Source organism: Buteo buteo, chromosome 10, assembly GCF_964188355.1.
Source record: "Buteo buteo chromosome 10, bButBut1.hap1.1, whole genome shotgun sequence".
In the NCBI taxonomy this organism is placed as follows: Eukaryota; Metazoa; Chordata; class Aves; order Accipitriformes; family Accipitridae; genus Buteo; species Buteo buteo.
The window spans coordinates 12,551,615-12,695,793 of record NC_134180.1 but is presented as its reverse complement, the minus strand read 5'-3'; the positions used below and the strand labels follow the sequence as shown (position 1 = coordinate 12,695,793).

Here is a 144,179-nt window from a genome sequence, read left to right as displayed (position 1 = left end):
TATTCCAGAAAGAGTCCTTATAGGTGTCCAAGATTTATCTTAATTATTTTGCCCTTTGTAAAGTACTCATTCAACTGAAATTCTCTCTGGTAAATTCAATTTCTTCTCTAAGCTTTCTATTACCTTTCTATTGGTTTTTAGTTATTTTCTTGCAGTCATAGTGATTGGAACAGTGACCTAAGGTTTAATTTGGCAACATAAGATAACATGGTTGCAAGAATAGCTTGCACTAAGCTCCTGATATGTCTGGTTTTAGTTCATCATTACGAAGGATCAGAGTTCATATGCTCTCACTGAGTTCAAGCAATGCCAGTATATCGCTACTTCCCTTGATAATATTCCAGTGTTAGATTATTACATCATAAATGCAGAAATCTGGCTTGCACAAAGCTTTAAAGCTTTTAATATATAAATGACAAAAAAGAAAGTCTCCTTTTCTCATATAATTTCAGTCTTATTATGCCTCTATAGTAAAAAATGATGGTCTGTATTATAACAGTACTTAATACATATCAGTAATATATCACCGTAATAGAGTCATATATCATATTCATCCCTTTTCTACTGAATTTTTAGCCTTGCTCCAATCTTACATGATTTTATTATGAATTACATAGCAGTATATTTAGAAGATCACTACCACAATCTTAGCTCACTAGTGTATATGATTTTAATTATGCAAAATGGAAAAGAGACAACAGGTTTTTAGTTTAGAAACTATATCTTCTTTGACACTTGTTGAAATAGTGTTGGCCCTTAAAATTGAGTGTATTAAATTATTCCTCTACCAGAATACCATAACAGAGTGAAAATAAATTGTTTACACTGTGGCACCTTGAACCCTCTCTCTTAAGCAATAAAAGGGAGCTGGACATATCCTTGTATTCCCATCTGGACCTGGACATGGGACCCGTAGGTGTGTGCATGCTTATGTGCTTTTGTGCTGCGTGCTCAAGTGCACAAGTTCTCCCAGAAGTTGGGCAGTTTTTAGTTCTTTTGTCCCCCGCTGCACTCCCAGCACTCAACGCAGTTCCCCACTGCCAGGCTTAAGATGATGAAGAGAAAATGAGAACTCATGCTACTGTGAAAGAGTAGAGGTGTTCTCAAGGCCAGTTTTAAAGCATGGAAACAAGAACTTCTGCTCTGATAGATCTTGCAGAATACACCTTGCATGGCCTGAAAACAGGGAAGGCAGCAGAAGATGGCCTCCCAAGGGCCATTTTGTTTTAGTCTTGATACAAAAGAAACATATACACTGGCATCGCTTACCAATTAAGTCATCACCTGATGTCCATTATCCCCTGTGGCCACACAAAAAACTGTTGATCAAGTTCAAGATAGACACAAGTCTCATTGCTTTCCAGAATAGCACTGACTACAGGACTGATAAAATTTAGGCTTGCAACAGAGAAACTCAGAATCAAACTGTCGAATAGGTTTGAACCCCAGATTTGCAGCTAGAAGTAACCATCTCAGTTATTACACCATACCTAACATTGTTTCTAGATTTAACATGTGCGCACACACTGAGCTTCAGGAAAATTCTACTGTTGTGGGAGTATTACAGTGAAGAGGACTTGGACTCCAGATTTTTTTAGTGTCCATTTTGAAGGGATAGAGTTTGTTCTGTGGTTTTGGCTAATGACCCATCAATCACTTCCACAATGATTGAAAAAGCAGTAGATGCTACACAATCCTAACCAAGGGCAAGAAGGGATGAGTAACAAGGCATTTAACATCATATTTTGAGGAATTTATATCTAGAAGGAACTCAGCTGGCACAAAACCTCATCACTACTAAAATGAGCTTCTAAATTTTAAGTTTCCACCATTGCAACACTGGATCCTAGCCTCAGCACAAGCAGGAGGAAAACCATTCTCAATTAAGAATCCATTTTCATATCAGCTGGATTCCCTGTGCAATTTCAGGTTTACTCGTTGTCCTTAAACCAGATGCATATAGGGTAATTTTTTGACCTGCAGGAGTGACTTCTGGTATGCCATTGGTATGTAAGAGTAAACAACATAAATATTGGTTAATGTCATCAGAGTAAAATGTAGCAACGCTCCGTCCTTGCACCTGCAACCAAACACACCAACTTCTCTGTTAAAAACAGATGTGCAGAATGGAGTATTCAGCACACAGTCTTCTGTACCATGTAGCACTTAGCATATTTCATATGATAACAAGGCTCCTTAAAACTAACTCTAACCAGATAGAGGGGTTTCGTATTGTAACAGCTCAGGAAAATACAAAGGGGGTCTAACTGTAAAATTGGGACCCATAGCTAGACACAAAAGCTAGTTGCCATTGTGTTCAGTGATGTTCAGATCCTGATTTTGATTTCTTTTAAAAGAGTCACTTGCTAAACACAGATTACACTCTAGATCAGAGTTTCATGTACCCACAATCTACCCATTTAAGAGCGCTGAACAGTGAAACGTCGGGTTTAGTAGTAAAACTAAGATGTAAGTATATATGTGTCAGAGTGAGAAAGATGTACCTGAAAATGCTTTTTAATGAGCTTAGAGGGGGAAAAGAAATTCATCTTGCACAGAATGCATCACCAAGGATCATAAAACACCTCATGGACAGACAATGAGCAACAAATGCAGAACTCCTGCAAAACAAGCACCTCTGCTGCAGCTCAGTCACTGCGTGCTTTACGATGTATTTCTCCTGAGAACAGTAAAGCCATCTTCCCCTGATGCTTTTCATTATAGAAACAGGTTGAAAGTGAGAGCTGCAGTCCTTCTAGTGAAGCATCCCAGATGTGCCTACTTGCCAGGAAGTGCTATTTTCTCTTGGATTCCTCTTACTTCCATCTTCTCCAAAGGTGGATAAGAGCATGAGTCGTGGCTTATATTTACACAAACCACTGTGAACCCTAAAATGAACACAGTCCTTTAGGTAATTTGATCAGTGTCACTGAATAAGACTGCAAAAGATTCAAGAACAAGTATTCAGGAGTTTCACTTCCAATCTGTGTGGCATTTGACTTAATTTTTTATGATGGGTTTTTGGGTTTGTTTTTTTTAAAGGGTTAAAACCTGTAATTCTGCCCCAAATGGCAATACTCTATATGTAAATGAGAGGGGCAAAAAAACCTACAAAAGGTAAATGTGGAAAAATATTTCATAGCGCAAGTGGCAAAGTAAGTACCCTCTTTTTCATCAAAATCCAGGTTAATGAGATATACCTATTTGTTACGGTTTAAAACAATACCATTGGTGATATCCTTGGGACTCAAGAAGCAGTGCAGCAGGTCCACCATACACACAGTAGCACTGCTTGAGCAGTCGGCCAAATGTTTGAAGTGAGCTATTGCATTTTTGCATGAGTCATTTGTTTATTGTCAGCTTTAGCAGATGAATCAATGACCCTGTGTATCAAAGTCTCTAATGTTGATTTGTTTTGTTTTCTTTCTAAAATGTTAAATTAAAACATCTATTCCATTCACCAGGTAATCTTGCAAATTATTAACACTGCAATCCATAATAAAATAAATCATCAACAGCAAACCAGAAAGGTCTTACCAGGACAAAACCAATCATTTAATAAAACCCAAAGCATTAAACAGTAAATTATTTCTTTCTAATTTGAGTTGCTTGTATTTCTAATTAGGAAAATGTGATCCCAAATGAAAAGCTTTCCCAGAAAAGATCATCATCAGCCCATATCTTTACAAGCTTGACTTTCTCTGAAAATTACAAACAGCCTTACTGCAGGAAGAAGGAAGAAGAGCAGGACAACAAATCTCCCAAAATCTGTGACGTTTATGTCATTTCAGGTCAATGTAATTGATGGAAAACTGATCACGATGTTCCTTCCCTTTCTCACTCAGTAATATTGTTTAAATTCAGCTGACATCAGTTCAAAGGAACAGTTTATAGACTATTTTTCTGGACTTGTGCTTCAGCTGAACTAATAATTTCTTCCCAAAGACAGCATGGCTTATCAGCAGAGTAACCCCATGAGAGATTTCAATGCACTATTCAAAAAGAAAGCATCAGACTCTGAAAATATTTTCCTTTAGGGATCAACACAGTCATTTATATCAATATAACAAAGAAAACATTTGCTGTGAGAAAAAGCCTTCACTGTATTATGAACATAATAAATTAGTGATGGTTGTTTGGAATTCTAGTCTCATTTAGGCCACTAAAACAAATCTGCAAACATTAAATTTGTCTGAACTCTGAGGACATTAATGCAGTAAGACCTAAAGCTCCCACACATACTTCTGTTTCTTTCTGTTTACCTTTTATAAATACAAAAGGGTCTGATCAGGAATGCCCTGTTGCAGGTCTTTCGGTGTTGGCCTTCCTCACTCTACCAAGCTTTCTAGGGACAGACAAAAATCCTTAAGATAAGGCTCCAAAGAAGATTTAAGTCAGTGGTAGCTTTGATATTGAATTCAGATCTACATCCAAGTCTCTTTCTCCTTTTTAACATAAGTGCAAGTCTTTTAATGAGATTTTCAACTGCCTCTGCTCAAAGTAGTTGCACAAATGCCACAAAGTAGTACCATTTCAGGAGCACTACTTCGAGGCTTAGACTTAATTTTCAGGCTCAACAAATGCAAGTCAGAGTGAGCCCCATAACACTTCACTTGTGTTTTGTGAGAAATACACTTCCAGTACGGCCACTTCCACCCCGAGTACTCAGTCTGCAAGAGAAGACAGTTTGGCATTATCAGTGACTTGACACAAACTGAGCTCCCATTAGCTGTCTGTGCCTGACCCTCATTCCAGTCACCAATCTGTCTCTATAGGCTTAGAGCCAGCAAATATGAGACAGTAGGTACAGAGAATAAATAGGAGTTTCGGCAACCAGACACAAGCCTTTCAGGACATCCTACCTTACAAACACTGAAGAAACGGTCACCAAGGCTGGTTTTCTTTTGTAGAGCCATTGGCTATCAGGAAGTACCTACTGCCATGTTTTCAAACTCATGTCACACCTTGTCTGAGAAGGGGAAACAGTGAAGAACACCTTTCAAAATGTGGTGTTAACATTGATTTACTACCCAATGTACTTGCATAACAGCTAAAAGAAGCAACATGTTAGAGGCCTCATCTGCAAATTAAGGGATTTCCTCTGTAATCTTCAGATTGCTTTAGATTTATACTTTTGTAGTAAAAGGAGTATCTTTATATAACTAATTAAATTTACATTTTTGCAACAGTCCCCCTCATGAAAAGAAGTTTTCTGAGTTATTTTTCTTTAACACAACAAATATTGATATATTTCCTAAGACTGAAAGCCTCATGTATTTTGTCTTTCTGCTTTATCTGACTCATACACGTGGCCTATATAGTGTGTCATGCCTTTTACAAAAGTAAATTTTTAATCAACTGCAGTCTTAGTGACCTCCTTTGGAGCATTCAAAGTACAATCCAGGCTTGGTTTACATATTGATAGGTCACTCCAGAACAAGATCAGTGAGCCATGGAAGTGTTTCCATATGAAACTGAGCCAAGAGCATAAGCTGCCAACAGTTGATCTTATTGAAAAATATCCTGAGCATGCATGGCAACTACCTTTTCTAGCTGAGCCTGGTCTGGACCCCTTCCGGACAGTAATCACTCTGTTGCAGGTAGATCTAGCTGTGCCTCATATGATTCACATGATTCACATGATTCACGTGATGCCTCACGTGAATCCAGTCACTGTTTCTCCTCAGAGGTCTTTCAGGCAAGCCTGAACAGAAATCTCTTGTCCAAGTTTTCTATAGACATATGTACCTGTAGTCAGCTTTGGTTCCCCAAAAACAGGGACTCAAACACCTATGCTATAGAGTTACACATGCAAAAATGCTACTTAGCTTTTCAGGCATCTGGCAGCAGATGGTATCTTTGATACCACTGGGAACTACTTTGTCCATCATAGCAGACAATCAACTGCTGTATATGTGATACATGTAAAACTGTTGGTGGAGAGTCAGCCTCACTTCCTACCATCCTGATGTGTAGGAAGTAGTAAGGAAAGGCGGTTAGGCTGTAGCACTGAAGGAAAGGAAGCAAGGCAGAGGACATGCCAGGCAGCAGTGACATGCAGTACCATCTCTCACGATGGGAGCAGCAGGAGGTTTCCATGACATTTGGAAATTGCTTCTTTTTGACAGCCTGGGAGCCAGAACTAAGCAGCCCTAAGGACACCCCATGCACCTTGTGGGGGAATGGCTGCCTGGTTTGCCCTTAGGTGGTTGTACTCTGGGGAGAAATGGAGAAGAACCCAGGCATACAAAAAACATATAATAAACCCCATAAAAACACCTACATATTATAGCAAGAAGTGTTATTAAAACAAGTAACACAAGCATAGATAGATCTACACAAAGGTAAGGGAAAATACAAGCACAAACTCCTCAAAGTAAATCAGAAGTTTGCTCTTTCTGCAGCTATCATAGATTATCCCATAGCTGTCCCTGGACACTGTTGTAATATTTCTGTCTTGAATGCAGACTAAGCAGAAATATGGTTTCTTCTGTTTATTGGAAGAATTTCCCCAAACCACTAGCAGGTTTATTTTATTTTATAGAAGTTTATATAAGGCTACTTGCATTTCCATGTCTTTAGCCAGCTTGCTGTTACCTACTTTCAAAGTGTCCTGAACATCTGATGAATGATAAAAATCCAGAGTACTAAATAAAATTAGATATACTTCAATGCTAATTGAACTGTGCTACCTACCACCACTTGTTTTGTATACAACAGATAAATAGTACAAATAGTTTTGTGGAGTTACTATGGGAATAGTCTGTTTCTGTTACCCTTCTCAAGGCTGCACAGAGTGTTCCCTTGCTTCACACTTAACCTACTCCTTGTGCTAACATTGTGCTGATGTTTTTAATCACCTGAAATATATTTGTTTTAATGACCCATATCCTGATGTCAACCTGGTCACAAAATAAGCAAGTTCATAAAAAACCTGCTGGAAAATAGAAGGTACAAGTTCAAAGACGGGAATTTCTGTTTTGCCTGGTTTAAGGCCATGCTGGCAGGCATCCAGGGAGCAATGGTTGCATCTTGTTTACCCAAAGCTGAGCAGACAACCCCCTCCTGCCATACACATTTGAAAACCTGCTATGGAGTGGGCTACCCACCTGGGGAAACGAGCAAAGCAGGCAGAGACCTGTCGGCTGGAAAGGTCATTTTTCCCATAGTCAGGAGGACAGCTAAAAACTGCCCCTCCTCCTCGTGTTTTGTTTTCAATTTGAATCAGGATTGCACTCTTGGAAGTGCTAGATCCACTCCTGGAACTTGTAAACACTCATATTTCCTTTTAAATATTTACAGCAGAACAGAAAACAGCACCAGTTTTGGTCACCTTGCCCCAAAAGTGTGTACAACCACTGTGCAGTTACAACATTTGTGCAGTCTTTGACTTGCCTCACTCCCATCCAGGACATAGCTCTGTGCAGCACTTTCTGCAAAGAGCTGGGCTAAACCATTTCCTTACACAGATTTACACAGATCACTAGATGGGGCCTCTCCAATAAAGTACAATATGTGTTGTGTCCTTGCAGAGATACAGGCTGTTTACCTAAGCTTGCTAAAACAGGATTTGATCAGCAGCATATTGAGCAAATACATCACTGTCTTTAAAAAAAGCATAAAAGGAAATCTGAGGTAATGTATCAGTCAGCCAAACTTTAATCCCTTGAAAACTCATGCACAAACAAATACAAAACAAGAAGACAGGTTGATTAAAAAAAAGCAACATGTCAAAGCAGTGTACTTACTTTCTTGGATGGGCAAGTGGTCCAGTGGCAGAAGGGGAAGCCACAGATGTTTCTTTCCCTCACTTGGTAAGGCCCACTCCCGCAGGACATTCTCATAAGGAGCTATTGCCCGGAGTGTAGTTACCAAATCACAGATGTGCAACTCGCCAAAAAAAAATTCCTCTCCAAATGTAGCCACTGGTGGAAGACTTATTACCAAACCTGAAAGGTATTGCAAGTGGGATCATATTGTTCAATGTGAGTCTAGAAGTCGTATCTTAATGCAACGACTGGGATAAGAATAGAGAAAATTTGCTCACAAAATTTGCAAAGCAATTGCAGGTGCTTTGGAGGTCAAGATCAGAACTCAAAGTTGTCTTGACAAATTGAAAAGTAAAGAAACAGGACCCTAGAGAGACTATCTTATCTACCCTCTGAGTCACAGGATCAGTTCTCTCAATACAATTGCTTCCAGTTGTTTGTCAAACTTATTCTTAAAATCCTCTAGTGGTAAAATGATCCCATGTGTTCCCTATGTATTTGTTTTTTTGCTTTTTGTTTTTTTTTTCCCCAAGGCTTAATCACATTTACTGCTAGAAGAGCTTTTCCAAAAAACAATCCAAATCTCACTTAATGTAATTAGAGTCTCTTTTTGCCTTGTCCACTGTGAACATAGAGGACATACCATTTTCTTTTCTTTTTGCAGCATCCTTTTAAGCCTTTATGTCCCACTCTCCTTCCTTCAGTTGTTTTTGAACTGAAAGAATCAGGATTGGTTTAATCTTTCCCTAAGAACTGTATTTCTTACATCTCTGACTATTCTTACCGCATCCCTCCCAATGCTCTCCAATCAGCTCATGTCTCTACTGAAATGTAGCATCTAAAGCTGGACCCAGCTCTCCAGTCAAGGTCTTACTAATGCCAAGTAGGGCAGATACATTACTACACTTTTTCAAATAATGCTCCTTTTTTCACACTTTCATACAATATTTACCTTCTCAACCACGGTAGAGCATTGTTGATTAGCACTTGGTTTGTGATTCCCTCTATCAGCCTCAATTCCTTTGCTGCAGAACAGCTTCCTTGGTGCATGTGGTCAAACTAGACAATCTCTTGTAATCAAACTAAAAGTTGAGGGCTCTAAAGTCAGATGTCCACATCTCCATTTTTCCAGGGGAAGGCCAAAAGACACAGGTAGTTATAACCCTGGTTGGTGGTATAGTTGTGATGTTTTACACGATTGGCAAATACTGTTGCTTTTTGGGTACCAGTAGGCAGAAGGAGTTTGCGACATGGAGTTGATTTGCCAAAATACAGACAGTGCAAAAATACCAAGATGCACATACTTAGCACCTTCCTTGTATGTGACATTTCCTTTAAGCACCTGCATAAACCTGACTAATCCTGATCTTTTTTGAATCAAAGTGACACCCTGCTTACCAAGGAACTTGATTCAATCGGTACATGTCTTCTCACTGCAGTCAACAACCTCTCCTCTCCGGTCTTTCAGGCAGACCTTTGTACAGCTAGTGTCTCCTTTGATCCCTAAGCTCTCAGCTTTGGCAAAATGGCTACAACACCCAGGTCAAGTAAGGTAATCTGAATCTTTAGATCTATTACCTTGCTGTTGTTTTAAAGAGCATTGTTTGGGAGACTCCTTATTAGGCATTACACTGCACTGGCTGAGAGATTTCCTCCCTTTGCCCAGGCCTTAAGCATGCAAGTGAATGCACAAGATTTTTTTTCCTTGTTTTGTCTTCCTTTCCTGTACTTCCGTTCCTTTTTTTTGCCATCTATTCTTCTCTTTCACTCTCTTCCTCTTTCTCTCTTCCTTCTTATACATGCACACACCCTGCCTGTGTCCACCATATATCTTACCAGCTATGGCTAATAATAATAAGCCCAGTACATTAAAGACTCAATTATTCAGACTTATGTTCCATGAGCCACAGCAAGCAAGCATCCCATTTCCCATTTTCAGTGATGTCAAAAAGTCAATGCTTTAAAAGCCCACAGGCATTCTTGGCAAATACTATAATCCCATTACAGATGGGATTTCTATTCAATTAGAAATAAACAAGCATGCAAAATAGCACAACACCCCCACCCTTATCCCCCAAGTTATGCTGCCACCTACCACTATTTCTGCTTAAAATCTGCATACATTATTAAAGATGCTTTGCAAATGCAAACACACAAGACTGCAATCCTATACTTATCTATAGAAGGGTGATGTATATAAACATAACATTTCCACCTTGCCCTGTTTTTATGGTCCAAGGTTTTACAGGTAAAAGAGCAATTCAGCTGCTGTCAGCTTGAGGTGACTAATAATTTGTCAGCCAGAGTACCAGTGCAGGAGAGGGAAGGCTGGAATAAGGTCAGCCTTCTAGTAATCCACCGTTGAGCTCCACTGGACTGACATCTCTAAGTCATGCTAAGTCACCAATGACTTAGGAGATGGAAAATCTTGCTAAAACATCCATACAAATTTGAACTCTCTCCAGTTGCCAAAGTGGAGGAAAAACCACACAATGTAATCCACAGAAAGAGCTTCTGAAAGTTCTTCATCTGAAAGCTTTCCAACAGAAAAGCAGGCTTCCAGTCATTTCAAAATATACTGTTTCGCATCAAATAAGATTTTAGCGAAAACTGAAAGATATTCAGATTTCTATTTAAATATTTTCTTGCCTTCAAATATAATGAAAATGTCAGCTTGCCACTTCTTCACCTCCCTCTCTTTTCCCAAAAGACCCTTTTCCAACTGTCTTTTCAAACCTGTAAAAGTAACGATGTCAAAAGGAAAACATGCAAAGGAAAACATGTACAAGACCTAAACATCATCTTACGAGCCTCATCCAAAAAAAAAAAAAAAAAGTAGAGGGAAGGCAAGGAAGAATGCAAGGAAAATAATTTTAAAAGATTAAATTTACGAATGTAAGAACACCCAATTAACTTTCAAACAGTTGTTTTATCATAAAAATTCACACAAGAGAGTAAAAGTTTCCATCAAGAATTCTTCATTCATACTTCTGAAGAAAATTGATTTTTCAGGGACCCTTAGCCACAAACTGCAATGCCCAAGAAGAGAGTACATATAATAAAACCTATCCTCTCATCTTACTGCATCAGACACAAGTTCAAATTTTTTTCTTGAAAGCTTCCAAATCATGCATCACTGCTATTGCTAGTGTTTGATTACACAATCTTAAATCAATAAGAAACAACCAGAAATACTATTAGTTTCTTTAACTTTCTTTCTACTATAAGAAGCCATGCAATAAATACAGCCTATAGAAATTGATCCAAGAGAGTGATCCAATTCGACTATTTCACTTGAAGAAAGTTAGGAGCATTGGATCACAGAGCATCTGTTGAAGAAAACTAAGGGAGAGCTGGGAGAGCAATCTGAAAGTGCAAATGTAGAAGTAGTTTTATAGCAACCCCCCCTCCAAATCTTTCACTTCTACTTAAGTCTTTAGGCGTTAGATCCTCTTTTCACCTATTTTATGATACTGTTTTGCAACAAACCTTTTTATAAAGGAAAATAAGAACAGAAGCTGATCTTAGTCTAGGAACAGCCATTTAAAAAAAAAGTCTATGAAGGGTTAAAAACAATCAAACAAGCAAACCCCAAGAGATTATCTTAAAATACAGATGAGCAAGACCTTGCCAGTGGGATTTTAACTGGTGAAGTGGTCACAGAAGCTCCACTGCATCAGTGGCAACATTTATATCAGCTTTTGGTATTTCTACTAGCTTCCCACTAACCAAACAGGTGAGCTGATGTTAGCAACAATGCAACTTTTCCCAAATACACCCTTTTGAGTACGAAAGCCAATCTGCTGACCAGGATTTGCAAATATGTGTATATATAAAAACTAAATAAGTAGTCTTAGCAGGACCCTTATTACTGAGGTGAGGATTAAGCTACAACAGAAAGATCTTCTTCCCCAGCTTTTTGGTATTGTTTATTTCAGTTAGATCCTAAAATATTGTGAACCTGTCAAAAGACAAATATTTTTGGTAGACATTTGAATTGTTTATGAATATACTAAAACAACAAAACTGATATTCTGTTAAGTGCATCTAAATTCCCATGAGGACATAGCCCTTGTTCACAGTAAATACAAGACACCTTCCTCTGTGCTAGAAGTAAACTACTTAAGACATGATTAAGAGTATCCGCATGGTAAATTATTTGACTTACTTCAGAGTAACTTTCCCACCTGGGCAAGTCCTAGGTTTCACTATATTTACTCTTCTTCATGTGTGTAGTTTCAGTGGGGTTTAAAAAGATAACTGCTATCTCTTTTGCTAGAGATATCTTCTTTTTTTGCTAGAAAATCTTTCTGATTTTACTAGAGCAATTTTCCCCTTGACTATGATGAACTAATTTTCTAAGCATGGCAGTTACTACTTTCCTTATCTGTGTTGCCTTGGAAACACAGGCAAAGATTAATTTTCTTAACCAGGCCGTTGATTTCCTCTTCTCTATATACTTATGCTATATTACAGCTGCAAGAGTTATGCTCCAATGAAACTGAAAGCTTGCTTTAATGTCATCAAAACAGTTGGTATCAGTAGGTGTTACTGATACGATTCTTCCATTCCTATGCTTCATCCATGCTTGAAATACTAGCACAGAAAATAGATCAATATGTACATCCAAATCTTCAGAAATTTGGGGGAAATAATGCAGTTGGCAATTTTCAACTGCTTGACACCGCAAGCACTTTTTTCATTTGCTAATTTACTTGCCTTTTGCAGTGTCCTTTCCTTCCTGTTAATAATATTATGAACATGAATAATTGGAAAACCCAACATTTAATCTTAAACTCCACAGATTTTCACACTGGGTTGACTCTGAACTGGACACTGAATCTGACCCAGCACATGAAAGCAATTTGTGGATGACACTGACTATATTTCTATTTGCAGCAGAAAGAGTGAAAGACCTGGAAAATGTCAATATTTCTATCTTCTCAAGCAGTTGCAAACAAAAGCTTTTTCTATGTTACCAGTTTAGTAAGCATGACTGAGCAACAGCTTAAGACTCCTTCCAAAATGCTGCATTTCAGAAACCTATTCTCTGACTTCTGTCAATTTGCCTAAAAATGATCATCTGTTCAGTGCAGAAGGCTACAGAGAAAAAACTCTCTGAATAATTTGAGCATCTACATCAGGTCCCCATAAAACAGTACAAATGTACAGAATTTGTACCTCATCAGTCCTAGCATGCCCAATGCCATTTAAGTCAGTAGAGTTAGCTGAAAATTTGCACCGAAGCTGAATTTGTCCCAAATATCACATCTTTAGTTTCATGGCTAGTGCTAGGACTTGTAACGATGAATCACCAAATCCATTTATTATATGTTCACATTAAAAAACTGAGGACTAAAAAGGACAAAAAGGCATTAGGAAAATCACTGAGATTTAGCCCTTATAGACCTACAGAATACACAGGTACACAGAAACAAAATACAAATGCTTTGCTATTGACTTAGGGAGAGTAATGTATAGACAAGCATTTACATCAAGATATGTGTGTAACCTTTGTCTGATGAGGGATAAACTGGAAGAACTAAGAGAAGCAAGGTAAACAAACATAAACACCACTGCAAATCTAGTCCTATAATCTTGTAAAATGCAGGCATCAAGCACATCAGCGGAGCTCAAGAAGTTCAAAGTCAGTTAGCTATTTTTAACCAAGCAACATTAAACAGTAAGAGACATTATTCCAAGTAAAGGTTTATCTATTTTGACCTTTTCTAATGTAACAACTGATAATTCAGTGGGAAATAACAGTGAAGTAGATACCTATGCGTTCGCTTCTTGCACGTCAGTCTTACATCTTAAGAGCATGTAAGCAGAGACTCTAAGTGAAGCAAGGCAACTGGGAAGTTGCTTATCCTATCACTAGGAAATACTGTAGTCCAGATTTATAAATAAATAAAAAATTGAAAACCAGTGTGAGGTTATTATTAAATATAATCAAATGATTCTTTGATTTTTAAAACATATATAAAACCCCTGTATTAGTGTGGTATCTCTTTAATTGAAACTGGTGTTTAACCATAATGGCACACAGGGTAAAAGTGCTGCATTTCAGGCAAATAGGATTTTAATCATCCAAACGAGTTGTTTATGAATGGTATTAGGTACTTTGTGAAACAATCTTACTACAGGATGATGTTCATACACTGAACACAGCACTTAGCATGCATGCCCCGCTCTTCATAACATTTCCCAATATAGTTACTGACATAACAATATCTCCGTGCCCTGCAATGCCCCAGGAAATAGAGACACAGAAAATACCAGTGCATTTTTATTGATTTAGAGACAGCAGTGGCAAACCAGCACTGACAGCTGGAGATGAATGTAACCTACATCTGGCAAGGGACACATTGGAAAAATAAGAGAAGTGGGGCTACAAAAACCCAATCTCAATTAGCTTTTATTGACCCTGTTGCATAAACAGACCAGTTTAGTAACATTAGTGTAGAGCTCTAGATGCATTTTGTCCTTTGTTTTCCAAAATGTCCAAGGGAGCAAAGGTACCAAGAATATTACATCCCAGCTACATGTGCAGCACAGCACAGGGCCAACCTTAACACAGTTAGAACACAGAACAAGACTAGAGAGTAGCTGAATAATAGTCCAGGCACAGGGCTGAGCAACTTCTGGGGCAAAAATAAAAAATACATACTCAAAAATTAATCTCAGGAGAAGAGCTTTCATCAGCTTCCACAATATTTTCAAATGCAAATTCTGTTTTTACCATGTGTTCCCTTATTACTTTTACCAAAGCTAGAGTCCATCACCAGTTTTGCTGTCAATAAAAATGGCATTTCTAAGCAGTTCTGTATGGTATAAGAGGTACTTCCTTCAAAAGGAGACCAGTAAAAAAAGCTTTTAAGAAGTATTGAGTTTACAAATGGGCATTCGGATAAGAAGAGGCTAAAATTCCTAATTAAAAATGGCATGAAAGGAGATGCAAACACAGATTGCATTATCTGAGGAGCAAGTTTTATGACCAGTGCGGAGAGACTATCAATTAATTTTGTCTACTAAGGGAATGCTCATTGATCAAAAATCATACCAAATTGTAGTTAAGACACTCATATGGCCAGGTATTAGTGAAAAGCCAAGAGCAGAAGTGGTAGTGATATTTATTGTTCTAGATAGTGACTATAACAGATATTAAAAAAATAAAAATCTTAACATGTGGTCCAGCAAGTGGAGTTTGGAAGAGTCACTGCCACTATCTTACTAAGAGTAAGGGGAGTTAACTCCTGACTAGCTGTAGCCAGCATGTTGCTGCAAGTAGGTAAGATGTTTGAAAATGGGCAGTGGAGGAGTTACATACAACAGTGCTGTGCATTACCCCTGTTGATAAGGAAATTAGCAGGAACACATCAGTAGCCATACAATTTATTTGATCAATCATGCATGCAAACTAGTTTAGACCTAATGTAAACATGGAAGAGATGCTCACCAGGCAGCTGCAGCAGGGAAAGGGGAGTACAAAGGCTGAGTTTTGCTCTTGCAGAGAGCAACAAAGTTTTTAATCTTAGCAGAAATTTGAACTGCAACGAACTTGCTGAACCTGATACAGAAATGACCCTTGTTTTCTGTGGACTTGGGTATATGCTGTCTTTATATGTTAGAGACACAAAAGGTCTCAGACAAGAGAAGCGATTTTTTGCTTTATGACTGGAGAGAGCAGTGCTTTTCACCTTGTCCAGAAGTTCTTTGAGGAAGCTGAATATCACCTTTTTTAAAAGCATTCTTTTCATTACTTTCCCCTCATATCTCCCAATGTTTTCACCCTCCTGGTGGGAGATGCATTCCTACTGACATCCATTCTGACTCATCCATCCACGAGTCTTACAACACTGGCCAAGTTTCACCTCAAGCACAAAGCTTAAGGTACGGATAAGTGTACTACAGCTTTTCGTCATGAAAAAACAGCATGGGATGAAGCATTTCTAATGCATTTATTAAAAGGCACCTCTTTTTCCAACCCTGCAAGGACTACTACTGCTACTTTGAAGCAGGGTTTTAAAGCAAACACTCAGAGGCAGATTTTAGCCACATGACTATGGAAAATAAACATGGTTTTTAACCATTTAAACACACTGCAATAATCTTAGAAAGAAAGAAAGAAAGAAAGAAAAAAGCCATAAAAATATTTTCTCTGCTGGAAGGCTGTTGGTTAAAAAAGCAACACACTGTCTTCCTGCTGAGAAATGAAGTTGTCTTCATGCTGCAGTTCATCTTTTTATTTCAACTTTTTTTCTTCAGACTGGAAAGGCTGTTTATCCTTTCCACTGTTCGAAGGTGTGTTAAACATGCCAACTTGCCTTTCTTTGTAGCTGCTGCACCTGCAGCCCCTGTCAGAATTTTGCCTCAAACAAAAGCTGGCAAATTCTATTTCCTTAATCATCTTGCTGAGATACTTTAAGCATAAAGCACCAATTTCTTGGCAATATTAGCATTTTCAAGAAATTACAGTAATGATTATTTGGAAATCAAATATAGAATCACATTACCTAGAAAGCAATCCTTGAGCCTGATTCTGATATTGTACTAATAAAAATTACCCTGGTAATAGCTCTTTAATGCTACTGACTGCTGGAGAACTGTAATTGACTCACACAAAGCACAAGATCATAATTAGGAATTTAAATCAATGTCACGACCAACTATCAGACGATCACTTGTATATAACAGGTAGGCAATGTTTCGGCTTTTCAAGGTGCTTGGCATACACATTAGATAACACACACAATAATCCTGTAAGGGGTAAGGAGCATTGCTTACATATTACAAAGTGGAAAACAAATGCAGCAGTAAGAGCTACAGTTTACGCACACTGAAGCACTACAGACAAGCCATGGTTCAGTCCCATCCTCTACAAACAATTTTAACTGTGCCCTCAACTGACAATTTCAAATAAATTTAGGCCAGCAGTAGGATGAAAACTCACCGAATTTCTAGGGTTTTGTCCTATTCTCAGGTCACTCAACCATATAATTACTGCCACTGAATCTCTGGTCCTGATTCTTGTACAGAAAGAAAGGTAAGAGTTCAAAAAGCAAAATGGGAAAGGAGAAGGGAATCCACTATTTTATATTTGTGATCCTTTAATACTGGAATACACAGCTCTTCTAAATAAGGGTAGTTAAAGAAACTGAAAAGATTCAGAAACAGAATGGTGAAATTAGGAAGCCTTCCTGCCTGCAGTGCTAATGAGCTTGCCAAACAACTTTTCAACAGACCAAAACCAGCTAATTCCTCATTTGTGCTGACAGGAGCAAGCTCTTTACATGCAAGCTCAAGCAGTCAACACAATGAGAAGCATGAGATTCTTTGCTTGCCATACCCCCTTTTTTTTCTTTCAGCAAGCAGCTGTAGGGTAAAAAGGCCATCAGCATTCATATCCTAGGATCAAGCTTGACCCACCAGCATGGCTTCTCTTTCTGTGTTGCTGCATCTTTCAGGACTCGAGAAGAATTCCCCACAACTTCCATCTTTGCTGAAATCCCCAAGAGAAGGACCATTCCTCCACCTTGCAACTCCCCCTGCACCAGCTGCCATCACTGCTCACAGCTTTTGCCACTGCAAGCCTTCCCCTCAGATTAGGCTTAGTTTATGGCACCTTCTCACTGGCACAGTATGCTCCTGCAGTCATATTATCTCTTCCATACACTTCAAATAACTGCACTGACCCCTTCTCAGGGACTTTCTCCAAATTTTTTAAAGGCTTCCCCACCTGTAGCACACACGAGTATCTACCACTGCTTTGATATCTTACAAAGTGACCAACAGCCCTGGCTTGCATTTGCTGTAAGTCATGAGACCAGCATTATAACCTCCCATCAAGCTGTGGCATTGTCCATTTGTAATAATTCATCCTACCATTTCCTCAGCTGCATCAAAATTCTTGCCTGTCAAATTTTAGAGGTTTTTGTATTTTCTTTAATTCTGTTTCTGGAATGAAAAAAGGCTACCCAAGAAACGACCTCAAATCCTACACCCTGTGGCAATCCTATGCCAGCATTCAACATATAATTCAGGCAGGTACACTGGCCAAGAGACAACCTCAAAACAGAAGCTGCTGCGTATTTTACCTTTAATTTTCTTCTAATCTGTAGTGCCAAAGAGTTTTATGGGGTGCCTGTGGCTACAAATGCTGGAAGTAATTAGAACCCAGCTCCACAACTCCAAAAAGTTTTTACTTCTCTGGTCTTGAGCAAAGATGTAAAAATGAACATGCTAAAAAAATCAAATTAACATAGTCCTAAAAATAAGTATAAAAAAAAAATCAGGTTCCTTACAAATACTGTTGCTTGTAATTAGGTGGTATATTGTCATTGGGCACCCACTTACACTTTTGGAAAATCTTCCTGACTACACCAACTGCACAAATTTTGAAGGATCTTATCTGAACAACTAATGCAAGATCCAGAGCATGGAAGAACTTTGTGGAACTTACACCGATTCTTACCGTATTTTCATTTTTTTAGCATGCATTTCAGATACGGTCGTCTTAAGATTTATGCATATATTTTTACATTCATTGCAGCAAGACATCAAATTAACATGTGCATAAGTCTTTGCTTTATTACAGCCTGACAGGAAGTGATACTTACTGCCATACATTTTCTGGTGTGTGTATCTGCCATAGAATTAGATGGGTTCATTAAAAAGCCTATTTAAAAGCACATCACTTTCCATTAAGCTCTTTAACTGCTTTGATTATCACAGAGGTTGCGATTGTTTCATCCTTATTAAATTCTTGAGAACTTGTTCATGAGAGTATTTTAACAGAGGCTGACAAACTGTGAAGATTTCAAAGATACTCTAAGCATTAGATTATTTACATCCTTAAGAACACTGTGCTCCAGACAATGAAATTAATTTGAACTGGCTTGCCTTAATTTTTTTTCCAGCTTCTCAAGAGATTTTGCTACTGGGTTTAACAATATCAAGCTGGTGAAGAACGAAGTACCACAAGATTTGTAGAACTATCTGTAAATCACATATAGAATAAAAGTTCAGGGAATTAGATCCATTTCAAATAAAGGGATTATAATGTGAATAAAGCGAAAAAAAGCCTGCCAAAAATAGTGATGTTCTTACCAGACAGTAAGTCCAGATATGTAATTGGTTTTTGTTTCGTGAAATGTCATTGTAAACTATTATTTGACTACTTTTGCCAGCTATAGGTAGGGCTGGGAAGAATCTAAGAAGGTACACTCCTATACTCAAAATTGGATCAACTTCACCTAGCATTTGATATTGAAAGTCTGCAGAAGCATGCCATAATATCATATATATTTTAAAATTGTTCCTCTCCCACTAGGAAGAGCATATCAAAGCTCTTTTACAGTGAGAGCTTCACCTGGGGCAGCAGTAGCAGCAGTCCTGGAGCCCTCATTTCCACTGCATTCCTTCACGCATTATGAATGGGGACCAAGCTCTTCAAGCTGCAAGAAACTTCTGACAATCAGCTCACCCCTTGCCTTTCACATAAGCAAGACACAATGGATCAATAGTGGCAAGGGACTCCTCTTCCCTAAGCAGCAAGGACTGAGGGACTGCACACATTCCTGTTGAGTGCAAGGATCAGCAGGGTCTTACTTGGTCTTATTTCTGGGAGAGGCAGGTATTCTTGACTCCCAGGTGCTGCTGAGGTTGTAACTACTTTCCTTGCTCTTCAGCTGCTGACTGGCCGCGTAACAGGAATAACAGACCTTTGTTTCAAGACCTCTGTGGTGGAGACATGGCAGTTTCCCAGAAAATCTGCTGCAAATTCATTTTTTCTTGATGTATTCTAGATTTCATGGACATGGAAAACAGAGTAGCACCTTTGCCTTTACAGCAGCTTTTTAGTCCTTGAAAATTCATGTTCTTTTTCCATCTCCTTTTCCTTGAGCAACACAATCCTCATGTTTTTAGATTGCCTCTTACACCTTATTTTCCATATCACTGATAACGCTCATCACTCGCCTCTGGACTGTTTGCATTAGTCCACCTCATTCTTGTAATGCACACTTCAAACACTGAAAACTGAACATCTCTTAAGGCCTTGCCAAAGGCAAAATCTTCCTCCCTGAGACCACTAAGCAAGTTTTTGCTATGGGAAAAAGAGAGCCAGACCTTGGGTTAGTTAGTTAGGCTGAAGGAAAACAAAGTTATGATCAATCCTGTAGTGACAGAATGACAAAAAAAGAAATGCTAATATTGCTTTTCAGTTTCAGACTTCTATGATTAATCATAAGCGTATGAACATATTTTCAATAACTTGAAAGTATCTCATTAATTATCCATTACAAAGCATGTGTAATTGCAGATGGCATAGCTCTGTTTCACATATTCTGTGTTACATAACTATGATTATGGCGACCCCAAACTGCCACAACAAGATATTTACCACTCATTTCAGGCCAAATGTAAAAAAAGGTATTGAGGCCTAAAGATGCAGATGGAAATCACTCAAATTATTAAAGCTAATTGAATTCAGCATGCATATGCAAGTATGATCTTGTAAATAGCTGTAATGAAAAATATTATTCATTAGTTTTGGAATTATTAAATCAACTTTTTGAACAGCTACAGGAAAACAGGCACAGCAAGAACCAGGATTCAGATGAAGACTTTCATAAAATCATCAACTCGGTGATTGGCAGTTGTGAAAAAGGATAGCCAAGTCTCGGGAGTTATTATGAAAGTAATACAGCATGAAACAGAAAATAACATTATGCCATTACATACATCCATGGTTTTTTCATACCAAGTACTCTGTGAAGCTTTGGTGAAACATAAAACATTAAAAGTGGAAAAGGTTTATAAGAGAGCAATGAGGATGATCAAATGTATGAAACAACTTCCATATGAGAAATGGTCGAGTGGAAACTCTACAGCACAGAAAAGATTTGACTTACAGGGGATATTTTAGATGTTTATGTATTCTTGAATAGCCTGGAGGCGGTGAATAAGAATCAACTATTCATCTCATGCACTGGTTCTTGTGTTGGAAGAGAAAGTGAAGCTAGCAGAAGTCAGGTTCAGAACAAACCCAAGGTTGTTCGTTCTTTCCAAAGCACTTGGTCAAACGTCTTTCAAACTTATGTAAATTTTGTGCATCTACAGCATCCTTTAGGGAAGAGCTGTACAGGTGTACCACAAGCTGTGTAACTAACTGCCTCCTTTTGTGTTTTGGCTGTGGAGTTCTACTCAATCAAACCTCACATGAACGTTCTTCTGTACCTTTGTTGCCCTTTCCATTTGTTGCCTTTTCCATTTAATGGAAAACAAGCGAAAAGTTTACATGAGATAGCAAGGCAACTGGACAAACGCTTAGGAAAGAGCTGCAGTTGGGATAACAAAATTGACAAATCCCATCAGCCTTGCCTGAAAAGGGCTGGGGGGGTGGGAGAGTACACAGGGATAGGCAGGAGGAAGAGAGGGAGAGGGAAAATTATGATATATACTTACCCTATTTTTACTTTTTTCTTGTCATCCAGCCACTTCTGGATTCTGTCCAATATGGGAGTCAAAGTAGTGGGCCACACAATACCTTAATCTGAATCAGCATGTCCATTCTCATGACGCCTAAAATCAGAGGCATCTGATTTTAAATTATTTTTAAAATAACAATTTAATGTACTTTTACACAAAAAAGTATGTAGCATTTACTGTTCTGTCTTGAGCTGATATGCTTGGAGCACTATGCTTAGTGGTAGCTAGTAATTAATAATTAGTAATTGGTAAACAATTATTGATAGCATTGGGAATCTTGCTGTACACTTTATGATTTATCAAGATGTTTTGTGAAGATGCGTTCTCATGACTCAGTTTTCCAGGCTAATTTTTTCCTTCGGGATGCCTGTAAGTTTGCCATGATGACTCACTCCTGTTATTTATTCTTCGTGCTAAGGGTAGAGCTGTTTTGTGAGAACAGTTGACCAGACTGATGGACTATCATCAAGATCAAAGCAAAAGGGGATGGAACACTCCCACCTTTCACACAGTTTTAATGCTATTAGACAAACTGCCCATAAACTGATCTAAAAGACAGAAACCAAGTCACTCCAGATTTTGGGGTATGTCCAATATTCTGCCAAACAGATGTTGTTAAGAGACATTTTGCTCCCTATCTTTGATATAGCAAAGGCCAGAAATGTGTGATTTTGTGTTGTAAAAAAACTGATAAGCACACACAGATGCTTCCTGCTTCATATTGCCAGGGTTTGAAAGAGCCTGCAGTATCAGCAGTAAGACCTGACATTGGCAAATAAACTCTTTTATCTTTGCTGATATTTTGATTCCTTTGATCCTCTTATTTCAAATCTGGATCCAAAAATTCCCAATTTATCTTTATTTTAGGCTCCATTGAGAGAAACCAATCTTTTAAAATCCATGAAACTTCTGAGCAGTGATGAAACATTGTATTCTGAAAACACTTTTTCAAACCCAGCAGCATTCAGAGGGCAAGGCTGGGCTCAAGAAAAGGACTACTGTCCGTGCCAGCATTTTTAAACAAAACGTCATTCCCCATTGTAGAGATATAGGCTCAAAGCATGTTGACCTTTTTTGCCTCTAGCCCTGCACAAAACAGGTTCATTTCAATTACTGGACAAGCCTTATGGATCTTAGGACTCTCCTGTTCAGATTTACTCTGCCATTTTCACACCAAGAATTTCCATATTCAAAAAGAGTGTGAACCAATGTTTCAGTGGTTTTCTATCAGGAAATCAAACACTTTTGCTCAGTTCTTACATTTGCAAAGCCATTTGCTACATTAGATTACATGCCTGTCTGCTGCATTTATAAATTCCTTCACATGGCAATATTTGGGGACCAGCAGGATGAAAACTTTCTGTAGACAAACAAGCTCCCTATAATCAGGAAGCTAGTAAAACTTTGCTGTGGAACAACAACATAAGCTCTATAAACACTTTTACATTTCAAGACTGTGATAAACAAACAAGAGAATTTCTAGATTTAAAAAAGGAGCCACTAACAGATCAAAGTTAATGAAAAATATATTTACTGAATGCCCTTTGGAAACTTCCTTCCTGTGAGACTGCACACAGAGTCACCACCAATCATTCACCGTAAGCCAATTGCCATTATATACAAGTCAATGGAAGCAGCATGCACCTCATAAAACAGAGGCTGTAAATTAAATTCTTACAAGGTTTCATCAGATTCCTTTATTTATAAGGAGACTAAAACAAGTGCACCAAGCTTAAAACCCTGAGAAGCAAGACCTTATTTCTAGTATAAACATCAGCAAGTGACATCACAGAGGAGAGACTTCACCGCAAATCCAATTTACACTGTCTGATCTTCCGCAGAGACAAACACTCTTAATTCCTGGAGAGGTAACCTCAAAGCAGTTTACGAGGCCGATCACCTTGTCTTTGTAGGCCAGCCCATCTTTACTAGCCCCAAGAATTGTGATACTAACCTTATGTGTAAATTTGGGTCACTTGTATTTTGTCTTTGTGATTACACACACTTCATTTATTCCACCTCATGGAAAAGCAAAGTGTGCATGGAGACCAAGAACACCTCTCTCAAAATAGAGAAGTAGGAAAGGGCTGCTGAGAACAGCAGAGGAAAAGAGATTTACCTGTAAAGATCATTTAGTAATGAAGTGACAGAATAATGTAGTGTGGCAACAGAACAGATGTTAGCAGGAAAATAGATTGTATGGTCTTTTTTCACAGAATGCATGATTTTTTACATAGCCTTTTTATGCAAGTGTTGTGCATTATTATAGCAAACTTAAAAGCTTAAAATCTGATTTTTTTTCTGAGCCGCAAACACAATATTTTGCCACACTATTTACTTAAACCACTGTAACCAAAACTGTTGGTTGCTGTGGCCAGACACTTAGGAAACACAGCAGTTCCCAAAAGTCTGCAGAAAGGTTTATTTTTTCCTTTGACTACTCAGACAGTATTTCCTTTTAGCCCTGTCATACTGCTCTTTCCACCAGATGGTTTGCTGGTTCTTATTCTAGCTAAGAAGGATTTAACCAGCTTGAATTAATCCTTACAGTTGTCATCAACTAAGTGTTAATGCTCTGACACTGATCTAATCCTTTGGGATTTCTTTCCTCTCTGCACCCACCATGCCTTTTGGAAAGGGAGGGAGAAGAACGCTTGTGGTGTTGAGCTGACAGAGAACAATGCAACACTGCTCCATTTCAGCAACAAGGTTACAGGTATGCACCAGGCACTGCCTGGGTAACCTAACCAGGTACATCCGTATGGTAGATATGAATGACTGGGAAAGAGCTTATCTTATATTAGGAAAACTCAATAATTTAAGCGATTATATGTGAAGCAGAAGCCAATACAAGTGTAAAATCTTGCTAATTTTTTTAGTTTACTGAGGCTATTTAGTGTCTTTCACAATATCCTAGTCTTTTTGTTTTCCTCTTTTAATATATTCCTTTTCAACTTTCAAAACTAGAGTCTCTTTTAAAATTGCTTTATCTCTGTTCTCTTTCCTTCTAGAATCCGTATTTCCTATTGTACTGCTGAGATTATGAATCCAATACACCTGCATGCCCTCTGTATGCATTAAGAGCAACTCTTTGAATTTGGGTCACTAACGTATCACTAATCTCTGGAAACTAATTATAAACCACATGCCCAATTTACACTGACCTTTTCATCATGTGACATAGAATCCAACTAAACAACTGACAGGCTCTTCCTTTCCGCTTCCCACTGTCCCTTGGGGAAGGCAGGATTACTAGGTGTTTCCAGTAACTACAGGTATCATTTGGTGGGCATTTAACATTCTGTAAGAGATGGTAACGTTTGTCACGTGTTTATCAAGAGAAGTTAACATTCAGGAAAAAAAAAAAGGATTAGAAGAAGCCTCTTTGCTACTGATGGAGCCCCTTTATGGTAAACGTTGCCTCCAGAAAACATTTTAGCTCCTTCGGCAGGGTGCAGCATTTCAGCTACAGATAGCAATCTGGGAAGCATCTATATATAAGCAAGATGATTATTCAGGGCCAATGTTCCTGCTGTCCTTGCAGGAAAGCTATGCCTAACAGAGAAACTATTTGGACTATTATGTTTATATCAGAAACCATTTTCTGGAGGAGTCATTTTAAACCACGTGGTGTCAGATCTGCTTAATTGCGACAAAATCTCAGCAAAAATGGGCAGTCTGCCACCCCCAGATTTGAAAGCAGTTGTATTTGAAATTTTTTGCAAATGCTTTGATTGATAGGTTTATAATCTTCCCTAGGTAAAATGCCTCAACAGCAATCAGACAACCTTAGACATGCTAGCTCTAGTAAACTAAACATGAAGTAACTTAGCAGAATTTAGGCTGTGATCTCACATGCACTGAATTTAATAACCATCCACAAGTATGAAATTAATACTTTTAGATGTTTGCAGGATGAAGTTTTTAAATAAACATTAACAGGTATGGAATGAGCAATTTCAAAAGAAAATATAAGCCTTCTCTGATTATGGCTGGGATCCTGAAAGAGTCATTCACATTTCCAATTTTATCTTTTATGTCAGTTGTTTTACTTTTTTGCATTAGCATTTTAAGGAGCATAACCAAAGTGTTTTTACAATAGAAGTATATGTTTATTCTACATTCCTGCAATGTTTTCAAGAAGAGGCAAAGGAATTTTTGCTCAGGTTTTCTAACACTAGTTTTCAAGCAGCAACAGGTCATGCAGGGCTTCTGCCCAAAAATGAAGCGGGTGAAAACATGTTGGTATAATGGAAACTTTAGCAAGACTGCAGCTGCTATGACCAGCTTCAAGCATTAGGGTTTAGGTTATACTTATATTTCTATAAGTATATGATTTCCAAAGTCCTCTCCTATCCCTCCACATGTTTATACATGTTGTATAGTCCCTCTTTGTTGTATGCCCTGCTTTAACTGGACCACTTTTTTCCCCACTGCAATGCTTGGGCTCTGGCCTCTCATTCCTCCCACAAAGGACAATACAAACAAATACAACTTTTCAATCCAATTCTGCGAACTATGGCTCCTGAATTTATGTAGCATAGTTAATTTTAAGCATACTCTTGAACAGGGATACTAGAAGATAAAAAGGTTACTCAGTCACAAATGGGGGGAAGGTTTAGTGTGCTAGTACCGATTTTGTTATCCATTTTCACATTACACAGAAGTTTGTTGTGTACTTTTAGCTCAGACTGACTTTTTTTCCTCCTGCTGCTCTATTCCAAATATACCTTATGATGCAAAGATCCTCATTCAACTGGGATTAGGCTGAGACCAATTTTGGTGGGCTGTGGATCAGACTAGAACTGTTAAGACTGAACGTTTTTAGGTCTGAAATCCCTTTTTCCTTCTTCATGTAATAGAAAGTTTGTTTGAAGTCTGGAATTGGCTCTCCCATCCTAGTTTGTGCATTCAAGGGCCTTTTATTAGTGAGCAGAAGCTCAGGCAGGGTTTGCAAGGGCCCAAGTGGGCCCAGTTTAAGAAAAATGATTATTCACATCATTATGGGTATGTCTGCGGTATCTGCATGAGATACACAAATGCATGAGTTGCAAGCACAGCCTTTCCTCTCATGTTACTGATCCCTTTTTCCTAAAAGTTGAAAGTATAAACTGAAGCATTAAAAGGAAAATTGGGGTTTTGGTCTGCCCTCCAATTTTCATTCCCCCTACTGTAATGGAGATATGAATGGCTGTTGCAGCACTACCTCTTCTGAAACACCTGCAGCAAGAAACATGGTTTGACTAAAGCTACATGACCTTTCATAAAAAAAGCCCAGTGATGATGCTTAATTTACCCCAAAATTAACAACAGGTTGTTCTTGGGTGGGAAACCCCAGAAACTCCAACTCTGGCACCCTTTTCAGCACTGCAGCCCCCATGCAGCAGTTAAACCCACCTCCAGCCCCGTGTCTGCTGTGGTTTTGCATTTCTATCATCCAGTGTCAACTGCATTGCAGATTTGCCCCAAATTTGCCTTGCCTTGGCCACCTGGGCATGTGGCTGTCCTTCTGTTACCTACCTTCTTCCGTCAGGTAACTGTGTCTGCCGTGGCCGATGAGCTGTTAGACTTTGGCCCCTGAGCAGCCAAAATGGCTCCAACCAGGCTGTCTCCTGAGGTGGGGACAGGCGGGGCTGAGGACAACATGGACGCCACAGGGTCTGTGGGGAAACAGCCCTGGGCAAAGAGGAGGGATGGCACCGTGATGCAGCCAGTGCTGGGGGAGGAAGAAACTCTGCCATTGTGCAGACTCTGAAGGGGGCTAAAACGGATGAGGAAAAAACTACCCTAAGCCAGAAAGGATGGGAGTGACTGTTGATGAAAGGCCATTTGGTTCCCTGTGGGGAGCAACCAGAGATTGCGGCCTGAAGGAAGACGAAGAGAGACTTTATGTTTTAAAATGGCACCTTTCAGGTGCCCTTTCTAACCCAAATCTCCTCCCAGTCTGAGGAGGCAGAATCACTTTGGGAGGCCCCCCCCAACACCCCACCCCAACAGCATTGCCCCCTCCCCTCAGCAGGGCTGGCCACCTGGGGCAAGGGCCATGGGGGGCCATGGTGCTGGGGAGGGGCTCCACAGGGCACACGTGATGGAGAAGCGTCTCCAGAGAAGGGAAACACGTCCCCGGCATCAAGGCAACTAGGCAAAGGATTCACACTCTGGCTAAGTTTAAAAACACTGGCAATTTGCTCAGATGAAGACGCAGGTCCTTGCAGGAATGTGACTTTCACAGGAAAGCAGACATGCTTCAGGCTGTCCTGTCTGCCGGGTTTTAATTAACGATGTCTTCCTTCCACATTTCCATGTGAGTGATGTGTTGATCGAGTGCTGCCATGGCAGTTCCTGGGAGGGAAGCTCCCTGCACAGCCTCCATACAGACACGGCAGAGCAACTGATGGATAAGGCTGCTCTGCCCCCCTCAGCCTCTGTGCCATGGCCCCAAACCCTCCCACCACATGCATGTCTCTATGTGCAGATGGTGTGCCTGCTGCTGACTGACGGGTGCTGATACCAACCTGTCCTAAAACGAGTGCATTTTCCCCCTTATTCCAATGAACGATAGAGTAGATGATAGGTGTCGTTCAATGTCAACAGTAGGGACAGTTCTACCTAATCTATAATTAAAAGCATTTCCAGTTCTTAACAGTTGTTCAACAGATATGATTAGTTACCTGCTACCTCTAGTTTAATCATCCATAATGTCAATCACTGTCAACTTATTTTATTCATGTGAATAGGCTTATGTAGATATTCACTGTACCTCTTGCCACTGAATTCCCCCTGTGTGCATTAAATACTATAAGCCTATAAAGAAAAACTAAACAGTAGCAAATAATCACATTGCAAATAATCACAAGAATTGATGCTCCATCAAAGTTATTTCATCCAGCACTGCAGAAAGCCTGGGCCGAACAGCTCGAGTCTTTGTGGCAATAGCTTTGTCTGATAAAATGTCGTTGACCTACTGATTAATGTACGGTGATCTAACATTTATGATTTCTCCGAGGTAGTGATGGAAATAGCATTCCCCCTTAGGAATATTACCTTTTTGTGGTAATGCCCCGTCTCCTTAGACTACGTTCCTAACACTTGTTTGTCTCTGCTGTGCTCCAGAGGTTGAGCAGATTTACTTTGGTTATGTACAGTACATAAAGTTATGGCCATGATTCTTATACCCTAAAGACTGTTAATTAAAAAAATCTACTCATTAACATTGCAGCATTATTTTGCATGATGTCTATGATTACCTCTGCTATTACTCAGGACAAGATCTTGTGTAAACCTGTGTCCCACAATTAATAAGATAGTAACTCCTGGTCAAGAAAGAGAGCCAACAATTATTTTGCTCATATTCTTCACTGAATGCCCTGACATGTACACCTCCTCACGTTAAATACCACTACAGTTATGGTCTTTTATTCAAAGTAAGTATAAGTGTATATTTTTTTAACCAAACATAGAGATGTGGCTAGAACATGTAGTTACTAAGATTCTTGGTCTTGTTGTAGCCTGTAACGATCACCATACTTTCCAACAGTCTGGTTTAATGTTTGCTTTTATGAATATTTTCCCTTCTGTTCACTAGTTAAAATAGAGACAGAGTTCACCGGTACTAGTGGGTGCATGTTGCACTACACACTGCCTCATTTTCTGTGGCAAGAGGTAAGAAAGGGGACAAAGGAGCACACGTGCAGGATTGTACACTAAAGAAAAAAAGCACACAAACATGGAAAAAGATATGTCCTCATGCTGCACCCTCCCTACTTAAGCAGCCTCTGACAAAAAGCAGAAGAAAAGACTTCACAGAGTAGTTTGCTTCCCTGCAGGGGGGACAAAGATAAAGTAAAAAGAAGCAGTGGAGCTATTTCTGCACTGATGAGAGTTAAAGCTTGTTTCTCTCAACTGTCTCTCATCAGAGGAAGTTTTGGAGAAGACAAGAGGCAGTAGATGTCTTCTCCATTAAAACCACCAACCTGATCTTTACGTATTGATTTCATAGATGCTAGCATAAAGGAAACAGAAATCCTGCACTCTATATCATAACTCCCCTGTCTGAAAAATCTCTGTGCCTGGCATAGCCGGCAGAGCTCCAGGGCAGCACAGCACATCATACTCTTCTGTTCAAAAAAATCCAGTGGACTCAACAAATATTGTTTGATTTAAACCCTTTCCCAGGCCTCTGTCCTTTCTCCCCTCACTAAGGCTTGAAATAGTCTCACAACCTCAGTGTCTGTTCAGGTTGGTAAGTCCCACGTGGCTCTGGACTAACCAGCTACCCACAGGACCAGAGTTACCTAAAGCCCTTTTTAGAGGTCCTCGGCCAAAAAAATCTCAGGTAAATTAAAACATATGTTTATTCTACATCCCACTGCAGGTTCTAATAGGAAATTGCAAATTTATTCTGGTGAAATGTTCTGTAACTTAACCAGGTCAGATACCTTGTTTTCTGAAGTTAACAACAGGCTTTTACATCCATGGCTTTATTACAGGAATCTAGAGCTCTGCTTTCAAAGGAAATAGCTTTAGGCTGCATCACATGTTATACCTCCATATGGTGATAGTTATAAAACCCTTTTCTTAGACATATCCAGGAAAACTCAGAGTTGCTGTCAAGGCTGACATAACAGTCTGCTTTATCTCCTTAGTGGATGAACAGACTAAAATAGCCTTTTTCTCACAGAATGCTAACACAGTTCTGTTTCTATATATAAGCCCATGGATTTATTGCAAATCTACTGATAAAACTAGCACTACAATAACTTCTTCAGACTACTTAGTGACTTTTTTGCCCTTTAGAAAATTTGAATATACTGCTAGTACTCCTCATTTTAAATCTTTTTAAAAGTTGCTTTGGAAAACAACTTTTTTTCAGTACACTCTGACATTTCTTAATTTCACAAGCATCTCAGAAAACGACATGAACCAAACAATGCTAATTCACGTATCTGGGCTGAACCTGTCACCTAGAGAAGTGAAATTAAAGTTATATATATGCCTTAATTTATTAAATGTCCATCTAATAATACTGTGCCCAAATCAATTGCCAGCTTTGTTAGCAGTGGCAATGTCTAACCCTGCCTGGCCAGAATTTAACCTGGTGACCAGCTTTCAGAAGGCTGCATACCACTGCCAGTCACATGAGCTATGCTGGCTCCCAAACACCTTCCTGTCCTTTACGGCTTTGCCTGAAGCATTAGTAAATCTTCCTTTTAGACACATATTCTGCATACTGTTAATAGCTGATGGTATGCCGGCGCCCTTCTCCTCACCTATTTCCAGTTCTCCAAACAAACCTTTATGCAAATCTTTTTTAGTAACCTGAAAATGATCTTAAGGGTCTTTTCCAAGCTAAATGATTCTATGAAAAAAGGGCATTATTTATGGTAAGATTTCAGCAGGTTTTCTTCTACTTTCTCTTTCCAAATTTCTTCTTTCACTCTGCTAGAGTTACTGGCAGGTTCTAACTACTTCTTCACTGTGGATGCAAGTTTGAGATCTGATGTAATTCTGACAATAGACCACACCTTTCTGTGGAAAGTTTCTAAGGTGTGGTAACAATTACCATGTCTTGTGCTTGGAGGGATGGGTAAATAGGTAAAATGCAGCTGGATCGGTAAGTGCTATTGTATAATGCACCCAGTCTGAGCTCCAATTATCTAGTAATGCAATTTTTTTTGTTTTTTCTTAAAGTTCTTCTGAGTAAGCTTTTTTTTTCTGGAGCACATTAGATCAACATAGGCTTTAAATGTGAGAATCTTCCTTTAACACTGTTCAGCAACTGTTTTCCATTTTGTCGTGATTAGTAAATGCTGGCCTAGATATGCCAAAACTAGAGCAAAACAAAGGCGAAAGAAGCCTTGGATAAAGACAGAGGGGACGGGTACTGTGTCTTGTTTTCTCTCTCAACAACTTGTTTCTGGTGCTCCTTTCTTTTTGGATTTTTATGTGGGTTTTAGGGGTTGTGGGGTTATTTTAAATGACTTAATTTTCCCTAAATATAGAAGATCATACAATGATATCACATTCACAGGCAGTTGTGCTGGCCATCACCTCTACATGCTTAGACGAGTTGTAAGTCTGCACAGAAAAACCTTGGCTAGCCAGACATCCGAATCAGATTGAAATTCAGGAGGAGGTGGGGTGGGTGTTTGCGTGTCAGATCTGGTATAGTGACACTTGCATTCTCCTTTATTACTCATGCACTGACTATCTACAAATCACTTTTAATTCAGATAATTATACTGCTGTTCAGCTCTGATATTTTGCTTGTAATGCTCCTGTATCTTGCTCACCTCCATTTACTAAGGTGGCATTGCTTTTTAGGAAGGGCAGTTTAAACACTGTCATAGAAACTGCAGCTGAGCTATCCAGGAAAGTGCAAGATGGTCCCTTCCATAAAAACATCAAGCAGAATAAAATTGAAGAATAGATCTAGCAGCACAGTTTGCATTTCCCATTATTATTTGCACTGTCTGCATGTTGGAGATGGCAAGAGAAAATAAGGCTGCTCTGAAATCTCTTTCCATTGCTCCTGAGTAGTCTAGTTTGTCTGTATATCCAAATCTCTCATTATTCAGACAGACGCTCCTACTATTCTCACTTCCTTGCTTTGTTTATCCATGTAGCATGATTGAGTACATTTCTCCCTCACCATGCAAGTAGGTGTTATGATTTATGCTTTGTTTTCTTAAATAACCTCCTACGACAGACTCCTTATTCAAAACACAATCATCTGCACTGCACTTTTATTTTTTTCACAGGCATTAGATTAGGTACCATTCACATTGTCATTTCTCTAACCCCAGAAGAGGGGCAGCCCGCGTAGAACTGAGCAGTACTTACTCAGTACTTATTGAGAGCTGCCTGTGAGCCACAACCTCGATGTAAAAAGCTGACTGAGGGGCCATGAAGAGAAAGGAAGAGTTCAGCCTTCAAACATCTTCACTCCTTGTCCTTTTTACTGAAACTCTTCGGAGTAGAAATACTTGTCCCTCCGGAATAGAACAGAAATCACATTTCTACCTGGCCAGCACAAATCATACATTTTTAGCCCACGCCAACCTGAGTGTGAACTGACAACTTTATAGGTGAAAGTAATAAAATCTCATCTTTCAAACCAATGATTCTTTACCATCGAACGTTATATTTTCAACTACTGGATAGAATTAAATCATTGTGTTTTGCACATGTCTGCCCATAGCCATTTCAAGTTGTAAGTACTAGTGCTGATCTGTGACTTTGCTGTTTTACAAGTCAAAATGAGAGAAATTTTCCATGATATGGTACAAGAATTTCCAAACCAGCTAAAAAATATGTACCTTTGTAGATGAAAAAAAGTATTACGTAACTTCAGAGAAAAAAAGAATACTTACTTGACAGGTACTGCTGAAATAAAGCAGAGTAAATATAGGAGGACTAGTACACTGTACTTACTATTGGACACACTCCTCAATTAGATCTGCTGTTTCCCAAATACATGGATAGTATTTACATTACAGATTAATTATACTTGCAGTGAAAACATTCTGAAAACTTCGTCACTAAGTAAATATCTTAAGCTAAATGTTTAAGTTAAATTTCAAACTCTTTTGTCCAGTTATATTTCATCACGCCCTACTGGGAAATATTTTTCTATTAAACATCTTTCTGAATTGGTTTTGCTCTGCTTCATTATTCTTAAACAATCTCTAGAGGAAGTTCACCAGATAGGGATTTATCATGTCTTTCCAAATAAAAATGCCTCTCCTAATCTCTGCTGTCATAACAGTCACAAGGTCTCCCAGCCCAGTTAGTGTGCATGTTGTAAGAAACAAGAAAAATATTGTACTTACAAGCTTATGAACTTATAAATTTATGAGCACAAAGAGACAAAACTAATCTTAATTCAAATACCCCATACAGCTTTCCTAAAAAAGATACACTCTGCCACAGGTCAGTGCAGAGGTGTATGTGGGAAGCAGATATTGATATAAAGTACTTTTATTTCCCTGCTCTTCATCTTCGGGTGAAGCCACTTGACCTCCTTTATAGGAGGCCACTTTATACTCTCGTGTATAAAATAGGGAAGACTCAAGTTTACTCTGAGTTTGCCATATGCAGAGGCTGTTTTGTAACACAACCTTGTCCAAGCCCTCTGGATTCAAGGAATGACAAGAAAAGGTTGTAGTAATAAGGCAGAAATTTTTCTTCTGATAGAAAGACCCAGAAAGTTTATATTGCTTCATCAGTATGAGACAGCTTCTACTCAGCTAAAACATTTATAACCCAAGCTACATTCATGGTTTTTATTTCTCCTGGAATCTGGACCCTTCAGCCTATTGCAGATCTGTTTTTTCAACACATAATGCCATTAAGTTAGACACTTCTGTTCTCTGACCATGTGAATTAAATTATATGTAGCACATAACATCCTGCTTGCTTCAAAAATCTAAGAGCTCTTGATCTCTGTTAGTTATATTTAAGTCACTGTCATTATAAAAATGGAGATGTAGTTGAAAACGGCTCATGCAAAAAAAAGAAAAAAAAAGGCCTTCCAGAAATGATGCCCAAAGACATAATCAGAGCCTTTCAATATCTATATTTCAGTGGGTTCAGTGGAGCTATAGTGACTTAGATCTTAGGCAATTCTTTTTATGGTAGTCAATGATCAGAAAATATTTCTGCATGTTCACTAATGCTTCATCACTCATTCTTTACAGACTATAATAGTTTATTTTTCAATTTATACTTACGAGTTTGGTCTCAGGAGGTTAGTGGTATTTTCTACATATTCGTATAAGCTCTTAGTTTCATAAATGTAGTATCATGAATAATTGTCGTCACCCAAGAGGGATGTAAAGTCTACAAAGTTCTTTTTAAAAAGATTGAATAAACCCTTTCTCACACCAGGGATTTCTTGGTTTTAAGTGTTTCCAATTAATTACTGTTGCCTACTAGATTCATAAGCTATCCAACATTTCCTGGAGAGACGTAGAGGCAGAATTCTTTCAGACAAGCACATCCAGAAAATAACACTTGCTCACTACAGATAATGCGTCCCACTGACTGTGTTAACAACTAATGTTTCTTACATCTTGAACAATTACAGTCCTGAAAATATTTACAACTTTTTTTATCTTACCTTTTTTTCCCCCCTTCTCCCATGGTGTCATATGAGATCTGACTGTGTATCACTAACTTTTTGAAATGTCCTGGATATAATTTGGAACCAGGCTGTTTTCACATGAAATTATTTTAATGGATTTTAAGTAAGAAGCTCTTACTCCATCTACTAAATATGGTTTATGTTAGCTTCACCTTTCAAACTGCCTGAATGCATGAAGTGTCCTGAAAATTTACAATGTATGTACTATGAGGTGATACCTAATTTAGTTTATGCTATGAAAGTCTGATCCAGTTCCCATAGAAATAAACGAAAAACATTGTGCTGACTTAATGAAAATTGGATGCAACTCTAAAAGGGTAGGCCTCTGCTTATATGAACAGAAAGGAGAATATGGTATTTCTTTCAGTGTTTAAAGTGAGAATGAATATTCAGGAATCTGTTATCAGAGAGAAGGAGAGGGATAAAGACATAATACCAGTGAAGTCAGCAGAGATAAACCAATATGAATGCTTTCAGATGAACTATACCATTCTGACAAATGATGCAAAACCATAGTAGCTGTTACAGCCTCAGGTTAACATCAAGACACAAAATAAAAATGTTTCACATGATAGAGATTCTACTGCATTTATGAACACAACAACATATATTTAGCTCAGCATTTTCACTTTTTCATTTTATACTTGCATTTATGATCTCATCTAGGTTTCCTACCCCTGTTTTCTTAGCGTCATAAACCTGCTATACTCCTTGCTTAGGGACTTTGTGGGCTGTTACAGATTCTGCTTGGAGAATATATGTTTCAATCCCTATGGAGCACTGGATCAGTGCTATAAGCTGGCTTTTTGTTTAACTCCTATGCTACAGCTTTCGTATTTTGCAAATAGTACTTCATGTAGGGATAAAGAGCTCCCTGAAAAAACCCTTGGTGACCTCAGTAGAGGTGCAGAGGTCTTCCTGTGCTCTGCATACAATGCATTGGAGAAAACAGTCTTCCTGAAGTTTCTGGCATGCTGTTCTTGCTCCCTTGGATCTTCCAGAGGGAAGTATAGCAGCTGAGAAAGTTGAATTATTCTGTGCCATTAAGACTGTGTGTGACTGAGCATCTTGGGCTACCTGTAATTAGCTATGAAACCCTTTCTGATAGCTTCCACATAGCATGGACCAGACTGAAGCTGTTACCACCTGGTGAGTATGAAATGAGGTGGCACCCATTTGTTTCCTCCTTATATAAAACTCCCTGCAGCATTAATCTCTAATAGGATAATTACTGTGTATCTAGATCAACCCTGTAATAAAGCTGGTCCTTAGAATGTGAATAATCATCACCGATGAAACGCTGATGCAGAATCTATTAAGGCTTCAAATGCTTTTACACTTACAAGACAGAGCAGTAAACTTATCCAGCATCAAGATTTTGGAAAATCCTGCTTAAAGACTAGTAGTCACCACTGAAGAAAATAAAGTTGCTGAGCCTACAGTCAGATTATATGCTTTCTCTAGTTAATCAATCTGGTTTTGCAAGTGAAAAAGTGTATCAGATGTTAAGTCCAGCTGTTCTTTGGTGGGACAATCCCCATAACTGGGAACTACAAAGAGAGAAATAAATCACATGTTCAACATTGAGGTTCTTCATTAAAAAGGCTATACATTAAGCATGGAATATAATTATTAATTTTAGAAGAAAGGCAAATGAGAGATGGATTTGATTAATACATTAGCAGTAACAAAATAATCCAAGTCATGTTGAGTTTCCCAGCACTAAGTAACCTTAATTAGATTCTACTTCTCTAATACAAATATATATGTTTACCACAGGGCAGCTATCCATTATGTTGAACAGTAAATTTATGTGTTTATTTATCTAATTCTTAGTATCAGCAGTCTATTTTAAAAATAAAAGTTAAGGTAATGTAATGTTTTGTATTTAGGGTCTGTTCCGCAGCCCATTGGAGTAAGATGCAGTCTCCCACTGAATCCCCAGCACTAAACTGAACCTTTTTAATGTGAGATGTTTCGTACTGGGGAGCATAATTGCTCTCAGGTCTGTCTGCCATCCACTGCAATATTGTATTTACCATTTTTCCATAGGTGAGAAAGTGAGTACCAAAATTGTGACTCAAGCTCTCTACCATGTTTTACAGCTCCATATTGTCAGGAGGTTGTGGAGAGCAGCAGTGACCAGGAAAGATTTGCTGCTGCCCAACACTCAGCAGCCCTATCTCAGCAAAACCTGAAGCAAAGGCAAATTGCTCTGAATTCTCCCACTTGCATAAGGCCAGTAAAGAATTTTTTGCCCATGGATGTTGTGTGTGGTGGAGCCAGGGACTCCACTGGTGCTTCCCAGCTGCACTGTGTCTTTTCCCTCGTCAAGGGGAGAAGGGTGGCCAGCCTGATACTGCTGACTGTGCAGCTCCAAGCATCTTCCATCTCTCTTTAGCAATGGCGTGCTGCCACTTGACTGAAGACCCAAACACTAAATAAACTGTTATAGGGTAAAGAGGGACAAGATAAGAGTTAACATGAAACATTTGAAATCATATTCTCCTATTTGCACATTCTCCATATATTTTGCTCAATAAAAATGATTTGTGAAGGGAAAGACCTAATAGCTGTTTATAAAAGTGGCAGTATTTGTTATCACTGTGAAATAAAAGCAAATCCCGAAAAAAGTAAAATTATCTAAATTATGAGAGAGGTGGTTGAACCCCACAGTGGACATTTAAAATAGTAAATATTGGAATGAAGCAACCAAGTGAATAATGCCTTTCCACAAAACACTGCTCATAATAACTGACATTTTCAGTCTCTATTTTAACGCCTTGTTATATGTTGAAAACTACTGCCACATTAAAATATAAATTTCAAATTTGAAATGTTACAGAAATAATTCCTCGCTACCTTGAGGAAAGATGTTAACGTCAAACAAAATTAACCCACCAGCAAAAACCAGCTTGTCTTCTATTACGGATGGACTGCAAAGAAATAAGGAGACATTTGTACAGAGGTAAACACATTTGGAATGGGGGGTTATAGTACCCTTCTGGAGGAATCTGCATGTATTATTATTATTATACATTATATTTTATCTGTGTTGTACCGAGCCCATCAACTGCTGTGCATCCAGTTTGGGGCAGTGAACGTCTGAGTTTTATTAATAAGAAGTACTTTTGATATTTACTCTGCTACAACCAAAGCCAGGTTTGCATTTCAAAGGGAATCATTGTATTTATTCCCTCATTAAACAATCTATTTTTCAGCTGGAGACAGGTTTCGTATTTTGAAGTGTTAATATTTAATACTAATATCTTCTTATGCTGAGGATGTTACTTACTGATTAAAACAGGGATCCAGCTCAACTGGTCAAGTTACTTCACATCTCTCCGAGATGTCAGTACGCATAAGATGAGATTGATAATACCTGCCTCCTTCATGCAAAGATGGGGCAAGTTGTATTAGCTCTTTATAATGTTTAAATGAGGGATATTAATCCTGTGATGTGAGGAAGATTTTTTTCTTCCTCCCAACCTAGCATAAGATTTGTGTTTTGCAGTCTGAAGCTGGGGTGGTTGAGCTTTAGCCTATTGACCCACTGATTCACTCAGACATTAAAGTAAAATAAGCAGCACGTAGCTGAGCATTTAAACATCAAAACCTCTACTGTAAAGTGTAAGTTGATGCCAGATTAAGTAGCTCCCATGAAGTTTAGCTTTCACACTGAATAATACAATTCATATGTGAGGCAGACCAGCTCTTTCTGGGTTTTGCTGTTATGGATGACTTTTATCAGTCTGTCACCACCCTAAGGTGAAGGTCCTGCAAGTGTGACCATTTTAGGACTTAGCAGAATTTTTTTATTTTATATTCATTCTCAGGAAGTATTTGCACAAGACTTTACAAGCATGTTGTTTTCAGCAAAGGAGGTGTGTTTGTTTATTTTCAGATTGCTTTTGGACTTACAGACTTTTCCATCTGAACAGTTATATCTGAATTACATTCCTGATTCCAAGCGTAAGCAGAACAAGCTAATTGCTGAGAGACTTCATGTAGACAGAGATATTAATTGCAATTAGAGTATAATACACAAGAAGGCTGACAGATTAGATTTTGTTATCTGGCCTCAATCAACTCACGTGGACTGAGGTTGTAAACTTTATTTCCCATCACATGACTTCTCTGTATATTCCTTGGTAGTCAGCCTTGAAAGACACCAGTTATAATCTACAAGTCCTATTAAATTTTCATAAATATTCAACTTCAATGATGATTTGCTGAGCACCTTGTACTTGATGTTCTCTTTCACCCTGGAGTAATTTCCCTTGATAAACTTTGATGAAAATGCAACCAAAGTTAATTGACACAATTTCCCTATTTCATTCTGAGTGTAGTTGCTCTCAGTTTTACTCTGTTTGCACATGCCAAGGATCAGTTTCTTAGAGAAGGACTTACTCTGCCTGAGAGAGAAGGCTCCCTGTTAACCACAACATGTTTCCACAGGCATTTCTGTGACAATCTCCTCCACTCGTCCAGAAGTCTTTTGCCAGCCATTTTCACACTCAAGGATAGCATTAATCTTGTGGTGGAAAACCTTATAAAAATGAAAGCTGTTGTCACTGTTAGCAATCAAGAAGCCCTCCTTAGCTTTCACGCAACCCTACAACTTCCCCCTGAAATGATGCTTCCCAGAAAGCAGGTATTTCTAACTCTGTTTGAACCAGGAATAGTTAGGAGTCATTTTTTGAAAGGTCCTTTTTAGAGGTTTAGCTTATCTCTAAGAACCGTGATATCAGGGGCATCATCATGAAGTTTGGCAGTGTTTCATGTTTCCTAAACAGAATTAATAGCACTGATCTGTCTCTAATCAAAGCCCACCCAATATTTAGTGATGATACCAGCTTCACTTGCTTAAAAATAACAGCACCAATTGCTACATTCCTGAAGGTTTTTACAATATTTGATATTGAGACTTCAAAATAGGAAGATAACTGGGAAATATAAATGTATTTTTGTAACGCTTGACTTTGTTTATGATAGCATTATGTACACAGAATGCTTTCTACAGGCGGGCCTCTAGCTTACATATTATTTCCTTGCTCAAAGCCCTCCAAAGATTAGTGAGTATGTCAACGTTGGTTTATACAAAAGCAGACTCCAGGGCCAAAATGTGACGCTCGTAAGGTTGGAAATTCTACAGTAAAAACATCTTAAACATATATGTGTGTCACTTTATTCTTAGTTTAAGTTAAAAAGCATCATCATTATATTAATAATGTCAAATGTTTTCTGTTCCCTTCTGTTTTACAGGAAACCTGTCACTGAGCTCCTAAGGATTACTGGGTTTCAGCAATTTTCAAAAGTTTCTCTGCAAAAATTTCCAATTTTGTTCCCTTCCATCTGCCAGGCAGTATTCCTGTTTTCCTTCTTTGCTGTAGCGGCAGGAACCAACCCGGTTGTCATCAGTTTGCATGAGCAAGACTGTGCAGACGTAATCAATCAGACAAATGAACCTACCAAGGAATCGACAGAGTCAAAGAGCATCAAGAAAATTTGAGCATTCAGGTCTCTCTGATCTCACCTTTCAGCTCAGTGATTGCTGGAACTCCACTGAGTTCCTCCTGCTTGTCGTGGTTTAACTCCAGCCAGCAACTAAGCACCACACAGCCGCTCACTCACTCCCCCACCACCCAGTGGGATGGGGGAGAAAATCGGGAAAAGAAGCAAAACCCGTGGGTTGAGATAAGAACGGTTTAATAGAACAGAAAAGAAGAAACTAATAATGATAATGATAACACTAATAAAATGACAACAGTAGTAATAAAAGGATTGGAATGTACAAATGATGCACAGTGCAATTGCTCACCACCCGCCAACCGACACCCAGCCAGTCCCCGAGCAGCAATTCCCTGCCCCCAGTTCCTATACTAGATGGGACGTCCCATGGTATGGAATACCCTGTTGACCAGTTTGGGTCAGGTGCCCTGGCTGTGTCCTGTGCCAACTTCTTGTGCCCCTCCAGCTTTCTCACTGGCTGGGCATGAGAAGCTGAAAAATCCTTGACTTTAGTCTAAACACTACTTAGCAACAACTGAAAACATCAGTGTTATCAACATTCTTCACATACTGAACTCAAAACACAGCACTGTACCAGCCACTAGGAAGACAGTTAACTCTATCCCAGCTGAAACCAGGACACTGCTACAGGAACTAAGATGTCTGGGCACCTTGCAACACTGGGCTTATCATTTGTAGGTTACCTGTGATCAAACTGTAAGGGAAACCAGCACCGAGGCATTTTTGAGGGGAAAAAAATTACAATTTCCTTTTTTGTTTTGTTTTGTTACTGGAATTGTATAGCAAACTAATCCATTCCCTATTGATTGGATTTTCACAATTTTAGCATCCAAGGTTCTTTTTCTTTAACATTAAATCCTTAACACCAGGTCTTTGGAAGTGTTTAAGCCCTGAAGGAAAGGAAAAGCTTCAGGTGCTTTTGAAAATATAAGCAGACCTCTGTATTTTTCACTTGTTAACCAGCAGCCTTTTTTGTTGGGAAAGGCACAGGGGTCAGTCTCTTTGCCCCAAGGGTCAGGAGATAAAGAAAACAGTGGGCCTTGCTTGTCTTGTTCATCATTTGGGGAGAGTTTATGCTTCTTTAGACAGGTGTTGGGCCATGATTAGGTGTATTGCAGTTAAAAAAGAGAGAGAGACGCATACAGATGCACACAGAGATCAGTCCATGGGGATTTACTCTACAGACAGGCTGGGAAGTGAGATGTGAGAGAAGCATTTGTCCAGAGAAGTTTTTTTTTTTTCTGCAGACTGTAAAACTTCCACATTACAAAGCAGACCCAGAAAAGGAAGTAGAAACCATGTCTTGGGTAGCATGTATTCACAGGTGAGCAGATTCTTTACATCTGTGGGATGACACGGGACAGGGGAGATGAATGGAAGTGGTCAAATGGCTGTTGGTGTAACTGGGAGATGGTCTGTGCCAGACCGGGGTGTGCGGGCATCGCTCTCCGAAAGGATCAGTTCCCTTCAGCCTCTCCGTACCGTTGTCTCCAGATCACAAACCAAGAGGCTCAGCCGCTTGTAGCTGCTTGTGCTCAAGGACTATTATTTCTGTATCATATAAACGAATGTAGTGTAAGAAATTACCTGATTAGTTACCCTGCCATGGGCTCCAGTCTGAGCTGATACTTGAGGGTGGGCATCCTTCTTTCACGCAGCAGCTATAGGATTACTAGTTGCTGTTCAGAGATATGAAACCGGGACAATATAACAACGGAACTTGTACAAAGTAATAGCCTAATTCAAAACCTCCTGAAGTTAGTGGAGCGACTCCCATAGATTTCAAGGGGATTTTGCTCAGCCTCAGAGGACCAGATTTTTCTGAAGATATTTATATGTCTAATGGGATTTTCAAAAGTACCTTAATAGATTAAGCATCTAGTTGCCCTGAGATTTAGGCACCTAATTTTCTTTTCATTAGATTTTCTTTTGAAAATGTGATGTCTGGGTGCCAGCTGCATTTCTAAGGATGCAAAGATCTCTGAAAATTGGACTCTTAGTGATTTGCCAGAGAGCACATGGAATGTCAGTAAGCAAACTCAAGAGCACCAGCTCTGCAGTCTGCTGGCTGTGGCTCTTTTTGGTCAGCCTTGGGCACTAATAAAATTTCAGTGCGTAAATACGTCTGGCTGACATGATTAAAAATAACCGTAAATAAAGATATCAAAAGTAACTCCTTGTCCTCTCCATTCCACATTAAGTTTTATGGAAGAAATAACACATATTTGTAATTATTCCTTGTGGAGGAAAGACAGGAAAATTTTAAAGCTACTTTAAATTTTGGCTTTAAAAGACTGAATTAATTTATTTTTTATCTCCTCTGGAGGTCTTTTTTTATTTTCCATAGTGGCTGAAAGCTTCTTGTGCATCATACTTATTTCCTATTTATTTATTTATTTTTTAACTCCTTCCTTTAAAGCTCTGTGTCCTATACTACTTCTTATTTTTCATGGAAATTTTTACCATGAAAAAAGAGGAGCAGACAGAGTTAGGGTAAGGGATACCACTTTATTTAACTTGGCCTCTGCATGGACCTACATATTTGTTTATGATTTGCAAGGTTTCTGCTCTCATCCAGGCAGAAAATGGTTGCTATGCAGCAGCATTGCTTTTTAAAAGGCAGAGCCAGGGCCTGATCCTGCATTGACTTGTGCATGTGGTATTCACAGGATTATGCCCAAGGAAGGTAACTTACACATACCTCCCACCTAGGCACTAATATATGTCTCTGTATAACTCACATAGTTATGTACATGTGCATATATATATATATATATATGTATGTACAGAGATAAAAAGAAATGTTGGTGTTCTTGTGTTTATTTCTGCGTGCATCCGTACAAATTGACTTAAAACCTAGTATCTGTCCTCTTAAATGAATTGATAATTACCTAAACTGTGGTGGTGGTACGAAGCTGGCTCACCAATTTTTGCCTTAGAAAAATCCATCATAAAACCCTTCCATCAGGTTTGGGTTTTTTTGAGTCTCTTGCCAGACTTCAAACATAAAAGTGTAAAGCTTTGAAGCAAACCAGAGATGTTCATAACATGTAAAAGAATTATCAAGTAATATCTCAGCCTTTCTTGCATTGTCATGCCTCTGCCATTATTTTTACTAAAAATTGCTCATTTGTTGAAATTTATGCAAGTGTGCAAGATGCATAAAACTGTAAAAACATTTGGAGATTTTGCTCATTAACTCTTTCCTGAGTTCTTACATTTGATGTTGAACACAGGAGTCAGGAGGATGCGTGCTGCTGTCTTCTCAGCTCATAAAACAGACCAAAAGCCTTAGAGGGCATGAGTGCAAATATATAAAGATTTCATACATTTATCATAAGAATAGAATATTATATGATATATGGATATAATATAATTTTAGATGTGCAGGTGATGTGACTTCAGCAAATCCAATCTACACTGCTGGAAAGCCACTGTTCCCACATAGTATCTAGGACTGGTATGCTTTTAATCTTCAGAGTGCTTTAGACACTTTACCTAGCTCTCAGTATTGCTCTCTAGAGACAAGTCAAGTATCTGGGTGTTGCTACAGTGCCTGGGAAGCCAGTCAAAGCACTGCAGTGGCTTTTCTAAACCCGTAAGAGGGAGCTAAATTCAGAAGAGGTATCATAAATTCCTTGCTTCACGAGCCTTGCGGTAAATAGGCTGGACTGCAACACATAAAACTAACGCATAAAATTCCCTGGATGTGGCACAGATTTCTGGGTGAGTGGGGAGGGATCACACAGTTTATCCACATCTTGTTTTCTTTGTGTGTATAATGCAGTGGTCTGGCTCGGCTCTGTAGGCACCTGGGACATACTGTGATAACAAACAGGGTGACACGCACATGCCAGACCACTCCATCTTGGGATCGTGTCAGGACTAGACACGCTTAGATAACCCTGTTTTCAGATCACTGTGCTCTCTCTTTCCTCTACCACCATCTGCATCTTTATAGCAAATCACACAGTCACTAGTATTTAATGTCAGGGAGCTGAAAATTTTGAAGTGTAGCCACAATGTCTGACAAGGAATAAGGTAATTTTTAAAACAAGCTTCTGCTGTGCTGTCTTTCCCTGTTATTTTTATAAAAACAAAAGACTAAGTGAACGGTCAAGAGGACTGCAGCTTCTTGGTATCACCGGAGAAGTTTTGGGCATCAAAGACTGTGGCCACAGCCTTGTCCAAGTGAGCCCCTGCATGCGATCCCAGGGAGCCAGAAGAGGAATGAGATGATGTTACTTCAGAAGGGCACGAAGAGTTCCCTTTGGAGGTACATCCAGGTCAGGTTAAATCCCTGGCACAAAAGCTGGAGCAAAACAAAACAAGTTTCAAAAGCAAATGCTCTCACATTGGTGTGGCATGAAGACCAGGTTGTTATACCTCTGCTTGAAATACTACAGAAAGTGGACAAGGAAAAACTGATCTTAATCATCAGTCATTGTTTTGCTAATCCAGATGGGATTACACAAGATACTTCAATGAGAATTTAAGTCTCACCCTGTACATGTGTTTATTATTTTTTCAGTCTACCCGCCTTCATAGGCTTCAGTACTTAATTAACTATATATGAACACATTGCCACACAAGTGGGAGTGTAGCTTAAACTCCTCAATTTTTCCCACTACTGCTAACATTAATTTGCTTCTACAGGCCGTTCTAGCAACCAACATTTTAACCACTCTGATGCCTAATGTGGTCAGAGAAGGTCTAGACTGCCTGGTTTTCTAAAATAGCCCCAGCAGCCCTCCAGCAGCTGTGGTTTACTATTGCTTAAGTAAGGCAGTTCTCCAATCTGAATTTTAGATGTATGTAATCATATATATTAAATTTTCTGTATTCTATAACATTGTGTCAATGTCAGAGTTTAAAACAACTTCAAAATACAACCTTCTTAGCCTATGAAAACTTAATGTTTTGCCCAAATCTCCAGTTCTTGGGAGAACTTATTGCTGTTTCTATTTGGTGTTGCAAAGCAAAACTGATGTAAAGTATATTTTTAAAAAGCCAGTGGGAAGTTAAAAAGAGAAGTCATACACATGACTCATGGTCCTGGAAACAGCTGTACTGCTTTTGGTGACAAAGGGCTGGTTTTATGCCTTATGTAACTCCAGGAAAATCAATATGCAGCAAATGTACTCAGCCAGAAAGGAATCTGACCCAAAATTTTAAAAATAATGCAAGCTGTTTCATCTTATATCTTTAAATTGAGGTTCTTTGTCCCTCCAAATATCTTACTTTCTGTCCTGTCCTAAGAAAAGGATGAGTGATGTGTTTGCATTAGATTGGGTCACTTGGGAAGATCATAGATCAGGACAGGTTCAAAGTTAATTGCTGCTATATTGTGAATGTTTAACAACATAGAGAGTACGTTGGTCAATAAAAAAATGCCAAAACTCCAAGTTGCACCCAGCCTAACTGCAGGCACCTTCATGAGAGCTAAAAAGGACTAGATGGTAGAACTGCATCTGTACAGCAGCTACCTTCCTCTGGACGTCAGTGTCCAGAGAACTCTGTAAGTACTCTCAAAACTGCTCATTTCCACACCTCCAAAGTACTAAGGAAACCAGAGCAGGAATGCTGGTTGTCTCTCTTGGGCACAAATTCTATTTGATACCAAAAATGTTGGATCATGAAAGAATAACCTCTTCTTCAGTACATATTTGAGATGGTTATTTTTGTGCCTGGCTGTAGTTTGTTTCCCAAGACCCCTAAAAATGGTTTATTTTGTCTTTATTGTTACTGTATTCTGTTCACATACTATTGGGTACTGTACTACTCAAAACTAAAGCAAATCCAAATATCTGAGATACATATTTAGCAACCCCAGGCCTATTCATACAGTGAGTATAAGAAATGCTAATGGTCCATCTCACCCAGGTTTCTGCCTCCAAGAGTGACAGAAAATGCTGTTTTGGGAGAGCCCATGAGCCTGACCACTCTCTGTGGTCCCTCCTACTGCTCAACCCCCGCAACTGTGTTAGGGTTGTTAGAGGATACATCTCTGCCTATTGCCTGTAGTAGCTATGAAGTTGGCATCTATAAATTTATCTAATCCCATTTTAAACTGGCTTCCCTCACCTCCTGTGGATACAAATTCCCGAAGCTCATTACACACCGTTTAAAGAAGTATTTTCTTCAATCAAAGTTTTAAATCTACCTCTTACTTGTTTCAACATATGCTCCCTACTACTGAAGGATTTAGTGAATAACAGTTTGTCATGCACCCACAGCCTTCATTACTTTGTACTTATTTTGCCCTACTGACAATGAAAGGACTACAAGTGGCCACTTTATAATATGGCACTGCTTGTGCCTTCTCCTGGTCTTCTTAAATATCAAGCCAGTCATATCTAGGGATACACCATACACAGTACTGCCATCTGACACCATAGCCCATTGTACGTTGGCTATAGTAGCAAAAAAGTTAGTGTAAGAATTGCCAGCCAGCTGCCCATTCCCATGCAAACTCAATCTGTTGAATGTTTCAGTTTGAAAAAGAGAAAAAAGTCCTCAGAAAAAAAGTTGTTTCTTAGCTTAGGTAATTTCATTCTCCTGCGTTACAGTATGTCCCAGCAAATTGCATCAGTGTCATGGGGGGGTGATAAAAAGCAATGGTGAGGCCACAGGGGTTGTTTTTCCCACCCCTTTGTTTCTTCAGCTGGATTTGCAGAACTACAGCAACAGTGGTAACACATATTGAAGGGAAACGTTTGCCATATTTCTATTTTGTTAGAAACAGATCCAGATCATCGTGAAAAACTCTCTCCTTTCTTCATTATGAATGGAAGTACAGATGACTGTTGAATACATCCCCTTTGTTCCTTTCTTAATTTCCTAATTCGCAGAACCCCATAACTCTGTGTCTAACAGAGGTATGTGCTGAAGTGCTTGTCCTATCAAACCTCCCAGCATTGCTGCAGTTTTTGGATTTGCTCCTGAAAAATAAAAAGTCATTCCAAGTAATCCAACAGGCTGTGCAATAAACTGTTGTAAATAACCTCTGCTGTTGTGCAGGGGAGTCCTGTACAGCAGCAAGAAAGGGATCCCTTCTTGTGACAGCTGATATTCTCATCCTTTCCCATTCTCCTGAAGGGAAAGTTAATGCAGCTGCAGCTTGTATCTCTTCCTCTTTAGATCATTTTCTGTATTTCATCCATTTGAATCATGTATCCACCACCGAATTTATAATGCCCTGAGAGTGAAGCACACCACCTATCCGAAAGTGCACAGCAATGCCATGCTAGTCCCTGAAATCTGCAGCACGTCTGATTCTCATCCAGTACTCCCAGTCCCACAGCACGAAGAGGAGGCAGAAGGATGCAGGATTTTTCCACAGAGCTGACTTTCTTCAACCACACAGACTCAGAACACATTTTCCATATCTAGGAATAGTCTTCTCACCACCTGATCTCCTGTTCCTCTAGATAGGGCAGCAGCTGCATGCACAGCGCAGGTGGTCTGAGATAGGAGAGCAAATGTTTCTGCATCTGTCAGTGGGTTTGTGGAGGACTAACATCGAACTTCACCAGCTGCTTCTCTGACCTAAACTCTGAGTAAGGGAGGGAGGCAGCAAGGAGCTTGGGAGCATGCAGAGAGGGTTCAGAATTGAGTGGTGTTGAGAGGATGGTAATAAATGAAGCATGTTCAGGCAGAGGAGCTAGAGGTGTGCCTGGGAATGTGAATGGAGACTGGAAAAAATGGCTGTGGATAATAATGAGCTAAGCAAGTCCTAAGGTAAGGAGGAGCCAGGACTTGCAAAGTCGAATTCGTCAAGAGAGTTAGTTTGTGGATGAAGATGAATTGAGTCTGTAGGTGGAGATGGGTAAAGGAAAATCATGGGAGGGCTACAGCTGAAAGGAAAAATGTCACAAAGTGTCAGATAATATCTCCTTCATTCTGCCTTTTTGTTTGTTGTTTTGTTTTTGTTTGTTTTTTTTTTTTTTAATTCTGAAATTCAGAAATCCTGGAAAGCTTGAGAGTGTTTCCTTCTTTTATTTCCTCCACCAGACTTTTCACTGCGATCACGCCATTATACATTCTTTCACCAAATATACAGTTTCCCAGTCCCAAAATTTAATTTTTCAAAGAGGTACCTAGGAAATACAGGAAAATACTACAGCAATACCTGCAGCTAGCTAGATATTCTGGCCATCAGCCTTCACTGATGACTGAAAAAATCTCAAGTTTTTAATCTTACCAAAAGAATAACACATCTTTTTGGATATTTCCTCCTTAAAATCATGCTGGGTTATTCATATTCCTAGGGTGGTCCTCTTCTAAATGGTTATATAAAAAAGGAGCATATATGCATGAGTCACTTATATTATTCTTTGCGTCACAACAGAACAATAGCTTCAGGGTGAAAGTGTTGATACAGGACTTGGGTGATTCAAATTTAACTCACAATTTTCTTACATTCTCCCTTTGTAACTTGAACCAATGGCTTAGTCATTTTGAGCCTTAGTTTCTTAAACCTTGAAATTAATCTCTTCGAGTTGCTGTGAGACTACAATCATTAATCTTGGTGATGGGATCAGATATTACAGTGGGAAAACTTCAAGAAAATTAACTGTAGTAGAATTCCAAATAAAGATGGGGCATAATCTTGATTTGTTCATAAAAAGGAACGACTACGAAACCAAAAGGGATCCAGCTTTCACTTACAGATTTTAAACTTGTTTTCCTTCTCAACATTGTGGCTGTGACTTTATAAATGGTTATGCCTCTTTCCCATCAAACACATTTCAGATCTCATTCATTTATAAGCGAAAGGAAAAGATAACGCATCCCATAAAAGTACCACAAGAGTAAAGCCACTGGTGATTGTTCTCACTAATGAAGAGTCTGTAATTTATCACCTTGGTTTTTGCCAAGTCACATAAAAGCAGACAATGAAAATTACTGAAGAAAGGACATTCAGAAGACAGACCATAAATGAACCAGAGAATACAGGAGAAATGAACAAGAGGCAAAAATTAAGACATGAAGATAGATTATCAGTTAATTTATTTTGGGGAAAAGCAAGACTACATTCTCAGTTTCTTTTCAGAACTTCAGGTCTCAGTGATACAAAGTGAAAACATTTCTTTGGACTGATATAAAATGAGCATCTGCTTTGTTTGCTCTAGTAACTGCTAGAATTCACAAAAGCTGAATACACGCTATATATTTTGGATTGACTGTGTGGGGTTTTTTTGGTCTGTGTGTATTATCTGAACACTGCTTGTAGAAAACCACTAATACCTTTTTCTCTTTTTCCTAAATACATATCATTCCTAAGGTTAGAGACTTGCATGATAATTAAAAATGTAAAACTGTAAGCAAACCATGCTGCAGTTACCCGAGTAATTTGGTTCAAATCAACTCACAAGGCTGATCAGATGAGTGAAGTAAATATTCCTGAAGTCTATTATTTCACACAGTTACCCACGGGGCCAGTTCTTATTCCCACAGAGTTCAAAGGTAAACATGCTTTTAACTATAGTAGGAGTAGGAACTTGATGTTGACTGGTAGGGATGGCTCAAGAGCTTTGAAGCTGGAACAAAATACACATGGCTATCACAACACATCAGTAATTACCTTGGCACCATAAACATTTATATATCAGCATGTTACAAACTCCTCATCTTACGTATGATAATAAAATAACTGAGTCTTAATGTGAGGGGCAAACCACAGTATTTCATCTTAATACAAATTAAGTTTATTGTTTAACTTCCTCCCCTGAGTATCCTGGTATGTAAACATGCAACACATAAGAATGGCAGTATGTAATGCACATATACATATATATATTTAAAGAAATAAACTGGTCATTTCGCCACAGCATTTGGCCAGATAACAACACTATTAATACTCTAGTGTAACACGAGGCAGCCTGTAGCAGTTATCATCCTCTGTGCTAAAAGGATGGAGCCAAAAAGTGAAATGTATGACCTTATAATGGAATCTGCAGTCCTCGGGAGAGCAGATATACATGACACTGAGTGTATGTTACATACTCTTGTTGCATTTAGTTCACTGCCATCGGCAGCCGTCATGTTGGAATTTTAAATCTCTACAGCCTTTTTGTCTCCTCTCAAGGCTGTGTGGTAATTTATATTCTTGAAGGGACACTGGTGCTGCAGGAAAAGTATTTCTTGCTCCCAAAGTGCTCCTTTACGATTTCCCCCTATGCTGCTCTATCTTCCATAAACCTTTCGGTACTTGTCCTATTTACGTTTGTGTGCACGTCTTCAAAGTGCATGTTATTTTGATTATGCAGATTTTCTATGACTGCATTACAAGGTGTTGGCAACCTAAGTTTGCTTCTGTGCATGAACTGATTCCTGGTTAAATCAGTATGTGGGCTGACTAGCTCTAAAATAAGTCCACTTTTTTCTGTTTACTTGTATTTAAATTGAATATTCTCGTTAAGGAGAAACTTGCAGTTACTTGTGTCCTTTTATTTTAATTGTGACAATTTCCTTAAGTATAAACAGGTCACATTACAGGTATTAAATATGAACATCTCCCATTTAAACTGTCAGAGGTTTGCTCGTATTAGCATTGCAGTCAGAAGCTACCAGCCGAATATAAAAAACATAAAAGCTGCAAACAGTGACCTGCTCAGTTTTCAAAGGCACCATGCAAGCAGAGGGGCTTTTACCCTTTTAGCCCAACCATTAAAGTGAATCCCACTGCAATAAGGAGTATAAGAAAGTCCTTCTAGCCCCAAGCTATTGAAACATTCCTTACACAGCCCCTGTCCTCCATATCCCTTCCAGTGAGCCCTAACCTCTCCAAGGCTCCAAGGAGAAGAGAGCTGCTTGAGACACAGGTAGTTATTGCCTCTGCAGAACAGAGGAGTTCCAGGCAGCAAAGATCCAGCCCACGCGCAGATCTTGGGAGGAAGCACTTGCGTTGATATGTTGGAATTACCAATGCTCCGGTCAGGGCTGCGCTGGAAGCAGTTCAGCATGGCTCAGCACAACCAGCTGTTAAAATCACAGGCAGTTCTCCAACCTGCTCTTAAATATCATTCCCATAATTTGCTTTCAGCTGCAGCTCCCTCTCTTTATTCCCTCCCAGGTATTTCAGTTCATCCCTAGAATAGCGTGCCACGCATCGGGCGCACACCATACGCTGCACTTGCATAAGTCCCACAAAAATTCTGATGAGTGCAGACTGCCTTGATTTTAATTTTATTGTATTCCCCCTAGATTCACGAGTTGGGAAACTTAGTTTCTATCAGTGTTGCCAGTTCTTGCATTTTTGTGATCTGAGGCAAATCAGACAGTTCTCTTCATGCAGTCCACTCATCTGTGAAAACAAATAATCAACAACAAAAAGCAAAGCATAAATATAAAATAGTTATCTCCTCCTACACATTTCTATGCTGCTGAATTAATTTACATACAGTTCTGAGGTCTTCAAACAGAAAGCGTTACAGAATTGCAAAATACCATGAGTCATGTGAAAGAAAGCATTTCAACACAGACTCTGATGGCTAAACTCTACCTTTGGTTCAAAGAGATCTCATTTCCATGGAAGCATTCTTCAGCCCTATCAAAACCTACAATCTATGGCAGGCTGGTTGTAGCACTTATCAATGTTTTTGGAAACAAATCAGACCAATAAGACAGACCTGTCCCAAATGTTAAACAAATAACCCCCATGTTGAATGAACTCATGACATTGATGAAATCAAAGAGGAACTACATGTAAGAGGGTTATTTTTTCAGACACTGTCAAGCTGCAGCATAATGCAGAGGGAGGACACAGTTATAATAAATTTCTGTGTTCTTTGGAATTAATTATGAATTTTTAAGATTCATTCATTGCTCTTGATCAAGAAACAATAAAGCTCGTCTTTTCCTTGTTCCTGTGCACATCTGAAAAACAACCCTAAAGGAGGCTTTCTCATTAACCTTCTGCCTTCCAGCTAGCATGGATATACAATGGGAATAGCTTTCCTTTCACAGGACATAAAGGTTTTTCTACATTTTTATTCTTTTTTTTTTAATTAAGTTAGTCATAGCAGTATTGTGGCTAAAACATATAAGCAGAGTTAAAGTGACTTTAGAAATAACGCTACTCTTGTGCTTGTGCAGAGATTACAAATGCATAGTCCAACTCTTAAATCAATTTTGTTCTTGTTAGCTTTAGATGTTGGCATTAATTAAAAAAAAAAACCCAAAACCTGAAGGGTGCTGGATTCTTCTCCAAAAGCTGAAAAAAAGAGCTTTGCTTGAAAAAAAACACCAAAACAGGAGCTTTGGACCTACTAGAATAAATCTTTGGTCATTGCCTGGAACATTTTCTGAGCTCACAATGGAACAGGATGTTTAATTCTCTTTTACTTTCCCAGAAAAGCAGATAAATCACTACCTGGTCATTCCTGCACTCACAGCCTTTATGTTATTTTAAAAGCTAACCTGTCTTGGAGATGGAGATGACACATAGTGTATTCCTCACAGCCACAGGAATAAAAACAGTCTGTCTTGGAGCACAGACATGATCTCCCAATCTGTCAGGGTGGCGCTGTGCCTGCTACCCATGTTGTATTCTAGTGTTTCTAATTACAGTCATCACTTAATGACCAGATTAGGGATGTAAAAGTCTGCAGAACCATAAGTGACACACCACTGGCAAGAAGCAGCCTTTTCCAGCTGCGGTAGCATAACAGGAGTCACCGATTCTTTGGCACAAGAGGCAGCTGCTGGGACTTATACATCACCCTTTCACCTGCATGACCCCACGCTAACATAGCTTTTCTCTGGGTTAGAGGCAATTAGGTGTTCGTTTGTTTGTTTTCCAGAGAGTTCCCAGTGCTACCATTCTTAATATTTGAAGAAACATTCTTATAACTGAAAATTTCTAAATTATTTTTCTTGACGTTCTAATTATGATGTAGTTTCGGGGCGGGGAGAAGGCAAAGCAAATTGGGAGCTACCAGACTGCAACAGAGCCAACAAACATATTTTGTTAATGCAACACCAAGGACAAATAGTACAAAGCTCTTACTTGCATGCACAGTCAGAAGCTGGCAGAAAGCTTAAGGGTCATGAAGGCAAACAATTTAAGAGCAAACTGTTTTACAGCCCTTTATTGTAAGGCTCCAAACAGGGTGTTTCAGCCAAAGAAACTATTGTTCTTATGGAAGTAAGAAAGACATACAGGTGTATGGAACAAGTCAGCATTTTTATAATGAACAAGTAGTATATATTTGCAAATATCAACACACAACTACCAGGAATTAATACAGCCGGAAAGCACGAGAGAGTTCATTTAATTTTAACTAGGCTTCCAGTCCTAAAGGATCAATAATGAAATTTCAGGTTCTACAGGAAAGCCATAGACTAGAGATTTTTTAAAAGGTTCACAATTCCTGATTCAGCCCTTGAGAAGCTCTTGAACATGCACGGTCCAAAGGACCAGACTTTAAGCAAGTCTCCTTAATATGTCCCACCACATTTGCTGGGGAATCAGATTTGAATATCAAATTTTGATTTCTTTGCTCAGAGAATGATGACAGGACAGATAGATACTGCTTTGTGAACACTATTATGCAGTTTACATAAGCACATTCATACTTCCAAATTGGTGTTACATCTGAGTTAAATACTGTGATGACTGTCCCAGGCCAAGCAAGAATAACTTCTAACATAAATAAAGGTTGTATCTCCATGCACAGAATGGATCTGCTGACAGTTGCCCGGTGAGAATTGTCTTCAAAGAGCTATAAAACCTTTAATTTTTCAAAAACTGCAGCTATTTTCTCTATGCAAGATATATTTGAAGCTGGGAGCTCCCATGATGCTTCATCCTAAACCCGTGTTTTGAGATCACAGGATTGATCCTTCAAGGACAGGTAGTCAGAAGAAGAGGGGTTTTATTAAGACATTAACTAGTGTCTCTGTCAGAATCCTCTGTATGTCTCCTATGGACTTAATCCAATGGAATTAATTAAAAAGACTTCTGTTTGCTTAATGCAAATGAGACAAGACATAATTTATAGCCTTGGTGCGGAAGACAGTCTCTAGTTTTCCGTCCAACACAAAACCATTTGAAATCAAGGAAGGTTTCTGTGGTGGAAGAATGGTGGCTCCTGAAATGAAGAAGGAAAGTTGTTTACATTGTTTAAGAAAGAGGAAAAGAGACTTGATAGAGAACCTGCCTTTAAAATTTAAGACCACAGCTATTAAAACTGGGTCTTTTAATACTCTTTCATACTGCACCTAAATTTCCTACAATCTTTGCTCCTAAGTAAAGAATTCATCCAAGATGATCATTGCTTTGCCTAAGAATAGGGAAAGGAAAGGAGATGAACTGCCCTCCTTGGAGTAGCTGTTATCAGACAGCCAGATGGCAAATGATGTGCCAGAATTTACAGGAAAGAGTCCAATGCAGATCATTAATTCCAACACAGCCTCTACACCCCAAACACCATTAAACTGTCACTGCTAAGGACTCTGAGAGCCAAAGCACCAACAAACCATGTTCTACACAAGGATTTCTGCAATCAGTCTTTCAAAAATGCAGCAAGGAAAAGTTATGGAACAAGTAGATTGGTATATATGATAATTATGGAGAATGCAAGTAACCTTCAATAGCAATACATATTTCTATATATTTTAAATATATACATAATGAATGATCTTTCATCAAACTGTATTTGGTTTCACAAAACATTTTGTTCATTCATAAAAACAATTTTCTTTTTAAAAGAAAACCATGGACCAGATCCTTGGCTGGTAGCATACCTCGCTCAGGTGGTGTGCGTCACTGAGCTATACTAATCTGTGTCCAAAGAGAAACGCTACGTGATGATAGATTTAAAGACATAGTGTAGAGCAGCTTACGTGAAAAAAGGTCTTGCTCTTACTTCTAGGACTAACATTTTTTCTACATTTTCTCCATTTTTAGTGCAGCAATCCAAGCCACATATTTTGCTCTCAGCAAATATAGTATTTTCCCTTCTCGGGTGGTCTTCATGACTAAGCTTCGGTGGAAACAGGGTTTAATGTTATGACATTAAGCCCTTGCAATATCCAGAGTTAACAAATTCAGCCTTTCCTGTAGACATTAGATCTTTAGATGAGACATCTGGAGGCCATTATAATGAGACAGGGACAAGCAGAAGAGCCAATTCAGAGCCAGGGACACCTACAAACTACCTGACTTAGGAGTAACACACCATTTGGAAGAAAAGCAAGAGGGCTTGCCATTCATTAGTGAGGAAGGCTGTATCTTCTGTGGCAGGAAATAACAGGTATGCAGAACATCCAGAGCCTCCACAAGCATAACTTTATTCTTTTTTTTTTAAATATGGTGTTAGAGAAGTGGTTTTGTTAAAGAAGTGTTCTCAACATCTTACGAACACTGTTCCAGGGAAGGACAGTTGTTAAACCAGGAGATCTGAGACCCTAATGCACATCACTGCTCTGGTGGTTGCACGTGTGTGCTCACTAGTTTTTCTGATTCAGCTCCCAGTAACTCCATTGTCTGGTATCAACTCGATCCCCCTAGTCCCTTTCAATAAAGAGTTCTTCAGAAATAATTAATATTTAGCATAGGTTTCATTGGAAAGGATTGCAAAGTATCTAGCAAATTGAAATTAAGGTATCTGAGTGTTATAGAAGTCTTTTCCATTGTCACAGGAAATACCATAAAATCACAGAATGGTTTGGGTTGGAAGGGACCATCTAGTTCCACCCCCCCCCCCCCCCCCCCGCCAGGCAGGGACACCTATATAGTCACATCTCAGCTGGAACAATGGCGTTTTAATGATGTAAACTAATTTCATGTTGATTACAAAGCAAGAAGCAGAGAAAAACCCATTTTCTTCGGTGAGACGGTGAGTTTGGGTGATCAGAATGCAACTGGCCCAAAGGAGATGCTGCCTGAGCTCCCAACTGGAAACACCCATCTGTTAACTCTGTGCTGTCAGGAGGATGCTACACTTGCCCTTTGACGTCACTTGTGGTGGCTGATAATGAAAATTGATGGTGATTCATAAAGACATCTCCTTCCTAAGAATACCGGAACAGCAGCTTTCGTAATCCTGAGATTTACTTAATTAAGGAACATCCCCAGCACCGTTTTATTTGATCATAGCTCCTTTCTCTTGTCTTCACCTTAGTCTCCCTCCCAGCTTTACCACAAGTACCTGTGATTAGCATGGCCCTCATAAAAGGCTTCATTCAAAAAAAAAGCAGAGAGTGGGAAGGTAGGCACTGAGGTGTGGCTGGTGATTTAAAAACTGAAAGGAGGAGGGAGTGGAAACGCATTAGCAAGAGGTGAGAAGTGGAGACGGTCCTGTTTGCTGCAGGCAAAATGAGAAGCTGAAGAGTGGGCCCAGCTGCAGCCTGGGCACTGTGCTACCATATATGTCTCTGGAGGGATTCGTGTAGGTGAGGAATATACCTATAGCTTGATGCCTCTGCTCACTTCTGATGAGATGAGACCATTACTTTCAGTATTTTGACGCACTTTCCGCTTGAAACCTCAGAATCATCCAACTTCAGTGTTTTGAAATCTGTTTCTCCGCTGAGAACGTTAGAGAAATGGGCATTATCATATACGTCATACACATTTGACAGCCGAGGCACTAAAGCCGTATCTAACATAATCTCTTAAAGGTTTCCTAGTTTCTGACCAAGGTGGCCTCTGAATGAGGAGAAAGCACGCAGGGAAGTAGCATGGGGAAGCGTATTGCTGCCTTCCAGGTGACCTTGGTGCTTTAAATCAGAAAGCGAGCAAGGAACCTCAGACTTCATCCAGCTCCATGTTTTATTTATGATGATATTGCAGCAGCACTCAGGGCCCCAGCCATGAATCAGAAACCCATTACCCTATCTAGCATGCAAACACTTAACAAACAGACAAGACTTCAAACACCCCTTATTTATCAGCAGTGATGTTTTTAAAACTACTGCACCTAGCAAGATAGGATTTATCATGAAAAGCGTGTGTGTGTGTGTGTCTATTTCTCATCCAGATGGGAAAATGCCTTCCCCAGACCAGTTCAGGGGTGCTGGAGCCAGACGCGGGAAGGACAGCCTGCCCTCCCCCCTCTCATACCCCACAGGCTGCCAGGGAGAGCTTCCAGCATTAAATATGGTATTTTTTGGTTAAGCAGACATGACGCCTTGAACTACAGGTCCGAGCTGAGGAGAAAAAGCAACACCGGATTTGAAAAACAAAATTATGGCACCAGGTGGGCTTGTGCCCGAGAGCTACGACTAACGAACGCGGTGGCGGTTACTCGTAGAGACGCGGCGCGGCCGGGCCAGCCCCGGCTTCTCCCGGGCCTGCGTATCCCTCCCTCCCCTCACCCCTCCGGACCCGGCCGCCCTTCCCGCCCCGCGGCCACCACAGACGCCGCCGACCGCCGTGCCCAGGGCCGCAACACCCCCTCCCGCTCCCGCCGCCGCCTTCCCCCCACCCGCGCCGGGAGCGGAAGGAGGGGCGCGGCCGGACTCGTTTCTAGGCGGAGCGATGCCGGCCGCCTCATCTGCGCGTCCCGCCCGCCCCGCCGGAGGCGGAGGGTTACGGGGCGCAGTGCCGCGCCCGCGCAGGCGGTGTAGGGATCTTCCAGCTGCCGCGGCGGTCGCGTTGGCGCCGAGCCCCGGCTTCGCTCCGCTCCCGTTCGCTCCCGCTGCTCCCCGTCCCCCGCCCTCCTCCTCCGTCGGCAGCCCCTCGCCTCGCTCTCCCTGCGTCCTCCCTTCCCCGGCGAGCTGGGGCTGCGTCTCCGCGTCGGCTTCCCCCTCAGCCTGGAGGCTCCCAATATGAACAGCATCGTCTACGCTGAGAGGCACCAGGTACGGTGGGGCGGGCGGCGGGCCCAGACGCGGCCCGCGCCGGCTGTGAGGGGAAGGCGGCGGCGGGCAGCCACCATGAGGCCGGGGGCGGCCGGCCGCGGAGCCGCCCGGCCCCGCCGCTCTTTGTTCGCCGCTCGGCGCTGGCGGCGGCGGCCCGGGGGCTGCTGGCGGGCGGGGCGGGCCCCGCGATGACGGCCCGGCCGGTCGCGCCGTGCCCTCCCCGCGCCCTCGGCTGGCGAAAGAGAAGTCCCCGCGGCTTTTCGTTGCTTATTTGGGGGCGTTTTCTCAAAGCCTGGCCAGATCTCGAAGTTGCCGGCCTCATCGAGACGAAGTTGTGTAAATGGCCGGGGTGGCGTGAGATGTGCTTCCCTCGCGGCTGCCGACCCTCGTCCCGCCGGGGGTTACCGCGGCTGGGGGGGAGTGGAGGGTGTCGGTACCGCTGCTGTGGTCCCGCGTGGACACCAGCGGCTGGTGGAAATGTCGCGCAGCCCCCAGCCCAGAAAACCAGATGTTCCCCACACGGGTGGGGATTGTTCCAAGGTCAGGCGTTGCCCGCGCGCTTTTCCAAGTGCCACGCTGCAGTCGTGTGGTGGCACCTTTTTTAAACCCTTTATAGTAAGTGCGGGAAAAAGAATCGCAGGAATCCTGGACTTTGAGTGAAGAAAATAGCCTTTTTGGGCTGAAGAACGTGTGCTGACAGCTGGTTGCCAATGTCATGACCCTCCCTGTCATCTATACCAGTTCTAGGAAATAGGAGATAATACAGCAAAAACAGTGGCTGTCAGTCCACATTAGTGCTTCTGGAGAAAGGTGATGAGTATGAACGACTGGAAGGATTCTTTGGGGAGGGGGAGGTGGGGGGTGTGGTGCGAGAGAAATACAGTATTTTCTCCCTGCATGCACAAATTTCCAGCAGCTTTTTAGAATTTTTCAGAGGTGCTTCATGGCAGAAAAGATCTTTGCATTGGCAGCTTCACTGTTCCTTCACCCCAGATTCCCATAGACATAAGAACTGAATTGGTTACGATTTCATGCAGGGTGGAAAATGTTGATGAAGTGAGAGGCAAGGCATTCGAGTTATTTACTAAGCAGAGGGGTGGCAAGACTGATCGGTGATAGAATAGTGGAAATTCAGTATTGTGTCACTGTCCTTATTTGTCGTGGTTTGCAAAGGGGAGGGTTTTTTTGTTTCCAATAATGGGTGTGTAGACACCACACTTGTTCTCTTCTGTCAGGGACCTACAAAATAAGAACCCAAGCAGGATGAGGTGCTTTGATGATGAGATTGGTTTCATTTTAGAAAGCGGATTTTGTAGCCACAAGCCTAACTCCTGGAGCACAGGATGCGACAGTCATGGTATACTTTCCAGTTAGGAAATGGTACTTTAGCTACTGTAAATACATCTAATTTTGTTTTCCTCAGCTTGAGTTCTTAAGGAGTGGGAGATGGTAAGAAAGACAAAAACTGCCCCAAATGGGGGGTGGGAAATGATGACGACACACAAACACCCCCCCCACCCTCAGTTTGCTGGTTGTGTGACAAAAGTTTGAAGAAATATTTGTGTTAGTTAGAAAAAAGAAAACCGGGGGGGGGGGGGGGGGAAGAGCTCAGATTTTAAGAGAGTGCAGGTGAGATAGAAGGTAGAAAAAGAGGTGTAGATAAAGACTATGACAACAACAAAAAAGGTGTAACTTGGAAAAAGAGGAGGAAACGCAGTATGGAAAGGGCATGTAAATGACCAGTGCTAAGGCTCAGTGAAACGGGGAGGGGGGGGGGAATAGCATTGGAAGCTGGTACTACATGGGCAGCTGGTGTGTTACAGCTGAGAGTTGTAGTTGAAGGAGCAGTAACATTCAAGCATCAAACCTGCTCCTTATAAATTTTTTGTCTACATACATGAATGTATGTTTGAAAGAGCTCTCTAGGCTTGCTCTCTGTAGAGGACAGTCCAAGTATTACATCTCCTTGGGCTACGTGTAAAAGATTTTGGAAAATGTCCATATTCCTTTTTCCTTCCCCTTCAGTTCTTAACCAGTGATAGCAAATACTCTCTCCCTCTTTCTTCACTATTGGAGTGGGAGCACAACTGAGGTTGATTTGCAGTGGAATAGAACAATTTTGTTTACAAGTAATAGTTATCAATGAGACTAAATCTTTAGTGGAAAAACACTGAAAAGTGAATATGTAAAATGAAATTCATATGAATTCTATGAGTCTTATTTTAAATCACTAGAGTAAAGAAGTTGAGCCTGTTCAGTGGTGTAAAGTATGGTGATATATGTCTTAGTCCATGATGTTTTGCTCAAATGCGAACTCAGACATGAAAAGATTGTGTGTTTTTACCATAAATAAATGCTAATGTATGAAAGAAAATTTTTGAGGACACCTGGTTTTATCTTCTGATACAGGTAATGGGCTATGAGTAGTCGTAGGTGTGACCTACATTTCTTCTGAACTGAGCTGTGGAAAGCCAGAAAGCCCACAGCAAGTAAAAAGCACCAACTGTGGTGTTAAATTCCATTTTTGTTTCACTGTACCAACAAGTGTCAATCAAGTGTCTATCATTATATCAACAAGTATTGACTTCTAATCAAACAACTAAAAAGTATCTTCCCCAAGTCAGTGTTTTCTTCAGAGTTGAAGAGGTAATACCTTAATCTGACAAAAAAGTTTGTGCAAAATTGGCACAAAGCAAGAGCTTTTTTTAATGAAATACTGCACATGGAATGTACCAATGGGCTATACTAAAGAGGAGACTTCTTAGATGGGGGGAAAAAGAAGTACTACCTGTGTTGTTAGGTCATGGGCAGGGTGACTTTTGCCTCAGTGCGTGGCTCTGGGACCTGCTGTCTTGGCACCCCACCTGAGACCACAGCTCGTACATCCCCTGAAAGTGGCTCTGCAGTGGAGAGTCCTAGGGCACAGTAATGAATTTTAGATCTTGGAGAAATTCAGTAATCATCAGGCAGCAGGTTTATTAAATGTTAGAATGTTTTCTGCAGTGAATGGCTGTTTAAAAAAAATTTTGATGAACAGATCCTAAATTCTAAGCACAGTTAACAATTTAAAGTGTATTAATTATGACATTTGTTTGCTCTTGTAACTGAGCTAATCATATTTCAGTAGTATTTGCACTTGCAAAATCCATATAAGAGGATAGTGTAGTGAAGGATGAGAAGACGGTATCATTGTTATTTAGGTGAATTTTTTAAATGCATCTTTAAATGTATATTCAGTGAAATGGAAAGATGAGTTTAAAGGGGGGAAATTTCTCTTCTGGAAGTCAGTAACACGCAGTGAATTTCTCTCTGAGTGTATTATGAGCCATGAATCTTTTGTGGTCCAGTGGTACATATAGGGAGCAAATGAAAATCTCGGTCTGTGCATAACAGTAAGTGTTTAAGAAACTCCATTATTAGAACACAATTATGTTTAAATTGAGCAACTGGGCAGACGTTTGAGTACTGGCATTCCTCTACTTGGGTACAGCTGTATCATTGAAACACACCATGTGAATGCTTCATGGCTTTCGGCCTGTCTCAGTCCTCTGCAGTATTACACCTAGCATCATCTTGATTGAAGGTGGTGTCTCCAGGCTCAACCCCAGTATCAATCTTTAGTATTAAAACTAGAATGGAAATGCATAGTTTATATATCACTCTTATTTTTTGCTTTGTTTTAAAAATAAGTGCAGGAAATAAGCCTGCTTTCAAGTAAGAATTTTCTCAAATGGAATGTGTTGTTCCCATTCTGGAATGCTAATTCTGTAGCTTTAAGAAGTTTAAATAAGTGCATTTTGATGGAGCTTGAAAAATAATCATTTCAGAGGCATCAGACTTCAGACTTTACCTGGCTGACAGGGATCTGTGAACATCGCGCTTGGTTTAAAAACATGCAAAATCCTAGAAAATTATAAAAAAAGCCACTGACAGGTCTTGATGTGGTGAGCTAGAAGGGAGTACAAGCAAGGGGTGGGAGGTGGGTAGGAGAAAGGTAGTGACAAAGTGATTTAGATTTTAAAAACAGTTTAAGAAAGAAATTTGTTCACAGTACCTGTTTATAACCTTTAATGCAGAAAATGCAGCATTCTTGGCTTTTCGTTGAATGTTGGCTGATTGTTTGGCTTGTTCTGGCAGTAGTATCCCAAACCAAAAGGAATGCAGAAAGTACTGAATATGCTTGTGCTATTTAATGCCATTTTGAGTAGTAAAAATAGCCATGGTTCACTCACTACAGTATTGAAACTTTGTGGCAATGATTAAGATGTTCAAATTCCTAGATATCCAGATTGGACAATACTGTTAGGTGCATAAATGCAAAATGTGTGGTTTTGACCTCAGGCACAAAGGAGGACTTTAGAAGACAAATCTTCCATTTCAGCCCAGAATTATTTTGGATGTCCTTTTTAGGTCTTGAAGGTCGTAAGCAAGTACATCAAGCAAAGTTGAAACACTGCACTTGAAATAAAGTTCTTCCATTACAGCAGAATGTGACAAAACATGCTCAGAGATGTAAACTGAATGAGGATGATTCTGGAATCTAGTTGAAATTCTTTGAATAGTTGTCGTGTAAGTCAAAATCTCCCCAAAGCCTCAGTACTGATAATTAACAGCAATCCCAATGAATATTGAACGGAAGAATGCATAATGTGATGCATGAGCAAACCAGCAGCCTGTTTGTCTGAACTGTGGTAGCAACATACATTTAATTTGCTTTGGTAATTACGGACCTCTACTCCGTTAACAACAGAACCTCTTTGAGAGATCAGGTAGTCAAGAAAAAGCTGGTTTAAAACCATTGTGAGCAAGGTGAATAATCTGATGTGCTATGTGTCACTTTCTGCTCAGAATCAAGCAAGTGGTGACTGGTTTGGTCCAAGCCTTTTCACCAAAATGGTCTGACAGTGTACCAATCATCCAGTGCAACTCCTGCCTGGAACTCAGAGCTTGTCTCCCTTGACATTCCTTTTTAGATGCCTCCTGTAGTTTGCATTTGTCTGGGTAAGTCTGGCCATCATGTCTGGATAATTCCTACAACAGAAATGGAAGGTTTAAAATCTGAGATTATAAAGTCAGAGGTCTCTTGGTGATAATTCTCTTGTACATTTGTGGATAGTCTTGGTGAAGCATAACTTCTAATAGATTCTTATAACTTTCTCTGTAAGCTAATTCATTGCAACACTTGTGTTGAAATAATACCTCTGCATCTTTGAACAACGGAATGTTTCGGCTGAGGTGCGTCTTTGGGGAAAGTGTGGACATCAAACTGTTTACTTCTCTTTTTGAGAAGTGAAATGTTTTGATTGCTTTAGAAACTGAAATGGTTATAGCAGTTGTACCAACAAGAGAAGAAGTGTTGACTTCCAAATGCTTAGTTAAATAATATTTGGTAAATAGAGCTTCGTTTCATTCTCATAACTGGCCTGTAGTATTGTAAAAAGAACATATATTTTATCTTTGAGATTTTTTCCTAGCAAAGTGTGCTGACATTAAAGTATGTTGTAAAAAGTTGTGATCCCTGGGGTACTGTTTCTGTAGTCGTCCTTGCGTTTGGAGGTGCTATATTACAGACACCACTGCTGCTCTGAAGCAGTTGTTTCCTTATTTATATGTATGTGTTTGTGTGTGTTCTAGTAGCCAGACTTAATTAACATTAATACTTTCTACGCGGTTATCTGCTAGCTGAAATAGTCTGTCTTCAGGGTTCCAAGAAGCCGTTAAGGATGGAAGCATTTTCCTGTGGAGCTGGTATGTTGTGGGATAATGCCCCCTGCCGCTCTTGAGAATCAGCCTCGCGCTTGAGCTGCTGATCTGCTTAGAGACCAAGGGAGGTGAATTTCTGCCAAAATGATCCTGTGTGTAAGTGCTGGCCAGGCAGTTGAGTCGTGAAACTCTCTTGCCTACAATGTAGGTGACTTTTAATTTTTGACAAGGAGAAGTGAGCTGCACCTATTTTTAGGAAAGCAGATTCCCAATGTGGCATTTAATCTGTAGATACAAATATAGTTTTGGAACTGCAGTGGGGAACTCAAGTGGATGAAGTGATCGATGTTTTCCTGAGGTGGCATCAGGGTCATGGAAAGTTCCAGAGTGGGTGTTTGTTGCCTGTTCCCTCCCTGCTCCCTCCCTGCTGCTGCTCCTCCTCCTCTTCTCCCCTCCCTGAAAAACCCTGGCATAAACAGCCCACCCACATGCAGAATACCAACAAAGCTACCCTAGTCTGTACTGGCAGTGCAGAACTTGACCAGAACTTAACAGATTCTATTTGCAGGGTAGCAAATAGCAATTTCTGACTTTATAATTTTTTTGGAAGTACTGAAGACTGGAGACATGCCCAGTCATTTCAGACATGTCCTTAATCCATCTTCAGTTCATTTTAGGCATTCAGTAGAAGAAGGATATAAGTAGAGGAAAAGCAAAAGGTAGGAGGCATGTGGATTGGTTTCTTTTTCAAAAATTAGTCATTTTTGTTGTGTTACTTAAGCATTATCTACTCGTGTAAGCAAGCAGTAATGATCTAGATACAGGAAGTGCTGAAGGTTAGAGTTGGTAAGGAATTGTCTAAAAATGGGATTCAGCTGTTCTAACTTTTTCTCTAAGCACTAATTTAGCCACTTTCTTGTCTCTGTGGGTATAAAAATTAATGTGGTTGACCTTTCATTAGGCATGAGAATATATTGGTGTCAATATGGAATTTTTCAGGCTGTTTTTGTGAAGAAAAACTTGTTTGTTTGGGTCAGGAACTTCTACTTTAAGACACTATTAAAGTTTCATCTGAAATACATGGTAGTACTATCTATTGTCCTTACTTGATAACTTCTACTTTATTGCAGATTATGATGCATGATTATCACAGAAGAAATTCATGTCTATAGCTCTTAAGGACTTTATTACATCATCTTCAAGCCTGATAGTTTTGGAATCCGTATTGCAGCTGCAAAGACACGTCTGCTTTCGTATTTCAACAACCATCTTCTGTCAGAAGATACTGAAACTGAAGTGCTCTGGGTTAACACAGTGATACCATTGGATTATTTTAAGATTTCCCAGTTAAAAATTTACAGTAATATATTTTCTTGGTAAGTCGATACTGTTAGCTGCATATATAACAGCTAATACTTTTGCTGAAATTCTGTGACTGTAAAACCTTGCTGTCCTTTTTTTATTAAAACACAACAAATGAAAGTGTATACAAATGGATAATGATCTTTGTAAGTAAGATTATTGCTGCCAGTTTAGGGTCAAATACTTTCAGTAGTAAGTGAATTTAAAATAAATGGATTAACACTAGAACTATTTTGTGTGGGGCTTGCTATTTTTATTACTGATTTTTGCTCTCCACTTTTTCTATTTTGGGGGTTTTCTTGTTTAGTCTGATCCTTAGAATTTTCTTAAACTTTAGATGGAACTATAAATTGTTGCTGATAACATTAGTAGTATCCCACATATTCTTTCCTCTGAAATTGTTGAGGAAAGTACACTTTTGCATATGTTAGCAGCTCAAACTTACAAATTTGATTATTACTATTTTTTTAGTTTCAAGTTCATTAGGTCACCTCAGGGTCATGTTTTGGTATTCTTAATTAGCTTCCTATAAGGAAAATGGACTTTTCCTGAAAGTGTGTAACTAAAGAAAGAATCAATTAAATGATCTATAAAATAGCTTCCAAATTAAAACGTTAGTTTCCTGAAGTTATTTTTCTAGTCTTGGTCCAATTTACCTGAGGTGGTATGTTTGCATATGGGCAAGATGTTCAGGGGAAGTTGTTTTAGCTTCATGATGACTTAAAATACATGGTCATTGTTCAGAATGTATTTAATTGTGTCTTTTGTTGGTGCTAATGTTTTTCATGACTTCAGCTACTCTAAAATATTTAAGTCATTACTCAAAATTAAACAAAAAATTATTTCTACAGCTATTCTACTTAACTGGTTACTTTAAATTCTCAGTTCTTATTTTTCAATGTAGTTGGTTTTTTGGGTCTGTGCAAAAAAATGAAGCTGACCAGTTTGACAGATTTCATGCAGAAAATAGCAATGAATCTACCAAATCCGATCTTTGTAGAGGGGAATGAAGCTTCTTGTGTAATCCAGTGGTTTCCAGCTTGCTCCCATGGAGCTAGCAGAGGTTCAGCATGTAGTTTTGGAGTTGGTACCTACTGAAGTGATGTGGTAAGATAAAAGTTGTGGCCTCAATCTCTGAAAATCAGTAATCCAGTCAATCCAAAGGACTGTTTTCAACATGTACTAATGAGCAGTAGTAATCTTCTAGGCTGGTTTTTTTTGAGATGGATTTATATTTTTTTCTTAAATTCCCCATGAATGTTTGTTTGCAAACAATGTGTTAAGAGTACTTCTGTAATGAAGCAAAATGTTGTATCTGTAAACTATACATTCTGTTTTCAGCCAGACCAACACCAAAATGATTCCTAATGGATATTTGATGTTTGAAGATGAAAACTTCATTGAGTCATCTGTTGCCAAACTAAATGCCTTACGTAAGAGCGGTCAGTTCTGCGATGTCCGTCTCCAGGTACCTTTTTTCTGTCCAAGTATGATGATTGAATGCAGTACGGTTTTTGTTACACTATGTAATGCTATGTGCCTCATTGATTGTGAGGTGTGAGATTTTAGAATCTGATTTCTGAAAAACGCATACTTAAAAAAAATTAAAATCAGATATACTTTGAGAGAAGCGATGCTAACATTTTTTTTCAGCTGACATAAATTGGAGACTGTGTTGATTTGAAAAATTGATTTGAACTGTGACATTCACTTGGGTAGGCCTTTATACTACTATAATACAAACATACTTTAAAAAAATTTCTTACTAGCATGTGGATATCTTATTTGTGTTTTAAATAAAGGTATGTGGACATGAGATGTTGGCACACCGAGCCGTGCTAGCTTGCTGCAGTCCCTACCTGTTTGAAATCTTCAATAGCGATAGTGATTCTCATGGAATTTCCCATGTTAAATTTGATGATCTCAATCCAGAAGCTGTTGAAGTTCTGTTGAATTATGCCTATACTGCTCAGTAAGTAGTTTTCACTGAAACGGTAGACAGTAGACTTTAATTTAAAAAATCAAAATAATAAAGATAAATTTCTTTTTGTAATAGGTTAAAAGCTGATAAAGAACTGGTGAAAGATGTATACTCTGCAGCAAAGAAGTTGAAGATGGAGAGAGTTAAGCAGGTACAGTTCTCAGCTCTTCCAGAAGGCCATTCTGATTTCTCAGGCTCACAGCATTATGTTTTTTGATGTTAATGAGGCAAAAAACGATGATTCTGTGGAAAATTGCTCAGCGGATAAGCTGATTTAGATGTTCATTAGCATTGTATCGATTTAAGTGACATCAGTATGTATTGCTTCCACTTGTGTTATCTTTGTGCTGAAGGGTTCTCTGAAGTTAAGTTTTGTATTTGTGCACCTGTATAAGCAAAACCGCTTCTGAATTACAGCTGGTTACTTACCTTCAGGTTTGTGGAAGCAGTGGTGTGCTTCATTGCATTGAGGGGCATAATTAAACCTGTAACTGTGGCAGTGATATGTGGAAAAAAGAATAATCCACACCCTCATGAACATAAGTTTGGTAGCGCTTGACTTTAGAAATACTTAACTCTTGCCACAGATGGGCATACCTTTCACAAGGGAATTGGGTTTCATGCCTTCACTTGACTGCAGATAAGTAGTTTTGATCAGACGTTCAATAGAAAAGCATGGGGTCAATGTACGAGTAGCTTTCAAATGTGTACGACTTTTAATGTATGTATATTCCTATGGAAGGCAACATTTCATTTACAGCTCTAGCTCGGGGAGGGGATGACAACAGACAGTCGCTATTCTGCAGTTAGAAAACAGCTGTTGCCGTATGCTGGGATGGGTTATTTAAATGTATAAAAATCTTGTCTACCTGTAAACTAAGATGCAGCCTTTTTTCTTAAAAGGTTTGTGGTGACTATTTGCTCTCCAAGATGGATGTTCAGAGCTGCATCTCTTACCGAAACTTTGCAAGTTGTATGGGAGACTCACGTTTGTTGAACAAGATTGATGGCTACATTCAGGAACATCTTTTACAGATTTCAGAACAGGAAGAATTTCTCAAACTTCCAAGGTTAAAGGTTAGCTTAAGTTTGTAGACTTCCTTCTGGTACATGACTTCCAAAAAGCAACCCAAGGAGCAACTATTACGGCTTCCCTTTTGGGAGTTAGGAAAACTTGGTGTACTGACCTTTACCACCAATGTGAAAATTCTGGGTCTGTATAATAGCCATACTACTGTGAACCTTAACAGTAGAAAACTCATACTATCATCCTTTCTAAGCGTAAAAGATAACTGCAGTTGTACTTAAATGTGCTTCCTAGTTTCAGTGGCATGGGCTGAAAGCTCCTTGTAGGTGGTGTTTTCTAGCTCTGTGGTAAAGTGAGAGTAATGCTCACTACGTAAAGTACAGTATTCTACAAATACAAGGGTAATACCTATAGACTAAATCATCCTTGTCTCTTCTAATTCAAGCTCGAAGTAATGCTGGAAGACAATGTTGGCCTACCCAGCAATGGCAAATTGTACACAAAGGTAATCAACTGGGTACAGCGCAGCATCTGGGAGAATGGAGACAGCCTGGAAGATCTAATGGAAGAGGTTAGTCTTTAAGAAAATGGGATTAAACATCTTTTTTTAAAAATCAACAAAAAAAGTCAATATGAAGGATGATCCCTTTTTCTTTTAATTTTTTTTATTTTTTCACTTTTTAAACTATGACCCTAAAGAATTTAAATTTTACTGTAGGTACCCCTAAGCTGAGAAACTGGGGGGGTGTTCAGGTGAGCTGAATGAACTGTTCAGTCTGGTCTTCCGCTTTCCTTTTTTGCTCACTATGTGCTGTATAGTAACCTCAAAGTGGTGTGTATCTTGCTTTAGAATTGGGGAGGTGGTACTGAAACTTGCCGTAGATTCTTGATGTTTTCCTTTGCAGGTTTTGCTTGTAAATGCGAAGTAGGTAAAAGCTTCTAATGGTTGTTCCTCCCCATTGATTTATCTCCCCATAGGTTTATTAACAAAACTAGGATACCAAGGCTGAAGAACCAAGAAGAAACCTCAAGTGTATTGACACGTACAGAAGCAGCAGTCCTGCCCCAGTTCTCCTAAGAAAATCCGCTGTGGGCAGAGAACGATGATGATGATTTAATGGTGTTTACTTACTCCTTTACAGGATACATTATTTTGAAAGTTGTGTGTTATTAAATGGCTTTACTCATGAATACTGATACTAGATGTAGCCTGGGCAGTGTTTAATGGAAAAATTAGCGGGGAGTCTAAATTTGTAATTGGCTAGAGAAAACAGACTTTACAAAAACCCATGAAACATCAAAATTTTCCATGTTTGTTATTACAATCATGATAGATCTTCGGAAACACTTGTATAGGCAAAAGTACATGTTGATACTGTCGTATATTCTCAAGTGTATATTTCCTCTTGGAAAAACTCATTTTAAAAGCTTGGATCATGTTGAAATTCAGATGCATTCCATTGAAACAGTTGCATCTGATGTTTAGTTGTGGACAACAGTTTCCTCCAGAACTTAAAATTTGTGTTGTCTTCCCTCATTCCCATACCTTTCTTTTAGAGTCCACTGTTGGCTTCTCTTGACTTTTTCTGATCAAGATAAATATGTGTATTTTTCAAAGCAGAAAACTTGTTTGCGGGGATAACGAAAATGCTTGCATGAGATTGTGAATTTGTGTAATTCTGCAAATTAATGTGCCTTTTGCTTGTCTAATGTTTCTGTGCTGGAAAAGCAGTAGAAGTCCTTGAAAAATGAAGATTTCTCTCAAGCTGAGAAAGTAACGAACCTTCATCCCATGTTTGAAGATTGCCGCCATGACATCTGCTTCCTTTTAGTTTTGTCATTCTGCTAGATTGAGATGAGATGACGAGAAGTATGCTGGCGACTGCCTTTTGTAATCTGCCTGTAGCTAAGTAGCAATGGAGACAGTAGCCACATGGGTATTCTGTTGTTGTTTTTGCAGGTTCAAACGCTGTACTACTCAGCTGATCACAAGCTGCTTGATGGAAATCTGCTAGATGGACAGGCTGAGGTGTATGGCAGTGATGATGACCACATTCAGTTTGTGCAGGTACAAATTGCAGACAGTCTCAGGTAACCCTAGATAGACTGGAGGAGCAGTTACAGCACACCTGAAGTCTTGCGTACTGTTAGCAGAGAAAGTAGCTTTAATGGAGAAATACATAATGAGGAAGTATCTTTCTCAAAACCACTGGAGGTGATTATTTAGTCTCTGCTTCTGGTTTTTCGGCAGACTGACTCTAAGCCTTTGCAAAATGGAGTGCTTTAGGTTTGACTTCAAAATAAATCTTAGGCTGTTAGAAGAAAGAAGAGATAGAGAAGCAGTCAGCTGTAGCAAGTCAGCTGTGGCTTTGTAGAGATATTCAAGAGTCTGTAAAGAACCACGGACTGCTTGGCTTGCAGCAGAGAAAGCATCTGTTAAATTTTGGCATAGAAAAAGATTCCAGACGTAAGTTCTAATCCTTCAGCTGCCCGCATCCGTTTCTTTTGTTCAGCTGCACTGGTAATGTGCAGGAGAGATTTTAAAAAGCAGCAGTAGGTAACTTCTGATCTTGAGATAGCTGATGCTTTGGCTATGTACAAATTGGTCTTGTGCTTTTTGAGATTTATTTTTTTTTTTTACTTCCAGCCAGATACAATCATTCTCACCTCCTGAAAACCACACGGCTTAGCACAATGGAGGCTGTTTAAGAAACAAAGAATAAAAAAGGGCTAGTAGATGTAAATTATCAATTGCTTTATATGAATTAAGGTTGTTTAAATTCACTGAGTTAGAAGCAAATACATTGTAATATTTTAACTCATAACAGTGGAATGTGCTGATACAAAAGTATGCTTTGTGAAATTTTTAGCTAATGTTTATGTAAAACACTCTCCATCCCAGAACATGGATTTTAGAAGTGAGAGAGGAAAATGAAAAGCCAGCTATTTTTCCAGTTTCTTAATTGTTTTTAGTAAGCCTTCACCGGCTTTGCCACCTTTGGATACTACACCTTTTAATACTTAGAAGCTGAGAGGTGAACGTTCAAAAAGTTCCTTTTCAGAAATAAGGCCAAGAGTTGTCAACTTCTTTTTTTAAATCCTTTCGGATGATAAGAATTGCCAACTTCAGACCTTCTAAACGGTTGAGAGAACTAACACCAGAAAACCCACAGATGACAGTCCTGGAAAAATTGTAGCTTTTAAATTTTTGAATTACAAAAGTTTGTAATTTCTGTAACTGTCGATGCACTTTAAGGATATAAGAATAAGCTGTTAATTGGATGAAGATTCAGAAATAACAAAAACACTATCCACAAATGGATTGATTTTTGTGGTGAGCCGAGTATAGCAATCAAGCTCTCCTGTGTAAGGTTATCTATGAGTGAGATGATGTATTTCAGAAGTCTTATGACAGTTTCCATAGAGATCAGACTCCAGGGAGCTGTGCAAGCATTGCAAACTTGGTACTGTGGTCATAAACTTCACTGCTAAACAGAATAGACAAAATGTTAAATTTTGTGTTTGGTTCTTATGATTGAGCCAACAAACTGTGCAGTCTAATCTGAAATGTGAAATTTGGGGTTTTTTCTTAATTGAGCAAAATAATGTAAGCTACAGTATAAATTTAATTGAAGAAGAAAAGAAAGCAGAAATCTCCTGTTAGTGGGAAGTAGCAAGGGAGTAAAATCCAAGAAACAGCTAATCTGAGCACAGAGAGGAACTGAGGCGAAATTAATTTGTCTTCAGGGAATGAAGAGAATAGTTAATTCACTTCTAAATAGCATTATATAATTAAACAAGTTCCAGAAGCAGAGCTTGCGAGCAAGACTTCTAGTTTGTAGATCAGTTCTCTCCAAGTGGATGTAGATTTTTCCTTATATTTGAAAATCCTGCTAGTAATGCATACTCTCTTTAGGAATTTGAAATGATTTCTGGGCAGACACCAGCGGTATAAAGCTTGCAGTCACAGGATGAAATGAGTACCAAGATAGATGCAGAGTGGTTTTTAGCCACTGTTGCTGAGTGGGCAACATGTTCTGTTGAAAATTTAGGTGTGCTATAAATGATGCTCTGCAGAGGTGGTAGACGAAGTGTTCTCTTGAATAGTTATGTCTTAGCTCAGAGAAGCAAAGGTAGAAGGAGGTGTAGTCTCTGGCTAGGTTTCTGTAGCTGCCTTTTGATTTTGCAGAAGAAGCCACCACGTGAGAATGATCACAAGCAGATCAGTAGCAGCTCCTCTGGAAGTCTTTCTCCAAATGCTACTGTTCAGAGTCCCAAACACGAGTGGAAAATCATTGCTTCAGAGAAAACTTCAAGTGAGTAACTGGGGCAGGGTTTGTCTAAAAGATGCATCTGGTATTGTGTACCTACCACCTCCCACTCCCTGGGGGTTTCCTTCAACATCTATAAGGAATGCAGAAGTGCTTTTTCTTACTGATGATGCAAGTCCAGTAATGGGCCCGGTAATTTGTGGGATGTTTCTAACATAACTGGGGCCAAACTGACATGACTTACATCTCAATTCCTTATCGACAGGGCTGTCCCAAATCCCACGGTGTCTATAATTTAACCAGAAAGTCCTAAGGAGATCGGCAGTCTCTAATTAATTAATGGAGCTATTTGCTCTGTGTATGTGAGGAGACTTTCTCCTAGCACATCTTTAGCTTGCTCTTATGTCCTTTGGGCACTATAGTAATAATCTAAACCTCATATTTTTCAGTAACTAGGCTAACACTTGGAACCAGTAACCAGAAAATAGTTTTCACACTTACAAGGGGAGAAGCATAATGAGAAGACCCTAGTCAGCATTCACTTACGTTCACCTAAAATTGTATTATATAGGTGGTCTTTCTTTTTCTCCTGATGACAGGTAACACCTACCTGTGTCTAGCTGTTCTGGATGGTGTGCTGTGCGTGATATTCCTGCACGGCCGTAACAGCCCTCAGAGCTCTCCCACAAGTACGCCACGACTGCTGAAGAGTCTGAGTTTTGAGCTTCAACCAAACGATATCATAGAGAAGCCCATGTCTCCAATGCAGTATGCTCGGTCTGGACTGGGCACAGCCGAACTTAATGGCAAGCTTATCGCTGCAGGTAAAAGGAATAGTAACAATTCTTTAAATAACTTGCTCAACTGGGGGCGACAGCGGCTTCTTAACTCTGTACGCTGTATTTGAGTCAGCGTTCTTCAACGTGAAAGCAATTGGTCTTTGGAAATGTGGTGTCATCTGACCTTTTGCTTTTAGGTGGATATAACAGAGAGGAGTGTTTGCGCACAGTGGAATGCTACGATCCACAAAAGGACACCTGGACTTTCATTGCACCGATGAGAACACCAAGAGCTCGGTTCCAGATGGCAGTTTTAATGGTGTGTGGTGGGTGGAGATCAGGTGAAATGTGACATGGTGTAAACGTAGGTGGGACAAACAGGGCAAACTTTACAAAAGGGTAATGGAACTTGCTTGCCTGTGGTTACATGGTTACTAAAGTGCTAATGATTTCAATTGTTGTGTACTTAGACGTGAAGCAGGTGTTTGTTTTTTCCCCTTAGGGGCAGCTATATGTTGTGGGTGGGTCAAATGGTCACTCGGATGACTTGAGCTGTGGAGAAATGTATGAGCCAGAAATAGATGACTGGACTCCTGTTCCAGAACTGAGAACCAATCGCTGCAATGCAGGTAACACATCTGCAGTTGATAAAGTATTTGCTTGGTTTTTTTAAAACGTATTCATTTATTAGTTTGCTTCTTATTCTTTCCTATATGAATAGGAGTATGTGCCCTGAATGGAAAACTGTACATTGTTGGTGGTTCAGATCCTTATGGCCAAAAGGGACTTAAGAACTGTGATGTGTTTGATCCCGTAACAAAATCTTGGACGAGCTGTGCTCCCCTTAATATCCGTAAGTTTGTTGTGTAGTTTTGGAGGGAGGGGGAAAAAGGGTGGTGGCAAAACTGCAGGTTTAAAGCCAAACTGAACAAAGCCACCGTTTAAATTTCAGCTGCTGTGGCATACTGTTAGTGCATGACTTCTGTGCTGGGCTGTGACTGCTAGTGTTTGATTGCAGGGAGACATCAGTCTGCAGTGTGTGAGCTGGGTGGATATCTGTACATCATTGGAGGAGCAGAATCGTGGAACTGTCTGAATAGCGTGGAGCGTTACAACCCAGAGAACAACACTTGGACTCTGATTGCACCCATGAATGTGGCTCGACGAGGGGCCGGAGTGGCTGTTCGTGACGGTAGGCTTCTGCAGGCTTAAGCAACCTCTTGTGCTTTATGAATTTTTCATGTTAAGCTACAATGCAAGTAAAATACAAAGCTGTGTTCCTTCTCAAGGAGGGAACAATACAGTAAGAACTTGGCTATGCCTCCAATTTTAATTAAAAACTGTAACCAGAAAAGCAAAAAACCTCGTCTTTTGTTTTGGGGCATTCGCCCCCACCTCCTTTTCAAAACATCACTGTGCAGCTTCAACAACTGCATCTGTTCAAATTTGGGCTTTGCGCTTACACTGAAATAATTTCCAGTCTGCTCTAATGATCAAGACACCCAAAGCAGGTCAATAGTGTACCTTCAGACCTTGTGCAAGGCAAAGGTTTCTGACAGAAAACCTGAAGGTCCTTCCTTTTGGCTTACCCCAGAAAGGAGGCTGCATTTGGCGACACAGCTGATGCTTAGCAGTGAAGCCTTTGCTTTGTTTCCTTTCGATAGGAAAACTCTTTGTTGGTGGAGGCTTTGACGGCTCTCACGCGGTGAGCTGCGTGGAGATGTACGACCCTGCTAAGAACGAATGGAAGATGATGGGAAGCATGACTACGCCAAGGAGCAATGCCGGGATTACCACGGTGTCAAACACTATTTATGCAGTTGGGGGATTTGATGGCAATGAGTTCTTGAACACAGTTGAAGTCTACAATCCCGAGTCAAATGAATGGAGCCCCTACACTAAAATTTACAAGTTTTAAGTGAATTAAATTCCCTTTTTCAAACTAACAGGCTTAGTGATGTAATTGTGTTTTAGTAGAGGTACACATGTGAATAGGGTTGGGGAGGGCATAGATGTTGCCAACAGCAACACAGAGCTTTTGCATATTGCATATTAATGTGCTGTACATATTTGTTTTGGAAAGAATATCAAGATGAAGGGGTTTTTGTGTATTTTAGAACTTTGTTTTAGTTTGGTTTTTCTGTTGTGTTTTTTTTTTTTTTTAATTTTTGAAGATAATGCAAGAGAAACTAGACTGGGCATATCATTTCAGGAGCTTCCCCCAGTGTTATGTCACTTTGCACATTAAACAACTTTTCCTGTAGGCTGCGTTCTTGGGGCAGGAAGTGTAAGGTTTGTGGGGGATTGTTTTTTTCACCAGGCCTTGTTTTTCCTTCAGTAACTGGAACAATCTGTAACAAGAAGCCTTATTTAAATAGATATAATGGCTATTTTTTTTATTAAAAAAGCTGACATGCCTGCCAATACCGTATCTTTTATGATTGCCTTTTTATAACTTTTTATATATTCAGCAGAGTATTTTATCTGTTGAAATGAAAATGGCAGATAAATGGTTATTGAAGCAAAGAGACAACCTTGGAGTTCATAGAGACCGAGTGGGACAACCGATTTACCACTGTTGGTGAGCTGCTGAGCTTCTGCCTCTGCTACGATATTGTAACTTAGTATGTGGCACGTTCCTTAGAGCTGAATGGAGTTTCTGAACATAACATAGCTGTGACTTTCTAGGACAGGAAAATTATTCTGGCTCCAACTATTTTGACAAAAATGCAGAGGGTGCTTTCTGTACAGCAGTTTTGTTACTGTGGGTGAGCTAACCTTTGTAAAACAAAAACTTCAGTGTGGGGGTTTTCTCATGGTTTTTAAACTCTTGCCAGCTGGCAATGAAAATGTATTCATCTGATTAGTAACTGTCGTATTTTTCTAATATTACAAGCTGAAAGTGTGATAGAACACAAATGACTTGATTTCGTATGTGCTCATAGTACTATGTTTTAGTTCACTTTCTCTATTCATATGGATAAAACGTTGGTTAAGATGACTTGGTGTCTAATGTGTAGTGCTGCACATCTAACTCCTAGTGCCAAAACTAGCACTGACTGCTTGCTGCTGATGCAAACACATTAAAGGTACCTTTTGGGAAATCCTTGCACCACAGGATTGCTGTGATGTCTCTTTGTGTCCTTTTCTTTAACAAGACAGCTTACAAAGAGAAGTTTGTGATATCAAAATAGACATTTCAAATGTGTGTAGCTACAAGACAAACAAGGTAGGATGTTTAACTGAACCCCACCTCAAGTAGAAAGAGAGAGGAGGGGAAGTGCCCTGTACACCTGCCTGCTCTTTGCAAGTTACCCTCCAGAAATGGGTGTAAAGGTCTCAGAGCAGGCAGCCAGCGGACAGCACCTGGCTCCTAGAGTGCTACCACTGTTCTTGTAGGGAGATTCACCTACTTGCAGGCTGCTCTCAGGACCAGTTTACTAAAAGCTCTCTGCAAATTAAAGTGTGGTGCTCCAGAGGTGAGATGAGAAAGGGGCCAAAGAGTAACACCATGGTGAAAAGAAACAGCTGATACTGTTGTAAGGAACTTATCTGTGGCTGTGGTCCTCATGATTAATCAAATAGCTTTAGGAAATGGCACTAATTTCAGTCACCATCACATTCTTAGTTGACTGCTTTGATTCAGGTCTTGACTAGCTAGTAACAGACCTCTGTGCTACAGGTTATTTCATGTAACACAAGGCACTCCTGTGTCTCTCCACTGGAGCAGGAAAATACCAGACCAAAGAAATGTACCAGTGATTCCAAGCTGTAAAGCTGGGTGTGTTTGAACAGGGAGAGAGTAAGTTACAAAGCAGTTGTCTTTCTTATGTCAGGAGAAAACAGCTGACACTGTATCAAAAGTAGATGTGAGCTAAGACAGACAGACACCGTGTGCTTAAGTTGATCCAGCTTTCTAGATTTATGATACAAATTGCCAACATAAGCTTATTTAAGCATAACATACTTGTCCCACAACTGTGGGCTAACAGCGTGAATGGAAGTAGCCCTTAAAATGCATTTTGCTCTGACAGTAACTCTACCTAGCCACTTCTGACTTCTAAGTGTCCAGGGGCAAGAATTGCATTAAACTTGCATCCACGGTAATTAGGAAAAGTGAAACTAGAGCTATTCAAAGAAACTCCCACATAGAAGTAACTGTCATTTACTGTAACAATAAATTACATTTTTACAATAAAGATTTTACAAATACATCCAAAAAGTTAGTATCAAAATAAACACTTCTAGAGCTTTGCCAGTCATCTCATCTCTGTACAAGTACATACATGGAAGAGGTAGCTTTAAAGGCCACAGCAGCACTGAGAATGGCTTCTAGAAAGTTTCATGGACTTAAAGCAGTTTTGGAAAGCAACAAACAGTACAGTCAAACAGAGATGTCACCTGGAGAGCAGAGATGAGACAAGTCATGGCATGTAACCCACAGAGGGAAAAACCCTTCCTGCCTTTCCAACAAAAGGTGGCAAAAGAGAAGGACAAGGAGTTTCCAGAAGAGTGGCGCTAGCAGGTTCTGCTGTATGAAGACTAAGTAGATGATAGTTTAACAAAGGAAGAACATCCCTTTCCTCCAGAAAGAGGTGCAGGACACACACACACCTGCATGAGGGTTGGGGTTTTGTTTTGGTTTTACAAAAAAAAAAAAAAAAATACCAAAAAAAAGAGCATCAATCCATTTCTTTCCCCATTCTATATCCTTGCTTAAGCCTTATATAGTTCACTACCTAGGATACATACATTGCGTCTGTGTTTTAGTCCTTCATGTCCATAGGGGCAGCAAGCATCACAGGTATCTGGCTTTGGATTCGCCTGCTTTCTTTTCAGTCTTTTCAGACACCCAGGTGTCACGAGATACTTTCTTTTTTCTCACTTGTCACTTTGGAATTATCAGCAAAACAAACACCTTACATGGATTTTCCTATGCAACCATTAGCAGACCCAGCTCCTAACACGAACAATTGGATTCAGCCCAGCACATCTGCTGTATACCAAACCAGCTGTATCGCTCCAGAGACCTCGCTTGAGACAGAAAATCCTGTTAGCTTGTGATTCTTCGCAGAAATTCTGACGTTTAATGTACATGTATAACTAGTTAGGTTTTTTCCTTCAACTTAAATAAAAAACAGCACCATCGAGAAAAAAGAAGGCAAATTTTTTGGCTCCTTGAGTATTTTCCTCACACCCCAGAGGAGCTGGGCTTTGCTTGGAGAAGGAAAACGCAGGGGGTGAGTACCTCAGCTCCACACCTTGACCCAAGTGTCACAGCCAGCCCCTGTTCTTGGCTTCCATGTGAACTGATGCATGACACTGCTTAATCATGTGTTCCAGCTGGGCCAGCTGGCAACATCCAACTTCCAACCTTTCCCTAGGGAAGAGGAAATACAAGGGTTATGGGGACACAGTGGGCCCATTTTATAGACGGGAACATTTTGGTATATTCCTTTAAAACAAAATTCATAGAGATTCTAATACCATGCTTCAACTCTGTCAAAAGCAGAGAATACTCAGCACCTCTGGAAATCTAGACGTATTTTTATCAGCAAAAGTTGAAGTTTACTACAGAGCTGGCTAATCACTACGTGTTCCCAGCTGTATCCCACAATGAAATCTTTAAAAAGGAACAATCTAAGAGCCACGCAGCAGACGTTAGTTCAGTCTTCCCAACCCAAAACTGAGCCTTCAAATATAAAACATGACTGTTTTTTACTAAATGTGTTTAAGCTGAAAGCCAACTATACATTTCCTACAGGTTTATGCGTTGCAGGTAGAAACAAGTTTTATCCACAGTTACAATGTGGTCAGAGACCGATTTTAGGCTTCTGGGATAATCTGACTTCAACCTTTACTGGGTGCAGCTAATCCTGTTCCTCTCACACTTCCCCGACATCTCTAATTTTTCTGATAATCTGTGGAGTGTCACCAGTCAGAGACACCATTTTACAAGCTTATGCTCGCACAAGTTAAATTGTTTACGTTAGCTACTCCAAAGGGGACTTACGGTCACCTATTCAATACAGGACACATGCACCGAGAAAAAAGTACTAAGAAACTTTGTTTTTTTAAAACCACCACCCCCCCCCCCCCCCAAGCATCCATTTACAGTAACCACAGCGATTCCTGTTTTGGAACATATGGCAGGGTGGCAAACGGTGTTCAATGTTTAACTAGCAGCTGCTCTAGTTCAACACATGAAAAACCTTTCCAATTTCAATGTTCTTCTGAAAGAAAGCAAAACAAAGCTTCCATCCCTCAGAGTGCTTTAATAAATGTTGGCAAAATGACCAGATCCAGGATGTTGTTTCCCCTGTCTAGTTTCATAAAAATCACGTGCAGACACTGAACCACTGCAGGGCTGCTGTGCTTTTATTTGCTCACACAGTTTGACCGGTCTTCCCTGCGCAGTTTGCCTTTTTTCCCAGCTGTGAAATTGCTGAAATATCTGCTCTTGTTTTTCTATCTGAACTTGGAATTAGATGGTAAAATTGGTTAAATGGTAAACAGCAAGGAAAAAAAACCATCCTCATTTCTGTATTTAAGCTAGAGTATTTTGCAAACATATTTGCTATTGCACTTGGGGAGAAAAAAAAAACAACAAAAAACCAACCACAGGTAAGGCAGCTGAGTTCTAAGAGTTTAAAAAATGACCTCATGCATACTTAAAAATTGTTATTTTAAACAATTAGCATAAATTTTTATGTTCTTGCTTATGCAAGAGATGCAAAAATTCTCCTTCACACCCCCCCCCCCCCCCAAGGAAAAGGAGCCGATGCTCTGCCCTAGTACTGTGTATCCCCCTCCTGTCTACCACTCTGCTGGGTCGTTTCTGCAGGCTTTTCCCTGCTATTTGCAACCAAACATAACCTCTGAGAAGCAGCTACTAGGAATTATGTGTTGCTTTCCTACTAGGAAAGTGGCTACAAAGCTTGAAACCAGTTGCCCTGACTCAAAATACAATTTAATACAGTTCTGAACTAAAAAGGGATATGGCAGAAGACAAACTATGCAGTTGTGCTGTGTATAATCAAAAAGGCAATCACCATACAATTAAAAGAAGTGACTTCTGCTCTAAAGCCGCTAAGCCTGTGGATTTTATATGAACACCTTAAACTGGCCAACCCACTACTCGGCAAGCAGGCAGTGCTCCTTTTTACTTTTTGCTTTTCATCGTATGGTGTAAAGGTAGTTTTAAAAAATAATCAGCATTGAAAGGTCACTTACGTCAGCTTTCCTGACAGAATGGGGATTTTGGGAGGTTCAATTCAAGCCGTCTTTCATGTATTTACATATAATGTATTTACACACAAAATAAATCTCTTGACTACACTGATTTATTATTTAGATTTTTGTTTCAAAAGAGGAATCTAAACCTGATTACACAGAAAGCATTCTATAACTTTGGTTTTCCAAAAGATACTTTCTCGAAAGACTATTTAAAAGGTGCTCCTCAAAAAAAAGAGAAAAAAAGCAAGGTGAAGTTACACAAGTGCAGCCTAAGGGCTACCACACCAGACCAGCCTCTGAAATAATTTTATTTTTTTTTACTATGCTGAGCATAATTTTACACACAGTATTTTCTTTATGCCTGTATCAATGCAGATCTATATCCAACAGCTAGATTTGTTAGTTTGGTTTTTTTTTTCACTTGATCTTCTTTTATTATATATACACATACATTTCTTTTTAATGCAATTCAAACTAAGGGATGCTTTTAAAAGGATACGCACCGTGTCCTCCCGGTATTTTTTGCTCTCACAGGTAACAGAAGCTTGGCAGATCAGCCTGACAGAGCGGGAGATGAATTCTATCCCAAAGAAAGAGCAGTCTGACTGTATAGTATTTCTCCGGCAATAACCTATAGCACTGGCACAGCTACACTGATGAAAGAACATCCATCCTCCTGATGAACGAGCACCATTCAGCAACTAGAAACTGTGCTTCAACTCGGTTTCGACACTGGTGAGTTATGCACTGCTGGGCAGCCAGTAGCAAGCACAGGGTGTACTTACTCGGGCTATTGGTCAAGTCTGCGTACAGAACAGGCGTGAACATCGGGACACCTCTGCAGCACAAGTTACAAATCCTGTGCCGCAGTGAGGGCCTTGACAGTTTTCAAGAGTTCTTCAAAACTAGCACAGAAAATTATCTCATCTGAGACATGAATATTTTATTACCTTTATCTCAATTAAAATTTTCCTTACATCATTCTAGTGGCCACTGAGTAACAGTTAAAACTGTAAATAGTATGATCCTACATGCAGACTTTTATACCCAAGAGCACTGCAACAGGTTAATTCAAATGTAGTTACTGCAGTAACTGGAAATAATGTTAAATGGGTCAAGAGAGCTTGTTCTTGCACCCTCAAAACCACGCTGGTGCTTACTGGATTGTGGATAACTTCCACTGAAACATGTGATGCTGGTGTGGGACACCCTGCTGTGCCAGGCTGGCAAAAAGGGACATACAGGGCACTGAATAGGACTGTCAAGAAACAGGAAAAGGGACAGGGTTTGCAAACGATGCAGTCAGTACTCCCCGAGGGTATCCGCCGGGCTGCCCCGCACTTCATCACCAAGGACTGTGCATCAGGGCACTTCATCACCAAGGACTGTGCATCAGGACAATAAAGCAAAGGGTTGCTCTGCGCACACCACGCAGGAAATCCGGCCCCGCGGTCGGTAGGATGGGGGGAGGCACAGGGTGCTCTCCCAGGCGAGCAGGGGAACGCCTGGCCGCAGGGATCAAGCACACTGGGACTGCTGTGCCGGTGCCCACTCCGGACCCGAGGCATCAGCATCTTCCCAGCCCCTGCCTAACACAGTCACCTTCACCTCCTTTGCTAGTTTACTGTAAGGCAGATGCACCAGGGGGAACAGCAAAAAGAGCAGTGTGAAAGTCATGCATAGCTTTCAAGCGATCTACTTAGATGCCCAGGCCTCCAAACAATATATTTTCTTAGTTCAGACAAGATCATAGGATTGCAAAACAAAGCCTGAATAATTCTTTCTGCCACTTAGCCTTTACATCAAATTGTCATTTACTAAATGATTCAAACTGTTCACTGCTCAGCAGTGAAAATTCAAAAGCCTTAGAAAGTACCGAAGGGGTAACTTTAAGTCTTCGCATTAGCTGCTTGCCATAAAAACTACAGGGACCTCTCTGAAACTCTTCTTGCAATCCAGCAACCCTACTGCTTGCAATGCACACTTGAATGGGAAGGGAGGGAGGAAGAAACAAGGGCTTTAACTAAACCTCCCTCAATCTACTTAATTCTTCTGCTGAAGCAACTCAGGACTGTTGTGTGTTCCCACCATTTCAAAGGCAAAAAACTTCATTCCAATTACAAAAGATTCACCAGGCTAGGGTTTTCGTAAACCCGCTTTATCAGGCCTGAAGAATCTGTACCAAGGAAGGAATTAGTGGCGAGGCCTGCCCTCTGCTACCTCTGTATAATCCCATCTCCCCCTCGCAGGCTACTGCTTTGCCCCCTAACAGCGATGTTAACTGTGACAGGTCTGATTCAGTATAATGGACATTTTTTGTCTCATTACAGGGCTTTGCTCTCACCACAGCTCAGTATCTACCAATATAAGGACAGGGGACATGTGGAAGCAAGGGGCGGGGCTCACCCAAAAGGAGAGGTCTTAGTTCAACACTACTCGGAGAGGAAGACTGGAATCTTCTAGGCGATTAGCAGGCAAGTTCAGAAAACATTTTTTAAAAGTCACGTAAGAGTTTCTGACAGAAAAACTTATTTTGTGAATTCGTTGAAGATGCAAAAAATTGTTACAGTGGATCTCTGGGGCAGAGTCAGTCTTTTTGTTCCATTTATATCCTAAAGATCTGGACCCTAGTCCTTGGCTGACATCTTCTAAATGCTACTGTGATACCACAGCCTATAGTACTACGTAGGGACATGAAAACAGTGAGAATTGTGCATGTAGCTTTGGCTACTTAGCTCCAAGTAGTTCTTTCCCTTCTCCAGATAAGGAGAAACCCTTTGGATCAATAATTTCAAGATGAGAGCATTTTTGGTGTGTCCTAGAAAAGGAACAGTCGGAGTACAAATATTCTAGACAGAAATTTATCTCCCAAAGAATTCAGAGGCAAGGTTGAAGTAAAAACATTTGCTGGTGATTGAAGCAAGGGGAGACACTTTGTTCAGCATGTTTCTGCCAAAGCACAAGTAATTCAGCCTGCCTTAAAGCAGTCTCCTTTCCTGTGCCTTTGCTCATGGAACATCTCTTTTTAATTGAGTGCTTTTAAAACCTCATTTAGCATCTCTGCTTTATTGGGGAGAGTCATTTTATTTCACTTCTGTAATACCAGGTAGTTTCATTGCTTTAATAACTGTGAACAACAATTAGACATAAGTAGTACTTCGAAAATCTGTGGACTGAATTTATAGCAACAGATCTTAATCTTTGCTTCACTTGCTTTATATGTTTTCAAAGGACTTGACTTATATGTAATAAAAATGCCACCCTCACCCTGAACCACTCATCCAGAAAATCAAAGTTCTCGTGAGAACGTTTGTTTTCACCATGAAATCTACTGTGGCACACAGAATTCAACAGTGGTCCAAGTTTTCAGGCTTTCTGATAAAATACGGACCTAGGGACATCTTTCAAACTCCAAGAAACTGCAGTTCCCTTGCTACCCTTATCACAATACCAAAGGCTGTATGTATGCTGTGGATTTTATACAGACAATGATGGAGATGTCCACAAATGTTTGAAAATTTGAGAACTACACAAGTGCTGGTCACTAACTCAAGACAGATAAGCTTCTAAACTACTCTCCTCTACTGATACATACATTGAATCCCTCCCTTCATAACTTTTCTCCCCTGACCTAGCAATTTACACTTTCAAATTCACAGAAGATTTAGGAAATCAGTATCAATTCAGGCAAAGGAAAGCTTTCTAGGATAATTTGCCTACTCAGATTAAAATAATCTGCAAGCCTTTTACACAGCTGATGGAACCATTCTTCATATCCTGGCAAGTTACAGCTAAATCATATCCATAGAACAGCAACATCAAAGAAAATATTTACCTGTCTTCTATTATCCACTTAAGATTTATAAAAAAAAACCAACAGCATTTTAAAAACCTCACAAAAAAACTGGATTTACAAGCCCTCAACTACCCAAGTTCAGAAAGAAACCTTTAATGAGCCAGAAACTTTACCATAAAGAAAGAACTGTAAGGCTTGCATGACATTCATTTTCAAATTAATGTTTCCAAGGCCTTTAACTCAGCTGTACAACAGAACATTTATTTTCCTGGGACTGAACTGTAAAAAAGCCTCCTAAAATGGGAACAAGTACTTGGAATCTTCCATTTGTTTCTCCTTTTTTTCTAACTGTACTTACAAATGGCTTAATAATATACAGTGGCTTAATTTATGACTTCAATAATGATGGCCACAATGTAGCACAGCAACTGCAGATATGCCCAGTTTTCATGGTACAGTTCAATCACTTGAATCACCTTGAGATTCGCAGGTTTTTCCCCCCCTGCTGATTTAAGCAAAGTTCTCATAATAACCAGTTCTGTTACAAGAAATACCTCACCAAAACAGAATTTCAGTTATAATCAAATTCATTTAAATGCAGTCTCATGCTCAAACCTTACAATGAATGCTGACCTATACTGGCTCATCTCTAATTTAATTTCTGTCCTCTCCTACTCTGTAGGAGGTCATTAAAAAAAAAAGGAAAAAAAGAAAACATCCCCACTCATCTTCCATATGCCCCTCCTACATATGGCAATTTTTTACTTATCCAAGCGATTTCTCTTATGGTACTTTGGTTAATAGACTACATGCTAAAACGCTGTCTTAAAACCCATCTGAGGTGGTCAGTAAATGGCTTACCGATACATCTCTTGTGAAACACACTGATAAAGCTCCTCAGCAGTGAATTTTATACTGTTATTTATCTAAAACAAAGAACAAAGAATTAACATAATAATTTACCAAGTATCACATATCGATTAAAATTATACAGCTGGTATAACAGATATGGTTAATGTATTAACCATAATGTATTAATGTATTACCTAACAGGCTCTCAAGTTGAGAAAGTACATAAGAAAGTCATGCCATGTATTATAAAATCAAACATTTCAAACTAATAATCACGACTGTGTCTAAAGGGAGTGATAGATATCACTCCAGCTCTATTTTCTAACAATTTCTGGACAAATCTGAAAGACCTTAAATAATTCTTCCTCCCCTCTTAATTTACCCTATAGTTCTATCGCAAATGAAGTTCTGACTTATGTTAATTCTGTAAATATATGTACAGGCCCAAAACCCAAATATATTTCCCTGTATAGGAGAGGACAGCAAATTTGAAATACATAATATACTAAAAGGAAAAATACCTCTCTTCTACTGCAAACTTTCATTTCAATTTCAAGTCTTAAAATCTTTCAGCCCAAATTAGTTAAAACTTCATGAATAACTGGTAATTTCAATTTATCTTTTTTTCTCTGAACTACAGCCAATATTCTCCGTAGAGGTCCCTAATACAATGTATTCTCTCTCTCTTCTTAAAATGACTAGGTTAGGGCTGTTTTGGTGACTTCAGCTTCAAGGCTTTTTACTCTCAACAGCGAGTCATTCACAACAAATGAGTGCTCAGGAAGTCACGCAAGCAACTCAAATACCAGTAGAGATTCAAATAACTTTTGGTAGGTGCCAACCAAAAATATCTTTTTATGTCCAACACCTAATAAATAAAAGCAAACCTTCAAAATTCTAGCTTAGTGGAAACACAATGATGAGACAGCTAACCCCATAACTACTTTAAATAAAAAACTGTAACCAAAGTGTATCTGAGAATACATTAAAGAAAACTTCATACCTCGTTGCTTATGAGGAAGTTATAGAGGGTCCAAATATCTTGGAAACTACTGGTTGGGGTCAAAATTCTGAAAAAGAAAAGTTTGGGGATTTTTTTTTAAGCAAGTATAAAAAGATTCCATGGAAGAGTTAAAAAAAATAGCCAGAAATGCTTAATGGAAAAAAAAAAAATCTAATTACTTTCTTTAAACAAAAAGGAAATTCTGATCTTTGAAGAATTTTCCCTTCCACCCATCCCCTTCCACTCTTCTAAAAGAACTAAATGAGCTTATTATTTCTGTAAGGACTTTCTATGAAGGTTTTTCCTCATTAAAAATTCAACTGATGTTTTTATGAGCAATTTCTCTATACAGATGGGAAGAAAACCAGCAATAATTAAAAGCCTTTTGTTTCACATAAGCAAAGCCTGCTGTATTAATGTGGAGCAACAGGAAAGTGACATGCAATACAAAACTTTCCCACACCAGCTAAAGCTTTAACTCATTCCCTCCAGTATTGTAATGTACAGCTCAAATGCTAAAATTTACATACCATTTTTGCCACTTCTAATAATAACCAATTCCCACCCAATACTGAGAAGTGAAAATGAGATTTGACAGCTGAAGAGAGCTGTCTTTATGAAGCACCTAGTATCATGTGAAATACTGGTATTTTATTTAGCCATGAATGCACATGGCAGCCAGCAGCATTTCAGCCTTTCCCAAAATCTAGTCCTTGTTCACCACGTTTCAAGCAGAGATACTGCCTGCAGAAGAAAGCATCAGCTTTGGTCTCTCCATAAGGTGTTGGGAAGTTCTGACTGATGTACACCCTTTTCCACAAGGCTCCAAAAATGATCCAATAAGGAAGTGATTCTCAAAAATTAATTATCCTAATCTATTTGAGCAGATATAAATCAGTTATACCTCAGTGTAACTTTATTTGCATTCACTAGGAAAAAAACCAGAACCCTCTTACACATTACAAAATGTACATTGAAGTCTACATTATAAAAAAAGCAACACTTTACATCTCTTAAGAAATACTGATAAAATTCTGCCTTAAGTTTTACATATGTAAATAATGATTGAGAAAATTACTGGATTTGGAAAAAAAACTGAACAAAATCTTCTTTTTGGGAAGCTCTATTTACTTTCCCATGGGAAAGTGCCCAAATTCTCCTCTCGCTCCCCTTACAAGCTGTAAGCCTTTATAAATGAATTAATTAGGAATTGAGAAAAAACTCAGGAACTAACAGAATAAGTGAAAAATCCTTGTTAAAAAAGACACTGTATTTTAAACAGGCTGGAAGATCGTGACACACCACAGGATTTATCATAACTAGTAAGTCCACTGCTTATTTTCATTATGATTTTACATAGAAATTATCACTGTTACAAAAATTAGTCACACATTTTCTTTCCCTCTTTGTAAGAAGATGTACCCAGAGTTTTTTTTCTTAAGCACTTAACCTGCCAACTAAAAGTCAGCAAGAGAACCAATTGGCTAGTTTTCCTAAAAATACCTCAAAGCATTCAACTGCTACCTCAGCGAGAAAGCTATCAGGTTTGACAGCGTAAAACCCCAGCAGAGACAATTTGGCAAACATCCTTGGAAACGCTGGGAATCTTGGCAGTTTGGACTGCATTGCAGCTAAGATTCCCACCGACCAGCTCCATGTAGCCATTAGCCAGCAACCCTGTCTGCATGGGACAATACATGAGCTTTGGCTATCACATCGGTCATCTGCAACATAAATAAATGAGTTTACCCAAGTCTGGGAAAGCGTGATTTCTATTGCTGATGATTTTTGTACCGCTCTGCCTTCTATTTCATGCAAAAAGGAGGAAAGCTTGCATGTTTGTTTTCATAAAACTGAATGCAGAACCGTACAAAACATAAAAAGCAAGATATTGCTAATAACTTCACCTGAAGGCCATTATATGTTGCTACACAGTATGTTGGGGCAAAATACATTCATTGCTATATTTCTCCAGCTGTGCCAAGGACACATACACAAGGGTATTGGATAAGTAAGACTGCTGCCACAGGTGAACTGCCAGTGGGAAAGCCAGCCAGGTAAGCTTTCTATAGGAAGGAGGGAGGGTGGGGGGAAAGGGCAGCTGGTGAGAGAAAGACCTGTATTAATTATGGGCTTCTGGATTTTGTGGAAGAAAAATGTATGTACAAGCTAGGAAAAGGTGAAGGAAGAGACTGAGAGCAGAGCGGAAGGCACGATTAAATGGTGCTGCCTTTCCCTTTGACTAGGCAGCATCTCCACATGGCTGTTTCTGCCCATCTGACTTCTAACTTCCCAGGGCAGAGAAGTGGCTAGAAACTGCAAGTTTTGCTCCGTCGTTCTTAGCAAGGCTACATTTAAAGAAAACCAGTTTGAAAGTCACTTTCGAAGCAATATTAGCCTGTAATTCCAACGTCATTTTTAGACCCCTGGTTTCACACAGATCTTTAATCATACCATGAGTATGCAAGCAGCCAACATGTCACCCAGATTTCCTTTCCCCTAAAAAACCTAACACCACGAAAGCACCAGCATCACATACACTGTATTTGATCTTTTCTCACCAAAGGGAGCGCTTTTCAATGATTACTAGAGAATCTGAATCTTGACACCAGTTAGGATGCTGCAGACTTAAAAATTATTCCATTGATGTTTCTCAGACTATGCACTTTAGGCACTCAATAAGGTAACCCTCACCACTCTTTGTATTCATTTCTTGTCAGGACATCAAATTGGAAAACGTACTTATTTTTGCCCTGGTGACCAGAGTGTACTAGCAAACAGCTAACATTATTGGTTTAGCTCACCATAAGTTACCAGACCTCAGTACATCCAAACCTCAGCTTGTACATCCATCAGGTGGATGTACAAACCAGCTGTGCTTCCAGTTCTTTGGAAAAAAAACCAAAGTAGATTGTGTAAATAAGCATACAAGTAAATTTCTGTTAAATCCTGTAACTTATTTTATGGCATTTGCTTGGATTATGACAACAATTGCTTCTGGGTTTATAACATGCAATGAGAAGTCTGACATTTGGCTCAAAGTTTTACAATATCTTCAAATAAATAAAATTTGTTGTTTTCAGGGAAGAACCATTACTACACATGGAGTATACTGAAAAGAAGTTGGTGAGAGAGGAGCTTGCACTGTAAGTACCCCCACAAATTCTTAACAGGTCAGCATTCATAAAACATGCTTATTGCTGTTTTCAACTAAATAGGAACTGGAATACAAGCTCCAGTCTTGCAATATGTTTTTCTGTAGAAAACTGTAACACATTGTGTACTGGTTTTAATCATTTTATGTTCCTTTCATCTCCTGTAGCCACCATTCTGTGTTACATAAAACAGAAATTTTAAGAGAAGATGTACATTGGGAAATTTAGACAGATTTATACGCACATCGAGTCTGCCTCTATTAATTCATTAAATCAAGTTGATCTTGTTTTCACCAAAGTTTCTCAGTAGAAAAAAGGTCTGCCTCAGCTATAAAACTATGTCTAGAGAATGTCCTCTAAATTAATAATACATGAAGCAAATGGGCTCTTATGTAAAACCCTTCCAACGAGAAATCTGAATCTCAGTATTGTGACCACTGCAATATTAACCACTGCTTTTTCTTCTCTCTCAACATGACATCAAAGGGATTTCAAAAGCAGAGGGTGGAAATCCACTGAATCACTTTGCCTCTCCTATCACCACAGCCATGCAAAACCAAACTACAAATGACCCCACGTCATGTACTTCCAACTTTTCATTAATCCAAAGATCATGCTCCAAGCAGGTGTTGGCAGGATGCTGGGTGATGTGAAAGCTGGGATTATCACTAAAATGCAATTCGTTGATCAAGCTAAAAATCTATAGTACGGTCCTATGCAGTTTTCTGAAAATATTTAGTACATGAGGTAGGGAACAGCATGTCACAGAAAGACACAGAAAGACACATAAAGTGACTATGGGTATCAGCTGCAAAATGGAGGTTAGGTGTTGTTCTGGGGGCAGAAGGGAGAAAGGAGAGTCAGACTTAATGATTTCTATCTCATAAGCAACAGGGCTTCCCAAACCACTCAGAACATTTCTTTACCTACTGTCTTGTCACTCATCTGATGCCAAATGCATGCACAGAGTGTAAGACACGATAAGCAAAAATGGAAATGGATAGGAAATAGCTCATGACGTGGTTCCTCACTTGTGCTTAGAGAAGACCTGGGAAACAAGCAAAGCCTATTTGGAAAGGATCAGAAAATTAACTTACCAAATAGAAGGAAAAGAAAAACAACCGACAAGACAATCTGGCAGTGAAAGCAGGTCAGCCTGCCAGCTGCTCACAAACACTAAAAAAAAAACCTGGGCAGCAACAAGTAAAGCATATGGATAAAAGTCATATGAGACTATGTGGTAATCACTCTCAAATCTGGCCAAACCTCTGTACCTCAGTATTTGTCACACTGAGCCATTCCTCTTTAACAGTTCTATGTAACTGCCTGTGGCATAAGACTGATAAGACTGTCATAAAGCATTAACCAATACAATAAATCCATGCGGTTAATCAAAAAGGCATATGACTTAATTGTATTCAAGTCAACTTAAGCCATTAAAAGCCCCATTTAACCTCACTGTCAAAATATCAGTGAGGCAAAAAAGATGAGAAACAGAAAAACAAAACTTCTATGCAGCTTATTAACAATGCCTCATTACACTGCACTGCAATAAGGTAGTCAAACTGGTGTTACAATGATCAACACATGCCAAGGTTTTGTTCAACATCAACCTATTGGGAAATTAAGGGGATTTTTCCCCAAAGTCAAGCTCATGCTTTCTTCTATTGTAGAAGTACTTCAGATGTTAGATCCTAGTGCTGCTATGTCTAGACGCCTATTCTCTAGCTTTACAAGGCCAGAAAGGACCATGGCTTTTACAACACTAACTCATTTATTCAAACTTTTCTACTTTTTAGACTAGTTTAAAATCAACAAGGCTTAAGCAGCTGCCACAGCATCACCTCTGCCCTGCACCTTGTTAAGCACTGGCCAATTTCAGCTGTATTTGACACAGGTCTTGAAACTTCTTAATTTATTACAGCTTTCATTAAAATAGGCAGAAGGCTAAAGGACAAATTTGGACCCTGGCAGCAGAAAAGGCTGTAGGTAAGTTCAAATGTAACAGGAGATGGCAAAGAATCCATGTAGGAAAGGAAACGCTAGAACTAGGAGAAAACCTTTTGTCAGATACTGCACATTTTCAACTGTATCAGACATGCTACTTAAACTAAAGGCTACAATACTACAAAAAAGATGAGCTCTGGAAATGCTGATGTAAAGTGGTTGTTTTCTTAGTAACCAAGGGGATGTTTCCACATTAGTGCTGACCCCTCGGGAGGGACATTTCTACATACAACGCCTCTCCACAAAAAGCCTTACAGCTCATCCAACCGCAGTCCTGCTCTCAGCTGTGACAACCTATGTGTGATCAAAACACACCGTGGAGGACGTTATAAATCCTCCACTTGCCTACAGTTGGTGAGTTACGCAAATTACGTTACACGCCTTGTTCAGAAGTTGGAAGACAGCTGATAGGTAGCAGTGTTAGCTGGATCTGCCACCAAGAAAAGGAAGAGGGAACCATGCCCCATGTAGTATAATGTTTAAATGCAGTATTTGCAATACCCATTTCTCCTTCATAGTAAATTCTGTTTACCTTGGAAAGCCGCACAAAGCCCAGCACTTGGAGGCTGAAATTTACATTTAAAGTAATTTAACTGTTTTCCTTTAGTGGGTCAAGAACATTTCAGGTTTCACCTAAATAAATAAAAAAATAAAAATCAAACAGCTAGTGATAGGAAAGTCTGATACTTTTTGAACTGGGAGTTAATCTCCATTTTATTTCCAGAAGGAGACTGCATGCAGAGGAAGATTAAAAGGTCAGCTCTTAATCTAGAGACTTTATGATAGAAATTACTAAATGCCATGGCAGTCTAAGGGAAGGAAGACAATTTTCTAACTAGACACCAAGAAAAAGAAATCTCAATTCCTCCATTGACCAACTGAATAAACAAAGAGTGAACAGCTTCTCTACAGCTGTAGAATTCTGTTTTTAAATTAGTAAAACTGTAGAACTAGTTTAAAATAATTTAATCCCAAAATATTAAATTTAGTGATCAGTTTTGATACAGTAATGCTTTCCTGCACTACTGAGATCTTAAAAAAATTATACTTTTAATTTACAAATGTTTATGGAGTCCTTGTCTAAATCAGTGCTTTCCAAACAAACAAAATCATTGCGAATTTGAGATAAATTCCATTCAGATAAAATATTAGAAAAGTAGAATTCAGGTTCCTTACTGCAGTAAGTAACAGGTAAGTATTTTTACAGCTGACACTATGTTAGTATAAATATTTATGAGTATTGTATCTAAGAGTATAAGCTCTAAATTGTGAGAGATTTTAAAGTTGGCATGTGAACAGAACAATTATTTCTTTGCTAACACATGAAAAAAAAAATCAAACTAGAAATAACTGTATCAATTCACCACAGACTAAACTTTTTCTTTTCTGTTAACAAGGATTTCTTATCTAAAAGTAACTTGGGCAGGGAACATGAAGACATGTAAAATTCTCTAGAGGTGCATACAAACCTTTGAATCAGAAGTTATATTCAGCCAAGGGAAAAACATTGGCTAATGTAAAACCCTACAGATACATTTAAACACTGCTGCTGAAGCCTTTGAAAGGGTAAGAAAGCTATCTGTATCCAATATTCCAATCAGTATGTTAATGGGAAGATTTAATAGCAACAAGACACAAAATATGCTTCAGATGACTGATCATGAAAACCTACAAGTACTTCCAGCCTTCTAGTGGTGTTGGTGCATACATTAATTTCAACAGGTTAAGAAAGAAACACATCCTGCATGCAGAAAGCCAAGAGAAGTTATGATGTAACTTAAGTATAGAGTCAAATATATCTCAAGTATATATACTCCCCCGGCAGCAATACCTGGCAAGGCATTCTGCACTTTTTAGAACAAGACCTGCAAGAGTTAATTATCTGTGGTAAGTACTTAAACCTCTCTTCTCTCCAAAAATGAAACATCTTCCAGGAGAATGAGTGGAAGAACTTCTGCAAGTGATGAAAAATTTGGCAAAAACTTGAAAACCCTGAGTTGTAGAAATACTTCTGTTGCCTCAAAGAGCTACTTGAAAACCAAGAAATAAATTTAAAGATTTTTGAAGATAATTATTTTATTTTAAAGATTTAAGAGACCTTAAATTAGGTCCCCTAATTAACTGGTTCCAAATAATACCCAACCCAAATAACACACATCATAAATACAAATATAAACCACCACTGAAAACAGTCAGAAATACTATTCAATCCAAAATTATTTAAAAACATGTCATGGTTTTAGAATTTTAATTGAAGTGTAAATTTCAGAGGTTTAATAATCTTTGTTCATTGCTAGTCAATAAACATACATAACAACTTCTGCGGACAAAAGTGGAAAGGAGGTATTTCATGCTCACTTTTTGAGTAAATCTCAAGAACACACTGATATAACAATGGCTGCAAGGATCAACTATATTTGATGAGACAACTAACACATACTTGTTTAAATACATTCCTGCTGCCAAAAGAAGGAGGCAGGTTATCCACAGTTGCTAAACATACTAGTTACCATCTTCATTTTAGAGCTGAAGTACTGTAAAACATTTATGGCATGCGGTATTTTGCAGTATAAATACCATTCTGCTACCAAAGGTGTTAGAGGAAGAAGCAAAGATAAAATTAAAAATCTGTATGGTATGACAGAAGTTACAAAAACAAGGTAAGATGCAAAAAGCTGTTAATAAGACCTCTTCCATGAAACAGCTGCCTTTTTTTTTTTTTCTTTTTTAGTATCTATATTGTCATAAACATATTCTGGTCATCAAGTCCAAACAGCTGCAGTAGTGTCACTAGTAATTTTTTTTTATGATTTTTTTTTTTTTTTTTAAATGAGGAAGGGTATCATTATACACGTTTATCTCAAGAAGTGGTATTGTGCTTTTCTGATTGTTTTTAATAATCTGAAAATCTGAACTTTTAATGCAGTTGAACTTTCAATATATCTTCTGTGTAAAACTTTCAAACTTTCACAAGACAGTTTTTCTCTTCTTTGTTCTAGACAGCAAGGAATACAAGGTAACCCAGAAAACACTTGTATTTTATCACTAAAAGCTGTATTACCTCCAAATATTCAAGCTAGAACTTTTTCACTACTTTTTCTCCAGATGCCTCCTTTTCTGTAATCACACTATTAGATATTAACTGTAAGTCACTGAAAGGAATTTTTTCAAAAATCAAGAAAATTAAATATACTCCGAGTTCAGTTTTAGAAAGGGTGAGCGACCTAGGCAAAATAAGCCGCCTTCTTGCTTTTGAAAACTTCAGGCTTTTTGTTTTAATACTCTGTAATATACATAAACCTACAATGATTCATAAATATGGCTTCTGACTCTCTCTGGAAAACCTTCGCGGAGTTCTCAAACTAACTGAAATACCTGCACTCAAGACTAAAACAGCCAAGTACATGTTATAGTCTCTCTGAATTTCTTGCTCCACGATGCCCTCTACTGCAAACCTGCAGAACAAACTCAGAGCAGGCATTTCCAAATGCAACCGTGGAGGAAAATTACTCCACTTCAAAAATCATCCTGGATGCACAAATAGTTTAGTTTAGTTTAGTGGTGAAAAAGAAAATTCTAAAAAGTATGAAAGGAAATTTTAAAACCATTTCATCAATGTTACTGAGTGTCATGGTAATCACATGGAACAGGAAATAGCCTCTCCATTTCTAATAAAGTCAAATGACAGAATCCTGTTTATCTTTGCTCCAGATATTCTAATGGCTCTAATCAAGAAAGTACATCTTTTGTATGAAATAGATTTCGCCGATATAGTTAGACATTTGTATTTTTACAGAGCTCTCCCATAAGGGGAAATATGGGAGGTAAGTAGCTTTCACTAAAATAAAAAATGTCTTTTGTTATCACCACACAAAGTTTTAATGAAACACCTCTGTAACACTGAAATAATGATCTTCAAGCACCATATTCCCATTAAATCTCATCCACTACATATATAAACTGATACCACAGGATTTCTTGCAAGATCTTTAGGACTGGAATGAAAAGAACCAAGTTTAGCAGTAACCTGCTTTATTAAAACAATTTCTTTAGAGAAAAAAACCCAATCACTCAGCAATGAAAATGAGTCAATTACCACCAAGCTGCTCTAGCTCACATTTCTACCCATATTCTTCTGTTTCTACTTTCATATTTAGACCGTTTATCTTTGACAGAAAGACAACAATTCTTTGAATGGATTTATGCCACTATTTGTGTGCTGTACAGAAAAAAATCAGACTTAGAACTTGGGCTATAATACTACTGGTGCAGGTATGGTCGTTTACGCTCATGTGAACACACTACTTCACATGAGTGTACCTTGAAGCTTGTTTGGGACTTACAGAATATATATTTTACTGAAACACTTCAATTAAAGAAATATTCTTTTGACCATAATGAAAAAAAAAGGCAATAAAAACTTATTTGGGAGTGGTGACAAGTGAAGCAAATGTTTACATGATTCTGTAATAATTTTTATTGAAAAAAAGAAATACTCTTGCAGTTACAGATGAAAACTAGCTTAAGTCCTAAGTGACAGAGCTCCAGATCCCTGCTCCAGACTTTTGAAGTGCCTTGACAGGTCAGACCTCACACTTTACAACTGGGATAACCATATGTCCGTACTTTGCTGGACTGTTGTGATAACTATAGCGTAAGGACTGTGAACCTTCAGATAAGATTGTAATGAACATCACTAAATACTGACAATGCAAGTTTAAAAGCTCAAGACTATGGTAGAATGATAAAAAAAAAAAACACCTTGAAAAAACATCTGCTTATTAGATAATCTCTAACAAAGCTGTATCGGTCTAGAGTAGAAACGTAATATAGCTCAACATCTACTTAAAAGGCAGATTGTTGATGCACATGGTAAGCCAAATTGTTTGGATGCACCTATTTCACAGTTTTCTAATCCATTTGCATTGTTACTATGCTCAAAAAGTGCGCGAAGTGGTGTCCTTTTCCCAAATCAAATAGCTCCAGCCACTCAGATTCACAGCCTGTTACACTTTAGGGCTCACAGCAGTTACTGGAACTTTAACTACAATTACAAACCAGTTCCTACAAACACGCTTTAAAGTCAATGGGAATCTGAGGAATCCCACAATCGTGAAAGTGACAATTTAAAGCATTCTTCTGTGGCTGTTCCTGCTGGTGAATAAACTTCATTGCTATAAAAAAAGAACTAAGCTAAGACTACACAGGAGATACCTTATTCTTTCTGAAGCTTCATTTTTATTATTCTGCACTCTTTAAAAAAAGGGAGGAGGAAGACAGAAGAAATATTATCCTTCCTAAACTGAGAGTCCAGCTAATTGATTGTCATTGTTACTGCTGCAATATAGCTTTTGACTCATGAAGGATACTCTAAAACTGGTAACAGCTAAGTCCCCAAACTTTATGTCCTCTACTATATTGGAAATTTGCCCTAATTCCAGTGGGCCTCACATTTGAAAAACAAATGTTCTGAATTATTCAAAGTTCTTGCCATCAGAGCTATGTATTAGTTAATCATGTCATAGCTCCAGTTACACTCCGAACAGAGGCAAGTGGCTTGTCACCAAATACTGGAAAACAAGTCCCAAGCCATAAAAGAGAAAGCTCACTACAAGAGATCTGAATGTCTGCAACAGTTTCTTATTCTTTTGGTACCAAGAAATGGTTCTAGGTAGCCTTGATACCAAGATTTTTACTGAAAATCATGTAACTAAGCACATATAACAAATTTAGTTTGGCATCAAAAGATTTCAGCAACTTCTATGACTTTAGGTGACTGTTACTATCACTAGCTTTTAAGACTAGCTTAAATGCTTACCTACTAATTCCTTCACGGATATCATTCACAGCTGCCAACAGTTTCTGCAAACCTAAAAAAGCTTCTTCAAATGAAGACTTTGCAGTCACAGTTACTGTGTTGGGGTCCAACTTTTGGAAAATTTCAATACTAGTATTAAAAAGAAACAAAGAAGAGACATTGAAGAGCAATTAATAAAAAATGCTCAAAATTCAGAGAAACCAGTATCCATTGTATTTTGACTATTAAAAAAACCAAGGTCAAATGTAAATCTATACTAAAACCATGTTATCTAAAATAGTCTTAGAATAAATGGTAGAAAGACCATGCCCTACAATTGTACTTATCTGTGTAAAATTTTCCTTGATGACTGTATTCTATAACAGTATTTTACCTTTGACTTAAATAGATTTATCATTAAACTTCACTTGAGAATGAAAACAGTCTCTTGATGCATGACCTGAGTACACCTGAGTAAGCCTCTTTTAGAAGAGAATTGTTAGGTTAAAGTAGCCAAGTAAAGTGATTTCCATCAATTTTCCAAGCAGTTTCATTTTCCAGATTTAGTGAAGTGGGCTTGACACCTTTCCTGCAATGGCTGTGTTGGGACAATATGCTGCAGTACACTCATGAAGAATTATCCCCACAGGTGCGAGTGAAGTAGTATATTCTTGACATGAGCAAGAAGAGTGTGAAGTGACCCTTGATTCTAAACTCTTACCCTCTTTTCACAGCATGGACCTTAACAGGTGCCAAGAGCCAACAGTTCAGTTGCATTTTCATGCAACTGGTACACTTGAAAGAGTTTTTCCTCAATGCCTACGTGAAACCTTCAAGTTCACGATTACTATCCCAGTAAGAGAACACACTGAGACTGGTCCCTGCTGCACATCCTCAGCTCACCTGAACACCACACCAAGCCAACTCCTGAACAGCTTCAATTCAGATTAATCTGCACTGGGGTAGAGCCAAGAGGAGTATGCCAGTGTAGAAATGGCATTGGTAGAGTTATTATCACTGCTTATTAGGTAAGTCCTTAATGGACCCCCAAAAATGGAGTTCCTTTGTGCTTGACATAACTCAAGAGTCCCTCCTTTGAAAAGATTTCAGATTAAGACTACAAAAGAAAACACAGTATCTATTCAGATTTTGTGATAGCATCCAAAAGTATGGGATCTCAGTGATTTTCAAGCAGATTTTTCAAAAATAACCAAAATAAAAACAATGGTAAAACATCTAGATGGAGGGGGGGTTCATTTCCTGCATTTTTGAGTTTATATGAGAAAGGAAATTCATCACTAGATTCTTCATGTGGATTTTATAGAGTGAAGGATTTTGCTTAATAAGAAAATCTATTATATTTCAAATTGAAATTGATTAAAGTTTACAAAAAAAAGTAAACAGTTTTGCATAAACCAGTATACATCCACAGGATTTGGAAAGAAAATAATCACAAGAAAACTTAGAGCTTGATTGCCTCTTTTTTATGGATAAAGACGGGATTTTCCATGGATGTCTCACATTTGTGGCTCTTACAGGGTTTTCAACACCATTCTCTAAGGCAAATTATTTTAGCCACTGTCCAGAAAAAGAGCAGCAGACTAGACAGATCACTGACTGCATCCACATAACAATCTGCATGCTCCTAACTTCTTTATGCAACAAGTTGTGTGAATTTTTTTTGGTCAATTTTTATTAATTACTAATAGCTTCTTCTCTAAAATAGAAAAAAAAAGGCAATTTCTAAAGCATGTTTGTTTGAAAATCATGTAAAGTTATGTAGAAGTTCTGAACTTCTTTAGCATACCATACCTGTACAAGTTTATTGTATTCCATGCACCTTCAAGGACCGACCAGATTTCCTGGTGCCTGTTTTCTTGAGCCACATGAGAGCTTGGCTGTAACTTTTTTTCTTCAGAGTTTTGCAAATTTGGTGTCATTGCTTCCATTTTTTCACATACAGCATTTTCTGAAAGAACCATGATGTCTTCTGATAAATCCTGCTCACTGTCTGACCCCACCTTATAAAACAGTTCAGCAAACAAATAATGAATGTATTTGGTTCCTAACTTAAGAAAACTTGAAGACTTCTACATTTTTTTTAAAGCAATGCTCAAAAAAACAAGGCCAAATGCTTCCAGTCATAACCATCTTTATTATAGCCTCTGTGTCTAAAGCATCTCTCAGTCTTTCACCAAGTCTTCTATATCTATATATTGTTATTGCTACAGATAGGAAACTGAAGCAAAGGGAAACCCTATGCCAAAGCTTCCCAGGCATGGTAAACTGCTATAAACAAGAACTGCTTCTTACTCTTACTCCCTGTCCCACAACTGATGGCACATTTTCCTCTGCAACAGCACAAACTACTCATTTAGTAAACTGATTCAGAAAATTTGTCCAGATTAAACTGAATCTGGCACAACCTAGTCTGTAAAAAGGAAGTTCTTTGTGAAGTCAAACACTTGGCAGGACAAGGCCAGGAGGAAACAAGTTTTCAGACAGAGAGCCTGCTTCTTATGGCAGCACCGTTCACAGAACTGCCGACTAAGTGGCTCACAGCAATGCACACAGCAGTTACAGCAGAGTAAACAATCAAGACTCCTCAGATGATCCTTCCTCTCCTTGACCACCTTCTTCCTTTCCCCTTCAGACTTCTCTAAAACTGAAAATAACTTTTTACAGATATTCTGACCTGTGTTCTTTCCCATATATAGAAATATTTCAAGTCATCCATGCTTATCATTCCACTTTTTATGCCATTACACATGGAACTAACAGTAACCACAAACCAAGACACTGAAATTTCTTCCATAGCAACTCAGAGATGAGCTGGAAGTAAAGGCATACTTCTCAGAAGACAAAAGGTGTCAGGACACTTCCCCATTAACTATCACAAAGCACATGATACAAGCGCGTCCTTTCTTCACGTGTAGCACCAGAGCTACTGTCGTGGTTTAACCCCAGCCAGCAACTAAGCACCTCGCAGCCGCTCACTCACTCCCCCCCCACCCAGTGGGATGGGGGAGAAAATCGGGAAAAGTAGTAAAACTCATGAGTTGAGATAAGAACAGTTTAATAGAACAGAAAAGAAGCAGCTAATAATGATAATGATAACACTAATAAAATGACAACAGTAGTAATAAAAGGATTGGAATGTACAAATGATGCGCAGGGCAATTGCTCACCACCGGCCGACCGACACCCAGCCAGTCCCTGAGTGGCCATCCCCCCCACCCCCACTCCCCCCAGTTCCTAAACTAGATGTGACATCACACAGTGTGGCATACCCCGTTGGCCAGTTTGGGTCAGCTGCCCTGGCTGTGTCCTGTGCCAACTTCTTGTGCCCCTCCAGCTTTCTCACTGGCTGGGCACAAGAAGCTGAAAAATCCTTGACTTTAGTCTAAACACTACTTAGCAACAACTGAAAACATCAGTGTTATCAACATTCTTCGCATACTGAACTCAAAACATAGCACTGTACCAGCTACTAGGAAGACAGTTAACTCTATCCCAGCTGAAACCAGGACAGCTACCAAGAGAAGGAAAGCTGAAATAACATGCCTAAGAGTAGTGTTGGATCAATGTCAGAAGTAGAAACAACAATTTTCATTTTAATCTTCCAGGCTCTTTTCCATCAGCTACAAATGCAACAAAAAACTAAGAAATTTTTCCTGAAAGCAGCTAAACAATGTTTTGCAGTCACCCTCCCAACACCAACACATTTATGTTAGGGAAAAAAAAAAGTCTACCAAGCATATACATAAAGGCAGATATTTGCTACATGAAAATAAAAGTTAAAGTTGGGGTCTATTAATTTTGAAAACGCTCTAGCAACAACATTTCCTGCAATAATTTGTTGAAATTATAGGAATATTTTAGAAATCTAAGCCACATTTGTAACATGAACATGGAGCAACTTCAAGATGTTAGATGAACAAATACTAAAGCTCCCCTTACCTCTGTAAGTGTTTGGTATAGCTTATTCACTTCAGCATAAGCCTGGGGAAGTACACCGTTATAGTCTGACCTTGAACTGAAAGCATGGAGTAATTTTTTGGATTCCTGGAGCAAGATACGCACTATTGAGGAGTCAACTGGTTTACCTGATATTTAGACATTAATATGGAAGGGGAAAAACCAAAAAGTATTAGATGTTAGGTACTGTCAGTCTTAGGAGGCAAATTTAATACACAAATATCTGGATTAACTGAAGCACATAAAAAGCATTTTCACAGTTCAGAAGCATTAGATAAAACAGTCTCAAGAGAAACACATGCGAGGTTAAGACTTTCCACTACTTAATCAAATCTTCCAAATTTATCCCAGGATCTGGCAAGAGGATCAACTGACATATCTAAAATAATTTTGCAGAACAGCAATATCCCAAAAGAGGTATATCTGTTAAAATCAAATTCTTAAAGATATCTTTAAATAAATGAAAGGGTTGGGGGTTTTTTTTGTTGGTTTTTGAAAACAAACCTCCCTGCCCTCATCTATCACATTAAGTAGTCTTTACTCCTCCTTAATTTATTTGGCAAATACAGATCATTTGGCCACGCATAACACGGTGGCAAAGGAGGAAGAAAAATTATTTGCTTTTTAAAAATAGTTCAGAGACTTTGGTGACCATTAATATATATTCATTAAAAAGTTTCTCCCCTGATTTTTGCAGGTACATAGAGATGTGTGAAATAAATTCTTACATGCCTGATAGTGTGCATAATTTGCTTTTACTGTCTTTGTACAAAAAGTAGAAAAAAGCCAGCAGAACACTGAATTACAAATTAAAAAAAAAAAAAGAAGAAGAAACATTTCAGAAATCATTTTTTTATGGTTTTTGCAGGTGATATTTAGACCATTTGGGACCACAGTCTGGACAGACTTGATCTTGGCGCAAGCTCTATTTTTTTCTTTTTCTTTTTTTTTTTTAAAAATGTAATTCATAGCTCATCAATTTCATTTAAATTCTGGCTTCACGGCTACAAAAGCAGAAGAGGATGGAACACATTACTATTTAAACATACAGAGTACATGCCTTTTCAAAGTATCTACTTCTGTAACTACTAAAACCAGAACAGTGAGGTTTTTACAAGTTTACAATAACGTTCTCAGAGATTCTTACCTGTACAAAGGTGTTTATAGAGACATTCAATGGTTGAAAGTAAACTCCTTGGCACAACATAACCAAAAACAGCCATCCAGTGTTTTTTATAACACTTCAGCAAGTTTGCTAATGTCCATGGTGGCTTCAGATACAGTATCTGAAAGACAGTATGTTATAATTTCAAAGCCTGATTTTCATATATACATATTCCTACACATACCACAACCGCTCTATTCTTCAATAATGTTATGAGTTGTGCTTGCTGAAGTAGAATTTCAATGTTTCCTCAGAAATAAGGCTATATTCAGGTTTAACAAGTTTATCTATTAAAAAAGATTTGATTCAGCAGCATCATGGGTTAAGCAGTGATGCTCATGTAGAAGCATTCAATGTACAAACATTTTCATGATTTTTGTTTCCCCTTTCCTGAAACACTTCAAATACTCTGGAGTTAACTCTTAAAGTGATTTAATATGTTACCTGTGTACAAAAGCCAGAATAACAGTAAATATGCCTTTGATTTCTAGTATTGTTAAAAAAGTAAACACACTTTTCCTAGCTGTGACTATAAATACATGAAGTAATATATGCATATTGCAATAAAATTGGAATCTATTACTACCAAGTGAAACCAGAGTTTGAAAAGATGTTAATAGAAATCTGCTAAGTTAATCAGAAGTGCCTAAAAGCTTAACAGCTAATCAAAGCTCTATCTTATGGAACAACAGTCATCTCGTGCAAATCATTTTTATTTTTTTTTTGAAAGCCACAGAGGCTTATCTGCAATAAATTTAAACTTCTAACTAACCCCTCCCAGCTATAAAATGGAATCTAAACCAAAGCATGGATAATTTGAAAGTGCCTTGTACATGAGTATTTACTTTCTATTAATACTTTTGAAAGAGTGAATGTTTGAAGATTCTTGTTAACACCCTTGTAATTCTGTTATCTGCATTGTAATCAATTTAGCTGTGAACAATTTTATCCACATGGTATCTAAAAACATCTGTTCTGATGGGGAAGAAGTGCCTGCTACAACAGTGCCTCAATATTATATAAAACGTGATGGAGTAACTTCTTGAAGGACATATTTACAATGCAGTGATTTAACCATAGTAGAAAAGCCAAAATAGAAATTTAATCCAACTAATAAAAAGAGTTGTGAAAATTCACACTGAACAGCCGGCATCTCTGTTACTGTATTACTAAAAGACTGTTAAAGTATTGCAGAGTCATTACCGGTCAAATAGAATAACCTTGTTATAAAATGAAATAGTAAAACTGAATACTTAACTGTTCACTGTCAGTGAACTGTTATGTTAGTGAACTAGATAACTCAGCTGTTCGGCTTAGCACAGGTACTAATATCATTAAAACACCAAGGATGTTTAAACCTCTTAATACTTGAAATATCAAGCAAGATGACATTAGAAACCACCTCCATCCATAGGTTTCCGAATGCAATTTTCATTTCAGTCTCCAAAATACAAGATAAAGCTTCTCCTAAGTTCTTTTCAAGATCTGGAAGTATATTTGGGAATCGCGCAGTAAGACTAGCATCACCTCCTTCTGTTTTCTCAAATTCTGTATCTGTTAAATCAATGATAATAAAAGGCACTTATTGCAACTGTTTCTGTATCTAATTTATGTTGACAGTACACAAATAACTTGTCCCCATAAAGACAGACTGCACTTTATGTTTTGAAGCAGATAGGCTACATCTACTTAGGTTCCAAATATTTCTAGTAATACCCATTTGTACTATGGATATTTTTAATTATAAGCTAATAACCGAGAAGATTAATTTCCCCAGAGCATTAGCCATTTGTGATCTTACTCCACATTTCTTTTTTCCTTAAATAACTTAGATTATATACAGCCAGTGGGGTTATTTATCAGCAAGTATAAGATCATCACTTCTTAATACTGTAAGCTGTCTTTGTATCTTTGGAAAAATGAACAGGCAAGCCAAGAATCAAGTTCTACTGTTTAGGATGCAGGTAAAGGTATTAACATAAAATGGAAGGAGTGATCTTAGCATACTGAATTTTAAAACTACTAAGAATAGGACTCAAACTGGCTCAACTAGAAAAACTTCTTTTCAGTCCTAAAAAGTTCAGGATACCTTTTAAATGACTATAAACACAGGAAATTCATGCTGTGTTTTTTCTATAGAACAAAAATACATCATATTTGAATTTCCTAGAACTCTGAGACACATGTTTTAATAAAGGTCTCAAACTTTCAGAAAACCATTTACCCTTGAAAATAAAAAATCTCTGCCCCAAACAAAAAGCATTCCTAAGGATTCAAACTATATGAAAGTTACAGTAGAAACTACACCCCCTCTGCCACACTGATGATTACATGTCTCAAAAACCAGCATGTGTATACGTGCACATTAAACAAACTTACCACATTTTGAGTGTGGCAGCTCAACACAGTTCTGGTGCCTGTTTATGTTCAGATTCTGTAGAGCAGTAACCAAATCAGCTTTGCAGAATGCTTTAACCTCACTCACAATGGCTTTATTACATAAATTTTTATCATCCCTAGGAGAAGAGAATTAATTGTTGACCTAAAACTGACATTACTACATACTAAGTAATAAAAGCAACACACTCTAAAAATTGTCTTTGGTAAGCTTACTTTGTGAGCGTCATTGTATATGAAGTTTTTTTTTCTCAAGCAATTAGAAGCAGTTCAAAATATTAAACCAGAAGACTAACTAAAGCGTCTATTCTGAAAAAAATAGAAACTTAACTGAAAAATGTTTCAGGCTGTAGGTTTGCTTTAAGAAAAAAACAGCTATAAATACTACAGCAATGATGCCTAGTTGCTATGATCTTAAAATCCAAACAAGGCAATAATACTAAGACAGTAATATTTTATTCGATTGCTACAATAAATTCTCATTTTCAACACCATTTTTTTACTGTTCTACTGGCCAAATCATTGTCCCAGATGCCACCTTGAGGTATACACTGCTACAGCAGAACTACTATAAAGATGCAGTACAAAGTTGGATCCTAGTACTTTCTAAAAAATTCCCATTGCTTATATTGATAAAGGATAAAAGTTTTTTTCAGATGAAAAGCACTTCTGAAGTCACCTCTTGTTCTTTACTCAGAGAAACCTAAAATCATTATCAATAGCCCTACCAATACTGTGACTGAAATAGTATTTTCAGCAGCAACCCAATCCACATATCAACTTAAACAAAGCAATGGATGCCTAGTGTCTTAACCCCACTTACTGAAACTATGCAGAAAATGGTTCTAGCAAAGACCAAAGGAAACTGCTTACAGTACCTGTCAAGGAATATTAGCCCTTTAAAAACTAGCTTCATGTGACTTGAATAAAATTGAGAATCAATACTCAGAAGTCAGCTGTTAATCTTCACAAAACAAGAACAGAGGCAAACCTATCTCCATCTTCCCTCTTTCCAAGAGTAACTCCTAACAATGTTTATCACTGTTCCCAACTAGGTGAGCAGAAACAAATTATCTAACCGGATCTCAATCATTAATACAAATATTTTTTTCTATTTTGTAACTCTAGTAATATTTTTATGAGAAACTGGAGTAAAATCCGAGAAAGCTATACTTTTAAAAGTTTTAGAATTGAATATTGAGTAAACTTAATTCTACTTCAGGCCTCAAGCACATGAAGGTGATTAAGTCTACAATGTGTTTTATTACATCCTTCTACTCTACCTTTTAAGAGGGCGATTGCTCTTCAAAAAGCCTACTTCAGAAACAGGTTTCATTTTAAGACATGTTTGAAACTAGGGCATTTGGCATGAGACTAACTTACACCTCATAAGAGACCTAAAACCACACAGGAACTCACGTGCAGAGTATGACAACAGCTTGAGGAAAGAGATTCTGATACTGCAGACAACACTGTAAAACACGATCATCATTGTTCTCGTCACTCAGGCCATCTGCAAATTTAGTTAAGACAGTGCTGACATGTTCAGAAGTAATTCAACATAAGAAATACTTCAGTACAGTCATGGTACTGTTTTTAAATTTAATACTCCCCAAACAAGGACAGAGAAGTGTAATCTAAACACAAATCTAAGCTTTGAATTCTTAGGTACTACTCCTCTTAAACCCGCTATGGTTTTGCCAGAAAATGTCAAGTGAGCCACATGCAAATTTGAGTATGTTAGATTTTGTGATGACTGAGTCAAAAGCAAAAGCACACAACATATCCTTAGCTCACAGGTATAAGTAACTAGATGAATTTTCATTTAGTAATCCCCCAGCAGATGTAGCTAAAAGTGAGAAACAATTGATAAAACAATAGTGAACAAAGCACTAATCTGAATAAGGTGTTTGCATACTATAGCCTTGGATATGCTCTGAAGGCTGCTGTGAGCTAATTAGCAAACTGCAGAGTGAACACTGTATTAAACTCAAAATTTAGTGCTAAGGTTCATACTAGGTGAACTCCAAGGATTAAGTATCCAAAACAAATTGATTGCACATATATTACACATTTTTTGAGAAGCAAGCTGCATGGATTGCCCCCACAATTTTGAATCTTGGTTTTTGAGACATGTGTAGATGAACTGGACTGCAGGGATAGCTTTGTCCCGAACATGCTGCAACATTTTCCCTTTCTTCAAGTTGTCCAACTCTTGCAGAACAACCCAGGGAATTATTAATGCAAGTCTGCCAACACCTGGAAGGAAAAAAAAACCCAAACACAATCAAAACCAAAGACATTTTGAAGAGCCATGCAAACTACTACAGGTAACTTTTAATTCAAACATCACATTTATGTAAGTTCACAGTTATGGTTTTTGCCAGTAGTTTTCAGAGTCCATGCTCAAGAGTATCTAGCGTTAAAAAATGAACAACTGAAAAAGGCCAGGTTCCCTCTTTCTAATCTAACCTCAGACTTGTACTACATTGGTTACATTTAAAAATGACTATTAGGCAAACAAAAGGAAGACACAATTTTAATCAACAGAACACTCTGACAACAGTGTGTAGCAGTATTATAAAATATATTTGCAGCAATTATCATCTTGTCACACACTCACTGTAAGATGTTAAAGCAAGGTGACAGCAGCTGAAATACCAGGCTGAAAATACCTGAATGACCACAACAGTCACTGTGCCAAAACAATCACCAAATAAAAGGAGCAATAGTTTGTGCTAATTGCCAACCAGCATTCCTAAGCCAGGAACAGGAAGTATGGATATTGGACTATGGTTTTATTTGTAGGTAAGTATGGTCTGAATTTTAAAACGTATATACATGGTAGATCAGAAATGTAATGACTGTTCTCTTAGTCCACCCCCGACAAATACTTCAACTGTTTTCTTTCTCATTCACAGTATAAGAATACAATTTTGAAAAAATACATTAATATCCATCTGCTTGGTAATAAATAGGTCAGGACTGAGCAACCTTCTGAACATAATGGGTCTGATGCAGGACCAGAAACTGGGAGCTGCAATATTCTAAAAAAGGCATCCCAGTGTACACAACGCAACACCATTCCTAATATGGGAAAGAGAAATACAGTCTCACTCTTGAAAATTACTCAGGCCCTTATTAAAGTTATTTTCCAGGCAGCCAGAATAAGTGTATTCATTAGCTGAAAGCATCAAAGCACCCTAAATATTCTGATAGATTCCAAATATGTCTACCAACAACTGACACGCACAATCCTAATCCTGCTAACATTAAATCACTAAAAGCTTAACAACATATTAAAGCCAAACATTAAAGCCAGGGTCTGCAATCTGAATTCCTGAGAAATTGCTCACATGTCTCATGAATTCTGTGATCTTCACCAAGACAGAAATAAAGCACTGACTGCTTATCAGATCTTAAAAGTTTTTAGGTTTCTAGAAAAAAGAAGTGCTAAAAAGAGATTAGAAAACATCATTACCACTAGTAATGGATTAAATGCTTAAAAGTATGTTCTTACAACAGGTAAGACTTATTTACCTCTAAGAGTTCACACACATTCCTGGGAACGTTGACCATGATTCTCTGTAGGTACATAGGTATAAGCATAGTAGGTTCTGCTTTCATACCTGAACTTTCCTTAAGAGGCAGCCTATTTGGATTCACAGAAGTGTGAGCCTTCTGCCTCTATATGAAACCTGCTGCCTTTTTAAGGAGCCCAGGTTTCTTTTTCTTCACGTAGCCTAAAGCTCTTACAACATCTGTTTCTTCTTAAAATGTCTTATTGATGACCGTGTATTTACATACCTGGTATATCCTCAGATTTCAGGGATCTGACAAACTCAAGGTGACTAATCATTATATTTGTGTCAATCACAACCAATATGTTCAGACCAGAAGTAAAAGCCTCTGGGGGAAAAAAAGAGAGAGGAGAAAAAAAAAAAAACAGTTGCAAAAAAATCAGTTGTGTACTTTCTACTCAGACCATTAACTGACTAAGAACTACTTGCAAGCAGATACCAAAGAACATCAAGTCATGACATACCAGCAGAAATATTTAAATCCTGTTCTGGAAGGTCTATTTCCATACTTGTAAGTTCCCCACAAGTCTGTACTACAGAGAGCACCATCCTCTTCTGAACACGAGCAACATGCAAATCTTCAACTATCTGCATCTACAGTGAAAAAAACGTGGATGTATGAAATCAATTGTAAGTAATCACTTACGAATTGTTCCTGAAAAAGACACTTTCGCATTAATGCTGTAGTGTTAAAATGGACTAAAAATGAAGCATGACAAATTTTAAGTTGGTACAACAAATGTAAATCCATGAGAACCTTCTGCACATCTTCCACTACAAGATGTCTACAAAAGATGTCCAAAATATGGCCTAGAAGGACAGTTTTTTTATAACCTTTCTACCCGCTACCCAAAAACTTTGTTCCATTTTTTGCTACATAGACTGCAAGTTTCCTGACAGGTGTTTCTTAAAAAAAAAAAAAAAAAAAGTCTCTTCCAACTTGAAAGTTAGAGGATGGAAAATGAGATCACTAAAGTATGCAAGCACCTGTGAAGGCCCCCTACGTTGCAGAGAATAACAGAAAGGCAACCTTTCTATCCCAGAAAGTTCCTGATTAGCAGTACTTTAGCAAGTTTGTTTAGTATTTGAAAAAAATGCTCCACATTTTTGTGAAGTGTAGATCTTAAGCCATCAATGCAAAATACTAGGAAAGGTCACAGAATTGTCCAGCTACACAATGTCAGTGCCATGAGTTTTTAATATAACTTAGAAGTGTTAAATTAAAGCACTACTAACCTCTTGGTCTGTTTCTGGGTTCTGACTGTCTTGAAGGGGTGGAAAGACTTCAAAGTTCTGTAGGAAGAATTAAAAAAAACCCATACCAACCACACAAAATATCAAGGAAGACTGAGGAACAAGTGATCCCCATGTCAAGAGTTTTGGAATATAGCTCCTTAGTGTTAAACAAGTACATCACTAACCGTTTGGACAGACTTTATGTCCTCACCTTCTTGGTAGGAGTCAGACGTGCATGGGACCTCAAAATTCTAGAAACAAGTAGGAACGCAAGTAGAACATGTTATCAGTCTGAGTGCTTTTTAGAGAATACTGACTATTCCCAAGTGAATTGAATAGGTAACACAAAAAATATTTTCGATATCCATGATGAAGCATCTACAGTATCATTTCAGAAGGGCTTAGAAGGATGGCTTTCTTTTAAAATAAATGTAGTGGTTTACACAGTAAGCCTATTTTTCCAATCTCTTGTGGGTTTGTGACTATGTTATTCTTGCTCTGGGCTTCCCAGTACAAGACAGACATGAATTTAATGGAGTGAATTGAGCAAAGGGTCACTGAGATGATTAAAGGACTGGGCTGTGTTATGCAAGAGGCTGAAAGAGCTGTGACTGGCCTGGAGAAGAGAAGGCGGAGTCTTATCAATGTTTATAAATAGCTGATGGGAGGGTGTAAAGAAGATAGAACCAGACTGTTAGCAGTGCCCGGTACCAGAATAAGAGGCAGCGGGCACAAACTGAAACACAGCAAATTCCATATGAGCATTAAAAACACCACTTTTTTTGCAGTGAAGGTGCTTGAACAGGCTCTGCCTGGAGAGGTTGTGGAGCCTCTATCCTTAGAGGTATTCAAAACCTGACTGGATGCAGTGCTGGGTAACCTGCTCTAGCTGACCCTGCTTGAGCAAGGAGGCTGGACTAGAAGTTCTCCAGAGGTGCCTGTCAACCTCAATGATTCCATGATTCTGTATGTAATTACTATCTTTGTGTACACACAAAATGATCGCGCTACCATAATCTCAACTGCAATCTCCAAAAATGCTAGGCATGTTAAACAACAACAAAAAAGTAACCACGCTCATGATAAAGCTGAGGTGCAGAGCCAAACACAAGCTACAACTCAGAAACAAACTCATCACAGCCAAACATGAAGTTCTGCAGGAAACATACAAATTTAGTCCTAGATCTTCAAGTCCTCCTGGTATCACTTTGCCAGCAATGAGCACCTGTTTGGCAGGCAAGTTTTCACTGGTTCAGTTTATTCATTCAAAAAATTATACAACCATGCCAGCTCAAAAAAAATTCTCTTGACTTCTACCTAAATTGAAGTATTCCAAACCCCCAGCAGCAAAGCAAAGCTATGAAAGCATATGTGCAGACACAGTCCTAATACACAAGACCTTTATTCTGGTTTCTTTAATCATTTAGCAGAGCAGATAAATATTTTAATATGGTTTACACCGGGATCGGAAAAAATCTATCTAGTTAACCATGAAATCCTGTTTGAAATCTGTAAGAAGACAGTCTGCTTATATAAAAACTACCTGCCATTCAGAAACTAGCCTGAAACATCTACTTGCATAATACAAAGAATTGGGTTCTCATTACCTGCTTAAAACATAGTGCTGTGGCTTCAAAGTCCCTTTCTTCAGTCCCTGAATTACCAGTAGCTTTATCAAAATCAGCATCCTGTTTTTTCCATTTACAAGAGTCCCATTGTTGTAGTGTTTCAGTTGAATAGCGTGATGGCGTATGTTTATTTGCATGCCTTTTTTTCCTAGAAGACTCCTTATATTCTTCTTCATACTCTTCTTCCCAAGTCCTAGATAATGTATTGGGCTTCTTAGTGAAAGGCCTATCATCATGCACAGTCCCTGTAGAGGTGTCAGATGGCTTTTTTGGAATTCTGACATCTTCATTCTGGTTTTTTGATCCTTCTGCCTTTTTACGTGGTACATGCGAATTGTACGCAGATGACTTAAATTTTTCCAACATAGTTTGTTCTGCTTTTAACTTTCGTTTGCAGAGTTCAACTTTCTCTCTCTTTTTCCTCAGCACCTTGTCCCTCTGAACAGCAAAGCTATGCCACAGTCTTTTTCCTTCTGTTCCATCAAAACGACTTTTGTTACAACTTTCGCTGCTAGTGGTCACTACATTAGGAGTGCATGTACTTTTTCCATGTTTAATTTCTTTGGCTTTGAATTGGATAATTATTCTCTTCTGCTTTTCAGTTTGGATTAAAGAATTGTCTGTTATTTTGTTTCTATTTGGAGATTTTCCTTGGGATCTTCCATCAGTGCCATGAGAAGTACTAGAACTTTGGTCTTGCTTCCTCTCTTGCCCATCTTTCTCTATTTTTAATCTACAGAAACATTATGAAAAAGGAATGTAATCTAGCTCAGTTAATGTAAAAGAACAGCAAAAAAATAGCCTATGCTTGATTTAGGCAGTTACAGCTAAGTATTTATGCAAACCAGTTTGAGTATGTTCTTAAATATGAACTTGCAGCAACATCTGTCCTTTAAAATAGTTTGATACAGCATTTTTAGTATTTACATTTTTCCTAGCTGTACAGCTATTTTAGCTTACAAAATTGAGAAAAAGCTTTTTCTGCATTATCTATTGGTTTGAGAGATGGAGTTTCATCTTACCACACAGGTAAGTTTTAACAGCAGTTTAATGATATATGAGGTGCGTCATCCTAAAGTTTCAGTGTGCAGCAGTTCAGCTTGGTTGCGCAGTGCCAAACACCACACAGTTTTCAAACAGTGCAGGATAAACAGACTAGAGAACTTGGAAAAGGAATGACTGATGGGAATATAGTAATGTTTTACAGAAATCGCGAATGATACAAAAACTGAATAGGAAACTTTCTTGTAAGAGCAGAGAAAATACCCAATAAATTTATCATACGCTAGGTTTACAATAGCCAAAGAAAGTTTCTAGCCTACTCTATAGTAGTGTTGTCAAAAATGTTGGGGAGGTAAAGGCCATTTGACAAACTCACCTAGGACAGGTAACTTAAATGTACTGATTGGCATCCGACTTCTGACTTAGGAGACGCTTCTAACTGGTTGTTAGAAGCTGGAAGGGAGTACAGCAGGAACTTGTGCTTGTCTTGTTTCACATATTCCTTCCTACACAAGCCCTACTGGCCACTGTCAGGGATAGGGTACTGGACTGGAGAGAGTTTTGGCACTAACATAGTTACTCTTTTAAGGTTATATCATACTGTACTAACAAACAGTGCTTAACAGCATGTATGCATGCAGCCAAATATCCTATGACTTCCAAGTCCAGTCTAACAGAGAAACCACAATAAGATTTTGCCATGATTAAGAAACAATCCAAAGCTTTTCCACCTCGGGATTCACGAGAACATTCTCACTTTATATGAAGTAGTTTTCAAACAGTGTTTACAGTTGCAACACTTAAGGTGAAAGATTGCTTTCTCTGCCTTGGAATCAATTCCTTCAAGCATCAGGAGTAATCAAAGATTTCAGAACTAAAGGAATCTACTAAAGGTACTAAGTTCACTGCAGAACTATCCTCCAGACTTCAGTGGAGCCTTTTTTTGCTAACAAAACAAGTGTAGCATGCAGTACAGAACAACAAGGTAGTACTCAAGACAAAAAAAATTAATCCTCTCATGCCAGCAGTGTTGGAAGGATGTAATTCCTACCCTACTTGAAGTGTACTAGTGTACATTGGAGTAAAAAAAAAAATTCTGAACCCTGTCTCCTCAACTATCTCAAACTGCCCAGCTTAGACAGAATCCACTCATTAATGCAATGCCAACACTTCATCAGTTAAAATAACATATTTTATTTGGCGAACAAGTCAAACAAAATTCTTAAATTCAGTATTACAAAAAGTCTGTGATTGCTTTATTTTTAAGTAGTTCCATTTAATGACAGAGCAAGAATTTACCTCTGAAATTCTGTCTCTCCTTTCATAGTATGGTTATAAGATCTTGTGTCTTCTGAGTTCTGAAAGAAGGAAAAAATCCAAGTGCTTATAGAGGAAACTGCAGTTCAAAAAAAAAACCTTCATAAGATGGAACAAGCTATAATTTCATACTAGATTCACTATGATTTATGAATAACTTAAGCTTGAAAAAGGCAGCCACATACCTTGCTATAACTTAGTATTTAGATTTTGTTGTATTTAAGAACAACACAAGGGGAGAAACTGAATGTGGCACACGGTCCTGGGTTATAAATAGAGGAAGCTCAACTAAATTAAACACATTTGGGATTCATGTGTTTCATATACTCTACAAGTATAACAGTATTCTTAGGGAAAAGAAAGTTACCTGAAGACTCCCTCCAGCTACCCCCAGGTAAGGCCAAAGAGAAGATATTTCTATGGGAGGTTTTTGTGCAGAAGAGATGTGTTACTAATTCTCATCAGACTTACTAATTAGGTGGAAAAGCGTGAAACTGCAGTTACATAGGCCTAGTTAAGAGTAAGGGTAGTCCCCAAACAAAGAACTTGAACAGTCCTTGTTTAGAAAGCAGTTATATCACAAGCTGCGTCGCATTCATGTTGCGGAATAACCGGAAGGCAATTCTGATTAGGTCAAAACAGAAAGCAGTTTATTATTGCAGCTATGGGAGAGAACAGAGAGGAGTAAAATGACAGACTGCTGATATTAATTCTGCCCAACAAGGCATTTAATTTTTATACGCCTTTGGGTTATATGACTCAGTTTTCCCAAAACTACAGCAGGGTGTAGGAAACCACAACAGAGAATGGTAACATATGGATTACTTCAGATAAGGAAGCTCCCGACAGTACATCCTTTTACAAATAACTCGCTCCTTCAATAATTGGGTCATGCTGACTCAGTGAGGCCATTAGGTCACTGCTGCAGAGGTTTTCCTAACTAGAGAGGCCTGCAAAAGCCCTTACCTATTTTACTTCCACATTAGAAAGCACTTCATTAAAAAATAAAAGGGTTGCAGAAACCAGCAGAGTTCTAATAAATTAAGGAAATTTTGAGAACTTCTGCCTGTGGTTTGTTCTGGAGTTGTAACAGCAGCAAAACCACTGAAACCGTAACAGGATGCTGTTAAAGGCTGCTGCCACTGAGAATCATATTGATGCAACTTGCTGCAGTTGAACAGCTCCTGTTCAACTCACATGATTACAATCAAATAGGAATCAAAGTGTTTTATTAACAACTCAATTAACTGGCACACACTCAGGGTCAATACTAGTAATACAACAGAAAAACTGTAATAATAGACACTTACAAAACGATACCAGATCAGACGACTTGGTACCAGAAAGTTTTAATCTTATCCCCTACATGATACACTTTGGCACACACACTCATGCTGTTGAAGATGTGGGTCCTCCAGTCACACATGCAGCTGTACCGCTTCCTCCAATCTGCTAATACACATGCTGGTGAGAAAGGCTCCCCATGAGGTCACGCACACACCCCCAGGGTGTGGGACCCTATGGGATGACCCCCCTGTACTGTCACTCCACCAGCTGGAATGCAGGTTACTGACAGTGTCCGGTAGTGAAGGTGCTCCATTGGCGTAGGTGATGGTAGTAATGCTGGTGGGACAACTTGGGGCAGCATCAAGCCCAGTTTGACTGCTGCTCTGTTACCACTTTCTCTCTTCAAGGCCTATTCCCCTAGAACCACGAGTTTTCATGATGTTTTTAAGATTTCTTTTCAACCTAGCTCCTTCTTTTCTCAAAAGTTTCTTGATAATTCCCCAATTTTCACTTAATTTGGTCATCTTAAACTTTGTTACTGTTACTTTCCTCTTAGCATTATCAGTCTGGGGTAACATCCTTTTGGAACAGACTGTTTTAGGTGTTCTGTTTACAATCCCATGGCTATCATATCACCCGGTGTTATCCAGGCCATATTACCAAAAGGCAGCTGTGCTAACTCCTCCAGACAGCTCTGTGTAAAGCTGTTCTAGTTTATACTGTGACAAATGTCCTTTCATTCATAATTATGGAATTATATGCCAAACGGCTAAAAGCCAACAAACATAAAGTTTTCTGTAATCTGTGGTCATGCTTACACCACAAAGTCCCCAGCATAATCACACCTAAATATGACTCTACTTAAATGGCTTACTCTCACCTTTAAGAGCTGAAGATACCTCTTATCCATATTGTGATCACACTGAAGAAACACTTGCTACTAATCAGAAGTTTCCTCATCTTTTTGCTATTATCAGTTTGGGTTCTCACTGTTGCTTGCACTGGTCAATGTCAGCATATAGCAATATTTAATGCTGTCTCAAACAGACTGAAGTCACATAACAGTTAAAAGTCTGTATTCTTCAAATTAGTATAGGCATTAGCAATGGCAATACAGCTACAGTACGAGGTTTTAAACCAAGTTTTTACTCTTTGTATTACAGAAGTAAAAAAACCCCATCCACACCTTACAATAAGTTAATGTTAAAAGACAAACTGAATAATAATAAGGAATTCAGGAGAAAAACTAGTCACAAATACTTGGCTTTGAACAACATTTTCTACACGAACAAAAGGCTTCTAGCATGTATAACTCAGTTTATAAGGCCATAACATCATGTTCATTTATAAACACTTCCAAACATTTTTTGAGATATTTATGGTAAGACAGTTAAAAGCTCTCTTATTTCATATATACCTTACAAAATCCAAGGAAAAGAAATCTAGCAAACTTAAGAGTGGATTTATTAAACTACTAATTTATTGGATATGTATTATGCTACCGGCAGGAAATAACTTCCCAGAAGGGGATACAAACAATAAAAATGGGAAGCTACATACCTACATACAAGTGTGACCAGAAAGATTATCACCTCTGTAGCACCTGCATTTTACAAGCGATTCAGTGAAGACTTACTCACTAGGTACAAATATGTACCAGAGTATACTAAGAATTTTGGTCATTTATTTGTGTCTCAGTGGTTAAAACGAAGTATTTGAGAGTTGCTTGCTAAAATGCTGCAAAGTACAATTTGTGATTAATCAGAAAATTAAGATCTATGATCCAAGATAAAGAACAATCCAAGAAAACAGCAGTGGTTTTGTTAACAGGTTTAAGCTCAGCTTTCCTCAACCAAGAAGATACACTAAAATAAAAATGTCTCTTGTTTTCTGATACCCACACTACTCAGTCTCTGAAAAAAAACATAAGCTAGTTATCTGGCTAGAACTTGCAGTTACCTGATCAATTCAACCCTCCTGTTATTCTTAATGACCCCACCTTTAAATTTGATTCTATCACAAAACTGCTAAACAATTCATTCTCTTCTCTTGACTGTGGGGTTTTGAATAAAAGTAATGATAATAGTAACAACACAGCTGTTCCTACTTTGTCATCTTGGCCATCCAAACAGTCTTCCTTTTCAGTTATTTTCTTCAGTTTCTTTTTAGACATCTTCAAATCCTAAGAAAAACAGTGTTGCCATTATTATTTATTTCAAGTTTTTATTTCCAGCTGGTATAAAAAATAAATTTAACTGCGTAGAGAAAAAATACTCTAATACTCTTCTCTTTACAGAGTCACAGCAGATTTCAACAGGGTTAATTATTCACATCTCACTACTAAAAGAATGTCACAGAAAAAAAACGATGGCAATTACTTTACATTCTGCTCCAGAGACACATATTTTGTACCAGCAAACATACCAGACTAATAGAGATGAACACGCTTTAACGTTTAGTCATACAACCGTGAAGTTTTAAAGCAGTTCCAACCGTATAACTCCCGCCTTGGGCCTCGCCCCCCCTTCCCCTGGGGTGGACGTAATATCGTGACATCTCCCAACAGCTACACCACCCTCTACGCAAACTAGTCCTGCCAGCCTGCTGCGACCAAGAGGTTTAAAAGGGCTACAAGAGACCTCCACCAGAATCTCCCAGAGCTTTAGAGATGAACTTCCAGAGTACAGGTCAACTACCTACAGAGATAAGCCCCAGAAGTAGCTCAGCCATAGAGCAGGGACGACTAAGTAAACACACGGCTCTCTAAGACAGCCTTCAACATGGGCGGGTTGAAGCGACTGCAGGAAGAGCTGCTGCTCCGCCACGACCCAAGGGGCGGCAGCCTCCTGTTCGCGACCCCAGGCGTGAAGTACAGGGTGAGCCCCCGCGGCCCTCCACAGGACAAGCCGGCCGGCCTCCCCCACCCCACCCAGCTGCGGCCAGCACCCTTCCCCTCCCCTCCCCTCCCTCCTTCCCCTCCCCGGCAGCAGGGCACAGGGGCGGCCCCACCTCACAGCCCGCCAGCTGGGACGCACCCTCCCGTAGAAGTCGAAGTCGAAGCCGAGGTGGGCAGCGGCTCCGCACCCCTCCACCCCGTTGCGCCGGGCGGCCTCGGGAGGATGGTGCTGGCGGAGGGGCCTCAGGGGTAACCCGAGCACGGCCCCGGTCTGGGGCCGGGGACTTCCTTGTCAGCCGCAGCCCTCCGCGCTGCTCGACTCCGGGCGTGCCGCTGCCCCAGCCCCAGCCCCAGCCCCTCCCCGCCGCGGGGCGCGCTGGGCAAGGCCCAGGCCCCCGGGAGCCGGAGCCCCGAGGCGCTCTGGGAAGTGTAGGCTGTGCGAGCCCGCCTCCTCCCACCGCCGTACGTGCCGGGCCGCCGCTGTGCCTCCCCGCCCACCTTCCCCTCAGCACCGCCCCGCTCCCAAATAAGAGGCGTGTGGGTAGGGCGGCACGTCCCTCTGCCTCGACTCTCTTGCTTTCGCCCGCTGCCGGGCTGTCCCTGGAGAAGATGGCAGCGGAGGAGGCTGCGGAGGCCTCGCTGGCGCGGCTGTCCCCCGAGCGGAGGCAGCCGGAGCGGGAGGACGACGATGAGGAGAACCCCGAAGGCGGCGGGGAGACAGCAGCGCTCAGTGAGGGGAGGGCTGGGCTGGGCTGGGGGGGGGAGAGCGAGCGTGAGCGGGCCGTGCGGGGGGAGCCGGGCTCTCCGTCCCCCTCTGAGAGAAGCGGCGCCCGGCCGCTGCCCCACTTCCCGGGTGTGCGCCGCCCCGCCGTGCCGTGCCGTGCCCGGGGGGTGCTGAGGAAAGGCGGGCGCCATGCGGAGGCGCGGGAGGGAGAGGAGCCTTGAGAGAACCCCGGTGGGGGGTTGAGTTTATAGCTGGGCGCCTGGGGCCGCACTCGTGCCGTCTCCTTTCTTCCTCCACCTGCGCCATGAAACCCCTGCGAGGTGAACGAAGCCCGGTTTTCCCCGTTTTACTGACTTTGAGTAGAATTGGGCCGGTGCGGGGCGGGCGGTGAGGCCACACGTGCTCCCCGCGGCGGCCCGGCCCGGGGGCTGAGCCTCGGCGCTTCCCTCCGTGCTCGGGGAGCTTTGAAAGAGCGAAACCGGGAGCTTTTTCTCCCTTTAAATCTAATGAGGTTTATGTGGTGGTGTGGGCGATGATCTTTTATGATTATTTCGAACTCTGCTCCCGAAGGTGGCGTTACAAACCCGGGCCTGCGGGAGGTGGGATGGCGGCGCGGGTCCTGATGTAGGATCCTGCCAGCTATGCCAGATTGTCGTGAGTGAGGGGTTTGGGATCCTGCGCAGCTTTGAGGCAGCACCAGTTTAAGATTTATCAGCACTGTTGCGGTAAATAACAAGATTAGGTTATATGATTTTTAACAATACTTAATCATCAGCCGGCTACCCGAGTGATTTAATAAGGTGTGCTATAATCCACGCTACAAAGTTTCCTAAATCGAATCACACACACGCAGATATAGAGGTTAACCTGTGATGAAGATTTTTCTCTCTTTGCAATTGTAGTAAATTATTGGTAGTAAGTGATCTTTGAAACTTCGTGAAATCTAATTGTAGTGAATTAAATTACTCGCTATTCTCCTTCATCGACATCTATCAGTGGATGATCTTTGAAATCCTTGCAAAATCTCCTGAGAGGCATCACAGCTCAGAGGGAGATACTGGGTCTCAGCCTGCTGCAATGCCGGAGAGCTCAAAGGGTCTCAGGATTGCGAGATGATGACTTTGGTCAGTATATTTCTATTCTGGCCACAATTCTTGTCTCGTACTTCTGCCACCTTCCAGGATGTGCCACAATCCAGGCAGCAGGAGGTTCAGGAACAGTTAGGGAGTGCCTAGTAGTCCTAACTCGCTGTACCATAACCAGGAGAAGAAAGTACCAGATTGTCCCACCTTGCTGCACTTGTAGCCAAAACAAGAACCCAGTGTTGGCAATGTGAACCAACGGGGTCTGCACCACCACAGATGGGGATGCAATGAGTGCCATGCCGTCTCTTCCCCAAACGTTTTCTCCTCAGTATTTTCTGTCAAATCTGTTTAAACTGGTTGTGCCAGTTTTCCAGCTGCACCAAATGTGGTATTGATGCCAGTCATTTGCTACTGCAGACTTACAGTTGAAGTGAACTGATTCTTCTAATAAAAAAAAAAGTATAGTTTAGGCTTTTTGATGCATTATTATGTTTGTGCATAGTCAGTGGTTCTGGACATGCATTTTAAAAATCGTGCAATCTTCCTTCGGTCGCAGCCTGCTTTTCTTAATCATTTAGTGTGCAAGTTTACCTCTCTTCATGGATATATATACAAACTATATGTACATATATGCATACTCTATTTTTCAACCATTTTAACCTATACACTTGCTCTGAAGATGCAGACAGTCCAACTGTGGTGGACTTTGGTCACTCCTATGCTCTCACTACGCATTTTTCTAACTGTTTTCAGTTTTTCTCAGCACTGGTAGTCATAAGTCATTGTTCTTACAAATTTCTTACCACAAATCCTTTTACTTCATTTTCTTGCTGTCTTTCTATTAATAAAGCATATAGAAACTATCACCAGGCATCTTGCAACTTCTTAATTGAGAAGTAGGCAGGAAATACCAGTCTGTCTCAGGTAAGCTGTCAGCTTAACAATAGATCTGTGAGAAATACAGGAGTGCTCTCTGAGTAGCAGTGCTGGTCTTGATATATTTTAAGGTAGGCAGAATAATTTTACTCTATGCTTCTGCCTTTCTGAACAATTTCTCTAACCCCTGTCTTGAGGTATTCCTCTTTCTGGTTTTGGTCGTTGTTTTTTTTTTATAATAGCAAAGATTTGTATGCAACTGCAGTGTTTAAAAGCAAACAAACAGAAAACCCCAGGGGAATTGTAAGAACTGCTATAAGATCCTTCCAGCACTTACTCTGTCTTCACCAGTGGCCAGGAGTAGATGATTAGGGAAGACTAGCAGAACAGAGCAGCCATCCATTAATGCGTGCTCCAGAAATATCTTAAAATACAAACCGGTTTGTTACTCCTTATTTTCTTGAGCCAAGGTCATGGTTTTATATTTAAAATCCTATAGTGGATTTCTCTTCCATAAAATACTCACTTTGGCACTTGTAGACTGGCAGTCATAGACTTGCAGCATCCGCAGCAGCCTGTGGTAGGGAGGTCTGCAGCATTAGCAGTAGGTCATGTAGAGAACATTCTTCTGCTCTGAATTGTCAGCTGATACCTCCATGTGGTGCATCCCAGTTTTTGTGTTGGAATAGACAGTGAGTGGTTTACTTGTGTGCTCTCTCTGCATCTCATGATCTTACAGATATCTGTCCTATCCAGGCTGAAAAGTCATAGCCTGCTCTGTTGCTTCTGAATAGCTAAGAAACAATGCCATAGCTTTGTTAGTGTCAGCCTTTTTTGAAACTTTTCTAGTTCTACCTGTCCCTTTGAAGCTTGGGGGATCAGGGGCAATACACTTCAGTATGCAGGCTGAGCATGGCTTTCTGCATCCTGTCCTAGCAGTTCCTAATGTCAGTTGGTGGGGAGAGGGATCCACCACTTCTTAGGATTTATACCTCTTCCTTTTGTCAAAACTGTATTTTAAAATTGCAAGGTAGTAGTCCTGACTGGTGATGCTCAGCTCAGAGTCCATGCATTCATATGTGAAATAAAAATCAGGGTTTTTTCCCCAAGTCCACTACTTGACTGTTTTTTGTCATTTTATTGCCCAATCACTCAGCCTCCTAAGTACTTTTTGAAATTCTTGAGTAGGCCTACCTCAGAGAAGTTATTCATTTGCAAATGCTGATGGCCCCAGCACTTAACACTCATCATGGCCCCAGCACTTAACACTCATCATGGCCCCTGATGATAGCAAATTCCTTCCTTACTCCCCTCCTTTTTTCACATTGTTCAACTAGTCATGAACAGTTCTGTGGTGGGTTGACCCTGGCTGGAATGCCAGGTGCCCACCAAAGCCATTCTATCACTCCCCCCTCCTCAGCTGGACAGGGGAGAGAAAATACAAACAAAGGGCTCCTGGGTTGAGATAAGGACAGGGAGACATCACTCACCAATTACAGTCATGGGCAAAACAGACTCAGCTTGGGGAAAATTAACTTAAATTTATTGTCAGTCAACCAGAGTAGGGTAATGAGAAATAAACCCAAATCTCAAAACACTTTCCTTCAACCCCTCCCTTCTTCCCAGGCCCAGCTTCACTCCCGGATTCTCTACCTACCCCTCCGCCCCCAGCAGCTAGAGGGACAGGGAATGGGGTTTATGGTCAGTTCATCACGCATTATCCCTCCCACTTCATCCTCTTCAGGGGCAGGACTCATCACACTCTTCCCCTGCTCCATCGTGGGGTCCCTCCCACAGGAGACAGTCCTCCACGAACTTCTCCAACGTGGGTCCTTCCCACAGGCTGCAGTTCTTCCCGAACTGCTCCAGCGTGGGTCCCTTCCACGGCATGCAGTCCTTCAGGAGCACACTGCTCCAGCGTGGGTCCCCCATGGGGTCACAAGTCCTGCCAGAAAACCTGCTCTGTGGGCTCCTCTCTCCACAGATCCGCAGGTCCTGCCAGGAGCCTGCTCCAGCACGGGGTTCCCATGGGATCACAGCCTCCTTCGGGAACCCACCTGCTCTGGTGTGGGGTCCTCCATGGGCTGCAGGGGAATCTCTGCTCCAGCGCCTGGAGCACCTCCTCCCCCTCCTTCTTCACTGACCTGGGGGTCTGCAGGGTTGTTCCTCTTACATGTTCTCACTCCTCTCTCCAGCTGCAGTTTCTGTGCCCACCACAACTTTTTTCCCTTCCTAAATCTGTTACCACAGAGGTGCTATCGCTGATGGGCTCTGCCTTGGCTGGCAGCGGGTCCGTCTTAGAGCTGGCTGGCGTTGGCTCTGTTAGACATAGAGGAAGCTTCCAGCAGCTTCTTACAGAAGCCACCCCTGTAACCCCCCTCTCCCGCTACCAAAACCTTGCCACACAAACCCAATACAAGTTCTAAACTTTGGTTTCCAAATTTTTTTAGCCGCTAGTATATTGTTATGAGTATTTGGACTCTTCCTTGCCTGCTTTGACTTGATAGCACTGCATTTTCCCAGAAAGTAACATGTAAATATTATTTTATTAACTTTAAACATCTGATGATACAGATGGGCAAACAGTTATGTCTGTCCAGGATGGCATTATTTCACAGTGGTTTCCAAGGATGAGTGATAATCTCTAAACATACTGTTTATACGTTTATTTTGTCCTTCACACTTGTAGTAATTTTTGCCTATTAGAAGCACCAAATTATTGGAAAGAAATTAATGTCTTTGTATAATTTGATTATATCAACAACACTTTTACTGGTTTTTTTGTTTGTTTGATTTTGTTAAGATGGTGTGGTTGTCCCTGGAAAAGAGAAAAGCAACAACCTGGATGTGAAAGTTACTGAGTCAGAATTGGAAACTGAAGGAAAAGGAACGGAGGAAGAATCCACAAGGGAATCTGATAGCAACATTTTGGATGTATCATCTGATTATCCAAGAGGTTTGCTAATAAACTCTTACGAATATTTGTGTTGTGTGCTTGAGTTAAGGAAGAGAAAAAGTAGATATAGTGGGGAAGAAAGCTAAAAGGAATGTGTGAAATCTCATTTTCCATACATCCGATAGGTGTGGATACTTCTTCCCATGCATCTGAACAAAATATTTTCCTAAGTCTTTGGAAATCTCTTTAAAAGAGATGCCATTTTCCCCTTACTAAGTGCAGAAACTAAAAGCTAGGAATTGCTTTTAACCCTAGCTTTAAAACTCACCTCTGTATCTTGAGCACATTTATCAATTGCCATCTTTGTTTTACATAAGAAAACCTGAAGACTAATCTTGTAAAAACATCATAAAGGTTTAAAATCGCTACAGAATCAGTGTAACTGTATACTGGGATGTTCTGTGTGCTGAAACCAATAAAGCTCATTTATTGGAGAAGCGAATTCTCTTGTTTTTAGTAAATTCTCCTCTGCTCCCATTCATTGACTGATAAGTTGAAAAATCAGGAGGTAAATTTAAAGGTTAAACAGCCTCCTGAGGGGGAGGGTGGTAGAATTTTAATATATCCTGGCTATACAGTGAATAATTGTTATTGACAATTGGTCCACTTCTAGCTGATATTTTAGTTTTGCCAGACAGTTCATAGGATGTTTTTATACTGCTTTGTGCATGATTTGCATTCACTAATGATGCCAAGCAGTAAATTCAGGAGTAAATGGAATGTGACTTGATCTTTGCAGCTTGTTTTTTCAACTGAAGGTCTTTCCAGTTTGAGAGATTTGATGTGTGTCAGCATTAAAAAGCAAGTAGAAATATATGGGAATAATTGGATCTTATTAAAGAACCATTCTGGGGATTAATTTTGCAGTCATTCCTTCTACCTTGGAAGTTAACAGATACAGACAGGTATTCCAGTTGGTATTATAGTGATTCTCTAATAGTGTTAGATTTGAAATGATGCATAGAAAAACAGCAGTAAACTACAACCAATTTTTTAAGTGACAATGTTTATCTTCTAAATATCTCTGCTTTCCAGAGAAACATATTTCAATTCAAAGACATCTTGCTGATCTAGAGAAACTAGCTGACCTGAAAGAAGGTGAGTTTACCATGGCAGTATCTGAGACCACAGATCTTCATGTTACAGGTATTTACATTTTTTCTTAGTTTTTATTTTTAATACACTACATGTATTTATAATGATTGGAGACTGAGGGTTTCACAAAAAATAGGTTTATGATTTCTTGCCTTGCTTATCAAATGTTGTACTTCCTTCAGTAAATTCAAGGTCTTAATGATTCCTTTCCATCTTTTTCCTCTGCATTGTAGCATTTCTAACATTGGCAGTGTGCATGGATCAGCAAAATGTTAATTTTAGCTATACATCAGCAGTTTAGTCTCATTTTTATTTTACTTCAAGTGCCATGAAAACATGGAACCCAATTGTTGTCTTTGCAGTGTCTAAATATCAGTTTAAATAAATGTGTGTTCTATTTTGGAATTTTTTTTTCCCCCTGCTCTGTATTCATTTCTGATCCAGATGTATATTGGAGGATTGCTTTTAAGACTCTGAAGTGGTTTTATGACAACTTTTAGTTTTTCTCTGATTACATGTATGTATTTAGTGCTGGTAGTGGCAGCCCTTGCAACTGAAACTAGTTCTTATTCACAGATGGAAGAGAAAGATCAGGGTCCACATAGACTGCATCATATGGCTCTTGTGCCTTAATAATCTTTTAGAGTGGCCACTGATGGAAATAATAGCCTACCTCTATGACTCTTTAATTTTACTAACAAATATGCCAAAAACTTATATAGAGCATTTGTTCCATTTTTAATGAGGAGATGGATCGTATCTCATAAGTCTGGTACTTGTAGCTGTTGCTGAGCCAAGTTATATGTAAATCCATGGTAGTTACAAGAAACTCATTATTCCCTTGCCTATTCTCATAGTAATTTTTTTTCTTCTGCCATGGATGTAGCATTTTTCTGCCATGTGTGTTAATGGACTGACTTGTATTTATTACCATCGCCTTGTGTATTTGATACTCAGTAAATCATAATTCAATAAAAGAGGCTCATCAACAGTAGAGAACACTGGTGATTTATTTCGTGAGCTGTAGGGTGTCTCTGTTGGCTTCAGTGGCATGGGACTCTGCATGGACATAGTAACCCACTCATAAAAAAGTCATAAAAAAGGAATTTTACTGTTGTGCAAGCCTACGATACATAGTTATTATTACAGATGGCCCGTGTTGTGTGGCATGTTTCAGTATTCATCCTGTACTATTCTAACACATAGAAGCTTTTCTGCTAAATTCTGCATGGGGGTTGTTTGACATTCAGTAGTCTTAAGACCCAGCAGCAGATGTATGTGTATTCTGATGCATAATTCCTGTGTACAGCTCTACAATGTATGTCTCCCAATAGCTAGTTTTTATTTAGGTTAGTACTTCAAGTGCTTCAACACCTTTGATGTCAGATAACTTGCCTTTGCTTTTTTGTCCCTTATGCAGGATTTCCAAGAAGAAAAATTGTTTTTAATATAGAGTACGTTATCTTTTTTGCAGCTTAAAAAGATACCAGGTGCTTGTTTTATCTAAAAGATTCAGGAGGAGGAAAGACAGATATTTGTTTTAACCTCTTCAATTGGGTTGGTTTTTGTGGGGTTTTTTTTGAAACATTGCAAGTCTGTAGCCTTCATCTATAAAATTCTGCAGTAGTCTTCAGAAGTTGTATTAGCCTCATGTTGCTGGAGTAAAACATATTAGAAAACAAAACTTAAAGGTTGTAGAAGTTAATGATCTTTAGAGTAATAGTGGTTCTTGTCTGTATTCTTCTATGGAGTAGAAAGAGGCAATCGATAAATTTTCAGTTTGTGTATGCCTGCAATAGAATATACCCTGGGGAATTTATCTTTTAATTCCCATTAATAGTACCTTCATTCTTTTTTCTCTTAGCATGCATCTCTATTAACATGAGTGGCAACTACATTTCATGTGTTTCTCGTACTTCATGGTTATTTGTATTTTCAGATGAAAAGAAGCCTTGTCCGTTGTGTCCTGAGGAGAAATTCAAAGCTTGCTATAGTCATAAACTCCATCGTCACCTTCAGAATTTGCACTGGAAAGTGTCTGTTGCATTTGAAGGTAATGGCAATCATTTGAATAGTAAATACAATAAGAAATTTTGGACATGTAGGACATTGTTCTGTGTTTCATCTTTTTAAATTCCTCTTGTTACCAGCATCTTGTTACCAGCATCTTGTTACCAGCATCTTGTTACCAGCATCTTGTTACCAGCTCTGAATTAGAACTATATTTTGACCTAGTGAATTTTGACCTGCGATGTAAAATAGCTCCGTTTTCTTCTACATGCCAAAATAGTTACGGTTGTGCATTTTCTCATTTAGAAAAAAGCAATTGCTTGGCATGTGATGAAAATTACTGTAAAATTTAAAATACATATATCATGACAATTTAATAAAAGTTTTGGTAATATTGTTAATAATCAGACATGCACAAGTGTGCGCAGTCATTTTTGGCTCATCATAAAGATTCCATGGTTTCAGATAGATATTTAAAGTATTTATTTAGTATCAATATTTAGTAGCCTTATCTGGTTTTTACGGACTCTGTTATCTGTTTGTAAGATGCATTAAAATCCCTACAAGAAGTTAAAGAAGGAAAAGAAAGTGAGCAGTATGTGTCTTTTAAAGAACTAGGTGTATGGGTTTGTGGGAAATAAAATGACTAATTAGAAGATAGACAAGATTAAAGTTAAATGAAAAATTATCTGACTGGAGTTCTGGTTTTGCATGCATTAGCAGGTGTCTTGTTTTTGTTTTTCTTTAAACTGTGGAACATAAGTTTTATAGGAGTCTTCACACAAGTCTTTTAGCCAGGTAACAATACTTCTGTAAAATACTCACAAGTACTTTTGAAAAATATATACTGTATAGCCTGAAGACTTGATGTAGCTTTGTAGGATGCTAACAGACTTATTAAAATGAATTACCTGTATGTAATTTTTGTACATTTTAAAATTTAAAATGTATAATTAGCTGATAAATTTCCCTGTGCAGGGGGTGAATGTACCAAATAATTGGTGATGTTCTCTTAGTGCTGTCTTGCGGCAATATTTGGGAATCTTAAATGAGACCATGTGATACAGGACATATATATTCTGTTTACTTACTGTACTGTGATGTGACAAGAATTTGTGTTCCAGGGTACAGAATGTGCATCTGTCACTTACCTTGTCATCCAGTAAAACCAAACCTCATTGGAGACCAGGTAAAAATGCTGAATCACAGAAATATTTGTTACCCTACCAAGTGGGGGAAATGGGTGATTTAGGGGAACTTTTGTGATCTGCTTTAGTCACATAATATGTCTTGCTATTCGGGGTGGGATACCAAAAGCTTATTGGTCCAGAATATAAGTAGATGTATCTCTCTGTTATTTTGGCGGGTAGCTGCCTGGATTGTATAAAACACTGTCACACTGGAGTAAACAGCAGCTTTATGTGGAAGAGATGAAGGGTTCATTAGGCCAGGTGATGGATGGATGCTTCTCAGTTCCTTCCCTGTGTGCTGAGTGTATAGAGTATTGGTAGAGTTTAACTGGTAGTGGTGCTGTGGCAGGATAGCTGTGCTGTGCTGGCTCTGTGGGTATGATTATTTACAGTCCCAGTGGCTGTAGATTCAAAATATTTTGTATGTGTTAGAGGTAGCAGACAGATGACTTCTTCATATGCCTGTGTTCAGGTATAGTTCTACTTTAACCATGTTTATGTATTCTGAAACTATGCATATTTTACAGACATTTTCAAAGATGGGAGCCCATTACCATTGTATCATCTGTTCAGCAACTATCACACGAAGAACTGACATGATAGGTCATATTAATCGTCATGTGAATAAAGGAGAAACTGAATCAAGGTTTATTACAAGTAGGTTCTTACATAAAACATTGAATCTTTTTATACTATGTAGCATATGCAATAACTATGATACGTGGGTGAGAGACATGAGAAAAATTCTGAAACAGATTTAGCTTTACTAATGAGAAATCTGCCCTTATTATTTCAGAACTGGTTTTTTTCCTCAAAGGTGTAGCAGTGTTCTGATTTAGTCTCTGCATTGACCAGTTACTCTGTTCTTATTGATAAATAATACTCCCTTTACAATTAATTTAATGTTGTAAATACAGGCTTCTGTGTCTCCAAAAGAATGGGCGACATGGCATCCATAAAACAAAATCTGTACAGAGCATTTCATGCCTCTGTATTTTGCTGTCTTTCTTCTTAAAACAGTCTGGAGCAAATCCTTCTGCAATATAAAAATCCTTTGCTTTTTATTCAAAATGCATCAGCATGGGTTCACAAATCAAGATGATGGGTTTTTTCAGTCCCGAAGAGTTGTGATAGAGGTGTCAATACTTCTTTGGTAAATTACAATCCTACCTGACTTTCTCCAGAATTAGACTTTTGTTTCTAAACTTGGATAAACTAAATTGAAAACTTTCTAAATAACTAGAATACTAAATTTTGAAAATTAATTTTATTTCCTTTATTTTTGCAAGTTGTCTATTCTCTACAGCGCTTAAGTAAAAAGCACATAATCGATTAGCTGGTGTGTAAAAATTGAGGTTTTTTTACTACAGCCCAGACTGTAAATGTTGAAAATTAGTCTGATTGCTTTTTCTCTGTGTCGTGGTTTAACCCCAGCCAGCAACTAAGCACCACACAGCCACTCACTCGCTTCCCCCCCACCCACTGGGATCGGGGAGAGAATCAGAAAAAAAGTAAAACATGTGGGTTGAGATAAGAACAGTTTAATGGAACAGAAAGGAAGAAACTAATAATGATAACAGTAACAATAATAAAATGACAATAGTAATAATAAAAGGATTGGAATATACAAAACAAGTGATGCACAATGCAATTGCTCACCACTTGCTGACTGATGCCCAGTTAGTTCACAAGCAGCAATCCCCCCAGGCCAACTCCCCCTAGTTTATATACTGGGCATGACGTCCCATGATATGGAATACCCCTTTGGCCAGTTTGGGTCAGCTGCCCTGACTGTGTCCCTTCCCAACTTCGTGTGCCCCTCCAGCCTTCTTGCTGGCTGGGCATGAGGAGCTGAAAAATCCTTGACTTAGTTTAAACATGTTGTGGTTTAACCCCAGCCAGCAACTAAGCACCTCGCAGCCACTCACTCACTTCCCCCCACCACCCAGTGGAATGGGGGAGAAGATCAGGAAAAGAAGTAAAACTCATGGGTTGAGATAAAAGCAGTTTAATAGAACAGAAAAGAAGAAACTAATAATGATAATGGTAACACTAATAAAATGACAATAGTAGAATAAAAGGATTGGAATATACAAGTGATGCACAATGCAATTGCTCACCACCTGCTGACCAAGGCCCCGTTAGTCCCTGAGCAGTGATCCCCCCACTCCCCCCAGTTTATATACTGGGCATGACATCACATGGTATGGAATATCCCTTTGGCCACTTTGGGTCAGCTGCCCTGGCTGTGTCCCCTCCCAACTTCTTGTGCCCCTCCAGCCTTCTTGCTGGCTGGGCATGAGAAGCTGGAAAGCCCTTGACTTTAGACTAAACATTACTTAGCAACAACTGAAAACATCAGTGTTACCAACATTCTTCACATACTGAACTCAAAAACAGCACCATACCAGCTACCAGGAAGACAATCAACTCTATCCCAGCTGAAACCAGGACAAAACACTATTTAGCAACAACTGAAAATATCAGTGTGTTGTCAACATTCTTGTCATCCTAAATCCCAAACATAACACTATAGCAGCTACTGGACAGAAAATCAACTCTATCCCAGCCAAAACCAAGACACTGTCTCTGTGTAGATGTCTGGTTTTTATCTAGATACAATATAGTAAAGATGATCTTGGGAGCTATGAGGATCACCCTTCTTTCTGTTACTAATATGTGGTTTAGGAATAGTAGGTTAGAGTTCGGGCATCAGTTTGCATGTCTGAGAAGTGATATTAGTACCATCCATACCATATTCCATACCTATAACTTAAATAGAGTTTGTGTTGTGAAATACATTAATCTCTGTATGGTTCTCTTCAGAGCTGTAAGTAAAGAATGGCCTATTTGTCATTTTTTTAACAAAATGCATGTGGCTATTTTTCCTCACAGGGAGGGGAGAAATCCAGAGGTTAGGTATTTCATGTTTTGTAGGTGCTTCAGCAACACTTGGGAGCTATCAACATGGAGTGCGTGGTAGAGCTGTTCACAGATACGTAGTCTGTGTATTTGAAAGCACTGAGAGATAGGCAGGCTGAGCACTGAAAGGTATCAACTTGATAGCTAACAGATCTTTTCTGGTTGTTCCTGGGTAAATTTTGCTACTGTTATAGACTGGGGATAAATTGCTCAGGAATGACAGCATGTCAAATCGGAAAGCTTGTTTTGCCAAACTTTTACTTTATAAAAAGCTTAAGTGCTGAAGTTGTCCCCATGCTTGTACTGTCTTTACACATTTCATGAAGCTGTTTGATAACTTACAGAGATTAGATCCAGGATTTTGAGGATTTTTGCAGTTCATTATATACATTCAGGACTATGTTAATAGGGTTTTAATTAATTAGCAATATATTATGTTCAAATATGTGAAACAAATGTGCTAAGTGTCAGGCTCAGGGGCTTGCTTTCTTAAATTTGAGTGGATACATAGGAGTGCAACTGAGAAACAAATGTGGTGCTTTATGGGATGAAAATTGTGGTAGAGCTTGATCCTTATCTGCCACTGTTAGGACTAGAAGATAAATTGTTGCCTGCTTTTTTTTTCCCCCACATATTTGTTAACTGATCCATGTGCTAGTTGGATTACAGCATAACCCAGACTTCTTGCTATATGGAAGCAAATTTTCAGTTTAATTTATCAAACGTGCTAACGTTAATTTAAATTCCCACTAACTCTTTCCTTCCCCTGCAATTACTTTCTTTTAGTTCCTGCTCCCAAGTCTTCTCATGAAGTGCTGAAAGAGTCGGCCACAGATGTTCAGGTTCTTCCCAACTACTCCACACCTCAGAAAACAGATTCCTATTTTAATCCTAAAATGAAACTCAACAGGTAAGAGAACAGAGAGTAGGAGGATGCGCCAGAGGGGTGGTGAGTTTGTAGTGAAAAATACTCTCACATTTTGAAAATCAAACCCTGTGAAACTTCTGTTCACAGGGTGGGAGAAATAGTTTTCCATCAGAAAACTCGTCTTGACAAATAATATTTAAACCCAAGAACACTATGGGAAATACTGTCATTTCTGAAGCAATTAGGTATTTTTCTGTAATGAGTAGTTTGTGGAGAACATGATTTGAAAGGAGCACACTTGGAAACTAACTTCATTGTATACACTTAAAATGGTTTTCTGTGAATCTCCACAAGATACTATGCATAGTCACTGCTCTCTCTCCTCTAACTGAACAGCAGCATACCTGTAATTCACAGTTTTCATATTCTAGGCCTTTTTCTCTTGGGACTCAGATTCTCTCAAGTGTCTTCTCATTATTGCATTTAAAACAATGAAGGAAGAAACATGGTCTTTTTTTAAGGAGAGTCATGAATGGTGTCTACACGACAACTTAAAGGTGCAAGCATTGACACCAATGCACGGGACTGCACTTCAGCCCGTGCTGACCCCTCATGTTCTCAGTGCTGTTAGTATTTGAGCTTCCGGGTTTAAAGTTAGCTCAGTGTCATGGTTTAACCCCAGCCAGCAACTAAGCACCACGCAGCCGCTCACTCACTTCTCCCCACCACCCAGTGGAATGGGGGAGAAAATCAGGAAAAGAAGTAAAACTCATGGGTTGAGATAAAAGCAGTTTAATAGAACAGAAAAGAAGAAACTAATAATGATAATGGTAACGCTAATAAAATGACAATAGTAGAATAAAAGGATTGGAATATACAGGTGATGCACAATGCAATTGCTCACCACCTGCTGACCAAGGCCCCGTTAGTCCCTGAGCAGTGATCCCCCCACTCCCCCCAGTTTATATACTGGGCATGACATCACGTGGTATGGAATATCCCTTTGGCCACTTTGGGTCAGCTGCCCTGGCTGTGTCTCCTCCCAACTTCTTGTGCCCCTCCAGCCTTCTTGCTGGCTGGGCATGAGAAGCTGGAAAGCCCTTGACTTTAGACTAAACATTACTTAGCAACAACTGAAAACATCAGTGTTACCAACATTCTTCGCATACTGAACTCAAAAACAGCACCATACCAGCTACCAAGAAGACAATCAACTCTATCCCAGCTGAAACCAGGACAGGACACTCATACATCTGTGAACGCTAAGGCATGTCTCTGAAGAAGGCCACTGCAACTAAGCTTATGGCCATGTCTAAAAGAACAAGGCTGTTCCTCAACAGAGTGGAATTTCATTGCTCTACAGTAACTTCTGACATCTTCTTAAACACAGTCATTAGTAGGGTAGTACCAGATTGTGCTAGGATAGTAAGAAAAACACTATTTACTTTTGAATGCTAGCCACTTCTTCCAGTAAGTTGATTCAGGATCTTGCCTTATAAATATCCTGCTGTAGAATTAAACTTTTAAAGATAGCTGAGGTTTTTGATTTACAATTCTTCTGTGTAAAAGGTAGAGTTTAGCTTAAATGTTCTAGTATTATGTTCAAGGGAAATAAATAAGGAAAAGGAAGGAAAAATATTTTCTCAACTTACTTACTATGACCATTCTTTTTTATTTTCAAGGCAATTGATATTCTGCGCACTAGCTGTTCTAGCTGAGGAACGTAAACCGATAGAATGTTTGGATGCTTTCGGTGCCACTGGTAAAGTCAATATCTTTAATCTTTTGGCTAATACCCAATAGTATGAAGATGCAGAAATCAGTTGTAACTGACAACGCATATTGAAAAATAATGTGAGATACACAATAATTTTCTTCCTTAGGCAGGCAGTCATTAGCTTCCATATAAAAAAACCAGCCATCAAGAGCCTGGTGTTAGGCCTTTTGAAAAGACTGTAAATAATACTAAAGTTTAGTGGTCTCCTTTACAATCAGTTGCCTTAATGTCCATGAAATGGCATCTTCCTAAACTTGCATCCAAGTCACAGATCTCTTTTAGTCACAAGAGGCTGTGGAATTCAGCTGTAAAATCAACCTGGAGTTTAAAAATGGTGATGAATCCAAGCTTCTTTATCAGAATCATCTCTTAATTGATTAAAAAAATTCTGAACATGAACTAAATGTAGTTATATCAATGTCTATTAACCATTTGGAACAAAAATCTGAAGAGATCTGGATTGCTGCCTCATTATCAGCCAGCTACTGCAAACTTAAGGTCGTAGTTGAGAACAGCAGTAACTGCTTAATATTTTGCATTGAAATTCTTTATAATGAATTTATCACCATTCTGAACTTGGCCAGACTTCACAAGTGCATCCTGTCCTCACTTCTACAATGTAGCCATAGACTTTACTACAGAAGTCAGCAATAAACACTTGGAGGCAGCCTAAAAATCTTCGCAGTACCTATTCTCAAGTTTATGTTTTACGGTGGTTTGTCACAGGAGTCTGTCTGCTACACTGGAGTGTTGAACAAGCCAAGGGGCTTTCCTGCAGATTGGGGGTCCAGCCTGCTAGAAAAATCTTTTGGTCTATAGCCCCAGTTATCATATAAGAAGGTGACAAGCAGACTGTTCCTTTACATAGCCCATTGTCACTCTGTGCTGAGGCAGAAGGTCACCAACACGTTTTTGCAGGAACGTGACAAAATTTGCATCACACATACTTCTGTATTATAAGCATTTAAAAGGATGAATTTTTTTCTTAGCGAGTTCAGCGACTTGGAAACCAACTCCTTATTCTGTCACGGAGTTACAATTCTGTCTTTCCTTAGGTATAATGGGATTACAATGGGCAAAGCATCTCAGAAGTTCTGTGAAGGTTACAATTAATGATTGTAATGAAAATTCTGTGACAATGATTCAGGAAAACTGCCATTTAAACAAAATGAAGGTGAAACTGCACACTAAGGAACAAGACTATGATGAAGCTATGGGAGATGGAGGAGAAAATAGTGACACCATTGAGGTGACAAAAATGGATGCCAATGTTATAATGCATTTGAGATCATTTGATTTTATGTAAGTGTTGAATGTTTCTGTTAACAATTTTCTAGTTTGATAATGACACACCCCACCCTATCTCCCAGTATATGATTATTGGGGGAAGTTGGAATGAAAGAAATAACCAACAGTCACTTGGTATTTTAAATGTAATTCTATTGTCCCAGAAATTGTGTGGGAACAGACTTTAATGTTAAATGTTTTAGAGATCGCTGGAAAAATATTAAGCCCTTCTGACATCCAGAATGGACTACAAATGTATATGAAAATTTTAAGCCAAACTTTTGATAGAGAAATGTCAAATCAGTCTTTTTTTTTTTTTTCTTCTTAAATCTTTTAATTAGTTTAAAATTCATACCTTTGCATCTTGTTGTGTAGGACTTTATTGCACCTCTTGTTTTAATTGATTTTGCAGCATATTAATTTTCAATTAAAGTAAGCTAATTCTTCCAAGTTGGGTTTATAGATGCATACATTCTAAACATATACAGACATCAAAATAAGTGATCAGATTTTTTTTATTGATTAACATCCAGATCTAAGCAGCAGGTATTCAGGTTGAAAATTAGGCTAATTATTTAGTACGTAAACTGGAATGCATACATTTGAAGATATTTTTGTTTTTAGAAGTTTCCCTTTGTTTTAAGGAGGAACGTAAGCATCAGGCCAATATTCTTATAACTTGAATTAGTCAGTCAGTCAGGATGCAAAAAAAAGTACTTGCTGGCTTTGTGATGATGTGTATTTTCCAGCACAGTGCTTCCCTGGCTCTTGCAAGTATTCCACAGTAATTCATGAGAGGTGTGCTGTAAATTTTAGTCCCGTTTCCCCTTTTGTTTTAAATATGACCATAGGTGAAGATTATAAAATTGTGTTTTCCTCAGTTTGAAGCTAAACTCTTGAGCATTTATAGATACTCAGTGGTATTTCCTTTCTCTTCAGCCATTTGGATCCCTTCGGAACTTCTGTGAATTATCTGGATTCTGCCTTTAGAAATGTGAGAAATCTTGGAATTGTGTCACTCACGTCCACAGACATCAGTTCTCTGTATGCAAAGGCTCAACACGTTGCCCTGCGTCATTATGGATGTAATATTGTCAGAACTGAGTACTACAAGGAACTGGCAGCCAGAATAGTAATTGCTGCTGTGACAAGGTACTGCTAAATCAGCTCAAATTATGGTAAAAAAAGAACTAGAAAATCATTAGCAATAAAAAACTTGAGACTGCTGCTGTAGGTTGTACATGTTCAGTTTCCAGAATTCCCTAATTCTAAAAGCCAGACTACTTGATACAAAATTATTGTTTCATATTTTATGTGTGCTGCTACGGGATAATGTAAATTTTAAACTAAAAGACTGGGCAAGGTGAAAATGCATAAATAGGGTAGGAGTTTGGGATGGTGGGGAGTTTTCTTGGTGCTGGGGAGAGACAGTAATAGAAAAAGTAATACCCAGACTTTCCTATCTGCAAACTCTTTTATTCCTCTGTCAATTTTGTCATTTTAGTGCTGCATAGGACTTTGTCAATATTAAGCTGCTTGAATGGCTTCTAGCTAAGCATTACAGTTAGACTTGATTCAGTAGAAACTGATGTTCACTTCAGATCCTTGTGCTCGAGCTTAAAAAGATACACGTAATTACTAACTTGTGAAATTACTCATTTGCATGTAGATACTCTCAGTAAATTCAGTCAGTTAAATAAATGAAGACATAAAACCTGGTCCCTAATTAGGGGGAAAAAAGGTACAGGCAAGAGGATGGGACAACTAACTGCTCGGGAAAGACTGGGAGGAAAATTAAGTGCACAGAGGTCTTTCAGAACACCAGAGCGCAAATACTGACCTGAATATGTTTAGATTTTACTTCTCTTTCACCCTGCATATGTGAAGTTGCTCCTTGCAGAATATTCTCAGATACAGACATGCTGCTCAAGCAAAGTTTTAATTGTGTTCTGGGTTACATGCTCCAACTCCCTAAAGATTTCTTCTTCCTTCTCAAAGCTTATATTCAGGAACTGCTCACTTACCTTCCCACAGTCCTTATTAGTCAACATTCAATGATTTACCATCACGTGTGTCCCTCTACATTTCTGCTTTCTTGGATTTTCATTTAGTTTGTTTATACTTTTTGTTGCAATATCCTGGCAATAGGTAGGTTTTGGGATAGAAAGATGATGCAGGTGACAGACCAATATTTCTAGACGTGATAAAAAGAGGTAAAACAAGATTTGCATAGCTTTACAGGCAGTAGACAAAACTAGGCACCTGAGAAACAACACTTTATCCTGATTACTTTCTTGGATCTTTAGTATCTCTTTTCTAGAAAGTGGATGAGCTCAAGAATCTTCCAGAAGGTTCAGGTGTCCATGGCAATCTTAGTCTGCTGATTTCAGTACAATGTGGTTTTGTGTTTGTTCTTCCTTCATAGAGCTGCAGCTCGCTGTAACAAAGGCATTGAAGTTTTACTTGCAGTAGCTCTAGAACATTTTGTTCTAGTAGTGGTCAGAGTTTTAAGGGGGCCATCCCCTGCGGATGATTCAGCAAAGAAAATAAGATACCTCATCCATTGCCAATGGTGCGAAGAGAGAATTTTTCAGAAAGAGGGTAATATGGTAGAAGGTAAATGGCTTTTCCTTTGTACTTTCTAGAAGGTCCGATTCCTGTTTCTCCATTTTGTATTTGTTTAGGCCTTGTTTGTATCTACATCCCTTTAGTAAAGTAATAATTCTCTTTAATGTAACAAGTGTATTGTATGAGGTGGAGAAGGTACCATGCTTTCTGGTAGTGGGCTAGATTAGTTGTCTGTATGGATTTTGCTGTAAATGTACTGGATTTGTTTCTAGACAGGACATATTCCAGCTAGCTGTAGCTGCTGAAGCTGCCAGGATGCCTGATACACCTATGGATCTGTCTTTTCAGTGAAGGGCATGAAAAGTGGGGCAGTCTTGGCTACCATTCGGTTCCTCCATACAGTGGCAGCTTGATAGATTTCAGTGTCAGATTGCTTTTCTACTGTTCATTTCAGTTACCTTAAAATGTAGTGGACTAAGCAGTATCACTTTCCTATCAGATGAGGGTGTATTCTGCCTGGCCTTGGGCAGTATCCATGCCTTATGGAAGTATGTCAGCGGGTGTGGTAGGAAAGGTATGCAACATTCCTGTAATTCATCTAACACTTGGTGGTAAATGAAGGCAGCCTCTAGGTTAAAAGTTGACTGTTTGTGGGCTGTCTCTATACACAAGCTAGCAGAGGTAGGAGACAAAAATTAAGCGAAGAGGTAGCTACTAGCCAGATGGTAGTTTGAATGAATATAAAAGGAAAAACCTTGTTTCAAAGTTAGCGATTCTTGCATATCTAACTACTAACTGGTGGTGTCTTTGACTACCCTGCTCAAAGTCAGGTGCAGGAGCATGCAATGAGCTTGTTTAAAAAGATTAAAAAAACTTAGATAAAAGTTTTAAGAACAGAAGTGAGTAACTGATGACTACAGTGTTACGGTAGAGATCTTAATTAGTAAATGAATTGTTTACTTAATGCCTTACTTGCAAGCGAGCTGGCTTACAGCTTAGGAAACTTGTAGGTGGGCTATATTTTCTAGATGTAATTGGCTGATCTCTGAAAATTTTTTTGTTATTTACTGTTAACCTGGACAGCTACTTATATAAGTGTAGGAAGGCTAACAATTTCCTTGTTACTTGAATTCTGCCAAGAAGCATAGGAATTATGTGGCTTTTTAGTTGTTTTTTTTTCCTTCAATGTTTTAACAATGATTAAAGATCACGTCATCAATCACTAAATTCTCATAAGCACTACTACTTGGCAGAATTGAGAACGGTGTCACATTTCTGCTGTTGCTTGCCCTTCCAACTACCTCCACTGAAGTAAGCTACTACTTCTGTCTATGTCATCTCTCTCCAGTAAAGCAGGCATTGCTGACTATTCCAAAACAACTTAAATCCTGTTTTTCTGTTGTAGAAAACCCTTATCAGCAGCTCCCTTGTGATTGTCACGGCAGTATGCCTGGGAAGACAGCAGTAGTTCTTGGTCCACTCTGGTAAGTACGGAACACAGTACCAGAACTGGAGAATTAATTTGGGTTGGAAGAACCTCCAGAGGACAGCTCTTCCGTCACACAATAAAAATGCAAGTCTTCTGGATATTTTAGCACTACAAAAGGTGCTATAGCAATCAGGAGGAATCCAGGAAACATTGAATTGATTTGAATTTAGTAGGGTATTCAGGTTTTGCTTTTGTTATCATAGACTTCAAGCCAGTTAATAAATAATAAGAAATTTGCTTTAAACTTCAGATTCAGTGCAACTTACATAATATGTCCTGCACAGGAGAACCTGGCTGTGTGTTCCTCTAGTTGCCAAATATTAAGCAACAGTTTATTACTTGACACTTGTGGAGAATTTATTTAGTAAATCCTTGTATGTGCTGGTGGTAGTAAATAATACACTGCTTCATAACTAATACTTAAAATTTTCTCTTGTGAGAAACAAGAATAAATCCTTTTGTTAAGTCTTTTAAGACTTCTGTTTAAGCTTTTTCAAAGCAGTGTTAGAAATGGTTGACAATTGACAGTACCTTTCTTCTGGGGGTTTGTCCCTGTTTCCGCTGGGATAGAGTTAATTGTCTTCCTAGTAGCTGGTACAGTGCTGTGTTTTTGAGTTAGATATGAGAAGAATGTTGATAACACTGATGTTTTCAGTTGTTGCTAAATAGTGTTTAGTCTAAAGTCAAGGATTTTTCAGCTCCTCATGCCCAGCTAGTGAGAAAGCTGGGGAGGCACAAGAAGTTGGGAGGGGACACAGCCAGGGCAGCTGACCCAAAGTGGCCAAAGGGATATTCCATACCATGTGACGTCACATCTAGTATATAAACTGGGGGCGGGGGGGATCACCGCTCGGGGACTGACTGGGTGTCAGTCAGCGGGTGGTGAGGAATTGCATTGTGCATCATTTATATATTCTAATCCTTTTATTATTACTGTTGTCATTTTATTAGTGCTATCATTATTAGTTTCTTCTTTTCTGTTCTATTAAACTGCTTTTATCTCAACCCATGAGTTTTACTTCTTTTCCCGATTTTCTCCCCCATCCCACTGGGGGGGGGGTGGGGGGGGTGGGGAGTGAGCGGCTGTGTGGTGCTCAGTTGCTGGCTGGGGTTAAACCACAACAGGGTTAAATAACTTTCTCAACATAGTAGGGCAAGTCAGTGGTGGAAATAAAATTACCATTGTTGAGATCTTGATTTTTTAACACAAGACCAATGTTACTGTCACTGGAAACAAAGCAATTCAATATCGCTAAGTTAAGAACACAGTCGGCCTGATACAGCACATTGCGGTAATACAGTTGCTGATCAATTTGGGCAAGAGATTTTTAGAGCAACATTTTTGCTTTCATTAAGAAGTCTTAACTTTTCACTTGTCTTGTATTTCATAGGTCAGGAGCCCTCTTTAACACTGGATTCCTCAGGAGAATGCTGTTTGAGGCTGTCCAGTATGGTTTGGATGAAGCTCAGCCACTTTTGAAGACATTAGTTTGTGAAGCAGACTGTACAACTTTAAAACATTTTTCTATCCATAGTCTTTATGATGAGAACAAACAAGGTAAGAAAAATGGCAGACAGTTCACAAAAAGGACTGACTTTGTGGTGATTTAGAGAGATATTGCTCTTTGACTACTAACAGCAGTGTATTCATTAAAAGGTCAAGAAAATGTTTGTTGCTTGGAATGCAGTGTGGGACTTGTCAGCTCTTGTCAGATGGTCTTTGGTGCTGCAAAAAGAGTAGGGGCTGTCAGAGGCAGAGTGCTGGATTTAGACATCTTTAATCAGTATGACAGGTCCTAAACCAACTGAAGATAATGCAGGCAGGGTGACTGCCATGAAATCCAGCATGTTCCTTGAAGGAGATGGAAATACTAAGCATCTGGTAGTTCTTTGGTGTACCCCAATCCCAGCCTGAGAGCATGTGCTGTTAGGAAGAGAGGGCTGCAGGTGTCATGCTCTGCCAACCCCACAGGGATTGCAAATCAGTGTGCCAAAAGAAATGGCTTTCTGTACGGGAATGCTGTTCCACTGTTAAATGAAATTGTATTTTTAATATCTCCTCTAAACACAAGTTACTGAGTTTGTAAGTAAAAGTTAGTTACCCATATGTATGCTTCTTGCTACATTTCCTTCTTTAGGCCAGAATGTGGTATTCTTTCTTTCTGTTTATTTAACCAAGGCATTTTGCCATTTTACTGTCTTACAGTAGAATTAATTTTGACTTTTAATTGTATTCTAGAAGAATGTGGCGTATATATTAAAACACCAAATACTTCTGCAGAATCCTACTTGGTACATGGTAAGTTGATCATTTTGGTGTCACTCTAGCAGTTTCAAATTAAACTATAGTTTAAGTGATGGCTAAGCCAACCTAGTGTTCATGTATTTTTTTATATTTAACAATATTGGTAGTCAGGATTTATTTTCCCACTGACTACTGATTTTACTTTACCTTCATCCAGAATTGTATTCACTGGTAAAATCAGAACACTAAATACTCCATGAAGCCTTCTTGATTTCACTTTTTATTACTGAAAATGGCATGTTAATTAAATTCAGGCTAGATTTTAACTCTGCAAAATATTAGGTTATAAAAGCAAACACAAAACTGTAGTTGCTGTGTGGCTTTTTTTGTATGTACTGTCTTTGGCTTCACTGGCAATTTTCGTGGCCTCACTGAATACTCAACTGGTTTCACTGGCATTTTTTGTGGTCCAGGAAAAAGAAAAAGCGATGAAGTGATTCGAAATGCAGCTAAGCGACAAAAATCTGAGAACAGTGCTGAGCATCCTGCATTTTACTACAATATCCACAGACACAGTATTAAAGGAATGAACATGCCAAAGTAAGGTTTTCATTTAAGTTCCAGTCTTAGATTACTATGACAACTGATACATAACTTATATTGAATCGGCCTTATTAGCATTAACTCCTTTTTAAATGTTTGGGTTTTTTTCAGGTTAAATAAGTTCTTAAACTATCTCTCTGAAGCTGGATACAGAGTAAGCAGAACCCACTTTGATCCTATGGGAGTTCGCACGAATGCACCCTTGGCACAGTTTAAGACTATTCTTATGAAGTACAGCACTCCCACATACCTGGGGGGGCAGGCAGAAGGCCCTGTCCATCTTCCTGAAGATGTCAAGGCAGGAGAACAGGTTCAGGCTGCTGCAGACAGCAAGGCAGAAGATGCCGAGTTTCTGGAAGACGATAAATCTGGAGTTGCTGCCGCCATGTTCACAAAAGACTACCCTACTCACTGTGGAGCTGATTAATGCAAATCCTTTTGTTAGTAGATCAGGATATTGCAATCTTGCAAGCACACCCTGTTCAAGTAAGCCAGTACTTTTTACTAAACTGGATTTTGAAGACTTGAATTGCCTGCTATTTTAATTTGGAAAGATGTTTTAGAATTATGTAGCAGAACTTACCCCGATCACAGCGTGCATGGTCAAGGTACTGTTACTGTGGGAAGTTTTCGGAGACAGTTACTTGCTTTTACAGTCACATCCACTTTCACACTGAGGCACTGTGGCTGCTCCCGAGTCTTTGTTTAAGCCTTATTCCTAGCACAGAATTGTGGATGGGGCCAAAAGTCTTAAGCATTTCTGAACATGAGGTTAATATGAAACGGAATATTCCTAAACTAAATCATTCCTAAAACCTGACTGGTTACAGTTCAGAGGGAGGTCATGTTAAGATGATAAAATATCACAGGATAAAATGTGATCTGAGTTTAAGCAAGCCAGAAGGTCCTAACTCGGTGCACTTCTAACTCCAGATTCCACGTGTAATTTGGCATTCAGTTCTGTTTTCATAGTTCTGCCTACAAGCAAGGACCTAACATGAGTGAGAACGGAAAGGAATGGTTCCAAGACTGTTACTGAAACTTCAGTTTATAACCAAACTTTAGTGAATTGTGTTAGTCACCCTAGGTAGTTCTTTGTTCAGAGATTACATTTGGTTGTGTACTGCAAAAAGGTACAGCGACAAGGCACCACAAGTTGAAGTTCTAAGTGAAGTTTTGCTATGAGTTTGTCAATAATACAATCTTAGCTGTTAAAAAGATCTCTTCTGTGAACGAGCAAAGATGCTGTGTGTTGGTTCTGGTTTCCTTAAATATATGGCAGCATTCCAGCCAAATAAGCTTGACTTTGTCCTTTCTTTGCCCCAGACTTTGTTCAGATAGATCCTTCCGTATATTTCACTTGAATTGGGAACAACGATCACAATTGAACTAGTCATTCCAGTTTTTCACAGGTTTGGTGTTCAACCTGGCCCCCAGTGTGAGGGGTTGTTGTTCTTACTTATCCATATCTGAAACTTTACACTAAGAGTGTTGCTTCTCTCTCATTGAGCGCCAACCAAGAGTAACAGGACTGATATGCTCCTGATTATGCAAAACTTCCTAAGCTCCTATCAGGCCAGAATTAAGTTACTGCTTCTTACACCATCTTAAATTCAGGACTGCTTTGGTAAGGAGTTATTTTCATTCTGTCCTGATTAAAAGAGGAGACCACTAAAGGGATAATAGATTGCACTTCAGTGATACAGCAACAAACTAAGTTCCCTTCAAAAATGTAGTGCTTATGGTTCTTTGTTCCAAAGATAACTTGGGATCAAATTGGAAAAATAAATGCCAAGGAGAAAGAAGAGTTAGTATTCCCGAGTTATTTTGAACTAAGTCTTTATTTTTTTTAAGTGGAAAAACTGTTGGAAGGCTTTGCTTGCAGATAACACACTATTCCCTTCAGTGTTAACATAAGTGGGATGGAATCAGCCATAAAGTTGGTTAACTGGAGCAAAATAGTGTTCCAATTACAATAAAGTAGGCTAAAAAAAGTTTTAACTGAATCAGCCTGTTGTGGGAAATACTTCTGATTGATTACTTTTACAGCTCCTCCTAAGTAATGGAAGGCATCTTTTCTAAGTCAAAGCAACTGTTCATTGGTGTTTGCAGCTGTGCACAAGGAGGGGCAGAGAAAGTGAAGTTCAGGCTTGTCCATACAATTCAGGCTTTTTTCCTCTGTCAGATAGGCAGAAGCCATTATAATCTGGGACAAGGCATTTTGCCTGTTGTAAGTGACCAGCAGAAGAGCTGTTTGTAACAAAGGCCTCAGAATTCTCTTTCTGTTCTATAGTTGTCTCAGTTGTTCATCAGGGTAGGGTCAGTCCTGCAATAATTAGTTAACAGAACACTAGTGTTGGTTAAGGCTGTTGTTTGGGGGCTTCTTGTTATTTCTCAGTTGTTCTACACGGTATGACTAATATGTTGTCTTCATGCTGTATGGAAACAGGGTTTGGGGAACACAGCAGTCTGCTTGGCTGTGCCTCAAAACACAGCAGTGCAGAGCGCTCCTTGCATAACAGCATAACCCAACCCAGTTTTGATCAGCTTACTTAGATAATCCATATTGCCACAGTTGGCTATTACAGTAGTAAATAAATTAGGATAATGCAGGTGTTGGTAGCCAGGTTACTGCTGATTCTCTTTAAATTCTTAAGAGCTGGCCAATGTTTTACCACCAGGCCCAAGCTGATAGTTGGCATGGTATTTTGCCAGGCACTCTGTGCCACTATCGCTAATGACAGACCTTCAACATGCAACAAATCTTTGTTGGATCAAGGTGTTAGTACAAGTGGCTTCTGGTGAACTGAAAATCAAACTGATAACTGCTGGAACCATTAGGGTACTGAAATTAGTATTAGGTTATCAGCTGATCAGCATGCTGGAGGACAAAACACCAAAGGATGATGGAAAATTAAGTTTTAGGATATGATCTGGTTACCAGTATGGGTAGTACAGTGGCATCTCTTAATGCTTTCAAGCTGAGGGATATGTCCACCTACCCATTGCATACAGCGGAGAGTGGCTGCCCATGAGCACACAAGTTCTCTGGGTGTTTTCTGTTTAGCTGTGATTGAGGGAAGCTTTAAGGGAGACAAGGCTGTTCCAAACAAGGCTGTGAAAATTAGTGTCAGCACAGTGAGCAGCAGGAGCACAGGCAGAAAGGGGACCTCCCTCTGCAATTGGAGAGAGCTGAAGTTTAGTAAATCTCAAGAAACCCTACTCTTGGTGTACACAAGCATTCCCTCGTAACTCCAAGTGCATCCTTCTGGTTGAAAGTT

The 144,179-nt window shown here is 39.2% G+C and overlaps 3 protein-coding genes across 8 annotated transcripts; 2 read left to right on the top strand and 1 right to left on the bottom strand.

The window, feature by feature from the left end:
- The first annotated feature begins 57,485 nt into the window (after positions 1-57,485).
- IVNS1ABP (influenza virus NS1A binding protein) lies at positions 57,486-75,990 on the top strand. Of its 3 annotated transcripts, none has more exons than XM_075038697.1 (15): positions 57,486-57,747; positions 64,581-64,826; positions 66,158-66,280; positions 66,615-66,784; positions 66,869-66,944; positions 67,697-67,870; positions 68,266-68,391; positions 69,781-69,888; positions 72,010-72,136; positions 72,691-72,915; positions 73,068-73,189; positions 73,373-73,499; positions 73,592-73,723; positions 73,889-74,062; positions 74,535-75,990. In XM_075038697.1, exons 3-15 carry the CDS (start codon positions 66,170-66,172, stop codon positions 74,786-74,788), a joined length of 1,926 nt encoding a protein of 641 aa, XP_074894798.1. In that variant the 5' UTR covers positions 57,486-57,747; positions 64,581-64,826; positions 66,158-66,169; the 3' UTR covers positions 74,789-75,990. The 3 variants fall into 3 exon arrangements, with proteins under 3 accessions (XP_074894798.1, XP_074894796.1, XP_074894797.1); XM_075038695.1 differs by having other exon boundaries at positions 66,154-66,280; XM_075038696.1 differs by lacking the exon at positions 57,486-57,747 and adding an exon at positions 63,950-64,169 and having other exon boundaries at positions 66,154-66,280.
- Positions 75,991-77,019: 1,029 nt separating this feature from the next.
- On the bottom strand, positions 77,020-117,554 carry SWT1 (SWT1 RNA endoribonuclease homolog). Of its 3 annotated transcripts, none has more exons than XM_075038693.1 (19): positions 117,317-117,554; positions 116,415-116,489; positions 113,003-113,061; positions 110,681-111,434; positions 109,259-109,324; positions 109,074-109,130; positions 108,302-108,431; positions 108,064-108,165; positions 106,327-106,515; positions 105,676-105,769; positions 104,239-104,375; positions 103,262-103,413; positions 101,842-101,980; positions 100,677-100,822; positions 98,529-98,737; positions 96,738-96,866; positions 85,758-85,824; positions 84,764-84,828; positions 77,020-78,250 (listed from the first exon to the last, which is right to left on the bottom strand). In XM_075038693.1, the coding sequence occupies exons 2-19, from the start codon at positions 116,478-116,480 to the stop codon at positions 78,145-78,147; spliced, it is 2,667 nt and encodes an 888-aa protein (XP_074894794.1). In that variant the 5' UTR covers positions 116,481-116,489; positions 117,317-117,554; the 3' UTR covers positions 77,020-78,144. The 3 variants fall into 3 exon arrangements, with proteins under 3 accessions (XP_074894794.1, XP_074894792.1, XP_074894793.1); XM_075038691.1 differs by having other exon boundaries at positions 117,343-117,489; XM_075038692.1 differs by lacking the exons at positions 77,020-78,250; positions 84,764-84,828; positions 85,758-85,824 and adding an exon at positions 91,455-91,552 and having other exon boundaries at positions 117,317-117,465.
- A 136-nt stretch (positions 117,555-117,690) lies between these two features.
- TRMT1L (tRNA methyltransferase 1L) lies at positions 117,691-141,417 on the top strand. 2 transcript variants are annotated; one of them, XM_075038687.1, is made up of 16 exons: positions 117,691-117,933; positions 122,692-122,844; positions 123,880-123,942; positions 125,879-125,992; positions 127,074-127,138; positions 127,667-127,796; positions 130,848-130,971; positions 132,612-132,691; positions 133,762-134,008; positions 134,933-135,145; positions 136,419-136,609; positions 137,967-138,045; positions 139,442-139,608; positions 140,290-140,349; positions 140,769-140,895; positions 141,010-141,417. In XM_075038687.1, exons 1-16 carry the CDS (start codon positions 117,813-117,815, stop codon positions 141,323-141,325), a joined length of 2,250 nt encoding a protein of 749 aa, XP_074894788.1. In that variant the 5' UTR covers positions 117,691-117,812; the 3' UTR covers positions 141,326-141,417. The 2 variants fall into 2 exon arrangements, with proteins under 2 accessions (XP_074894788.1, XP_074894787.1); XM_075038686.1 differs by having other exon boundaries at positions 123,880-123,990.
- Positions 141,418-144,179: the final 2,762 nt, after the last annotated feature.

Bases quoted from the DNA above. Each gene is read 5' to 3' on its own strand.
- IVNS1ABP (XM_075038697.1), top strand. From the start codon at position 66,170: ATGATTCCTAATGGATATTTGATGTTTGAAGATGAAAACTTCATTGAG. The intron at 66,945-67,696 runs GTACAGTTCTCA...TTTTCTTAAAAG, and splicing joins AGATGGAGAGAGTTAAGCAG to GTTTGTGGTGACTATTTGCT. The intron at 72,916-73,067 runs GTAAAAGGAATA...TTTTGCTTTTAG, and splicing joins TGGCAAGCTTATCGCTGCAG to GTGGATATAACAGAGAGGAG.
- SWT1 (XM_075038693.1), bottom strand. From the start codon at position 116,480: ATGTCTAAAAAGAAACTGAAGAAAATAACTGAAAAGGAAGACTGTTTG. The intron at 105,770-106,326 runs GTAATATATGTG...CTAAATTTGCAG, and splicing joins GCTTGCTTCTCAAAAAATGT to ATGGCCTGAGTGACGAGAAC. The intron at 98,738-100,676 runs GTAAGGGGAGCT...CTGTTTTATAAG, and splicing joins TATACCAAACACTTACAGAG to GTGGGGTCAGACAGTGAGCA.
- TRMT1L (XM_075038686.1), top strand. From the start codon at position 117,813: ATGGCAGCGGAGGAGGCTGCGGAGGCCTCGCTGGCGCGGCTGTCCCCC. The intron at 125,993-127,073 runs GTAATGGCAATC...TTTGTGTTCCAG, and splicing joins AGTGTCTGTTGCATTTGAAG to GGTACAGAATGTGCATCTGT. The intron at 127,797-130,847 runs GTAGGTTCTTAC...ACTTTCTTTTAG, and splicing joins TGAATCAAGGTTTATTACAA to TTCCTGCTCCCAAGTCTTCT.